We start from the raw sequence: 144,179 nt of genomic DNA on the forward strand, positions 1-144,179 counted from the left end.
ACTGCTTCTCAGTCTGGACCTTGGCTTCCACGGGACAGACTAAAACCCTGACCAACAACCTTGCCTAGGTATGTGACTGTAGCTTTGGCAAACTCACATTTTGCCAAATGAATAGTCAACCTGGCCCACACCAGTCTTTCGAACAGGGCTTGCACTCTCCAAACATGCTCCTCCCAGGAGTCTGAGTAGACGACCACGTCGTCCAAATACAGGGCCTTCCAGACCTGAGACCACCCGATTCATTAGCCTCTGGAAGGTGGCTGGAGCACAAGCCGAAAGGCATCACTGTATAATGAGTATCAGTGGTCTCTACTCGCTTTAGTAGCATTGTTAACTTCTCTATCAGTGCAGGGTCTGAAAGTGGAATCAGACTTTTTGACCAAAAGACAGGGTGAAGCCCAATTTGAACAACATGGCTCCGCAATACCATTGTCCAACATATACTGCACCTCTGTTTCCAGATTCAATCTCTTCTCCTCAGATACACTATAAAATCTCTGTTTGATAGGCTTAGCATCTCCGATGTCTATATCATGCTCAATTAAGTGGGTTTGCGATGGAGTGTCAGAAAACAAAACAGGGTAGTTTCTAATTAGAGCTACCAATTCATCACTTTCTCAGAGTCTAAATGATCTACCAAAACCAAGGTTTTGCAAAGTCTTGGAGTTCAACCGACCTTGTAAGACCTCATCTGAAACCCTAACATCCTCCTCTTCTCCCCCTCCACCAAATGAAAGCCACAAGATACAGTGACTGGAGTAGCAGTCAACGCTGACCTCACCGCTGGAGTGCCTTCTACTTTGCTTAGATCACGGGAGAGATAACATTTTAACAGGTTCACATGGCATAATTTAGAGGACTTCCTATGACCAGGGGTTTCAAGAAGATAGTTCAAATCTGACACTTTACGCAACACATTGAAAGGACCACAGTATTTTGCCTGAAAAGGTGAACTGACGAGAGGCAGAAGAGCAAGTACACGATCACCGGGACTAAACTCATGCAGCTCAGCCTGTCCGTCATATTTCAGTTTCATTTTCCATTGAGAACATTTTAGTTGTTTTATTTCGCCAGTTCACCAGCCCTATACAACTTCAACCTAAAACCATTTACATAGTCAATAAGGTTCTGAGGTGGTTCCTCAGCCCAGCCCTATACAACTTCAACCTAAAACCATTTACATAGTCAATAAGGTTCTGAGGTGGTTCCTCAGCCCAGCCCTATACAACTTCAACCTAAAACCATTTACATAGTCAATAAGGTTCAGAGGTGGTTCCTCAGCCCAGCCCTATACAACTTCAACCTAAAACCATTTACATAGTCAATAAGGTTCTGAGGTGGTTCCTCAGCCCAGCCCTATACAACTTCAACCTAAAACCATTTACATAGTCAATAAGGTTCTGAGGTGGTTCCTAAACCCTGTGCTTTCCTGGACCACTTCACGAGCAGCTAGTAACAGCCAAGGTAACCCCTCCTCCCAATCTGCAGACAGTTCTGTACAGTATGCACAAGCAGCTAGTAACAGCCACGGTAACCCCTCCTCCCAATCTGCAGACAGTTCTGTACAGTATGCACAAAGCAAGGATTTTAAAGTTTGATGAAAACGTTCCAAAGCTCCCTGTCTCTGGGCATGGACTTGTTGTGTTTAACTTTAAGCTGTTTGAGAACCTGAGCAAATAAATGGGAGGTAAAGTTAGACCCCAGATCTGACTGGATGATTTTTGGAATCCCAAATGTTGAAATAAATTGAGTTAACGCTGATTTTGAAGTTATGGTACGCAAGGAAAAAGCTGCCGGATATCTGGTTGCTTGACACATAACAGTTAATAAGTACCTGACTTGGACCTTGGTAAAGGTCCAACACAATCGATAATAAGATGCTCAAAAGGTTGCCCTATGGCTGGTATTGGATACAAAGGTGCTGGCTATACAACCTGGTTTGGCTTGCTTGTGCACTGACACGTATCACAAGTTGTAATAAACTGAGATACATCCCGCTTTAAACGTGGCCAGACAAAATGACGAAGTATACGATCATAAGTTTTACAAACACCCATATGACCTGCCACATCACCGTGTGGAGTTTGCAACACTTCATTTGGCAAAGTAGTAGGTACAACTATTTGAAAGACTGGTTCTCCTATACCCTGATCATAGTGTGGAACCCATTTCATGACCAACAGACCATCCAGAAGAAAATAACACTGAGCACTATTCCTCACCACTGAATCAGGAACAACTTTATCAAACAGATCAGTCAAGGTAGTATCAGGCTTTTTGCTCAGCCATCAATGAATCTCTAGAACTAGTCAACTGTTCTGTCTGGAGTTTGACTGGCAACTCAAGACTTCCTGCCTTACTCTCAATCTCCTTACGAGAGGCCGCGCGGGTAACCGCACAAACTGGAAATACCTCAGGAGACAAACAGTTTTGATCCGGAGATTTACTTGCAGGGGACACTGAAGGTTGCTTCTTACAGATGTTTAGTTTGCCATCTGCCCACACCTTACTACCTGCCAAGTCATTCCCCAGAATCATGTGGACTCCCTCTACTGCCATCTGCCCACACCTTACCACCTGCCAAGTCATTCCCCAGAATCATGTGGACTCCCTCTACTGCCATCTGCCCACACCTTACCACCTGCCAAGTCATTCCCCAAAATCATGTGGACTCCCTCTACTGCCATCTGCCCACACCTTACCACCTGCCAAGTCATTCCCCAAAATCATGTGGACTCCCTCTACTGGCATCTGCCCACACCTTACTACCTGCCAAGTCATTCCCCAAAATCATGTGGACTCCCTCTACTGGCATCTGCCCACACCTTAGTACCTGCCAAGTCATTCCCAAAATCATGTGGACTCCCTCTACTGCCATCTGCCCACACCTTACCACCTGCCAAGTCATTCCCCAAAATCATGTGGACTCCCTCTACTGGCATCTGCCCACACCTTACTACCTGCCAAGTCATTCCCCAAAATCATGTGGACTCCCTCTACTGGCATCTGCCCACACCTTACTACCTGCCAAGTAATTCCCCCAAAATCATGTGGACTGGCAAATGGGGTCGAACCCCAACATCTACATCACCCTCTACCAGAACACATTTTAGGGTAACTTCATGTAAAGGACAAGAGAATGGAATTAAACCCATACCACATACCATTACACAACTGACAGTATCAGACTCTTTAGAGAATGGCAAAACAGATTCCAGAATAAAATAATCTAAAGCTCCAGTTTCTCTTAAGATCTTGATTGAAACATGTTGGTTGCCATCTACCAGGGACACGACACCATCTGAAATAAAGGCTTGAAAAATCACAGAGGGACGACTGAGAATCAACGAGTGGCTGAAAAAGCCTGGTGGTCAGAGGCTGTAACAGGACTTGCCATCCCAGCAGGTTTAACTTGACCTGACTTTTTTATTTATTTAAGCAGAGGACAATCTTTCTTCCAATGTCCTTCAACTAAACAGCAGTGACAGGTATTAGCATTAACCGGTGCTTTACGTCCTCCAGACCCAAACGTCTGCTGAGGTCTTTAGAAAGAAGCTCCAAAAAAAGGCGACCTACTATTCCTAGGAGTAAAGTTATTTTTATGGTACATGTCACTGACTCAAAATGGCTTTTACTGTATGTGTGTGTGTGCCTCATCTGCAAGGACTGCTGCATCACTTGGAGACTTATTAACTTCACGTTCATTCATGTATGTAGCAACCTGGTCAGACACAGAATATTTGAACTGTTCTAACACAATCAAATTAGACAGACCCTCAAAAGTACTAACATCAGAAGCTGTACACCAACGATTAAATGCAGAAGTCAAATCACAAACAAACTCAGAATAGGTTTGTGAATCTAACTTTTTCCTGTAATGAAAACGTTGACGATATGCCACTGGCTCGTAGACCTTCAGAACTGCTGATTTAACCTTTAACCTTTACTGTCAGCTACACTCAGTGCTGCAAAAGCCTCACGAGCTTTACCTGTAAGTACATATTGCAACAACATAGTCCAAATGTGACCAAGCTCTAGCTTCCGCAATACGCTCAAATAAAGCAAAATATGTGTCTGGATCTGACTCATCAAATTTAGGCAACAAACGAAGATTCTGTGAACCATCAAACTGTGGTAGTCCTTCTGGTCCATTAGCATTTCTCAATCGCTCTATCAATTCAATTCAAGGGCTTTATTGGCATGGGAAACATGTGTGTTCACATTGCCAAAGCAAGTGAGGTAGATAACATTCTATCTCTAACTGCATTTGCAACAGCTCCCTTTGCTGCTCAAAAGTTAATGAAGGGCTAGACTGAAAACCTGCACCCTCACTACTAGCAGACTGACCCCAAAAAACACCAATTTCTCTAAGACCCTGCTTTAATCAACTTAACAGTCTCTTTAATTGTTTTATCAACAATCTCAATCTGATAATGTTCAGCAATTTCAATTAACTGCTCCTTAGTACACAACTCTAAGGCTAGCTCTGAAGGAGCTTGAACAAAACTACTCAAAATGGAAGACATTTTCCTCAACCAATACAAATATTACAAATGCTCAACAACAAAAAACAACTCACCTGCTGTCAGTCTGGGTTCAAGGACAGGAGCCACACCCCACTATCCTCCAAAAACAACTAACTGGCCATGGTCTACGTGCAGTCACATGTGGTGGGGTTTTATGCATACAAAACCAGTGGAGTGGAAAAGACAACCAGAAACTGGCAGCCCCCCCATAACCACGGAGGTGCTCCCGAGCCGATGTAAGGGAAAAGGGAAAAAGGGATGCTAACTACCTAGCTAGCTACCTAACTACCTACACAGCTACCCACGTTTACTGCCACCTAAAACAAAAACACCTATTGACACTCGCTGATAAGCCTGAACAGGAGAGGACTCCCAGCTGAACAAAACCCAGAAAAACCCAGAGTCAATTGCTAACCAAATGTAGCTACCAAGCTAACCAAAGCAAAAGAACACATGGCTCTCAATGCTCTCTCCAATATCGGCCCAACCAAAACATCCCCTCAAACAAAAAAAGTTGACAATCTGAACTAAACTAACCCAAGTTAACTACAGAACAATAAGCAAATAAGCCAAATTACAAATAAACAAACGTATCAATAACAAAGACAATCTAGACAAAACCTTAACCAACTATGACAAAATGTTAAAGTAAACTAAAATACTAAAGTACAATTAACTTACGGACGAGCCCCCACTTGTCCCAGGCCGGCTCATAGCCGCCCGCCAACCCCTCTTTCTACTCTACTGCTACTCTCTGTTCATCATATATGCATAGTCACTTTAACCATACCTACATGTACATACTACATTAATCAGCCTGACTAACAGGTGTCTGTATAGAGCCTTGCTACTAACAGGTGTCTGTATAGAGCCTTGCTACTCTTTTTTCAAATGTCTTTTTACTGTTGTTTTACTTCTTTACTTAACTACACACACACACACACACACACACAACCTTTTTTCGCACCTGATCCCAGGTGACTCCAATCACTAACGACCCTCTACCTGCAGGAGGATACCGCCCCTGCAATGCAGAGGAGGAGCCGTGACACCCCCCTCCTTAAAATGAGGGTCCCACCCTCAACCCAACATATTCAAATTTCCCCCCCCCCCCAAAAAAAGGATACCAGTCCCGGCTCCTAGTAGTGGCCCCGTGTCCCCCAACTGAATGTCCACCCCTCTACACCTGTTGTATTCGGCGCACGTGACAAAAACTTTGATTTGATTTGACGGACAGATTAAACCTAGTTTTGGACTATAAAGCAATAGAGATCCTCTTATGAGCATGGTATTTAGTCCAGGTTTAGTCCAGGTTTAATATGTGTCAGGGAAACAGACCCTTACAGTAAGTCTTGGAGATGCAATTTTGCAAGAAGTAAGCTTGACCTTGCAACTGTCAGGGTGATCAAACGATGACAACATTCCTCTGATCAACAATTTAGGCTGAAATGACTACACACTCTGTCCTCTCCTCCTCTGCGGACATTCTATCTCTTCTGGTGATGTTGGACATCTGGCTAACAGGCACGCCAGCAGGGCGCACTGACAGGGTGGGGGGCTTGGAGTGTGTGGAGAGAGACAACAGATGACTGTAAACTTCCAAACAACGTAAGGCAGATTGATGTGCATCTTTTGGCAATGGAGTCATCAATGTTAGCATGAACAACCTGAACCAGCCAGACAGGGCCTAAAGGTCACATAACTACTTGTACACTCTGTGTGGGTACCAAATGGCAACCTATTCCCTATATAGTGCACTACTTTAGACCAGAGCCCTATAGAACCCTATTCCCTATAAAGTACACTACTTTAGATCAGGGCCCTATAGAACCATATTCCCTATATATAGTACACTACTTTAGACCAGAACCCTATAGAACCCTATATAGTGCACTACTTTAGAATAGAACACTATTCCCATATAGTACACTACTTTAGACCAGAGCCCTATAGAACCCTATTCCCTATATAGTACACTACTTTAGACCAGAGCCCTATAGAACCCTATTCCCTATATAGTACACTACTTTAGATCAGGGCCCTATAAAACCCTATTCCCTACATGGTGCACTACTTTAGACCAGAGCCCTGTAAAGTTAATCACTATAGGGAATAGGTTGCCAATTTGGACACAGAGATGCTGGCCCATGTTGACTCCAATGCTTCCCACAGTGGTGTCAAGTTGGCTGGATGTCCTTTGGGTGGTGGACCATTCTTGATACACACAGGAAACCGTTGAGCGTGAAAAACCCAGCAGTGTTGCAGTTCTTGACACACTCTAAAAGGTGCTACTACCATAGCCTGTTCAAGGCTACTACCATAGCCTGTTCAAAGGTACCTACTACCGTACCCTGTTCAAAGGTACCTACTACCATACCCTGTTCAAAGGCACCTACTACCATACCCTGTTCAAAGGCACCTACTACAAAAGTACCTACCTATCAACCCCTAGATGCAGTCAACCCCTGGATACAGATACACAGTCAACCCCTGGATACAGACACACAGTCAACCCCTGGAGACAGACACACAGTCAACCCCTGGAGACAGACACACAGTCAACCCCTGGATACAGTCAACCCCTAGATACAGACACAGAGTCAACCCCTAGATACAGACACACAGTCAACCCCTAGATACAGACACACAGTCAACCCCTAGATACAGACACACAGTCAACCCCTAGATACAGACACACAGTCAACCCCTGGATACAGTCACACAGTCAACCCCTAGATACAGACACACAGTCAACCCCTAGATACAGTCAACCCCTGAATACAGACACACAGTCAACCCCTAGATACAGACACACAGTCAACCCCTAGATACAGACACACAGTCAACCCCTAGATACAGACACACAGTCAACCCCTAGATACAGACACACAGTCAACCCCTAGATACAGTCACACAGTCAACCCCTAGATACAGTCACATAGTCAACCCCTAGATACAGTCACACAGTCAACCCCTAGATACAGTCAACCCCTGGATACAGTCAAACCCTGGATACAGACACACAGTCAACCCCTAGATACAGACACACAGTCAACCCCTAGATACAGACACACAGTCAACCCCTGGATACAGTCACACAGTCAACCCCTAGATACAGTCACACAGTCAACCCCTAGATACAGTCAACCCCTGGATACAGACACACAGTCAACCCCTAGATACAGACACACAGTCAACCCCTAGATACAGACACACAGTCAACCCCTAGATACAGACACACAGTCAACCCCTAGATACAGACACACAGTCAACCCCTAGAGACAGACACACAGTCAACCCCTAGATACAGACACACAGTCAACCCCTAGATACAGTCAACCCCTGAATACAGACACACAGTCAACCCCTAGATACAGACACACAGTCAACCCCTAGATACAGACACACAGTCAACCCCTAGATACAGATTAACAGTCAACCCCTGGAGACAGACACACAGTCAACCCCTGGAGACAGACACACAGTCAACCCCTGGAGACAGACACACAGTCAACCCCTAGATACAGTCACACAGTCAACCCCTAGATACAGTCAACCCCTGGATACAGTCAAACCCTGGATACAGACACACAGTCAACCCCTAGATACAGACACACAGTCAACCCCTAGATACAGACCTACAGTCAACCCCTGGAGACAGACACACAGTCAACCCCCGGAGACAGACACACAGTCAACCCCTAGATACAGATTAACAGTCAACCCCTGGAGACAGACACACAGTCAACCCCTGGAGACAGACACACAGTCAACCCCTAGAGACAGACACACAGTCAACCCCTAGAGACAGACACACAGTAAACCCCTGGAGACAGATACACAGTCAACCCCTGGATACAGTCACACAGTCAACCCCTAGATACAGTCAACCCCTGAATACAGACACACTATCAACCCCTAGATACAGTCAACCCCTGGATACAGTCAAACCCTGGATACAGACACACAGTCAACCCCTAGATACAGATACACAGTCAACCCCTAGATACAGACACACAGTCAACCCCTAGATACAGACATACAGTCAACCCCTGGAGACAGACACACAGTCAACCCCTGGAGACAGACACACAGTCAACCCCTGGAGACAGACACACAGTCAACCCCTGGATACAGTCACACAGTCAACCCCTGGATACAGTCACACAGTCAACCCCTGGATACAGATTAACAGTCAACCCCTGGAGACAGTCACACAGTCAACCCCTGGAGACAGTCACACAGTCAACCCCTGGATACAGTCACACAGTCAACCCCTAGATACAGACACACAGTCAACCCCTAGATACAGTCAACCCCTGAATACAGACACACAGTCAACCCCTAGATACAGACACACAGTCAACCCCTAGATACAGACACACAGTCAACCCCTAGATACAGACACACAGTCAACCCCTAGATACAGACCTACAGTCAACCCCTGGAGACAGACACACAGTCAACCCCCGGAGACAGACACACAGTCAACCCCTAGATACAGATTAACAGTCAACCCCTGGAGACAGACACACAGTCAACCCCTGGAGACAGACACACAGTCAACCCCTAGAGACAGACACACAGTCAACCCCTAGAGACAGACACACAGTCAACCCCTGAATACAGACACACAGTAAACCCCTGGAGACAGATACACAGTCAACCCCTGGATACAGTCACACAGTCAACCCCTAGATACAGTCAACCCCTGGATACAGTCAAACCCTGGATACAGACACACAGTCAACCCCTAGATACAGATACACAGTCAACCCCTAGATACAGACACACAGTCAACCCCTAGATACAGACATACAGTCAACCCCTGGAGACAGACACACAGTCAACCCCTGGAGACAGACACACAGTCAACCCCTGGATACAGTCACACAGTCAACCCCTGGATACAGTCACACAGTCAACCCCTGGATACAGATTAACAGTCAACCCCTGGAGACAGTCACACAGTCAACCCCTGGAGACAGTCACACAGTCAACCCCTGGATACAGTCAAACCCTGGATACAGACACACAGTCAACCCCTAGATACAGATACACAGTCAACCCCTAGATACAGACACACAGTCAACCCCTAGATACAGACATACAGTCAACCCCTGGAGACAGACACACAGTCAACCCCTGGAGACAGACACACAGTCAACCCCTGGAGACAGACACACAGTCAACCCCTGGATACAGTCACACAGTCAACCCCTGGATACAGTCACACAGTCAACCCCTGGATACAGTCAACCCCTGGATACAGATTAACAGTCAACCCCTGGAGACAGTCACACAGTCAACCCCTGGAGACAGATTAACAGTCAAACCCTGGAGACAGTCAACTCCTGGATACAGATTAACAGTCAACCCCTGGAGTCAGTCAACCCCTGGAGACAGACAACCCCTGGAGACAGATTAACAGTCAACCCCTGGAGACAAATTAACAGTCAACCCCTGGAGACAGATTAACAGTCAACCCCTGGAGACAGACAACCGCTGGAGACAGATTAACAGTCATCCCCTGGAGACAGACACACAGTCAACCCCTGGAGTCAGTCAACCCCTGGAGACAGTCAACCCCTGGAGACAGATTAACAGTCAACCCCTGGAGACAAATTAACAGATAACCCCTGGAGACAGATTAACAGTCAACCCCTGGAGACAGATTAACAGTCAACCCCTGGAGACAGATTAACAGTCAACCCCTGGAGACAGACAACCGCTGGAGACAGATTAACAGTCAACCCCTGGAGACAGATTAACAGTCAACCTCTGGAGACAGTCAACCCCTGGAGACAGTCAAACCCAGTCAACCCCTGGAGACAGATTAACAGTCAACCCCTGGAGTCAGTCAACCCCTGGAGACAGTCAAACCCAGTCAACCCCTGGAGACAGATTAACAGTCAACCCCTGGAGTTAGTCAACCCCTGGAGACAGTCAAACCCAGTCAACCCCTGGAGTCAGTCAACCCCTGGAGACAGATTAACAGTCAACCCCTGGAGACAGTCAACCCCTGGAGTCAGTCAACCCCTGGAGACAGACAACCCCTGGAGACAGACAACCCCTGGAGACAGAAACACAGTCAACCCCTGGAGTCAGTCAACCCCTGGAGACAGTCAACCCCTGGAGACAGTCAACCCCTGGAGACAGACAACCCCTGGAGACAGACACACAGTCAACCCCTGGAGTCAGTCAACCCCTGGAGACAGTCAACCCCTGGAGACAGACACACAGTCAACCCCTGGAGTCAGTCAACCCCTGGAGACAGTCAACCCCTGGAGACAGTCAACCCCTGGAGACAGTCAACCCCTGGAGACAGACAGAATGAAATCAAACACTGGATGCAGACACACACACACACCTTGTTTATTAGGTTCCGTCATCATTTAATATATTAGACCAACATGGGGGGGGACACATGAATTAACTTCTGAAGGTTGTTATTATTCATTCATGACTAATATTATTTATTTATACATGTGTAATATCATATAGATAACCAACAATTTGCCTCCCTTTCAAAGCGGGAGAGATTGACATCAGATAAATGTAAAAAATATGAAAATAATATTTTATCATGATAATAATAATGATGAAAAACAATGCATAACATATAGGCTTATCCAGAACAGCAAGTCTCTATCATCAGGTCTGAGGTGGTAAACTAGCCCCCCCCCCCCCCCTCCTTCCTAGCCAATAGAAACCTGAGGAGGGTGTCCTAGGCATCCCGGTACAAAGAACATGGTGAAACCCCCTTGAAGCCTGCACCTATCCAATACTTTTACATTTGTGACGGAGTGCACACGTCAGGAGATAGGAGAGATTATTGGGATGCAGATTCGTGTAGGAGACGAGCTGTTTTGTATAGTATGACTCAGGATGGCGGCGAAGCCTCACTTATCTGTGATCGCTTAGCTTTGCCTGGTTCTGCACTGATCTGTGATCGCTTAGCTTTGCCTGGTGCTGCACTGATCTGTGATCGCTTAGCTTTGCCTGCCTGATTGTAAGTAAAGTGCAGTGGTCAACAGACTGCTCTGTCTGTGGTCATTTAAAGGAGCATGGAGTGTGTCTGTGGTCTGGAAACGTCCTCAAAAGGCACCCTATTCCCTATTTAGTGCACTACTTTTGACTAGAGCCCTAAAGTAATCCACTACATATTGGATAGGGTGCTATTTGGGATGTGGACTTTAGTAGTGTGTGAGGAGGAGGAAGGGTGCGTTCAAAACACATTGATGAAAGACAGATTAAGAGGTATGGATCCAGGGTGTAGATCCAGGGTATGGTCTATGGAATGGATCCAGGGTATGGTCTATGGAATGGATCCAGGGTATGGTCTATGGAATGGATCCAGGGTATGGTCTATGGAATGGATCCAGGGTATGGTCTATGGTATAGATCCAGGGTATGGTCTATGGTATAGATCCAGGGTATGGTCTATGGTATAGATCCAGGGTGTAGATCCAGGGTATGGTCTATGGTATGGATCCAGGGTATGGTCTATGGTATGGATCCAGGGTATGGTCTATGGTATTGATCCAGGGTATAGTCTATGGAATGGATCCAGGGTATGGATCCAGGGTATGGTCTATGGTATTGATCCAGGGTATAGTCTATGGAATGGATCCAGGGTATGGTCTAGGGTATAGATCCAGGGTATGGTCTATGGTATGGATCCAGGGTGTGGTCTATGGTATGGATCCAGGGTATGGTCTATGGTATTGATCCAGGGCATAGTCTATGGAATAGATCCAGGGTATGGTCTATGGTATAGATCCAGGGTATGGTCTATGGTATAGATCCAGGGTGTAGATCCAGGGTATGGTCTATGGTATAGATCCAGGGTGTAGATCCAGGGTATGGTCTATGGTATGGATCCAGGGTATGGTCTATGGTATGGATCCAGGGTATGGTCTATGGTATAGATCCAGGGTATGGATCCAGGGTATGGTCTATGGTATAGATCCAGGGTATGGTCTATGGTATAGATCCAGGGTATGGTCTATGGAATGGATCCAGGGTATGGTCTATGGTATGGATCCATGGTATGGTCTATGGTATGGATCCAGGGTATGGTCTATGGTATGGTCTATGGTATGGATCCAGGGTATGGTCTATGGTATAGATCCATGTTATGGATGGAGTCGATGTAAAGGGAACAAGATGCCTTGGACCGGTCCAATGTGCATGGAGGGGTGTGTCGTGTGTGTGAAGTATACATGTCTGTGTGCATATTGGTGTTTTTCCCCCTGGTGCACATTGTCATGGGCATTTGGCTGTTGTCACGTCTCGTTGCTACTATGCGAGTTGTTGTCATGACCACAGTTGTCATGGCTGTCCTCAAAGTGGGCATAAGGCACACACACACACACGACAAACCACGGCGACCGGTCAGGAGGACTAAGGAATAAGAGACGTCATAATCAATCACATCAAGCTGTTTAGATTACCACATTCTCCTGCTGCTCTTCATCTGTTTCCCCCCCCCCGCCACCTCTCTCTCCCTCTTGTTCTTTGGCACTGGGAGGAGTGGATGGACAGGAGGGAGAGATGATGGGGAGGAAGCAAGGGGGCATCCCTGTTGTATCTCGTTCTCTCCGTCTATTTGGAGAGTTTACTGATGACTCTGATCAGCGCTCCGTTCTCGTCTTTCAGCCTCTGGTTGTCAGCTCTCAGGTCACCGAGCACCTAGAGAAACAGAGTTGTTATTGGCTGAGAAACTGACGATAGATGCAGCCAATGCACCCTACACACTGAGTATACAAAACATTAAGAACACCTGCTCTTTCCATGACAGACTGACCAGGTGAAAGCTATGATCCCTTATTGATGTCACCTGTTAAATCCACTTCATTCAGTGTAGATGAAGGGGAAGAGACAGGTTAAAGAAGGATTTTTAAGCCTTGAGAAAATTGAGACATGGATTGTGTATTTGTGCCATTCAGAGGGTGAATGGGAAAGACTAGATATTTCAGTGCCTTTGAACAGGGTATGGTAGTAGGTGCCAGTTGAACAGGGTATGGTAGTAGGGGCCTTTGAACAGGGTATGGTAGTAGGTGCCTTTGAACAGGGTATGGTAGTAGGTGTCTTTGAACAGGGTATGGTAGTAGGTGCCTTTGAACAGGGTATGGTAGTAGGGGCCTTTGAACAGGGTATGGTAGTAGGTGCCTTTGAACAGGGTATGGTAGTAGGTGTCTTTGAACAGGGTATGGTAGTAGGTGCCTTTGAACAGGGTATGGTAGTAGGTGCCTTTGAACAGGGTATGGTAGTAGGGGCCTTTGAACAGGGTATGGTAGTAGTTACCTTTGAACAGGGTATGGTAGTAGGTGCCTTTGAACAGGGTATGGTAGTAGGTGCCTTTGAACAGGGTATGGTAGTAGGTGCCTTTGAACAGGGTATGGTAGTAGGTGCCTTTGAACAGGGTATGGTAGTAGGTGCCTTTGAACAGGGTATGGTAGTAGGTGCCTTTGAACAGGGTTATGGTAGTAGGTGCCTTTGAACAGGGTATGGTAGTAGGTGCCTTTGAACAGGGTATGGTGGTAGGTACCTTTGAACAGGGTATAGTAGTAGGGGCCTTTGAACAGGGTACGGTAGTTGGTGTCAGGTGCACCTTTTTGAGTTTGTCAAGAACTGCAACGCTGCTGGGTTTTTCACGCTCAACGGTTTCCTGTGTGTATCAAGGATGGTCCACCACCCAAAGGACATCTAGCCAACTTGACACCACTGTGGGAAGCATTGGAGTCAACATGGGCCAGCATCCCTGTGGAACGCTTTCGACACCTTGTAGAGTCCGTGACCCAACGAATTGAGGCCGTTCTGAGGGCAATATTAGGAAGGTGTGTTCCTTATGTTTGGTATACCAAGTACACTACTTTTTACCAAATGAGTACCATTTGGGACGCAAACACTGACTTCAGCAGTTTGTTGGGCTGAAATACATGTGAGAGAAAGGAGGACCATTGGATAGCAGTACCTTTGATCTACCACCCTGAGCCTGGGTTCCCAAAGCGTCTAAGTATCAGGAGTGCTGATCTAGGATCAGTTTGGGTCTTAAATATTAGCCACATTGTCCGAGAGAGATTTGCACGGTTATCAGTGTTTCTAAAATCCCCTATGGGAAAATGAATGGAATTGAATTGAATGGAATTGAATGGAAATGAACAATTGGAACCATTTCCCTATTTGACTGCTAGGTTTTATGGGTATTATGAGTCATACTGTGGTACTCTATAGGGCCCTGGACAAATGTAGTGCACTATATAGGGAATATGGTTCTATAGGGCCCTGGTCTAAAGTAGTGCACTATATAGGGAATAGGGTTCTATAGGGCCCTGGTCTAAAGTAGTGCACTATAATAGGGAATAGGGTTCTATAGGGCTCTGGTCTAAAGTAGTGCACTATATAGGGAATAGGGTGAAATTTCGGACTCAGGCTCAACGTACTCCTACAACACTGGTGGTTTGCAGCACAAGCTGTGAAAGAAGCAGTGAGCAGTAATCAGGCGTGTGCATAAATGCTGGGTTCAAATACTGCTCATCTTACTGCTCATAAGAGATATTATAATGACTCACTACTATGACAGTCAGGAAGCAGGTCAGAGACATTATAATGACTCACTACTATGACAGTCAGGAAGCAGGTCAGAGACATTATAATGACTCACTACTATGACAGTCAGGAAGCAGGTCAGAGACATTATAATGACTCACTACTATGACAGTCAGGAAGCAGGTCAGAGACATTATAATGACTCACTACTATGACAGTCAGGAAGCAGGTCAGAGACATTATAATGACTCACTACTATGACAGTCAGGAAGCAGGTCAGAGACATTATAATGACTCACTACTATGACAGTCAGGAAGCAGGTCAGAGACATTATAATGACTCACTACTATGACAGTCAGGAAGCAGGTCAGAGACATTATAATGACTCACTACTATGACAGTCAGGAAGCAGGTCAGAGATATTATAATGACTCACTACTATGACAGTCAGGAAGCAGGTCAGAGACATTATAATGACTCACTACTATGACAGTCAGGAAGCAGGTCAGAGACATTATAATGACTCACTACTATGACAGTCAGGAAGCAGGTCAGAGACATTATAATGACTCACTACTATGACAGTCAGGAAGCAGGTCAGAGATATTATAATGACTCACTACTATGACAGTCAGGAAGCAGGTCAGAGACATTATAATGACTCACTACTATGACAGTCAGGAAGCAGGTCAGAGACATTATAATGACTCACTACTATGACAGTCAGGAAGCAGGTCAGAGACATTATAATGACTCACTACTATGACAGTCAGGAAGCAGGTCAGAGACATTATAATGACTCACTACTATGACAGTCAGGAAGCAGGTCAGAGATATTATAATGACTCACTACTATGACAGTCATCTTTCTGCTCATCTTACTGCTCATCTTTAAAATACTGCTCATCTTACTGCTCATCTTTCAAATACTGCTCATCTTTCTGCTCATCTTACTGCTCACCTTACTGGCATCTCACTGCTCACCTTACTGGCATCTCGCTGCTCATCTTACTGCTCATCTTTCAAATACTGCTCATCTTTCTGCTCATCTTACTGCTCACCTTACTGGCATCTCACTGCTCACCTTACTGGCATCTCGCTGCTCATCTTACTGCTCATCTCACTGCTCATCTTACTGGCATCTCACTGCTCACCTTACTGGCATCTCGCTGCTCATCTTACTGGCATCTTACTGGCATCTTACTGCTCATCTTTCAAATACTGCTCATCTTACTGCTCATCGTACTGCTCATCTTACTGCTCATCTTTCTGCTCATCTTACTGCTCATCTCACTGCTCATCTTACTGTTCATCGTACTGCTCATCTTACTGTTCATCGTACTGCTCATCTTACTGCTCATCTTTCTGCTCATCTTTCTGCTCATCTCACTGCTCATCTTTCTGCTCATCTTACTGTTCATCTTACTGCTCATCGTACTGCTCATCTTTAAAATACTGCTCATCTTACTGCTCATCGTACTGCTCATCTTACTGCTCATCTTTCTGCTCATCTTTCAAATACTGCTCATCTTACTGCTCATCTTTCTGCTCATCTTTCAAATACTGCTCATCTTTCTGCTCATCTTACTGTTCATCTTACTGCTCATCTTACTGTTCATCTTACTGTTCATCTTTCTGCTCATCTCACTGTTCATCTTTCTGCTCATCTCACTGTTCATCTTTCTGCTCATCTTACTGTTCATCTTACTGCTCATCTTTCAAATACTTTGAGCGTTTAGCAAACGGCTTCTCTATTGGTTCCATTGCAACAGGCAATCTCAATCAAGCCCAGATAATGGATTTGAAAGATTTCGGATACTATTTGAACCCAGGTGAGATGATGTATTTTCACCTTCAACTCTGCCTCCAGCTCAGCCACACGCCGCTCCAACATCCGACGCTCCTGATGAGAGACAGAGAGAGCGTGAGAGATACAGAGAGAGACATTGACAGAGACAGAGACAAGAGACAGAGAAAGAGACAGAGAGAGACAGAAAGACTGAGAAACAGAGACATTGACAAAGAGAGACAGAGAAACAGAGACATTGACAGAGAGAGAAAGAGAGACAGAGACAGACAGAGAGAAAGAGAGGCAGAGAAACAGAGAAAGAGAGGCAGAGAAACAGAGACAGAGAGAGAGAAAGAGAGGCAGAGAAACAGAGACAGAGAGAGAGAGAGAGAGACAGAGAGACAGAGAGAGAGAGACCGAGAGAGAGACAGAGAGAGAGAGAGAGAGAGAGAGAGAGAGAGAAAGAAACGAAGAAAGCGTTTCAGGCAGCAGTAGCCAGTCGTGAGGCCAGGCTCAGCATCAGGTGTTTGACACTAGTTACTGTACATATAACACAACACAAGCCACACACGGCAGGAAGGAGAGACTTACCTTCTTCTCCATCTCTAGCATTGCTGAACAATCACTAAAGCGCTCCTGTCTCTGTAGGATACAACACACAGACCAGCAGAAACATTGTTCATGGCAATATGTGTTATACAGTATGCAGTTCCATTGAAATGCTGTAGGAGACTGTTTATCATGGTCATTATGAAACGTATAATGGTGTTAGTGTATGTTACGTCTCCACATTGTCATTCCGGGATGTTCTGTAATACCGCCACTGAACACAAGGGGCACTATTTTCTAACCTCACAGCCTCAGTCCACCAAAAAAGTTAGCAATGCCAACAAGTACATGTAAAATCCCATAGAGAATGTTAACCAAATGCTAACGAGCATATTGTGAAGATTTTATACAGTCTCTTGACCTAAACTACTTATCCGTACACCTTTCCTGTACCCAGGTCGACTCGAAGGCGACCAAACTACCTGTCAGTTATTTTCAATAGAAGACACACAGCAATGTAACCTTAACGTATGACCTGGTTAGGCTTATCTACACTGTCTGTCTGTGTCTCTGTGTCTCTGTCTGTCTGTGTCTCTGTGTGTGAGCCCTGGTTAGGCTTGTCCACTCTGTCTGTCTGTGTCTCTGTGTCTCTGTGTGTGAGACCTGGGTAGCCTTGTCCACTCTGTCGGTCTGTGTCTCTGTGTGTGAGACCTGAGCAGGCTTGTCCACTCTGTCTGTGTCTCTGTGTCTCTGTGTGTGAGACCTGGTTAGGCTTGTCGACTCTGTCGGTCTGTGTCTCTGTGTGTGAGACCTGAGCAGGCTTGTCCACTCTGTCGGTCTGTGTCTCTGTGTGTGAGACCTGAGCAGGCTTGTCCACTCTGTCGGTCTGTGTCTCTGTGTGTGAGACCTGAGCAGGCTTGTCGACTCTGTCGGTCTGTGTCTCTGTGTGTGAGACCTGAGCAGGCTTGTCCACTCTGTCTGTGTCTCTGTGTCTCTGTGTGTGAGACATGAGTAGGCTTGTCCACTCTGTCTGTGTCTCTGTGTCTCTGTGTGTGAGTCCTGAGCAGGCTTGTCCACACTGTCTGTCTGTGTCTCTGTGTGTGAGACCTGAGCAGGCTTGTCGACTCTGTCGTTCTGTGTCTCTGTGTGTGAGACCTGAGCAGGCTTGTCGACTCTGTCGTTCTGTGTCTCTGTGTGTGAGACCTGAGCAGGCTTGTCCACTCTGTCTGTCTGTGTCTCTGTGTGTGAGACCTGAGCAGGCTTGTCGGTCTGTGTCTCTGCGTGTGAGACCTGAGCAGGCTTGTCTACACTGTCTGTGTCTCTGCGTGAGAGACCTGGTTAGGCTTGTCCACACTGTCTGTGTCTCTGTGTGAGAGACCTGGTTAGGCTTGTCCACACTGTCTGTGTCTCTGTGTGAGAGACCTGGTTAGGCTTGTCCACACTGTCTGTGTCTCTGTGTGAGAGACCTGGGTAACCTTGTCCACTCCGGGGGGGGTGAGTGAGTCAATGAGTGAGAGGGACAGACCTGGGTAGCCTTGTCCAGGTCCAGTCTAGTCTGAGAGACGGTCCTCTGGGTGTCCTGCAGCTGAGACTGGAGTTGCCCATTCTCCCTGGACACCACCTCAAACAGCTGGGCCAGAAATACATTACTTTTTCATTCATACAAATGTTTTTTTTAATGTTTTATCCACTCTACTAATACAAGCAATGTTTGTAATAGAATTTCATCCACTATATATATATATAGCAAAAACAATGCCAATCCATGTGAGAGAGAGCATGAAACGGAAACAGAGAGAGAGGGAGAGAGTTATATATAGAGAGCGGAAGAGAGAGAGAGAGGGAAACGGAAACAGAGGGGGAGAGAGTTATATATAGAGAGCGGAAGAGAGAGAGAGAGGGAAACGGAAACAGAGGGGGAGAGAGTTATATATAGAGAGCGGAAGAGAGAGAGAGAGGGAAACGGAAACAGAGAGGGAGTTATAGAGAGCGGGAAACGGAAACAGAGAGAGAGTTATAGAGAGCGGGAAACGGAAACAGAAAGGGAGGGAGTTATAGAGAGCGGGAAACGGAAACAGAGAGAGAGTTATAGAGAGCGGGAAACGGAAACAGAGAGGGAGTTATAGAGAGCGAGAAACGGAAACAGAAACAAAGAGAGAGTTATTGAGAGCGGGAAATGGAAACAGAGAGGGAGTTATAGAGAGCGAGAAACGGAAACAGAGAGGGAGTTATAGAGAGCGAGAAACGGAAACAGAGAGAGAGTTATAGAGAGCGAGAAATAGAAACAGAGAGGGAGTTATAGAGAGCGAGAAACGGAAACAGAAACAAAGAGAGAGTTATTGAGAGCGGGAAATGGAAACAGAGAGTGAGTTATAGAGAGCGAGAAACGGAAACAGAGAGGGAGTTATAGAGAGCGAGAAACGGAAACAGAGAGGGAGTTATAGAGAGCGAGAAACAGAAACAGAGAGGGAGTTATAGAGAGCGAGAAACGGAAACAGAGAGGGAGTTATAGAGAGCGAGAAACGGAAACAGAAACAAAGAGAGAGTTATTGAGAGCGGGAAATGGAAACAGAGAGGGAGTTATAGAGAGCGAGAAACGGAAACAGAAACAAAGAGAGAGTTATTGAGAGCGGGAAATGGAAACAGAGAGGGAGTTATAGAGAGCGAAAAACGGAAACAGAGAGAGAGTTATAGAGAGCGAGAAATGGAAACAGAGAGAGAGTTATAGAGAGCGAGAAATGGAAACAGAGAGAGAGTTATAGAGAGCGAGAAATGGAAACAGAGAGGGAGTTATAGAGAGCGAGAAACGGAAACAGAGAGGGAGTTATAGAGAGCGAGAAACGGAAACAGAGAGGGAGTTATAGAGAGCGAGAAATGGAAACAGAGAGGGAGTTATAGAGAGCGAGAAACGGAAACAGAGAGAGAGTTATAGAGAGCGAGAAATGGAAACAGAGAGGAGTTATAGAGAGCGAGAAATGGAAACAGAGAGGGAGTTATAGAGAGCGAGAAACGGAAACAGAGAGAGAGTTATAGAGAGCGAGAAATGGAAACAGAGAGGGAGTTATAGAGAGCGAGAAATGGAAACAGAGAGGGAGTTATAGAGAGCGAGAAACGGAAACAGAGAGGGAGAGAGAGCGGGAGACATGGAGAGAGAAAGAGTCTGAAAACAATCAGGATGAGACTCCCTTCCAACCATTCAAACTTTATTCCATGTCCCTACCTTCTTGTAATCGTTGGTCTCAGAGCCTCCTCCTCTGTCGATACAGTCGTTACATGACACGTCAGACCTGGGTAAATCACAGGTCAGAGATATTATAACGACAGTCAGGAAACAGGACAGAGACATTATAATGACTCACTACTATGACAGTCAGGAAACAGGACAGAGATATTATAATAACAGTCAGGAAACAGGACAGAGATATTATAATGACTCACTACTATGACAGTCAGGAAACAGGACAGAGATATTATAATGACTCACTACTATGACAGTCAGGAAACAGGACAGAGATATTATAATGACTCACTACTATGACAGTCAGGAAACAGGACAGAGATATTATAATGACTCACTACTATGACAGTCAGGAAACAGGTCAGAGATATTATAATGACTCACTACTATGGCAGTCAGGAAACAGGACAGAGATATTATAATGACTCACTACTATGGCAGTCAGGAAACAGGACAGAGATATTATAATGACTCACTACTATGACAGTCAGGGAAAAGGTCAGAGATATTATAATAACAGTCAGGAAACAGGACAGAGACATTATAATGACTCACTACTATGGCAGTCAGGAAACAGGACAGAGATATTATAATGACTCACTACTATGACAGTCAGGAAACAGGACAGAGATATTATAATGACTCACTACTATGACAGTCAGGAAACAGGACAGAGATATTATAATGACAGTCAGGAAGCAGGACAGAGACATTATAATGACTCACTACTATGACAGTCAGGAAACAGGTCAGAGATATTATAATGACTATGACAGTCAGGAAACAGGTCAGAGATATTATAATGACTCACTACTATGACAGTCAGGAAACAGGTCAGAGATATTATAACGACAGTCAGGAAACAGGTCAGAGATATTGTATTGACAGTCAGGAAACAGGTGAGAGATATTGTATTGACAGTCAGGGAAAAGGTCAGAGATATTATAATGACAATCAGGGAAAAGGTCAGAGATATTATAATGACAGTCAGGGAAAAGGTCAGAGACATTATAATGACTCACTACTATGACAGTCAGGAAACAGGACAGAAATATTATAATGACTCACTACTATGACAGTCAGGAAACAGGACAGAGATATTATAATGACTCACTACTATGACAGTCAGGAAACAAGACAGTGTAAAGGTCAGATCCATACCTGGTGCTGGCGCGCCCACTGCCTCCAAACCCCTCCTCTCCACTGGGCTCATTGTCATCAGTCTACAGGACCACAGATATCAGCAGGTCAATACATTATGGATGTCAATGTCCTCATTACGACAGGTTAATACCAGGATATAAACCTAGTAACCTTATAACCACTCATTATGGATGTCAATGTCCTCATTATGACACGTTATTACCAGGATATAACCTAGTAACCAGTTACAAACAGGACTACGACAGGTTATAATGCCCTGTTGAAAGGTTATAACCAGGACTAGCTCATGCACTCACCTTGCAGGAGAAATGAGGGTTATGAGCCTTGCTCAAGGGAACAGAGAGATATTTTACCTAGTCGTCTTTTGGTTACTAGCCCAAAGCTCTGAACTGCTCTGCTTCCTGCTGCCCATATATGGAGGCGATGTCATCCTTATGAGCAAGGTTTTAATAGGGTTACAGGGGTTGGAACCGACATTATTTACCAATCGTTTCGTTCAGAACAGAACCACTCTCTTCACTGTTCTGACCAGCAATATAAAGTTCTGAACCGGTTTGAACCCCCAAAAAGTACCGGTTTATATCGTTCCTTTCGGTTCCTTTTTTAACCTGTGAAATTAACAGTTTTATTTTTACACATTTAGCTCATTAAATGACTTCACCAATCAGTGCAGATGGAGGATGTCAGCTAGTTGTTTAGACCAATCAGTGCAGATGGAGGGAAGGTCGGCTAGTTGTTTAGACCAATCAGTGCAGATGGAGGAGGTCGGCTAGTTGTTTAGACCAATCAGTGCAGATGGAGAGGTCGGCTAGTTGTTTAGACCAATCAGTGCAGATGGAGGAGGCCGGCTAATTGTTTAGACCAATTAGTGCAGATGGAGGCGGTCCGCTAGTTGTTTAGACCAATCAGTGCAGATGGAGGAGGTCAGCTAGTTGTTTAGACCAATCAGTGCAGATGGAGGATGGTCAGCTAGTTGTTTAGACCAATCAGTGCAGATGGAGGCGGTCCGCTAGTTGTTTAGACCAATCAGTGCAGATGGAGAAGGTCAGCTAGTTGTTTAGACCAATAAGTGCAGATGGATGTAATCTAGTTGTTTATACCAATCAGTGCAGATGGAGGCTGTCAGCTAGTTGTTTAGACCAATCAGTGCAGATGGATGTCAGCTAGTTGTTTAGACCAATCGGTGCAGATGGAGGGGGTCAGCTAGTTGTTTAGACCAATCGGTGCAGATGGAGAGGTTGGCTAGTTGTTTAGACCAATCAGTGCAGATGGAGCTGTCAGCTAGTTGTTTAGACCAATCAGTGCAGATGGAGGCTGTCAGCTAGTTGTTTAGACCAATCAGTGCAGATGGATGTCAGCTAGTTGTTTAGACCAATCAGTGCAGATGGAGAACAGCTAGTTGTTTAGACCAATCGGTGCAGATGGAGGAGGTCAGCTAGTTGTTTAGACCAATCCGTGCAGATGGAGGTCAGCTAGTTGTTTAGACCAATCCGTGCAGATGGAGCTGTCAGCTAGTTGTTTAGACCAATCGGTGCAGATGGAGGATGGTCAGCTAGTTGTTTAGACCAATCCGTGCAGATTGAGGTCAGCTAGTTGTTTAGACCAATCCGTGCAGATGGAGCTGTCAGCTAGTTGTTTAGACCAATCCGTGCAGATGGAGCTGTCAGCTAGTTGTTTAGACCAATCAGTGCAGATGGATGTCAGCTAGTTGTTTAGACCAATCGGTGCAGATGGAGGTCAGCTAGTTGTTTAGACCAATCGGTGCAGATGGAGGTCAGCTAGTTGTTTAGACCAATCAGTGCAGATGGAGGAGGTTGGCTAGTTGTTTAGACCAATCAGTGCAGATGGATGTCAGCTAGTTGTTTAGACCAATCAGTGCAGATGGATAACAGCTAGTTGTTTAGACCAATCAGTGCAGATGGAGGCGGTCAGCTAGTTGTTTAGACCAATCAGTGCAGATGGAGGAGGTCAGCTAGTTGTTTAGACCAATCAGTGCAGATGGAGGAGGTCAGCTAGTTGTTTAGACCAATTAGTGCAGATGGAAGCGGTCAGCTAGTTGTTTAGACGAATCAGTGCAGATGGAGACGGTCAGCTAGTTGTTTAGACCAATCAGTGCAGATGGAGAAGGTCAGCTAGTTGTTTAGACCAATCAGTGCAGATGGAGGTCAGCTAGTTGTTTAGACCAATCAGTGCAGATGGAGGTCAGCTAGTTGTTTAGACCAATCAGTGCAGATGGATGTCAGCTAGTTGTTTAGACCAATCAGTGCAGATGGAGGCTGTCAGCTAGTTGTTTAGACCAATCAGTGCAGATGGAGAAGGTCAGCTAGTTGTTTAGACCAATCAGTGCAGATGGAGAAGGTCAGCTAGTTGTTTAGACCAATCAGTGCAGATGGAGGCTGTCAGCTAGTTGTTTAGACCAATCAGTGCAGATGGAGGCAGTCAGCTAGTTGTTTAGACCAATCAGTGCAGATGGAGGGCAGCTAGTTGTTTAGACCAATCAGTGCAGATGGAGGCGGTCAGCTAGTTGTTTAGACCAATCAGTGCAGATGGAGGCGGTCAGCTAGTTGTTTAGACCAATCAGTGCAGATGGAGGTCAGCTAGTTGTTTAGACCAATCAGTGCAGATGGAGGCAGTCAGCTAGTTGCTCAGGTGCATGATGGTCAAACAAGTGTTGTTTGTGGAGCAATTTTGCAGGTGAGGAGAGAGCAAGAAAGGGTTGAGGAAGAGGCTTGAAGCACTGGGCATCTTGTTATGACATCATTATCTGAATTAGGTCTACAGAATTATACCTAAGAGGCTTCTATGGAGGAACCTTGAATGTCTTTTTAGCTAACTAGCTAACAATATTGTGTGTGCAGAGTGACACCAGAATGAAAAACACTTCTTACCTTTTGTAGTTAAGAAATCCAAAGTGAAACGTGATCACTAAGCCTATAGTATTTGTACTAGTTAATCCAAAAATCTCTCTCCCTATCTTCTGAATAATGCTTGTAATGTCAGTACAGTAGCCTGTTTCAGAGGGGGGAGGGGCTACAGTAGCCTGGGATTCAGAGGGGGGAGGGGCTACAGTAGCCCGGGATTCAGAGGGGGAGGGGCTACAGTAGCCTGTTTCAGAGGGGGAGGGGCTACAGTAGCCTGTTTCAGAGGGGGGAGGGGCTACAGTAGCCTGGGATTCAGAGGGGGGGAGGGGCTACAGTAGCCTGGGATTCAGAGGGGGGGGAGGGGCTACAGTAGCCTGGGATTCAGAGGGGGGAGGGGCTACAGTAGCCTGGGATTCAGAGGGGGAGGGGCTACAGTAGCCTGGGATTCAGAGGGGGCAGGTAGCCTAAACAAGCACAGACACTGGAACAAGTTTCTGAGTGACAGAGGGGGTGTTTTGCATAGACACTTTGTTGCGTTTTTTGTGGGACCCAAAAAATGCCCAGAACTTAAAATAACGTAATTAACCGGTTCCCATGCTTTTAAAATAACAGTTCTGTAACAGTATAGATCACTTTCGTTCCTGGTTCCGTTTCTGTTCCTTGAACATTTGAGTTTTTTCCCCTCCTGTTTTTGGTTCTGTTCCCTGAACCAGTTCTAACCCCTGGTTATAAAGCATCGCTATGACAGATTACAATGCACTCACCTCTCCAGCCCTCTGAGCTCTCCTCCTGGTCCTCCGTCTCTCCCTGGCGATACGGTCGCTCTCACGTTCCCCTCCACTAGTCTCCTGGCTAGAGGTCGGGGGGCGAGAGGTACCATCCGGTTGAGTCAGCCCCAGCAGGTCAGACTTCTGCAGGTTGGCGATACGGGACCTCTCACGTTCCCCTCCACTAGTCTCCTGGCTAGAGGTCGGGGGGCGAGAGGTACCATCCGGTTGAGTCAGCCCCAGCAGGTCAGACTTCTGCAGGTTGGCGATACGGGACCTCCAGCTTACCTCCTGAAGACAATAATACTACAATCATAACAGAATACATAAACACAGATCACATCCAACATACAGGTGTAACAGTCACAACCAACACAACTCAGCAGCGTCAATACCACTGACCAAGAAAATCCCAGGGTAGTCAACTACATTCAGCCGTGGGACGATATTTATCTGAGTGGATGACCACAACTAAGCCCCAAAATAGAGATTGTATTTCATACCTGGATTACATTGAGACACGATCACATCTCTTTTATTCCTGGGAAAACTTAGGAACAGATTTTCCTAAATTAAATTCAAGTTATTTTTGTATATATTTTTTCAACAACCTTGGGGAGGCCAAGAAAAAACATCAGAGGGCCGGTTTAGGCCCCGAGGGCCGCCTGTTGTCAAACCCTAGCCAACAGTAGGTCCCGTGGTGGGTGACGTCACTTGCATGATGTTGTACACCCCCTCATATATAAACACTGCTCTCACCCCCTCTTCTGCTCTCTTCTTATTGGCCGCCTCCTCCTCCTCCTCTTTCCTTGTCTTCTCCCTCCCTTCGTCCGTCTGGGCTGTCTTCATTGTCTTGTCAGCTTCCTGCAGGTCTGTGAGCGTCACGCCCTGATTGGACAACAGATAGAGGGTGCTGTTCATGTTAAATCAGTAACTTTTTGATCATTTAAAATGTTTTATTGAACAAGTCAGTTAAAAACTAATTCTTATTTCAACGACGGTCTAGGAACAGTGGGTTAACTGGTCTAGGAACAGTGGGTTAACTGGTCTAGGAACAGTGGTTTAACTGGTCTAGGAACAGTGGTTTAACTGGTCTAGGAACAGTGGGTTAACTGGTCTAGGAACAGTGGTTTAACTGGTCTAGGAACAGTGGTTTAACTGGTCTAGGAACAGTGGGTTAACTGGTCTAGGAACAGTGGGTTAACTGGTCTAGGAACAGTGGGGTTAACTGGTCTAGGAACAGTGGGTTAACTGGTCTAGGAACAGTGGGTTAACTGGTCTAGGAACAGTGGGTTAACTGGTCTAGGAACAGTGGGGTTAACTGGTCTAGGAACAGTGGGGTTAACTGGTCTAGGAACAGTGGGTTAACTGGTCTAGGAACAGTGGGTTAACTGGTCTAGGAACAGTGGGTTAACTGGTCTAGGAACAGTGGGTTAACTGGTCTAGGAACAGTGGGTTAACTGGTCTAGGAACAGTGGGTTAACTGGTCTAGGAACAGTGGGTTAACTGGTCTAGGAACAGTGGGTTAACTGGCCTAGGAACAGTGGGGTTAACTGGTCTAGGAACAGTGGTTTAACTGGTCTAGGAACAGTGGGTTTAACTGGTCTAGGAACAGTGGGTTTAACTGGTCTAGGAACAGTGGGTTAACTGGTCTAGGAACAGTGGGTTAACTGGTCTAGGAACAGTGGGTTAACTGGTCTAGGAACAGTGGGTTTAACTGGTCTAGGAACAGTGGGTTAACTGGTCTAGGAACAGTGGGTTAACTGGTCTAGGAACAGTGGTTTAACTGGTCTAGGAACAGTGGGTTAACTGGTCTAGGAACAGTGGGTTAACTGGTCTAGGAACAGTGGGTTTAACTGGTCTAGGAACAGTGGGTTAACTGGTCTAGGAACAGTGGTTAACTGGTCTAGGACAGTGGTTAACTGGTCTAGGAACAGTGGGTTAACTGGTCTAGGAACAGTGGGTTAACTGGTCTAGGAACAGTGGGTTAACTGGTCTAGGAACAGTGGGTTAACTGGTCTAGGAACAGTGGGTTAACTGGTCTAGGAACAGTGGGTTAACTGGTCTAGGAACAGAGGGTTAACTGGTCTAGGAACAGTGGGTTAACTGGTCTAGGAACAGTGGGTTAACTGGTCTAGGAACAGTTGGTTAACTGGTCTAGGAACAGTGGGTTAACTGGTCTAGGAACAGTGGGTTAACTGGTCTAGGAACAGTGGGTTAACTGGTCCTAGGAACAGTGGGTTAACTGGTCTAGGAACAGTGGGTTAACTGGTCTAGGAACAGTGGGTTAACTGGTCTAGGAACAGTGGGTTAACTGGTCTAGGAACAGTGGGTTAACTGGTCTAGGAACAGTGGGTTAACTGGTCTAGGAACAGTGGTTTAAACTGGTCTAGGAACAGTGGGTTAACTGGTCTAGGAACAGTGGTTTAACTGGTCTAGGAACAGTGGGGTTAACTGGTCTAGGAACAGTGGGTTAACTGGTCTAGGAACAGTGGGTTAACTGGTCTAGGAACAGTGGGTTAACTGGTCTAGGAACAGTGGTTTAACTGGTCTAGGAACAGTGGGGTTAACTGGTCTAGGAACAGTGGGTTAACTGGTCTAGGAACAGTGGGGTTAACTGGTCTAGGAACAGTGGGTTAACTGGTCTAGGAACAGTGGGGTTAACTGTCTAGGAACAGTGGGTTAACTGGTCTAGGAACAGTGGTTTAACTGGTCTAGGAACAGTGGGGTTAACTGGTCTAGGAACAGTGGGTTAACTGGTCTAGGAACAGTGGGGTTAACTGGTCTAGGAACAGTGGGTTAACTGGTCTAGGAACAGTGGGTTAACTGGTCTAGGAACAGTGGTTTAACTGGTCTAGGAACAGTGGTTTAACTGGGTCTAGGAACAGTGGGTTAACTGGTATAGGAACAGTGGTTTAACTGGTCTAGGAACAGTGGGTTAACTGGTCTAGGAACAGTGGGTTAACTGGTCTAGGAACAGTGGGTTAACTGGTCTAGGAACAGTGGTTTAACTGGTCTAGGAACAGTGGGTTAACTGGTCTAGGATCAGTGGGTTAACTGGTCTAGGAACAGTGGGGTTAACTGGTCTAGGAACAGTGGGTTAACTGGTCTAGGAACAGTGGTTTAACTGGTCTAGGAACAGTGGTTTAACTGGTCTAGGAACAGTGGGTTAACTGGTCTAGGAACAGTGGGGTTAACTGGTCTAGGAACAGTGGTTTAACTGGTCTAGGAACAGTGGGTTAACTGGTCTAGGAACAGTGGGGTTAACTGGTCTAGGAACAGTGGTTTAACTGGTCTAGGAACAGTGGGTTAACTGGTCTAGGAACAGTGGTTTAACTGGTCTAGGAACAGTGGTTTAACTGGTCTAGGAACAGTGGGTTAACTGGTCTAGGAACAGTGGGTTAACTGGTCTAGGAACAGTGGGTTAACTGGTCTAGGAACAGTGGGTTAACTGGTCTAGGAACAGTGGTTTAACTGGTCTAGGAACAGTGGGTTAACTGGTCTAGGAACAGTGGTTAGCTGGTCTAGGAACAGTGGTTAACTGGTCTAGGAACAGTGGTTTAACTGGTCTAGGAACAGTGGGTTAACTGGTCTAGGAACAGTGGGTTAACTGGTCTAGGAACAGTGGGTTAACTGGTCTAGGAACAGTGGGTTAACTGGTCTAGGAACAGTGGGTTAACTGGTCTAGGAACAGTGGGTTAACTGGTCTAGGAACAGTGGTTTAACTGGTCTAGGAACAGTGGGTTAACTGGTCTAGGAACAGTGGGTTAACTGGTCTAGGAACAGTGGGTTAACTGGTCTAGGAACAGTGGGTTAACTGGTCTAGGAACAGTGGGTTAACTGGTCTAGGAACAGTGGTTTAACTGGTCTAGGAACAGTGGGTTAACTGGTCTAGGAACAGTGGGTTAACTGGTCTAGGAACAGTGGTTTAAACTGGTCTAGGAACAGTGGGTTAACTGGTCTAGGAACAGTGGGTTAACTGGTCTAGGAACAGTGGGTTAAACTGGTCTAGGAACAGTGGGTTAACTGGTCTAGGAACAGTGGGTTAACTGCCTGTTCAGGGGGAGAACGACAGATTTTTGTACCTTGTCAGCTCGGGGATTTGAATTTGCAACCTTTCGGTTACTAGTCCAACGCTCTAACCACTAGGCTACCCTGCCGCCCCTCCACTCTAACCACTAGGCTACCCTGCCGCCCCTCCACTCTAACCACTAGGCTACCTGCCGCCCCTCCACTCTAACCACTAGGCCACCCTGCCGCCCCTCCACTCTAACCACTAGGCCACCCTGCCGCCCCTCCACTCTAACCACTAGGCCACCCTGCCGCCCCTCCACTCTAACCACTAGGCCACCCTGCCGCCCCTCCACTCTAACCACTAGGCCACCCTGCCGCCCCTCCACTCTAACCACTAGGCCACCCTGCCAACCCTCCACTCTAACCACTAGGCTACCCTGCCGCCCCTCCACTCTAACCACCAGGCTACCCTGCCGCCCCTCCACTCTAACCACCAGGCTACCCTGCCGCCCCTTCACTCTAACCACTAGGCTACCCTGCCAACCCTCCACTCTAACCACTAGGCTACCCTGCCAACCCTCCACTCTAACCACTAGGCTACCCTGCCAACCCTCCACTCTAACCACTAGGCTACCCTGCCAACCCTCCACTCTAACCACTAGGCTACCCTGCCGCCCCTCCACTCTAACCACCAGGCTACCCTGCCGCCCCTCCACTCTAACCACTAGGCTACCCTGCCGCCCCTTCACTCTAACCACTAGGCTACCTGCCAACCCTCCACTCTAACCACTAGGCTACCCTGCCAACCCTCCACTCTAACCACTAGGCTACCCTGCCAACCCTCCACCCTAACCACTAGGCCACCCTGCCGCCCCTCCACTCTAACCACTAGGCTATCCTGCCAACCCTCCACTCTAACCACTAGGCTACCCTGCCAACCCTCCACTCTAACCACTAGGCTACCCTGCCGCCCCTCCACTCTAACCACTAGGCTACCCTGCCGCCACCCTTTAAGCTGTTTAAAGGGAATCCACAGTTGAAACAATAAAGCGGAGGGAGAAATGGAACCAGATAAACTGACATAACTACGGATGCACTGCCAGCCATTTTAACCATGTTATGAGGCTATACAATGTCTGTTTACATATACAATGTTTACAAACATTGGTTGAAAAACTGTTTTCTATTTTGGATTCTCATAACAGTTGAACTAAGCTCATTAGGCATCTTAAAGTGAAATACTTCCAGAATCAATGGGTACATATATATCATTCATTTATATGTCCAAAAATGGATGTAGAAACTACAGATTGCCCCTTTAAGTCTATAAAAAGTGTGTGAGTTTGATCATTTGTCCATTAGGCCTATGGATCTTTTATTTAGTCAGCATGAATTTGATTGAGCCATAAAAGCCCCACTTCCTGGTCTTCGTTGTTGACAGTATGGAGCACAATGATTGACAGGCAGCCTACACTTCTTCAATTCAATCTATATTGGGTTAAAATACACAGCAACCTCCATTCAATCTATATTGGGTTCAAATACACAGCAACCTCCATTCGTAAGACATGAAACAGCTAAAGGCTTTTTCAGTTCTGCTCACAAATTGTCTACAGGATTGAGGTCAGGACTTTGATGGCCACACCAATACCTTGACTTTGTTGTCCTTAAGCCATTTTGCCACAACTTTGGAAGTATGCTTGGGGTCATTGTCCATTTGGAAGACCCATTTGCGACCAAGCTTTAACTTCCTGACAGGTCTTGAGATGTTGCTTCTGTAAATCTACATAATTTTCCTGTCTCATGATGCCATCTATTTTGTGAAGTGCACCAGTCCCTCCTGCAGCAAAGCACCCCCACAACATGAGGCTGCCACCCCCGTGCTTCACGGTTGGGATGGTGTTCTTCGGCTTGCAAGCCTCCCCCTTTTTCCTCCAAACATAACGATGGTCATTATTGCCAAACAGTTCTATTTTGTTTCATCAGACCAGAGGACATTTCTCCAAAAAGTATGATTTTTGTCCCCATGTGCAGTTGCAAACCGTAGTCTGGCATTTTTATGGTGGTTTTGGAGCAGTGGCTTCTTCCTTGCTGAGCGGCCTTTCAGGTTATGTAGATATAGGACTCGTTTTACTGTGGATATAGATACTTCTGTACCTGTTTCCTCCAGCATCTTCACAAGGTCCTTTGTTGTTGTTCTGGGGTTGATTTGCACTTTTCACACCAAAGTACGTTCATCTCTAGGAGACAGAGCGCGTCTCCCTCCTGAGCAGTATGACGGCTGCGTGGTCCCATGGTGTTTATACTTGCGCACTATTGTTTGTACAGATGAACGTGGTACCTTCAGGCGTTTGGAAATTGCTCCCAGGGATTAACCAGACTTATGGAGGTCTACTATTTTTTTTCTGAGGTCTTGGCTGATTTCTTTTGATTTTCCCAAAGATGTACTGAGTTTGAAGGTAGGCCTTGAAATACATCCACAGGTACACCTCCAATTGACTCAAATGATGTCAATTAGCCTATCAGAAGCTTCTAAAGCCATGACATAATTTTCTGGAATTTTCCAAGCTGTTTAAAGGCACAGTCAACTTAGTGTATGTAAACTTCTGACCCACTGGAATTGTGATACAGTGAATTATAAGTGAAATAATCTGTCTTGTAAACAATTGTTGGAAAAATGACTCGTCTCATGCACAAAGTAGATGGCCTAACCGACTTGCCAAAACTACAGTTTGTGAACAAGAAATTTGTGGAGTAGGCATGACTCCAACCTAAGTGTATGTAAACTTCCGACTTCAACTGTATATCTCCCTCTCTAACTTTAAGCAGCTTACCGATCACTGTACCTGTACACAGCCCATCTGTAAATAGCCCACCCAACTCCCTCATCCCCATATTATTACTTATCCTCTTGCTCTTTTGCATCCCAGTATCTCTACTTAGACATCATCATCTGCACATCTATCACTCCAGTATTAATGCTAAATTGTAATTATTTCCTCTCTAAGGCCTGTTTATTGCCTTACCTCCTTACTCTTCTGCATTTGCACACACTGTATACAGATCTTTCTATTGTGTTATTGACTGTACGTTTGTTTATGTGTAACTCTGTGTTGTCTTTGTCACACTGCTTTGCTTTATCTTGACCAGGTCGCAGTTGTAAATGAGAACTTGTTCTCAACTGGCCTACCTGGTTATATAAAGGTGAAATAAAAATAAATAAATCTGTCTGGCGAGCCTTAAATGTAAATGTCTCGGCAGGTGGGCCTACTTGAGTGGATCGTCGTGACTGTCTGGCGTGTCTGGATCGAGCCTTCCTCTGAGCCTCCGCCTCCTCATCACGAACCGGGGTCAAGTAGGATCTGGACCGGGGAACACAGAACATTACCCATAACACACCACACCATTTAGACATCACACATCGGGATCAGATGGGAGAACATAACTACATACATCTACATTTATAATATATATGACTACATTCATCTACATTCATAAATCTATATGACTACATGCATCTACATTTATAAATCTATGACTACATTCATCTACATTTATACATCTATATGACTACATTCATCTACATTTATACATCTATATGACTACATTCATCTACATTTATACATCTATATGACTACATTCATCTACATTTATACATCTATATGACTACATTCATCTACATTTATACATCTATATGACTACATTCATCTACATTTATACATCTATATGACTACATTCATCTACATTTATAATATATATGACTACATTCATCTACATTTATAAATCTATGACTACATTTATAATAAGGACTACATTAATCTACATTGAACTAAATTCATAAATATATGACAATATTTATAAATATATATCTACATTAATCTACATTTATAAATCTACATTTATTCAGACAGAAAGGTAAGTGGATTTTATTTATTCAGACAGAAAGGTAAGAGGGTTTTATTGATTCAGACAGAAAGGTAAGTGGATTTTATTGATTCAGACAGAAAGGTAAGAGGGTTTAATTTATTCAGACAGAAAGGTAAGAGGGTGTCACGTTCTGACCTTTATTTCCTTTGTTTTGTATTTATTTAGTATGGTCAGGGCGTGAGTTGGGGTGGGCAGTCTATGTTTGTTTTTCTATGATTTGGGTATTTCTATGTTTCGGCCTAGTATGGTTCTCAATCAGAGGCAGGTGTCATTAGTTGTCTCTGATTGAGAATCATACTTAGGTAGCCTGGGTTGCACTGTTTGTTTGTGGGTGATTGTCTATGTTGTAGCTTCACGGTCGTCATTTGTTTATTGTTTTGTATACAGTGTCAGTACTTTCTTTATTAAAGATTTACCATGGACACTTACGACGCCGCATTTTGGTCCGATCCTTCTCGCCTCTCCTCTTCAGATGAAGAGGAGGACGACCGTGACAGAGGGTTTAATTTATTCAGACAAAACGGTAAGAGGGTTTTATTTATTCAGACAGAAAGGTAAGTGGGTTTAATTTATTCAGACAGAAAGGTAAGTGGGTTTTATTTAGACAGAAAGGTAAGTGGGTTTTAGAAAGAGAAATGGACAAAATTGAAAACTTGCAGATCAGTGATTTGAACCCCCTAACCCCAGTCACCAAGCATGGTCCAGAGTTGGCAGTCTCCACTGTTACACCAGACATTGGCACTGCAGATGACCTCAACTATAAACCATTCACCAACACTCAACTAAAACTGCAGGCAAACACTCCCAGCACGCCAGTGGTTAAGAGGTCAAACATCCATTAAACAGACTCTGTATCGCTGTCGTCATGGCAAACACTCACTTGCGCCTCTGCTTTGTCTCCAAGTCACCGCCGGTCGTCGTGGTGACAGAGTTGGAGGTGACAGAACACTGCTCCTTCTTCTTCTCTGCCTGCTCCTGAGCCAGTCTGAGGGAGATAAAGGGCTTAGGGTTGCATGGCAGATAAATGGTTTTGATATGTTTTTAAACAGACACTACAAAAGTCTGTCCTCTCCCCGTCTCCACCCCTCTGCGTCTCCTTTCCTGTCCTCCACTCCTCCTCCCCTGTGCCCTCCCCCTCCTCCTCCTCCCCTGTGCCCTCCCCCTCCTCCTCCTCCTCCCCTGTGCCCTCCCACTCCTCCCCTGTCCTCGCCTCCTCTTCCCCTCCTCCTCCTCCTCCCCTGTCCTCGACTCTGCCCCATCTCCTCCCCTGTCCTTGTAATGGCATTGAAGCTCTTCTGGAGGTTAGTTAACACAGAGGACAGGGGAGGCGAGGACAGCCTCCAACTGCTCTTAAACACTAGTAAAACTAAATGCATGCTCTTCAACCGATCGCTGCCAGCACCTCCCCGCCAGCATCACTACTCTGGACTGTTCTGACTTAGAATATGTGGACAACTACAAATACCTACAGTTGAAGTCAGAAACATACATACACTTAGTTTGGAGTCATTAAAACTCTTTTCAACCACTCCACAAATTTATTGTTAACAAACTATAGTTTTGGCAGGTCGGTTAGGACATCTACTTTGCATGACAAGTAATTTTTCCAATAATTGTTTACACACAGATTATTTCACTGTAACACAATCCCAGTGGGTCAGAAGTTCACATACACTAAGTTGACTGTGCCTTTAAAAAGCTTGGAAAATTCCAGAAAATGATGTCATGGCTTTAGAAGCTTCTGATAGGCTAATTGCCATCATTTGAGTCAGTATAAACACCATGGGACCACACAGCCGTCATACCACTCAGGAAGGAGGGCGTGTTCTGTCTCCTAGAGATGAACGTACTTTGGTGCGAAAAGTGCAAATAAATCCCAGAACAACAGCAAAGGACCTTGTGAAGATGCTGGAGGAAACAGGTACAAAAGTATCTGTGCTTTGGGTGTGCTTTGCTGCAGAAGGGACTGGTGCATTTCACAAAATAGATGGCATCATGAGAAAGGAAAATTGTGGATGTATTAAAGCAACATCCCAAGACATCAGTCAGGAAGTTAAAGCTTGGTCGCAAATGGGTCTTCCAAATGGACAATGACCCCAAGCATACTTCCAAAGTTGTGGCAAAATGGCTTAAGGACAACAAAGTCAAGGTATTGGTGTGGCCATCACAAAGCCCTGATCTAAATCCTATAGAAAATGTGTGAGCAGAACTGAAAAAGCATGTGTGAGAAAAGAGGCCTACAAACCTGACTCAGTTACACCAGCTCTGTCAGGAGGAATGGGCCAAAATTCACCCAACTTATTGTGGAAGGCTACCCGAAACATGTGACTCAAGTTAAACAATTTAAAGGCAATGTTACCAAATACTAATTGAATGTATTTAAACTTCTGACCCACTGGGAATGTGATGAAAGAAATAAAAGCTGAAATAAATCACTCTACTATTATTCTGACATTTCACATTCTTAAAATAAAGTGGTGATCCTAACTGACCTAAGACAGGGAATTTTTACTTACATTTTTAATTAAATGTCAGGAACTGTGAAACTGAGTTTAAATGTGTTTGGCTAAGGTGTATGTAATCTTCAGACTTCGACTGTAGGTGTCTGGCTAGACTGTCAACTCTCCTTCCAGACTCACATCTCCAATCCTAAATTAAATCTAGAATCAGCTTCCTATTTCGCATCAAAGCCTCCTTCACTCACGCTGCCAAACATACCCTCGTAAAACTGACTCTATCCTACCAATCCTCGACTTCGGCGATTTCATTTACAAAATAGTCTCCAACACTCTACTCAACAAATTGGAAGCAGTCTATCACAGTGCCATCCGTTTTGTCACCAAAGCCCCATATACTACTCACCACTGCGACCTGTACGCTCTCATTGGCTGGCCCTCACTACACATCCATCGCCAAACCCACTGGCTCCAGGTCATCTATAAGTCTTTGCTAGGTAAAGCCCGCCTTATCTCAGCTCATTGGTCACCATAGCAACACCCACCCGTAGCATGTTCTCCAGCAGGTATAGCTCACTCGTCACCCCCAAAGCCAACACCTCTTTTGGCCGCCTTTCCTTCCAGTTCTCTGCTGCCAATGACTGGAACAAATTGCAAAAATCACTGAAGCCTTATATCTCCCTCACTAACTTTAAGCATCAGCTGTCAGAGCAGCTTACCGATCGCTGCAGCTGTACACAGCCAATCTGTAAATAGCCCATCCAACGACCTCATCCCCATGTTGTTTTTAATTTACTTTTTTGCACACCAGTATTTCTACATGCACATCCTCATCTGCTCATCTATCACTCCAGTGTTAATCTGCTAAATTGTAATTACTTCGCCACTGTGGCCTATTTATTGCCTTACCTCCTCACTCCATTTGCACACACATTTTCTATTGTATTATTGACTGTACGTTTGTTTATCCCATGTGTAACTCTGTTACACATTGTATGAACATTTGAACATCTTGGCCATGTTCTGTTATCTCCACCCGGCAACGCCAGAAGAGGACTGGCCACCCCACATATGCTCTCTCTAATTCTCTCTTTTTTTCCTCTCTCTCGGAGGACCTGAGCCCTAGGACCATGCCCCAGGACTACCTGACATGATGACTCCTTGCTGTCCCCAGTCCATCTGACCGTGCTGCTGCTCCAGTTTCAACTGTTCTGCCTTATTATTATACGACCATGCTGGTCATTTATGAACATTTGAACATCTTGGCCATGTTCTGTTATAATCTCCACCCGGCACAGCCAGAAGAGGACTGGCCACCCCACATAGCCTGGTTCCTCTCTAGGTTTCTTCCTAGGTTTTGGCCTTTCTAGGGAGTTTTTCCTAGCCACCGTGCTTCTACACCTGCATTGCTTGCTGTTTGGGGTTTTAGGCTGGGTTTCTGTACAGCACTTTGAGATATCAGCTGATGTAAGAAGGGCTATATAAATACATTTGATTTGATTTGTTGTTGTTTGTCGCACTGCTATGCTTTATCTTGGCTAAGTCGCAGTTGTAAATGAGAACGTGTTCTCAACCAGCTTACCTGGTTAAATAAAGGTAGAAAAAAAAGAAAAAAAAAGGTAAATTTGTAATAAATAAAATAAATCATTTTTTTTAATGAAAGGTGAATTTGTCTCCCAGTGTCTGTTGGAAAGCAGACTGAACCAAGTCTTCCTCTAGGATTTTTGCCTGTGCTTAGCACTATTCCGTTTATTTTTATCCTAAAAAACTCCTTATTCCTTGCTGTTGACAAGCATAGCCATAACATGATGCAGCTTGAAAATGTGAAGAGTTGTACTCAGTAATGTGTTGTGTTGGATTTTCCCCGAACATCAGCTTTGTATTGAGGACAAAAAAATGCATGTTGCCTTTTTGTTGTTGTTGTTGCAGAATGCCTTTAGTGCCTTGTTGCCAACAGGATGCATGTTGTTGTTGTTGCAGAATGCCTTTAGTGCCTTGTTGCCAACAGGATGCATGTTGCCTTGTTGTTGTTGTTGCAGAATGCCTTTAGTGCCTTGTTGCCAACAGGATGCATGTTGCCTTGTTGTTGTTGCAGAATTCCTTTAGTGCCTTGTTGCCAACAGGATGCATGTTGCCTTGTTGTTGTTGCAGAATGCCTTTAGTGCCTTGTTGCCAACAGGATGCATGTTGCCTTGTTGTTGTTGTTGCAGAATGCCTTTAGTGCCTTGTTGCCAACAGGATGCATGTTGCCTTGTTGTTGTTGTTGCAGAATGCCTTTAGTGCCTTGTTGCCAACAGGATGCATGTTGTTGTTGTTGCAGAATGCCTTTAGTGCCTTGTTGCCAACAGGATGCATGTTGTTGTTGTTGCAGAATGCCTTTAGTGCCTTGTTGTCTTCCTTCTTTTCACTCTGTCATTTATATTACTATGTTTATGTTCAGGCTGTAACAACAAAATGTGCCCTGTACATGATAGAAGTCATCAGGCTTAGCCCTGTACATGATAGAAGTCATCAGGCTTAGCCCTGTACATGATAGCTGTACATGATAGAAGTCATCAGGCTTAGCCCTGTACATGATAGAAGTCATCAGGCTTAGCCCTGTACATGATAGAAGTCATCAGGCTTAGCCCTGTACATGATAGAAGTCATCAGGCTTAGCCCTGTACATGATAGAAGTCATCAGGCTTAGCCCTGTACATGATAGAAGTCATCAGGCTTAGCCCTGTACATGATAGAAGTCATCAGGCTTAGCCCTGTACATGATAGAAGTCATCAGGCTTAGCCCTGTACATGATAGAAGTCATCAGGCTTAGCCCTGTACATGATAGAAGTCATCAGGCTTAGCCCTGTACATGATAGAAGTCATCAGGCTTAGCCCTGTACATGATAGAAGTCATCAGGCTTAGCCCTGTACATGATAGAAGTCATCAGGCTTAGCCCTGTACATGATAGAAGTCATCAGGCTTAGCCCTGTACATGATAGAAGTCATCAGGCTTAGCCCTGTACATGATAGAAGTCATCAGGCTTAGCCCTGTACATGATAGAAGTCATCAGGCTTAGCCCTGTACATGGTGGAAGTTGGTCATCAGGCTTAGCCCTGTACATGGTGGAAGTTGGTCATCAGGCTTAGCCCTGTACATGGTGGAAGTTGGTCATCAGGCTTAGCCCTGTACATGGTGGAAGTTGGTCATCAGGCTTAGCCCTGTACATGGTGGAAGTTGGTCATCAGGCTTAGCCCTGTACATGGTGGAAGTTGGTCATCAGGCTTAGCCCTGTACATGGTGGAAGTTGGTCATCAGGCTTAGCCCTGTACATGGTGGAAGTTGGTCATCAGGCTTAGCCCTGTACATGATAGAAGTCATCAGGCTTAGCCCTGTACATGGTGGAAGTCATCAGGCTTAGCCCTGTACATGGTGGAAGTTGGTCATCAGGCTTAGCCCTGTACATGGTGGAAGTTGGTCATCAGGCTTAGCCCTGTACATGGTGGAAGTTGGTCATCAGGCTTAGCCCTGTACATGGTGGAAGTTGGTCATCAGGCTTAGCCCTGTACATGGTGGAAGTTGGTCATCAGGCTTAGCCCTGTACATGGTGGAAGTTGGTCATCAGGCTTAGCCCTGTACATGGTGGAAGTTGGTCATCAGGCTTAGCCCTGTACATGATAGAAGTCATCAGGCTTAGCCCTGTACATGGTGGAAGTTGGTCATCAGGCTTAGCCCTGTACATGGTGGAAGTTGGTCATCAGGCTTAGCCCTGTACATGATAGAAGTCATCAGGCTTAGCCCTGTACATGGTGGAAGTCATCAGGCTTAGCCCTGTACATGGTGGAAGTTGGTCATCAGGCTTAGCCCTGTACATGGTGGAAGTTGGTCATCAGGCTTAGCCCTGTACATGGTGGAAGTTGGTCATCAGGCTTAGCCCTGTACATGGTGGAAGTTGGTCATCAGGCTTAGCCCTGTACATGGTGGAAGTTGGTCATCAGGCTTAGCCCTGTACATGGTGGAAGTTGGTCATCAGGCTTAGCCCTGTACATGGTGGAAGTTGGTCATCAGGCTTAGCCCTGTACATGGTGGAAGTTGGTCATCAGGCTTAGCCCTGTACATGGTGGAAGTTGGTCATCAGGCTTAGCCCTGTACATGGTGGAAGTTGGTCATCAGGCTTAGCCCTGTACATGGTGGAAGTTGGTCATCAGGCTTAGCCCTGTACATGATAGAAGTCATCAGGCTTAGCCCTGTACATGGTGGAAGTTGGTCATCAGGCTTAGCCCTGTACATGGTGGAAGTTGGTCATCAGGCTTAGCCCTGTACATGATAGAAGTCATCAGGCTTAGCCCTGTACATGGTGGAAGTCATCAGGCTTAGCCCTGTACATGGTGGAAGTTGGTCATCAGGCTTAGCCCTGTACATGGTGGAAGTTGGTCATCAGGCTTAGCCCTGTACATGATAGAAGTCATCAGGCTTAGCCCTGTATATGGTGGATGTCATCAGGCTTAGCCCTGTACATGGTGGAAGTTGGTCATCAGGCTTAGCCCTGTACATGGTGGAAGTTGGTCATCAGGCTTAGCCCTGTACATGGTGGAAGTTGGTCATCAGGCTTAGCCCTGTACATGGTGGAAGTTGGTCATCAGGCTTAGCCCTGTACATGGTGGAAGTTGGTCATCAGGCTTAGCCCTGTACATGGTGGAAGTCGGTCATCAGGCTTAGCCCTGTACATGGTGGAAGTCGGTCATCAGGCTTAGCCCTGTACATGGTGGAAGTCGGTCATCAGGCTTAGCCCTGTACATGGTGGAAGTCGGTCATCAGGCTTAGCCCTGTACATGATGGAAGTCGGTCATCAGGCTTAGCCCTGTACATGATGGAAGCTGGTCATCAGGCTTAGCCCTGTACATGGTGGAAGCTGGTCATCAGGCTTAGCCCTGTACATGATGGAAGCTGGTCATCAGGCTTAGCCCTGTACATGGTGGAAGCTGGTCATCAGGCTTAGCCCTGTACATGGTGGAAGCTGGTCATCAGGCTTAGCCCTGTACATGATGGAAGCTGGTCATCAGGCTTAGCCCTGTACATGATGGAAGCTGGTCATCAGGCTTAGCGTTCACCTGGTCAGTTCTTTCAGATCAATGAAAGACGTGAGAAAGAGCCAATCACCCACCTCTGGGCCACTAGGATGTTGAGACGACTGAGTCCAGCAGAGAAGCTACTTCCAGTTCCTGTTGTTGAGGTCACTGTGGGGTCATCCAGTCTGCGTCCACAGGATGAGCTGGGAATACAACCAGATTTATTGACAATAATAAATACAGCATCTTCCCTACAGCAGTGGTTCCCAAACCAGGGGTCGCGACTGCTATGAAAATGGGGTCGTGGGAGAATTTGCAACCCCCCCCGCCCCCAAAAGATATACATATAAACACTAGAAAACACATTATAATATCTTCTTTGTATCTCAAAAGAATGTAAATGTGGTTTACTTAAAACATCTAAATGAAAATGATTCCAATTTAAAAGATTACATTTAACGGCCACACTGTTGCACTTGAAACATTCCCATGGTGAATGACTAGCTACACTATCAAGCTACACACTATTGAATCATTCCCATGGTGAATGACTAGCTACACTATGAAACTACACACTATTGAATCATTCCCATGGTGAATGACTAGCTACACTATGAAACTACACACTGGTGTATCCTGGCTATGTCCCTGGTGTATCCTGGCTATGTCCCTGGTGTATCCTGGCTATGTCCCTGGTGTATCCTGGTGTATCCTGGCTATGTCCCTGGTGTATCCTGGCTATGTCCCTGGTGTATCCTGGCTATGTCCCTGGTGTATCCTGGTGTATCCTGGCTATGTCCATGGTGTATCCTGGCTATGTCCCTGGTGTATCCTGGCTATGTCTCTGGTGTATCCTGGCTATGTCTCTGGTGTATCCTGGCTATGTCTCTGGTGTATCCTGGCTATGTCTCTGGTGTATCCTGGCTATGTCTCTGGTGTATCCTGGCTATGTCTCTGGTGGGTATCCTGGCTATGTCCATGGTGTATCCTGGCTATGTCCATGGTGTATCCTGGCTATGTCCTGGCTATGTCTCTGGTGTATCCTGGTGTATCCTGGCTATGTCTCTGGTGTGTATCCTGGCTATGTCTCTGGTGTGTATCCTGGCTATGTCTCTGGTGGGTATCCTGGCTATGTCTCTGGTGGGTATCCTGGCTATGTCTCTGGTGGGTATCCTGGCTATGTCTCTGGTGGGTATCCTGGCTATGTCTCTGGTGGGTATCCTGGCTATGTCTCTGGTGGGTATCCTGGCTATGTCTCTGGTGGGTATCCTGGCTATGTCTCTGGTGGGTATCCTGGCTATGTCTCTGGTGGGTATCCTGGCTATGTCTCTGGTGTATCCTGGCTATGTCTCTGGTGTATCCTGGCTATGTCCTGGCTATGCCCTGGTGTATCCTGGCTATGTCCTGGTGTATCCTGGCTATGCCCTGGTGTATCCTGGTGTATCCTGGCTATGTCTCTGGTGTGTATCCTGGCTATGTCTCTGGTGTATCCTGGCTATGTCCTGGTGTATCCTGGCTATGCCCTGGTGTATCCTGGCTATGTCTCTGGTGTGTATCCTGGCTATGTCTCTGGTGGGTATCCTGGCTATGTCTCTGGTGGGTATCCTGGCTATGTCCATGGTGTATCCTGGCTATGTCCATGGTGTATCCTGGCTATGTCCTGGCTATGTCTCTGGTGTATCCTGGTGTATCCTGGCTATGTCTCTGGTGTGTATCCTGGCTATGTCTCTGGTGTGTATCCTGGCTATGTCTCTGGTGTGTATCCTGGCTATGTCTCTGGTGTGTATCCTGGCTATGTCTCTGGTGGGTATCCTGGCTATGTCTCTGGTGGGTATCCTGGCTATGTCTCTGGTGGGTATCCTGGCTATGTCTCTGGTGGGTATCCTGGCTATGTCTCTGGTGGGTATCCTGGCTATGTCTCTGGTGGGTATCCTGGCTATGTCTCTGGTGGGTATCCTGGCTATGTCTCTGGTGTATCCTGGCTATGTCTCTGGTGTATCCTGGCTATGTCCTGGCTATGCCCTGGTGTATCCTGGCTATGTCCTGGTGTATCCTGGCTATGCCCTGGTGTATCCTGGTGTATCCTGGCTATGTCTCTGGTGTGTATCCTGGCTATGTCTCTGGTGTATCCTGGCTATGTCCTGGTGTATCCTGGCTATGCCCTGGTGTATCCTGGCTATGTCTCTGGTGGGTATCCTGGCTATGTCTCTGGTGGGTATCCTGGCTATGTCTCTGGTGGGTATCCTGGCTATGTCTCTGGTGGGTATCCTGGCTATGTCTCTGGTGGGTATCCTGGCTATGTCTCTGGTGGGTATCCTGGCTATGTCCTGGTGTATCCTGGCTATGTCTCTGGTGTATCCTGGCTATGTCCCTGGTGTATCCTGGCTATGTCCCTGGTGTATCCTGGCTATGTCCCTGGTGTATCCTGGTGTATCCTGGCTATGTCCATGGTGTATCCTGGCTATGTCCCTGGTGTATCCTGGCTATGTCCCTGGTGTATCCTGGCTATGTCTCTGGTGTATCCTGGCTATGTCTCTGGTGTATCCTGGCTATGTCTCTGGTGTATCCTGGCTATGTCTCTGGTGTATCCTGGCTATGTCTCTGGTGTATCCTGGCTATGTCTCTGGTGTATCCTGGCTATGTCTCTGTATCCTGGCTATGTCTCTGGTGTATCCTGGCTATGCCTGGTGTATCCTGGCTATGCCCTGGTGTATCCTGGTGTATCCTGGCTATGTCTCTGGTGTGTATCCTGGCTATGTCTCTGGTGTGTATCCTGGCTATGCCCTGGTGTATCCTGGCTAGGCCCTGGTGTATCTCTGGTGTATCCTGGCTATGTCCTCTGGTGTGTATCCTGGCTATGTCTCTGGTGTGTATCCTGGCTATGTCTCTGGTGTGTATCCTGGCTATGTCGCTGGTGTGTATCCTGGCTATGTCTCTGGTGTGTATCCTGGCTATGTCTCTGGTGTGTATCCTGGCTATGTCTCTGGTGTGTATCCTGGCTATGTCTCTGGTGTGTATCCTGGCTATGTCTCTGGTGTGTATCCTGGCTATGTCTCTGGTGTGGTATCCTGGCTATGTCGCTGGTGTGTATCCTGGCTATGTCTCTGGTGTGTATCCGGCTATGTCTCTGGTGTGTATCCTGGCTATGTCTCTGGTGTGTATCCTGGCTATGTCTCTGGTGTGTATCCTGGCTATGTCTCTGGTGTGTATCCTGGCTATGTCTCTGGTGTGTATCCTGGCTATGTCTCTGGTGTGTATCCTGGCTATGTCTCTGGTGTGTATCCTGGCTATGTCTCTGGTGTGTATCCTGGCTATGTCTCTGGTGTGTATCCTGGCTATGTCTCTGGTGTGTATCCTGGCTATGTCTCTGGCGTGTATCCTGGCTATGTCTCTGGCGTGTATCCTGGCTATGTCTCTGGCGTGTATCCTGGCTATGTCTCTGGCGTGTATCCTGGCTATGTCTCTGGCGTGTATCCTGGCTATGTCTCTGGCGTGTATCCTGGCTATGTCTCTGGCGTATCCTGGCGTATCCTGGCTATGTCTCTGGCGTATCCTGGCTATGTCTCTGGCGTATCCTGGCTATGCCCTGGTGTATCCTGGCTATGCCCTGGTGTATCCTGGCTATGTCCTGGTGTATCCTGGCTATGTCCTGGTGTATCCTGGCTATGCCCTGGTGTATCCTGGCTATGCCCTGGTGTATCCTGGCTAGGTCCTGGTGTATCCTGGCTATGCCCTGGTGTATCCTGGCTATGCCCTGGTGTATCCTGGCTATGCCCTGGTGTATCCTGGCTAGGTCCTGGTGTATCCTGGCTAGGTCCTGGTGTATCCTGGCTATGTCCTGGTGTTTAAAGAAAGGCTGAATGAACATAATATAACATTCAGGAGACATCCAGCGACAATACTGAACACACAAACACCACAGAACGGGAAATTCACACTTCAACCAAAAGCCCCAAGAGTGGGAAGACACACCGACGGATGGAGCCACGGCTGTAGGACATACCTGAGAGGCAAGGAGGGGGTGGAGCTACTGAGATCACATCCTGTGCTATTGAGGCGGCGGGTGTAAGAGGCGCTACGACTCAGCCAGCTGAGAGAGAGGGAGAGAGGAGGGGTGTAAGAGGTGCTACGACTCAACCAGATGAGAGAGAGGGAGAGAGAGAGAGAGAGAGGAGGAGGGGTGTAAGAGGCGCTACGACTCAACCAGCTGAGAGAGAGGGAGAGAGGAGGAGGGGTGTAAGAGGCACTACGACTCAGCCAGCTGAGAGAGAGGGAGAGAGGAGGGGTGTAAGAGAGAGGGGGGGAGAGAGGAGGGGTGTAAGAGGCGCTACGACTCAGCCAGCTGAGAGAGAGGGAGAGAGGAGGAGGGGTGTAAGAGGCACTACGACTCAACCAGCTGAGAGAGAGGGAGAGGAGGAGGGGTGTAAGAGGTGCTACGACTCAACCAGCTGAGAGAGAGAGGAGGGGTGTAAGAGGCACTACGACTCAACCAGCTGAGAGAGAGGGAGAGGGGGGGGGGGGGGGTGATGCAGTGAAGCTCAAAACCTGTTTAGCTATTCTCACAAACGCACTCAGCCACACACACACAGTGAAGCCGATGAGCAGCCTTTCACTTCCATTCCATACTGTGGTACGTGACAGCATCATGTGAGGCAAGCTGAGCCCACTTGCTAGTGCTGTCCGGGTTGCTGTCTGGTATACTGAAGAGACGTCTGGTTGGAATGGGGTTCACAAACCTGCTAGTGCTGTCTGGGTTGTTGTCTGGTATACTGAAGAGACGTCTGGTTGGACTGGGGTTCACAAACCTGCTAGTGCTGTCTGGGTTGGTGTCTGGTATACTGAAGAGACGTCTGGTTGGACTGGGGTTCACAAACCTGCTAGTGCTGTCTGGGTTGGTGTCTGGTATACTGAAGAGACGTCTGGTTGGACTGGGGTTCACAAACCTGCTAGTGCTGTCTGGGTTGGTGTCTGGTATACTGAAGAGACGTCTGGTTGGACTGGGGTTCACAAACCTGCTAGTGCTGTCTGGGTTGCTGTCTGGTATACTGAAGAGACGTCTGGTTGGACTGGGGTTCACAAACCTGCTAGTGCTGTCTGGTATACTGAAGAGACGTCTGGTTGGACTGGGGTTCACAAACCTGCTAGTGCTGTCTGGGTTGCTGTCTGGTATACTGAAGAGACGTCTGGTTGGACTGGGGTTCACAAACCTGCTAGTGCTGTCTGGGTTGCTGTCTGGTATACTGAAGAGACGTCTGGTTGGACTGGGGTTCACAAACCTGCTAGTGCTGTCTGGGTTGCTGTCTGGTATACTGAAGAGACGTCTGGTTGGACTGGGGTTCACTCTGGCAGTCCTGGGTTCCTGAAAGTACAAGGACGTTTGATGATCAATATCTAGCTATGAATAGTTTCAAACATATCACTACTAACTAGATGGTCCAGTCTAAGAGGACAGTAGTGATGTAGTTGGTCCAGTCTAAGAGGACAGTAGTGTATTAGAGGTGCTGATGTAGTTGGTCCAGTCTAAGAGGACAGTAGTGATGTAGATGGTCCAGTCTAAGAGGACAGTAGTGATGTAGTTGGTCCAGTCTAAGAGGACAGTAGTGATGTAGATGGTCCAGTCTAAGAGGACAGTAGTGATGTAGATGGTCCAGTCTAAGAGGACAGTAGTGATGTAGATGGTCCAGTCTAAGAGGACAGTAGTGATGTAGTTGGTCCAGTCTAAGAGGACAGTAGTAATGTAGATGGTCCAGTCTAAGAGGACAGTAGTGATGTAGATGGTCCAGTCTAAGAGGACAGTAGTGATGTAGATGGTCCAGTCTAAGAGGACAGTAGTGATGTAGGTTGTCCAGTCTAAGAGGACAGTAGTGATGTAGTTGGTCCAGTCTAAGAGGACAGTAGTGATGTAGTTGGTCCAGTCTAAGAGGTCAGTAGTGTATTCGAGGTGGTGATGTAGTTGGTCCAGTCTAAGAGGACAGTAGTGATGTAGTTGGTCCAGTCTAAGAGGACAGTAGTGATGTAGTTGGTCCAGTCTAAGAGGACAGTAGTGTATTCGAGGTGGTGATGTAGTTGGTCCAGTCTAAGAGGACAGTAGTGATGTAGTTGGTCCAGTCTAAAAGGACAGTAGTGATGTAGTTGGTCCAGTCTAAGAGGTCAGTAGTGTATTCGAGGTGGTGATGTAGTTGGTCCAGTCTAAGAGGACAGTAGTGATGTAGATGGTCCAGTCTAAGAGGACAGTAGTGATGTAGATTGTCCAGTCTAAAAGGACAGTAGTGATGTAGTTGGTCCAGTCTAAGAGGACAGTAGTGATGTAGTTGGTCCAGTCTAGGAGGACAGTAGTGATGTAGTTGGTCCAGTCTAAGAGGACAGTAGTGATGTAGATGGTCCAGTCTAAGAGGACAGTAGTGATGTAGATGGTCCAGTCTAAGAGGACAGTAGTGATGTAGATGGTCCAGTCTAAGAGGACAGTAGTGATGTAGATTGTCCAGTCTAAAAGGACAGTAGTGATGTAGTTGGTCCAGTCTAAGAGGACAGTAGTGATGTAGATGGTCCAGTCTAAGAGGACAGTAGTGATGTAGATGGTCCAGTCTAAGAGGACAGTAGTGATGTAGTTGGTCCAGTCTAAGAGGACAGTAGTGATGTAGATGGTCCAGTCTAAGAGGACAGTAGTGATGTAGATGGTCCAGTCTAAGAGGACAGTAGTGATGTAGTTGGTCCAGTCTAAGAGGACAGTAGTGATGTAGATGGTCCAGTCTAAGAGGACAGTAGTGATGTAGATGGTCCAGTCTAAGAGGACAGTAGTGATGTAGTTGGTCCAGTCTAAGAGGTCAGTAGTGTATTAGAGGTGGTGATGTAGTTGGTCCAGTCTAAGAGGACAGTAGTGATGTAGATGGTCCAGTCTAAGAGGACAGTAGTGATGTAGATGGTCCATTCTAAGAGGACAGTTGTGTATTAGAGGTGCTGATGTAGATGGTCCAGTCTAAGAGGACAGTAGTGATGTAGATGGTCCAGTCTAAGAGGACAGTAGTGATGTAGTTGCTCCAGTCTAAGAGGACAGTAGTGATGTAGTTGGTCCAGTCTAAGAGGTCAGTAGTGTATTAGAGGTGGTGATGTAGTTGGTCCAGTCTAAGAGGACAGTAGTGATGTAGATGGTCCAGTCTAAGAGGACAGTAGTGATGTAGTTGGTCCAGTCTAAGAGGACAGTAGTGATGTAGTTGGTCCAGTCTAAGAGGTCAGTAGTGTATTAGAGGTGCTGATGTAGATGGTCCAGTCTAAGAGGACAGTAGTGATGTAGTTGGTCCAGTCTAAGAGGACAGTAGTGATGTAGTTGGTCCAGTCTAAGAGGACAGTAGTGATGTAGATGGTCCAGTCTAAGAGGACAGTAGTGATGTACTTAGTCCAGTCTAAGAGGAGAGTAGTGATGTAGATGGTCCAGTCTAAGAGGACAGTAGTGATGTAGATGGTCCAGTCTAAGAGGACAGTAGTGATGTAGATGGTCCAGTCTAAGAGGACAGTAGTGATGTAGTTGCTCCAGTCTAAGAGGACAGTAGTGCATTAGAGGTAGTGATGTAGTTGGTCCAGTCTAAGATGTAGTTGTATTTCCTTGATTCCTTGTGTCCTCTCTCCTTGCCTACTTCTCTAAATAGATTGGAGGTTGTTTCGTGAAGGAAATGAGGAGAGGAATCAAAGAAATACAATGAGGAGAGGAATCAAGGGAATACAATGAGGAGAGGAATCAAGGGAATACAATGAGACGAATCAAGGGAATACAATGAGGAGACGAATCAAGGGAATACAATGAGGAGAGGAATCAAGGGAATACAACTCAAATTCACCCTGTGATGCTCCTGTACTGTATCTGTAAAGAATCAACAGTTGTCACAAATAATTCTCAGCCTGTGATGCTCCGGTACCTTTTAAAGGTGTGTTTTTACCATCAATGTGGTCTGGTTCCAGTACCTTGGTGTCTGTACTGGTGTCAGAGCTGAGGCGTGGGCTGGAGGCAGAGCGGATCATACCCAGGCTCAACTCAGGCGCCCCGCGGGTGGACTCCTGACTTGGGTCGGTGGTACCTGAAGGCCCCAGGGTCACGGAGCTGCCTGCTTTACGAAGAGAGGTCCTCCAGGAGCCAGGGGCCGCACCAGGGGCTGAGCTAGGTGCTGCCTCTGGGGCTGGGGGCTTCCCTGGGTCCTGCTGCAGAAGGAGAGAGAGATTTACGATTCACTGATCAAATCAACTTAGATTAATGACCTGCCAACAGAGGTAATAAAAGACAATTTACCAAATCACTTTAAATAGTCAATAGCAGAGTGCACAGGTTGTTCATCTGAGTCCCCCCCCAGGCCGTAGCTGACTCCGTCACCAGGAAGATACCAAGTCATAGCTGCCTCTGTCACCAGGGAGATACCAAGTCATAGCTGCCCTACCCAGCATTCTGGCGTTCAAACACCAACAGAAACATACCTTTTTAACCGTGTTTCCTGAAGTGCTGGTTGCCATGGAGGTAGCGTGGGGGGAGGAGCTGTTGCGTTTGTTGTTCAAGTTGTTGATGATCTCTCTGTTTTTGGCTTTCTCTGCAATAATCACCATAAGCCAGTTAATGACATGATTCTCTACAACAATCACCATCAGCCTGTTAATGACATGTTCTCTGCAACAATCACCATCAGCCAGTTAATGACATGATTCTCTGCAACAATCACCATCAGCCAGTTAATGACATGATTCTCTGCAACAATCACCATCAGCCTGTTAATGACATGTTCTCTGCAACAATCACCATCAGCCAGTTAATGACATGATTCTCTGCAACAATCACCATCAGCCAGTTAATGACATGATTCTCTGCAACAATCACCATCAGCCAGTTAATGACATGATTCTCTGCAACAATCACCATCAGCCAGTTAATGACATGATTCTCTGCAACAATCACCATCAGCCAGTTAATGACATGATTCTCTGCAACAATCACCATCAGCCAGTTAATGACATGATTCTCTGCAACAATCACCATCAGCCTGTTAATGACATGATTCTCTGCAACAATCACCATCAGCCAGTTAATGACATGATTCTCTACAATAGAACAAGTCCACATTGGGTTTCAGTCTTTAAGGCATCCGTCATGACAGGGTTTAGGTCCATTCCATTTCAACTCAGTAAACTCAAATGTTACTTCATGAATGGACTAGACTGAAATGGACTTGACACCAGGGAAACTTCTTTTTCTCTCAGTCTCTCACCTGATTCTGCATCGCTCTCAGACTCGTCCTCCTCTTCTTCTGAACTGGAGCTGCTGGAGGCTTGGGCCTGTCCCTGTGTCCCATGCTGAGTCTGTACCCCCTCCTCATCCTCATCCTCAGCAGGGCTGCTGGTCAGGGCAGGGGGAGGGTGCTTCTCTCTCTCGTGGAGGCAGATCTTCTCCCGGCTGCTCATACGAGAGATTGAGGTCCTGCAGGGGAGAGGATGACAGGGAAGGCATGGAGGAACCAATCAGTGACGGTGATCACTAAGGGCGAAGACAATCCGTGTGTGTGTGTAAACAAAAACAAACAAAACCAGGATTTGGACTGTAACTGGATCCTGTGTGGGAGACTGAGGGACAGCTTAAATATATGAATACCATTGGATGACCAGGCCATCACTGTAAATAACAACGGTGTCTGATTGGTACAGGTGTCAGGTGGGTAACAGACAGTGTGATTCTATTGGTAGAGAGGTGTCAGGTGGGTAACAGACAGTGTGATTCTATTGGTAGAGAGGTGTCAGGTGGGTAACAGACAGTGTGATTCTATTGGTAGAGAGGTGTCAGGTGGGTAAAAGACAGTGTCTGATTCTCTTGGCTCATATCAGTAACACACTAAGCTACGTCTGTGGTTCTGTATCAGTGATTCCTAGGTGGATAACAGACTGGCACAGACAACAGACATGCTGGGGCACTGACTTGCGTGGTCGAACCGATGCCATATTGATAGGAGGGCTGGTCTCGATGACAGGAGGCTGGGACAGCTTGGCTTTTTCTGTACGCAGCTAGAGAGATATACAGGAAGACATACAGAGTAAATATACAGAGTCAATATACAGGAAGACATATACAGAGTCAATATACAGGAAGACATTTACAGAGTCAATATACAGAGTCAATATACAGGAAGACATATACAGAGTCAATATACAGAGTCAATATACAGGAAGACATATACAGAGTCAATATACAGGAAGACATATACAGGAAGACATATACAGAGTAAATATACAGGAAGACATATACAGAGTCAATATACAGGAAGACATTTACAGAGTCAATATACAGAGTCAATATACAGGAAGACATATACAGAGTCAATATACAGGAAGACATATACAGAGTCAATATACAGGAAGACATTTACAGAGTCAATATACAGAGTCAATATACAGGAAGACATATACAGAGTCAATATACAGGAAGACATATACAGAGTCAATATACAGGAAGACATATACAGGAAGACATATACAGAGTAAATATACAGGAAGACATATACAGAGTCAATATACAGGAAGACATTTACAGAGTCAATATACAGAGTCAATATACAGGAAGACATATACAGAGTAAATATACAGGAAGACATATACAGGAAGACATATACAGAGTAAATATACAGGAAGACATATACAGAGTCAATATACAGGAAGACATATAGTACCAGTGAAAGTTTGGACACACCTACTCATTCAAGTGTTTCCCTTTAGTTTTACTATTTTATAAAATGTAGAATAGTGGAGACATCAACACTATGAAATAACACACATGGAATCATGTAGTAACAAAAATAGTTAAATAAATCAAGAATATATTGTATATTAATAGTAGTGCACTTTATAGGGCATAGGATGCCATTAGGACGGCGACAGAGACTTACAGAATTTTGTTTCTTTGTCAGCTCCTCCAGAGTGTCCACTAGGGTGTCATCTGCTACCTCTAGAGGGGTCTGTCCCTGGAACAAGGACACACATGGTTTAATGTAGAGCATCAGAGTCTACTAGGGTGTCATCTGCTACGTGTAGAGGGGTTTGTCCCTGGAACAAGGACACATATCATTTAGTGCATTGACATTATGAGTGTCCAAAATGGCACCCTATTCCCTGGATATCACTACTTTAGTAGTGCGCTATAAGTAGTGCGCTATATAGGGAATAGGGTTCTATAGGGCTCTGGTCTAAAGTAGTGCACTATATAGGGAATAGGGTTCTATAGGGCTCTGGTCTAAAGTAGTGCACTATATAGGGAATAGGGTTCTATAGGGCTCTGGTCTAAAGTAGTGCACTATATAGGGAATAGGGTTCCATTTGTGTAACAATACTGCTGAGTCAGCATGTAGTATAGATGTGATTACATTGCATGAGCCGTTACATACTCAGAGTGATTGAGATGCTCCGTGTCTGGGCACATAGGGAGACTAATACAGCCCCAGACTGGAGGTGTCATAATACCCATAAAACCTAGCGGTCAAACAGGGAAACGCTTCCAATCGTTTTTCCACCATTCATTTTCCTTATAGGGGAAAACCTGTAGGTGTGACTTTTCGATAACAGTGTAAATCTCTCTGGACAAGGTGACTTTTCGATAACCGTGTAAACCTCTCTGGACAAGGTGACTTTTGTCAATAAAATACAGCTGTATTTACTCTCAGATTGGAACATGCTAATTAGCATGCGGGGGGGGGGGGGGTGTACTTAATATTTTGTACATGTCAGAGTTTAACTGTCAGAGCAGCTCACAGATTACTGCACCTGTACATAGACCACCTATAATTTAGCCCAAACAACTACCTCTTTCCCAACTGTATTTAATTTTTATTTATTTATTTATTTTGCTCCTTTGCACCCCATTATTTTTATTTCTACTTTGCACATTCTTCCATTGCAAAACTACCATTCCAGTGTTTTACTTGCTATATTGTATTTACTTTGCCATCATGGCCTTTTTTGCCTTTACCTCCCTTCTCACCTCATTTGCTCACATTGTATATAGACTTGTTTATACTGCATTATTGACTGTATGTTTGTTTTTACTCCATGTGTAACTCTGTGTCGTTGTATCTGTCGAACTGCTTTGCTTTATCTTGGCCAGGTCGCAATTGTAAATGAGAACTTGTTCTCAACTTGCCTACCTGGTTAAATAAAGGTGTTCTCAACTAGCCTACCTGGTTAAATAAAGGTGTTCTCAACTTGCCTACCTGGTTAAATAAAGGTGTTCTCAACTTGCCTACCTGGTTAAATAAAGGTGTTCTCAACTAGCCTACCTGGTTAAATAAAGGTGTTCTCAACTAGCCTACCTGGTTAAATAAAGGTGTTCTCAACTAGCCTACCTGGTTAAATAAAGGTGAAATAAATAAAAAACATTCAGAGAATGCGTGTATCTTCTCCCACTCACCACGTTGTTGAGAGCAGCCATCTCACACATGTTGTCAGCCAGCAGAGAACACACCTCCTGCTGTCCCCAGTGAGCAGCAGCGTGCAGGGCTGTCCAGCCATCCACATCACCACTGTCCAAATCCAGACCACACTGGAGCAGGACCCTGTGGGGGCGGGGGGGGGAGATGAACAGGGTGAGGGAGAGAGAGAGAGATAGAGAGAGGAAGGGGAGAGAGAGAGATGAACAGGGTGAGGGAGAGAGAGAGAGGAAGGGGAGAGAGACAGGAGGGGGAGAGATATGAAGAGGGAGAGAGAGAAGAAGAGGAAGGGGAGAAAGATAAGCAGACAACTAGAAAGAGGAGAAGGTTGAGGTAAGGCAAAATGTGAGGTGGTGGTGAGGATGACTAACAATCGGGGCAACGTTGAGCATTTTTAGCATGTATAGTATGTGTAGCATGTTTAGCATGTATAGTATGTGTAGCATGTAAAGGATGTATAGTGTGTAGCATTTTTAACATGTGTAGCATGTTTAGCATGTATAGTATGTGTAGCATGTTTAGTATGTGTAGCATGTTTAGCATGTATAGTATGTGTAGCATGTTTAGCATGTATAGTATGTGTAGCATGTTTAGCATGTATAGTATGTGTAGCATGTTTAGTATGTGTAGCATGTTTAGCATGTATAGTATGTGTAGCATGTTTAGCATGTATAGCATTTTTAGCATGTTTAGCATGTATAGTATGTGTAGCATGTTTAGTATGTGTAGCATGTTTAGCATATATAGTATGTGTAGCATGTTTAGTATGTGTAGCATGTTTAGTATGCGTAGCATGTTTAGCATGTTTAGTATGCGTAGCATGTTTAGTATGTTCAGTATGCATAGCAGGTTTAGTATATGTAGTATGTTTAGCATGTGTAGCATGTGTAGCATGTTTAGTATGTGTAGCATGTTTAGCATGTATAGTATATGTAGCATGTTTAGCATGTATAGTATGTGTAGCATTTTTAGCATGTGTAGCATGTTTAGCATGTATAGTATGTGTAGCATGTTTAGTATGCGTAGCATGTTTAGCATGTTCAGTATGCATAGCAGGTTTAGTATATGTAGTATGTTTAGTATGTTTAGCATGTTTAATATGCGTAGCATGTTTAGTATGCATAGCATGTTTAGTATACGTAGTATGTTTAGTACGCGTAGCATGTTTAGTATACGTAGTATGTTTACTATGCGTAGCATGTTCAGTATACGTAGTATGTTCAGTATGCGTAGCATGTTTAGCATATGTAGTATGTTTATAATGTTTAGTACATTTAGTACACCTAGCATGTTTAGAATGCGTAGCATGTTTAGTATGCGTAGTATGTTTAGTATGCGTAGCATGTTTAGTATGCGTAGCATGTCTAGTATGTTTAGTATGCGTAGCATGTTTACTAGGCGTAGCATGTTTAGTATGCGTAGTATGTTTAGTATGCGTAGCATGTTTAGTATGCGTAGCATGTTTAGTATACGTAGCATGTTTAGTATGCGTAGCATGTTTAGTATGCGTAGCATGTCTAGTATGTTTATTATGCGTAGCATGTTTAGTATGCGTAGCATGTTTAGTATGCGTAGCATGTTTAGTGTGCATAGCATGTTTAGTGTGCGTAGCATGTTTAGTATGTGTAGCATGTTTAGTATACGTAGTATGTTTAGTACGCGTAGCATGTTTAGTACGCGTAGCATGTTTAGTATACGTAGTATGTTTACTATGCGTAGCATGTTCAGTATACGTAGTATGTTCAGTATGCGTAGCATGTTTAGCATATGTAGTATGTTTATAATGTTTAGTACATTTAGTACACCTAGCATGTTTAGAATGCGTAGCATGTTTAGTATGCGTAGTATGTTTAGTATGCGTAGCATGTTTAGTATGCGTAGCATGTCTAGTATGTTTAGTATGCGTAGCATGTTTACTAGGCGTAGCATGTTTAGTATGCGTAGTATGTTTAGTATGCGTAGCATGTTTAGTATGTGTAGCATGTTTAGTATGTGTAGCATGTTTAGTATGTGTAGCATGTTTAGTGTGCGTAGCATGTTTAGTATGTGTAGCATGTTTAGTGTGCGTAGCATGTTTAGTATGTGTAGCATGTTTAGTATGTGTAGCATGTTTAGTATGTGTAGCATGTTCAGTATGCGTAGCATGTTGAGTATGCATAGCATGTTTAGTATGTTAAGCATGTTTAGTATGCGTAGCATGTTTAGTATGTTTAGTATGTGTAGCATGACTAGTATTGGTAGCACGTTTAGTATGCGTAGCATGTTTAGCATGTTTACTGTTTACAGTGGGTCGGGTGACTAGCACCCGACCCACTGACTAGCACCCGACCCACTGACTAGCACCCGACCCACTGACTAGCACCCGACCCACTGACTAGGACCCGACCCACTCACTAGCACCCGACCCACTGACTAGCACCCGGCCCACTGACGAACACCTGACGAGCACCCGGCCCACTGACTAGCACCCGACCCACTGACTAGCACCCGACCCACTGACTAGCACCCGACCCACTGACTAGCACCCGACCCACTGACTAGCACCCGACCCACTGACAAGCACCCGACCCACTGACAAGCACCCGACCCACTGACTAGCACCTGACGAGCACCCGACCCACTGACACTAGCACCTGACGAGCACCCGACCCACTGACGAGCACCCGACCCACTGACTAGCACCTGGCCCACTGACTAGCACCCGGCCCACTGACTAGCACCTGACGAGCACCTAACCCACTGACTAGCACCCGACCCACTGACTAGCACCTGACGAGCACCTGACCCACTGACTAGCACCTGACGAGCACCTGACCCACTGACTAGCACCTGACCCACTGACGAGCACCTGACGAGCACCTGACCCACTGACGAGCACCTGACCCACTCACTTCATGACCTCTATGTAGCCCTTGGCAGCGGCCACGTGCAGCGCTGTGGCCTTGGTGTTAGGATGAGGTGTCAGCACGCCACTTCCTGCCAGCACCGCGTTGGCATCCGCCAGCATCACCCGCTCCTCTTCCCGACGTGCCATGTCCACGTCCACCCCTACGAGAGAGGAAGAGGGACACATGCAACAGATAGGGACCCAGACTACATAATAATCCCTAGTTGACCTACATCTAGAACACCCAGACTACATAATAATCCCTAGTTACCCTGTTTATAGTATTATAGAACACCCAGACTACATAATAATCCCTAGTTACCCTGTTTATAGTATTATAGAACACCCAGACTACATAATAATCCCTAGTTAACCTAATTCTAGTATTATAGAACACCCAGACTACATAATAATCCCTAGTTACCCTAATTCTAGTATTATAGAACACCCAGACTACATAATAATCCCTAGTTACCCTGCTTCTAGAACACCCAGACTACATAATAATCCCTAGTTACCCTGCTTCTAGAACACCAAGACTACATAATAATCCCTAGTTACCCTGCTTCTAGAACACCCAGACTACATAATAATCCCTAGTTACCCTGCTTCTAGAACACCCAGACTACATAATAATCCTTAGTTAACCTAATTCTAGTATTATAGAACACCCAGACTACATAATAATCCCTAGTTAACCTAATTCTAGAACACCCAGACTACATAATAATCCCTAGTTACCCTGCTTCTAGTATTATAGAACACCCAGACTACATAATAATCCCTAGTTACCCTGCATCTAGAACACCCAGACTACATAATAATCCCTAGTTAACCTAATTCTAGTATTATAGAACACCCAGACTACATAATAATCACTAGTTACCCTGCTTCTAGTATTATAGAACACCCAGACTACATAATAATCACTAGTTACCCTGCTTCTAGTATTATAGAACACCCAGACTACATAATAATCACTAGTTACCCTGCTTCTAGTATTATAGAACACCCAGACTACATAATAATCCCTAGTTACCCTGCTTCTAGTATTATAGAACACCCAGACTACATAATAATCCCTAGTTACCCTGTTTATAGTATTATAGAACACCCAGACTACAAAATAATCCCTAGTTACCCTGCATCTAGTATTATAACACACCCAGACTACATAATAATCCCTAGTTGACCTGCTTCTGGTATTATAGAACACCCATACTACATAATAATCCCTAGTTACCCTGCATCTAGAACACCCAGACTACATAATAATCCCTAGTTACCCTGTTTCTAGTATTATGTAACACCCAGACTACACAATAATCCCTAGTTACCCTGCATCTAGTATTATAGAACACCCAGACTACATAATAATCCCTAGTTACCCTGCATCTAGAACACCCAGACTACATAATAATCCCTAGTTACCCTGCATCTAGAACACCCAGACTACATAATAATCCCTAGTTACCCTGCATCTAGAACACCCAGACTACATAATAATCCCTAGTTGACCTGCTTCTAGTATTATAGAACACCCAGACTACATAATAATCCCTAGTTACCCTGTTTCTAGAACACCCAGACTACATAATAATCCCTAGTTACCCTGCTTCTAGTATTATAGAACACCCAGACTACATAATAATCCCTAGTTACCCTGCTTCTAGTATTATGTAACACCCAGACTACATAATAATCCCTAGTTACCCTGCTTCTAGGTCTCTCCCTATAGCATCGTCAGGGGGGTAATGACTATGTTAATATGGGTCATTGTGTTAACACCCTACCTTGTTTCTTGATCTCCCCCTTCAGCAGTCTCTCCATAGCATCCTCAGTGACCACATCCAGAGGAAGCTCTCCTTCACTGTTCACCGCCCCCACATGTGCACCGTGCTCTATCAGGTACCTGCAACATAGACACACAACATAATGGTTCCTATACACAACATAATGGTTCCTATACACAACATAATGGTTCCTACACACAACATAATGGTTCCTACACACAACATAATGGTTCCTACACACACCATAATGGTTCCTACACACATCATAACGGTTCCTACACACATCATAATGGTTCCTACACACATCATAACTGTTCCTACACACACCATAATGGTTCCTACAAACAACATAATGGTTCCTACAAACAACACCACATCAATATCAATGTATTGCACAGTGCAGTGGTTCTTCATCCTGGTCCCAAGGGGTGCATATTTAACACTACACACCTGATTCCACTGATCAAAGGTTTGATGATGATTAGTTGAGTCAGGTGTGCAACCCCCTTTGGGGTCCTCTGGACCAGGATGTAGAACCAGTAGTATAGTGGAACGGTGTAATATTAAATAGACACCCACTTGGTGATCTGTATGAACCCACAGGAGGCAGCAGCGTGGAGGGGAGTCCACCCCTCGTTGTCCCCCCGGTTCACATCACTCCCACTCTCCACCAGGAACTGGACCATCTCTGCATTCTCATCTATACACGCCTGGAGAGGACAGGAAACACATTGGAAGGTGAGAGATGAGAGGACAGGAAACACATTGGAAGGTGAGATATGAGAGGACAGGAAACACATTGGAAGGTGAGAGATGAGAGGACAGGAAACACATTGGAAGGTGAGAGATGAGAGGACAGGAAACACATTGGAAGGTGAGAGATGAGAGGACAGGAAACACATTGGAAGGTGAGAGATGAGAGGACAGGAAACACATTGGAAGGTGAGAGATGAGAGGACAGGAAACACATTGGAAGGTGAGAGATGAGAGGACAGGAAACACATTGGAAGGTGAGAGATGAGAGGACAGGAAACACATTGGAAGGTGAGAGATGAGAGGACAGGAAACACATTGGAAGGTGAGAGATGAGAGGACAGGAAACACATTGGAAGGTGAGAGATGAGAGGACAGGAAACACATTGGAAGGTGAGAGATGAGAGGACAGGAAACACATTGGAAGGTGAGAGATGAGAGGACAGGAAACACATTGGAAGGTGAGAGATGAGAGGACAGGAAACACATTGGAAGGTGAGAGATGAGAGGACAGGAAACACATTGGAAGGTGAGAGATGAGAGAGAGAGAGAGAGAGGAAACACATTGGAAGGTGAGAGATGAGAGAGAGAGAGGAGAAACACATTGGAAGGTGAGAGATGAGAGGACAGGAAACACATTGGAAGGTGAGAGATTAGAGGACAGGAAACATATTGGAAGGTGAGAGATGAGAGGACAGGAAACACATTGGAAGGTGAGAGATGAGAGGACAGGAAACACATTGGAAGGTGAGATATGAGAGGACAGGAAACACATTGGAAGGTGAGATATGAGAGGACAGGAAACACATTGGAAGGTGAGAGATGAGAGGACAGGAAACACATTGGAAGGTGAGAGATGAGAGGACAGGAAACACATTGGAAGGTGAGAGATGAGAGGACAGGAAACACATTGGAAGGTGAGATATGAGAGGACAGGAAACACATTGGAAGGTGAGAGATGAGAGGACAGGAAACACATTGGAAGGTGAGAGATGAGAGGACAGGAAACACATTGGAAGGTGAGAGATGAGAGGACAGGAAACACATTGGAAGGTGAGAGATGAGAGGATAGGAACCACATTGGAAGGGGAGATATGTAAGTGACCTTGATTAGAAATCAAGTTTTAAAAGCATACTGTGAGTTTTGGGTCTAATGAGGCCTTCATCAGACAATACATGATCAAACGCTAAATCTTTACACATTGATTAAAACATTTTTCCTCGACCTAGAGAGGGTGAACAGAGACTTGTTAGAGATGAGATTGTGGTTTCAATGGCTAAATGGATTAGTGCACGGTGCTAGCAACACCAGGGTTTTGGGTTTAATTCCCAGATGGGCCATTGAATAAATACTGTCTCTGTCAATGTTGACATTTCTGTCCCATCGCATAAAAGCATCTGCTAAAATAACCATATTTCTTATTCTGGACAACTTTGTCTATGTAAGGCAATAAGAGGTGTTTATGTTTAATTTCCAACTCAATTCTGCCCACTTGATTAGTGGCACACTCCTGGATAACTAACTTTGGGCTAGCAGCTAATACAAAATCTAGAGACAGTTCTAAAACCTGGAGTGTCTGTCTCTAAAGGGCCTGGAGTGTCTGTCTGTCTGTCTGTCTCTAAAGGGCCTGGAGTGTCTGTCTGTCTCTAAAGGGCCTGGAGTGTCTGTCTGTCTCTAAAGGGCCTGGTGTGTCTGTCTGTCTGTCTCTAAAGGGCCTGGAGTGTCTGTCTGTCTCTAAAGGGCCTGGTGTGTCTGTCTGTCTGTCTCTAAAGGGCCTGGAGTATCTGTCTGTCTCTAAAGGGCCTGGAGTGTCTGTCTGTCTCTAAAGGGTCTGCGATGGGAAGGGAGACAAAATAGAAGAAGAAGGTACCAGGTTAGGATTTGGGGTTGCAGGGTACTAGGTTAGGATTTGACTCCAGACCTCAGGCTGAACTAATAAACGACTCCAGACCTAAGGCTGAACTAATAAACGACTCCCGACCTCAGGCTGAACTAATAAACGACTCCAGACCTCAGGCTGAACTAATAAACGACTCCAGACCTCAGGCCGAACTAATAAACGACTCCAGACCTCACGCTGAACTAATAAACGACTCCAGACCTCAGGCTGAACTAATAAACGACTCCAGACCTCAGGCTGAACTAATAAACGACTCCAGACCTCAGGCTGAACTAATAAACGACTCCAGACCTCAGGCTGAACTAATAAACGACTCCAGACCTCAGGCTGAACTAATAAATGACTCCAGACCAGACCTCAGGCTGAACTAATAAACGACTCCAGACCTCAGGCTGAACTAATAAACGACTCCAGACCTCAGGCTGAACTAATAAACGACTCCAGACCTCAGGCTGAACTAATAAACGACTCCAGACCTCAGGCTGAACTAATAAACGACTCCAGACCTCAGGCTGAACTAATAAACGACTCCAGACCTCAGGCTGAACTAATAAACGACTCCAGACCTCAGGCTGAACTAATAAACGACTCCAGACCTCAGGCTGAACTAATAAACGACTCCAGACCTCAGGCTGAACTAATAAACGACTCCAGACCTCAGGCTGAACTAATAAACGACTCCGACCTCAGGCTGAACTAATAAACGACTCCGACCTCAGGCTGAACTAATAAACGACTCCAGACCTCAGGCTGAACTAATAAACGACTCCAGACCTCAGGCTGAACTAATAAACGACTCCAGACCTCACGCTGAACTAATAAACGACTCCAGACCTCAGGCTGAACTAATAAAGGACTCCAGACCTCAGGCTGAACTAATAAACGACTCCAGACCTCAGGCTGAACTAATAAACGACTCCAGACCTCAGGCTGAACTAATAAACGACTCCAGACCTCAGGCTGAACTAATAAACTACTCCAGACCTCAAGCTGAACTAATAAACGACTCCAGACCTCAGGCTGAACTAATAAACTACTCCAGACCTCACGCTGAACTAATAAACGACTCCAGACCTCAGGCTGAAATAATAAACGACTCCAGACCTCAGGCTGAACTAATAAACGACTCCAGACCTCAGGCTGAACTAATAAACGACTCCAGACCTCAGGCTGAACTAATAAATGACTCCAGACCTCAGGCTGAACTAATAAACGACTCCAGACCTCAGGCTGAACTAATAAACGACTCCAGACCTCAGGCTGAACTAATAAACGACTCCAGACCTCAGGCTGAACTAATAAACGACTCCAGACCTCAGGCTGAACTAATAAACGACTCCAGACCTCAGGCTGAACTAATAAACGACTCCAGACCTCAGGCTGAACTAATAAACGACTCCAGACCTCAGGCTGAACTAATAAACGACTCCAGACCTCAGGCTGAACTAATAAACGACTCCAGACCTCAGGCTGAACTAATAAACGACTCCAGACCTCAGGCTGAACTAATAAACGACTCCAGACCTCAGGCTGAACTAATAAACGACTCCGACCTCAGGCTGAACTAATAAACGACTCCGACCTCAGGCTGAACTAATAAACGACTCCAGACCTCAGGCTGAACTAATAAACGACTCCAGACCTCAGGCTGAACTAATAAACGACTCCAGACCTCACGCTGAACTAATAAACGACTCCAGACCTCAGGCTGAACTAATAAAGGACTCCAGACCTCAGGCTGAACTAATAAACGACTCCAGACCTCAGGCTGAACTAATAAACGACTCCAGACCTCAGGCTGAACTAATAAACGACTCCAGACCTCAGGCTGAACTAATAAACTACTCCAGACCTCAAGCTGAACTAATAAACGACTCCAGACCTCAGGCTGGACTAATAAACTACTCCAGACCTCACGCTGAACTAATAAACGACTCCAGACCTCAGGCTGAAATAATAAACGACTCCAGACCTCAGGCTGAACTAATAAACGACTCCAGACCTCAGGCTGAACTAATAAACGACTCCAGACCTCAGGCTGAACTAATAAATGACTCCAGACCTCAGGCTGAACTAATAAACGACTCCAGACCTCAGGCTGAACTAATAAACGACTCCAGACCTCAGGCTGAACTAATAAACGACTCCAGACCTCAGGCTGAACTAATAAACGACTCCAGACCTCAGGCTGAACTAATAAACGACTCCAGACCTCAGGCTGAACTAATAAACTACTCCAGACCTCAAGCTGAACTAATAAACGATTCCAGACCTCAGGCTGAACTAATAAACTACTCCAGACCTCACGCTGAACTAATAAACAACTCCAGACCTCAAGCTGAACTAATAAACTACTCCAGACCTCAGGCTGAACTAATAAACTACTCCAGACCTTACGCTGAACCACTAAACGACTCCAGGCCTCACGCTGAACTAATAAATGACTCCAGACCTCACGCTGAACTAATAAACGACTCCAGTCCTCACGCTGAACTAATAAATGACTCCAGACCTCAGGCTGAACTAATAAACGACTCCAGACCTCACGCTGAACTAATAAATGGCTCCAGACCTCACGCTAAACCAATAAATGACTCCAGACCTCACGCTGAACTAATAAACGACTCCAGACCTCACGCTGAACTAATAAATGGCTCCAGACCTCACGCTAAACCAATAAATGACTCCAGACCTCACGCTGAACTAATAAACTACTCCAGACCTCAGGCTGAACTAATAAACTACTCCAGACCTCACGCTGAACGAATAAATGACTCCAGACCTCAGGCTGAACTAATAAACTACTCCAGACCTCACGCTGAACTAATAAATGACTCCAGACCTCACGCTGAACCACTTACTCCAGTTTCCAGTCTGAGATTCCCGCTCTGCCATTTACTCGGACTGGGAAGGCCAACCGTCAATAAGCCATTCTCTAAGAGGCTTTCCTTTAAAAATCAACCAATTACAAAGCTATTTTAGGTCCACTTCCTCGTTCATAAAGTGAGATCGTTGGTTGACTGGAACAATAAAAATCAACTTACCACAGTACATAGACTCAGAGCTTTGTCAAACCTAATTTACTGTAGCGAGAGAGAGAGGAACAGGGAGAGCCCCTCCAGGCTAATACTATACTCCTCTCACCGCAACATAGTCCAAGTACCTATTCCCCATAGGGGCCTGGTCTAAAGTAGTGCACTATATAGGGAATAGGGTTCTATAGGGCTCTGGTCTAAAGTAGTGTACTATATAGGGAATAGGGTTCTATAGGGCCCTGGTCTAAAGTAGTGCACTATATAGGGAATAGGGTTCTATAGGGCTCTGGTCTAAAGTAGTGTACTATATAGGGAATGGGGTTCTATAGGGCTCTGGTCTAAAGTAGTGCACTATATAGGGAATAGGGTTCTATAGGGCTCTGGTCTAAAGTAGTGTACTATATAGGGAATGGGGTTCTATAGGGCTCTGGTCTAAAGTAGTGCACTATATAGGGAATAGGGTTCTATAGGGCTCTGGTCTAAAGTAGTGTACTATATAGGGAATGGGGTTCTATAGGGCTCTGGTCTAAAGTAGTGCACTATATAGGGAATAGGGTTCTATAGGGCTCTGGTCTAAAGTAGTGCACTATATAGGGAATAGGGTTCTATAGGGCCCTGGTCTAAAGTAGTGCACTATATAGGGAATAGGGTTCTATAGGGCCCTGGTCTAAAGTAGTGCACTATATAGGGAATAGGGTTCTATAGGGCCCTGGTCTAAAGTAGTGCACTATATAGGGAATAAGGTTCTATAGGGCTCTGGTCTAAAGTAGTGCACTATATAGGGAATAGGGTTCTATAGGACTCTGGTCTAAAGTAGTGCACTATATAGGGAATAGGGTTCTATAGGACTCTGGTCTAAAGTAGTGCACTATATAGGGAATAGGGTTCTATAGAGCTCTGGTCTAAAGTAGTGCACTATATAGGGAATAGGGTTCTATAGATCTCTGGTCTAAAGTAGTGCACTATATAGGGAATAGGGTTCTATAGGGCTCTGGTCTAAAGTAGTGCACTATATAGGGAATAGGGTTCTATAGGGCCCTGGTCTAAAGTAGTGCACTATATAGGGAATAGGGTTCTATAGGGCCCTGGTCTAAAGTAGTGCACTATATAGGGAATAGGGTTCTATAGGGCCCTGGTCTAAAGTAGTGCACTATATAGGGAATAGGGTTCTATAGGGCCCTGGTCTAAAGTAGTGCACTATATAGGGAATAGGGTTCTATAGGGCTCTGGTCTAAAGTAGTGCACTATATAGGGAATAGGGTTCTATAGGACTCTGGTCTAAAGTAGTGCACTATATAGGGAATAGGGTTCTATAGAGCTCTGGTCTAAAGTAGTGCACTATATAGGGAATAGGGTTCTATAGATCTCTGGTCTAAAGTAGTGCACTATATAGGGAATAGGGTTCTATAGGGCTCTGGTCTAAAGTAGTGCACTATATAGGGAATAGGGTTCTATAGGGCCCTGGTCTAAAGTAGTGCACTATATAGGGAATAGGGTTCTATAGGGCCCTGGTCTAAAGTAGTGCACTATATAGGGAATAGGGTTCTATAGGGCCCTGGTCTAAAGTAGTGCACTATATAGGGAATAGGGTTCTATAGGGCCCTGGTCTAAAGTAGTGCACTATATAGGGAATAGGGTTCTATAGGGCTCTGGTCTAAAGTAGTGCACTATATAGGGAATAGGGTTCTATAGGACTCTGGTCTAAAGTAGTGCACTATATAGGGAATAGGGTTCTATAGAGCTCTGGTCTAAAGTAGTGCACTATATAGGAAATAGGGTTCTATAGATCTCTGGTCTAAAGTAGTGCACTATATAGGGAATAGGGTTCTATAGGGCTCTGGTCTAAAGTAGTGCACTATATACTCCCTACTACTCCCCTCCACGAGCCAACTAGCTCCAACTAGCTGAATGAACAAGAGGACATTTCTCGTCTCTTTCTCCTTGTTGTGAATGTGGCTGTGCATAGTTTTCTACCAGTGGTTCAACGGTTCCTTCACTGGGTCATCAAGTAACTCGGTCATTGTGGAAATGGAGCAGCAGCAGCAGCTGTTAGAAGGAGAATGTTTTCCATTTCTTCATCTGAAATTCCCAAAGTCCATCGGGATTGGAAAGGGGGAGACTGAGGGAGACTCAGGGAGAGAGAGAGAAGAGGGGAGGAAGGGGGAGAGAGAGAAGAGGGGAGGAAGGGGGAGAGAGAGAAGAGGGGAGGAAGGGAGAGAGAGAGAAGAGGGGAGGAAGGGGGAGAGAGAGAAGAGGGGAGGAAGGGGGAGAGAGAGAAGAGGGGAGGAAGGGGGAGAGAGAGAAGAGGGGAGGAAGGGGGAGAGAGAGAAGAGGGGAGGAAGGGAGAGAGAGAGAAGAGGGGAGGAAGGGGCAGAGAGAGAAGAGGGGAGGAAGGGAGAGAGAGAGAAGAGGGGAGGAAGGGGGAGAGAGAGAAGAGGGGAGGAAGGGGGAGAGAGAGAAGAGGGAAACGAGGGGGCAGAGGAGAGAGAAGACAGAGGCTTTAGATGGAAAGTGGGTGGAAAGTTTGGAGTGAGGGCCTATATTTAATTATCGTTGCCATGCAACTAGTGAGCAACAAAGGAGAAAGGGATGGATGGCACTGGGTGACAGCAGGACCGGACCGAAGTATAGTCTGCTTCCCAACGGACACCCTGTTCCCTTCAAAAGAAGTGTACTACGTAGGGAACATGGCGCCATTTGGTACGTACATCTAGAGAAGAGAGCAGTTGCAAGGACACGTGCAAAAGACCGCAACCTCACATCTCACACAGACACGTTCTCATCACTAGAACAACAGGCCACAGGAAAGTGGAGATGAAATAGTCTGGTTTCGGATGGTAAACCCACATTGCTGTGAAAGGACAAGAGAATTCTACTATAATTGATCATGATGATAGTGATTGTGTCATGGATGGGGGGGGGGGGGGGGGTCAAGTAGCATAGCCGATACAGAAACAATGTCAGAAGACGTTTGAAATAAAATGGTGCGATTGCTCCAGACTGATAGTTTTCAGTAGATGGTTTAAGGAGCGTGAATGTCCAGACCTTAGTCTTCCTCTATATTCATTAGACCAGCATAGATGAGATGTGTGACTACCAACCATTTTTTCTAGACACAGGCCCATCCTCTCACTGGACTGGGGGGGGGGGGGTCGTCACAGGCCCATCCTCTCACTGGACTGAGGGGGGGGGGGGGGGGGGGGGGGTCGTCACAGGCCCATCCTCTCACTGGACTGAGGGGGGGGGGGGGGTCGTCATAGGCCCATCCTCTCACTGGACTGAGGGGGGGGGGGGGGGGGGGGTCGTCATAGGCCCATCCTCTCACTGGACTGAGGGGGGGGGGGTCGTCACAGGCCCATCCTCTCACTGGACTGAGGGGGGGGGGGGGTCGTCATAGGCCCATCCTCTCACTGGACTGAGGGGGGGGGGGGGGGCGTCGTCATAGGCCCATCCTCTCACTGGACTGAGGGGGGGGGGGGGTCGTCACAGGCCCATCCTCTCACTGGACTGAGGGGGGGGGGTCGTCATAGGCCCATCCTCTCACTGGACTGAGGGGGGGGGGGGCGTCGTCATAGGCCCATCCTCTCACTGGACTGAGGGGGGGGGGGGGGGGGGTCAACATAGGCCCATCCTCTCACTGGACTGAGGGGGGTGGGGTCGTCATAGGCCCATCCTCTCACTGGAATGAGGGGGGGGGGGTCGTCATAGGCCCATCCTCTCACTGGACTGAGGGGGGGGGGGTCGTCATAGGCCCATCCTCTCACTGGACTGAGGGGGGGGGGGTCGTCATAGGCCCATCCTCTCACTGGACTGAGGGGGGGGGGGGTCGTCATAGGCCCATCCTCTCACTGGACTGAGGGGGGGGGGTCGTCATAGGCCCATCCTCTCACTGGACTGAGGGGGAGGGGGTCGTCATAGGCCCATCCTCTCACTGGACTGAGGGGGGGGGGTCGTCATAGGCCCATCCTCTCACTGGACTGAGGGGGGGGGGGTCGTCATAGGCCCATCCTCTCACTGGACTGAGGGGGGGGGGTCGTCATAGGCCCATCCTCTCACTGGACTGAGGGGGAGGGGTGTCGTCATAGGCCCATCCTCTCACTGGACTGAGGGGGGGGGGTCGTCATAGGCCCATCCTCTCACTGGACTGAGGGGGGGGGGGTCGTCATAGGCCCAACGCGTTCATAAAAAAACATTCCTCCAATATTAAAGTGCATTGGAGATCATTCCACACGTAAGGTGCAAAAAAACAAAAAGCAGATCCACCCAACTCTGTAGAGATGTTAGGGATCTCCAGAGTTAGCCATCTCTCTGGCCCGTACATCTATAGGTTAACAACTCTGTAGAGATGTTAGGGATCTCCAGAGTTAGCCATCTCTCTGGCCCGTACATCTATAGGTTAACAACTCTGTAGAGATGTTAGGGATCTCCAGAGTTAGCCATCTCTCTGGCCCGTACATCTATAGGTTAACAACTCTGTAGAGATGTTAGGGATCTCCAGAGTTAGCCATCTCTCTGGCCCGTACATCTATAGGTTAACAACTCTGTAGAGATGTTAGGGATCTCCAGAGTTAGCCATCTCTCTGGCCCGTACATCTATAGGTTAACAACTCTGTAGAGATGTTAGGGATCTCCAGAGTTAGCCATCTCTCTGGCCCGTACATCTATAGGTTAACAACTCTGTAGAGATGTTAGGGATCTCCAGAGTTAGCCATCTCTCTGGCCCGTACATCTATAGGTTAACAACTCTGTAGAGATGTTAGGGATCTCCAGAGTTAGCCATCTCTCTGGCCCGTACATCTATAGGTTAACAACTCTGTAGAGATGTTAGGGATCTCCAGAGTTAGCCATCTCTCTGGCCCGTACATCTATAGGTTAACAACTCTGTAGAGATGTTAGGGATCTCCAGAGTTAGCCATCTCCCTGGCCCGTACATCTATAGGTTAACAACGAGGTAAGGTGTGGAGGAAGTTTATGCAAGAGGCCTGTATTGACAAGGAGGGTGCAATGCATTGATCTACGAGACTTTAAGAAGGGCCAGCCCACATTCTGATACAGAATGCAGTGATGTGTACTGAACCTATCGACCATAATAAAAACGATATCCCCATAGTCGCACAGACGATATCCCCATAGTCGCACAGACGATATCCCCATAGTCGCACAGACGATATCCCCATAGTCGCACAGACGATATCCCCATAGTCGCACAGACGATATCCCCATAGTCGCACAGACGATATCCCCATAGTCGCACAGACGATATCCCCATAGTCGCACAGACGATATCCCCATAGTCGCACAGACGATATCCCCATAGTCGCACAGACGATATCCCCATAGTCGCACAGACGATATCCCCGTAGTCACACAGACGATATCCCCGTAGTCACACAGACGATATCCCCATAGTCACACAGCCGATATCCCCATAGTCACACAGCCGATATCCCCATAGTCACACAGCCGATATCCCCATAGTCACACAGCCGATATCCCCATAGTCACACAGCCGATATCCCCATAGTCACACAGCCGATATCCCCATAGTCACACAGCCGATATCCCCATAGTCACACAGCCGATATCCCCATAGTCACACAGACGATATCCCCATAGTCACACAGACGATATCCCCATAGTCACACAGACGATATCCCCATAGTCACACAGACGATATCCCCATAGTCACACAGACGATATGCATGTTGAATTAGTTGTTTTCAGCTTTTTAATGAAAGACAGAACCTTTTCCTATAGAAGACTATTTAAAAAATAATAATAATAATTTGTAAACTAACTCATCAACACGCTTTTTGAAAGATAGATTTTCGTCAATCCAGATGCCCAGATGTTTTTAAACAAGGACACAAATCAATGAGGGCACCATCCAAAGTACACAGGAAAATCTATTCCCAACTATTTTGCAAATCTATATGGCACAGCTGTAAATGTTTTAGTCCTTAAATGAAACTGGTATACTTTTTTTTATTTATCAACATTTTCTTTAATGGTCTTTAATGCAGAGCTGACAGAAAAGTTCCTTACTTTTTCCACTTCCACTTTTGCAGAAATGCCGCAATAAGTTGGTTGTAATTGACATATGTTTTAGTTACCTGTATGACATAACTCCACCAGTCAAATTTATGATATAATTCATAAAGATTATACCACAATATTTGTTGTATTATTTGCTCAGTTTTTGTCTTGTGGATTAAGTTGAATAGTATAAAACTAGTTTTTCAACCACTCCACAAATTTCTTGTTAACAAACTATAGTTTTGGAAAGTTGGTTAGGACATCTACTTTATGCAGGACACAAGTCATTTTTCCAACAATTGTTTACAGAGGGATTATTTCACTTATAATTCACTGTATCACAATTCCAGTAGGTCAGAAGTTTACATACAATAAGTTGACTATGCCTTTAAAACTGCTTGTGACTCCCCATCCCGGGTCCGAGAGCGTAATCATCGACTGACACTAATTAGCATAACACAACGGACATAAATCTTCCTATTCATGAAAATCACAAGTGAAATATATTGAGACACAGCTTATCCTTGTGTTAATCACCCTGTCATCTCAGATTTTCTAAATATGCTTTTACAGCCAAAGCAAGACAAGCATTTGTGTAAGTTTATCGATAGCCTAGCATAGCATTATGTCCAGCTAGCAGCAGGCAACCTGGTCACAAATCAGAAAAGCAATCAAATTAAATCGTTTACCTTTGATGAACTTCGGATGTTTTCACTCACGAGACTCCCAGGTAGATAGCCAAAGTTCATATTTTCCCAAAATATTATTTTTGTAGGCGAAATAGCTCCGTTTGTTCTTCACTTTTGGCTGAGAAATCGCCCGGAAATTGCAGTCACGAAAACGGCGAAAAATATTCAAAATTAGCTCCATAATATCAACAGAAACATGGCAAACGTTGTTTATAATCAACCCTCAAGGTGTTTTTCGAAAATCTATCTATTCGATAATATATCCGTCGGGACAATTCGTTTTTCAGTCGGACCGATTGGAGTAATGGCTACCTCTGTATTTTACGCGAGAGTCACCCTGGGAGCCATCAGGTGACCACTAACGCAATGTAGCCGCCTACGACTATTCTTCAACATAAATGCGTAAAACTAAGTCACAATGCTGTAGACACCTTGGGGAATACGTAGAATGCGTAAGCTGGTTGATAGCACATTCACAGCTCAATAGGGACTCAATGCAACGCAGAGCATTCAAAATATGGGGCACTTCCGGATTGGATTTTTCTCAGGCTTTCGCCAGCAACATCAGTTCTGTTATACTCACAGACAATATCTTTACAGTTTTGGAAATGTTAGAGTGTTTTCTATCCTAAGCTGTCAATTATATGCATATTCTAGCATCTTGTCCTGACAAAATATCCTGTTTAAAACGGGAAGGTTTTTTCCAAAAATGAAAATACCGCCCCTAGAGTCGCAACAGGTTTTAACCTAAACAGCTTGGAAAATTCCAGAAAATTATGGCTTTAGAAGCGTCTGATGGGCTAATTTACACCATTTGAGTCAATTGGAGGTGTACCTGTTGATGTATTTCAAGGCCTACCTTCAAACTTCACCATGGGACCACGCAGCCGTCATACCGCTCAGGAAGGAGGCGCGTTCTGTCTCCTAGAGATGAACGTACTTTGGTGCGAAAAGTGCAAATCAATCACAGAAAAACAGCAAAGGACCTTGTGAAGATGCTGGAGGAAACAGGTACAAAAGTATCTATATCCACAGTAAAACAAGTCCTATATCGACATAACCTGAAAGGCTGCTCAGCAAGGAAGAAGCCACTGCTCCAAAACCGTCATAAAAAAGCCAGACTATGGTTAGCAACTGCACATGGGGACAAAGATCGTAGTTTTTGGAGAAATGTCCTCTGGTCTGATGAAACAAAAATAAAACTGTTTGGCCGTAATGACCATCATTATGTTTGGAGGAAAAAGGGGGAGGCTGCAAGCTGAAGAAAACCATCTCAACTGTGTAGCACAGGGGTGGCAGCATCATGTTGTGGGGGTGCTTTGCTACAGGAGGGACTGGTGCACTTCACAAAATAGATGGCATCATGACGATGGAAAATTATGTGGATCTATTGAAGCAAGAAGACATCCAGTCAGGAAGTTAAAGCATGGTCGCAAATGGGTCTTCCAAATGGACAATGACCCCAAGCATACTTCCAAAGTTGTGGCAAAATGGCTTACAGACAACAAAGTCAAGGTATTGGAGTGGCCATCACAAAGCCCTGACCTCAATCCTATAGAAAATTTGTAGGCAGAACTGAAAAAGTGTGTGCGAACAAGGAGGCCTACAAACCTGACCAGCTCTGTCAGGAGGAATGGGCCAAAATTCACCCAACTTATTGTGGAAGGCTACCCGAAACATTTGACTCAAGTTAAACAATTTAAAGGCAATGCTACCAAATACTGACATTCTTAAAATAAAGTGGTGATCCTAACTGACCTAAGGCAGGGAATTTTTACTAGGATTAAATGTCAGGAATTGTGAAAAACTGAGTCTAAATGTATTTGGCTACGGTGTATATAAACTTCCGACTTCAACTGTATCATCATTTGCTTGTATCCAGAGAGGTTAGAAAAAGTATATAGATCCTCTGAGGCTGTGGAGGGATTCTAATTGTGGATTTAAAAGAAAACATGAATCATCAGCGTACAATGGCACCTTTGTTTTTAAGCCTTGGATTTCTAGGCCCTTGATATTATTGTTGGATATGAATTTAATAGCTAACATTTCGATGGCCATAATAAATAGATATGGCGATAATGGACAACCTTGTTTTACTCCTCTTGATGAACGTTGTTTCCTCGGGGACATTGATGCAGCTGGCTTCCGGGTTAAGTGAGTGGGTGGTAAGAAACTCGGCTTGGGGGTCATGTTTCTGAGGATGCATGACTCGACCTTCGCCTCTCCTGAGCCCGATGGGGAGTTGCAGCGATGAGACAAGATCGTTATCACCACATTTATTTTTAAATATCATAAAATAAAATGTATAAAAATAAACATTGTCCTGTGTCTTGAAATTCTGTTACAAAACCCACATATTTTCATGAGGGAGGAAAAAGAAACTCCACAGAAGTAACAAGTATTAATTAGTAAGGTAGTAAGGTATTCATTAGTAAGGTAGTAAGGTATTAGTAAGGTAGTAAGGTATTAGTAAGGTATTAGTAAGGTAGTAAGGTATTAGTAAGGTAGTACGGTAGTAAGGTATTATGGTATTAGTAAGGTCTTAGCAAGGTATTAGTAAGGTATTAGTAAGGTAGTAAGGTATTAGTAAGGTAGTAGTAAGGTAGTACGGTATTAAGGTATTAGTAAGGTAGTAAGGTATTAGTAACGTAGTAAGGTATTAGTAAGGTATTAAGGTATGAGTAAGGTATTAGTAAGGTATTAGTAAGGTAGTAAGGTATTAGTAAGGTAGTAAGGTATTAAGGTATGAGTAAGGTATTAGTAAGGTAGTAAGGTATTAGTAAGGTAGTAAGGTATTAGTAAGGTAGTAAGGTATTAGTAAGGTAGTAAGGTATTAGTAAGGTAGTAAGGTATTAGTAAGGTATTAGTAAGGTAGTAAGGTATTAAGGTATGAGTAAGGTATTAGTAAGGTAGTAAGGTATTAGTACGGTAGTAAGGTATTAGTAAGGTAGTAAGGTATTAGTAAGGTATTAAGGTATTAGTAAGGTATTAGTAAGGTAGTAAGGTATTAGTAAGGTATTAGTAAGGTAGTAAGGTATTAGTAAGGTAGTAAGGTATTAGTAAGGTAGGAAGGTAGTAAGGTATTAATTAGTAAGTCTTGGTAACAGAAAATTGTTAACGGAATTGGTGACGCAATAAAAAAAATCATAGTAGTCACAAACCACAGTTGGGTTCAGCACAGCAGAAAAGAAAAGTAGACTATTGTTCAGTAAAGTACACAGACACACACTAGAGTCGAGTATACTATAACGGGGCGGCAGGGTAGCCTAGTGGTTAGAGCGTTGGACTAGTAACCGGAAGGTTGCAAGTTCAAATCCCCGAGCTGACTAGATACAAATCTGTCGTTCTGCCCCTGAACAGGCAGTTAACCCACTGTTCCTAGGCCGTCAGTGAAAATAAGAATTTGTTCTTAACTGACTTGCCTAGTTAAATAAATACAAAAATTACTTTTTTTAAACGTACTGCACTTTGATGTCTTAACCTGTGAAACATAGACATCTATGATTGGTTCAAATTTGGTCTCGCTTGGGGGCAGATCTCATTCAAATAATATCCAATGTATAGAATCATGGCCTTGAAAGATGCTGCAGAGGACCAGGATGAAGTAAGTCAGCTCTAGTAGATTGATGTAAAAATAAACTATCAGAGGACCAGGATGAAGTAAGTCAGCTCTAGTAGATTGATGTAAAAAAAAAAAAAATATTGCGCATCACAAGAAGAAAGTTGTTGAAATGAAAAGAAATGATTCACTAGAAGTTGAGGGATCTTCCATCATGTCAACTAGAGATCGAAGAAAGGGCAGGCAGTCAACTGGCTGACCAGAGTCAATTAAAGCACCTTTCATTTCAAATAAAACTCCTGCCGAGATAACATGCTGATTAAAAGCGTCACTTGTTTATTTTTTCTCAGTAATGATGTCAGTCTGACAACTTGGACGGAGAGGAATTTCCACAATTCAATGCATTAACCGCATATGCCACTGTCCCTACAAGTAAAACAAATTGCTATTAAGAAATAATATATAAATATTAGATTGAGCTATGTCGGAGTGGCATTGACTAAAATACAATAGTATTTTTTAAATGTTTATTTCACCTTTATTTAGTATGCTAGGCTAGTTGAGAACAAGTTCTCGTTTACAATTGCGACCTGGCCAAGATAAAGTAAAGCAGTGCGACAGAAACAACAACAACAGAGTTACACATGGAATAAACAAGCGTACAGTCAATAACACAATAGGAAAAAAAGAACGTCTATATACAGAGTGTGCAAACGGCATGAGGAGGTAAGACAATAAATAGGCCATAGTAGCGAAGTAATTACAATTTAGCAATTTACACTGGCGAGATAGATATGCAGATGCGGATGTTCAAGTAGAAATACTGGTGTGCAAAAGAGAAGAAAAACCAAAACAAATATGGGATGAGGTAGGTAGTTGGATGGATGGGCTATTTACAGATGGGCTGTGTACAGCTGCAGCAATCGGTTAGCTGCTCTGACAGCTGACGCTTAAAGTTAGCGAGGGAGATATAAGTCTCCAACTTCAGTGATTTTTGCAATTTGTTCCAGTCATTGGCAGCAGAGAACTGAAAGGAAAGGCGGCCAAATGAGGTGTTGGCTTTGGGGGTGACCAGTGAGATATACCTGCTGGAGCGCGTGCTACGGGTGGGTGTTGTTATCGTGACCAGTGAGCTGAGATAAGGCGGAGCTTTACCTAGCAAAGACTTATAGATGACCTGGAGCCAGTGGGTTTGGCGACGAATATGTAGCGAGGACCAGCCAACGAGAGCATACAGGTCGCAGTGGTGGGTAGTATATGGGGCTTTGGTGAAAACGGATGGCACTGTGATAGACTACATCCAGTTTGCTGAGTAGGGTATTGGAGGCTATTTTGTAAATGACATCGCCAAAGTCAAGGATCGGTAGGATAGTCCGTTTTACGAGGGTAAGTTTGGCAGCGTGAGTGAAGGAGGGTTTTGTTGCCTCACACGTAAATCCTTAAAGAGATGGATGGAGCTAAAGCTTAAAGAGGGTGTGAACAATGCTGAATGGGTGTCGACAAAGAAGAGCTCTCATCATTACGACTGACTGAACAGTCACTGATGCTACGTGTCAATCATTTCCCCCCCTTTACAATTGTATAGCTAATAGACTATATGTTTATATGTGGACTGAGGTGAAGGAACCTTCAACGGTGATACTGGCTGGGGATATGTTTTGCTACTCTCCAAATAGCATTTTTGTTGTTGTTGTTGTATAGAAATGCAGTAAATGAACTTAAAAAAAAACATTTCCAAAATAAAAATGTCGCAATGACATAATATATGCGCCTACTATTCTGAACTGTTTTTGGATAGGAAGCATGCAGAAAAGCGTTCATGGCCCTGATTCTATCCCTGCAATGAGGTAAGTGTTCCTACTCGTATCCCTGTTCTGTGGCGTCTTAATATAACCATGATTGCGTTCCGACCCCAGTGCAGCTCAGTGTAAACAAGCCTAATGGCAGGGTAGGAGTCATCTGACTAGCAGCCGCCTTTTCCAGTCTTGTGTCAGTTCATCCGAGAGAGAGAGAACACACACACTTGGAAGGCAACAGTTCCAATGAACCAATCTACTTTAGCGCGCGCACGCGCGCGCACACACACACACACCGGAATTATCATGACAATGTTCCAACATCACGATAAACAAGTTGTGTAGGTTTATAAACATTCAAACCACTGATTTGAGCATGATTAAAAGTTGAGTTAATGTTACTTGTCGATGTTTAATTTGACCAAAGGGTTACTTTGTTACAGTAGCTATGTGGACATGTTTGTTTGGCGGTAGGATACAACACAGATCGTTACTTAGTTTCAACCCGCCATTACCACTAGGTTCCCCAAACACCAGCCTGCAACAATGGAACTACTTTCTAACGAGTTAAATACCTGGTGAAGCGCTGTCAGTCCGTCTATATTGGCGTGGTTGATGTCAGCGCCCTGTCGTAGGAGCGCCGCTACCTCCTCTCTGTCCCCGGCCGAACAGGCTGCCATAAACACGGCTCCCTGAGCGAACCGAACCCGGGCCCGCCGCGTCCCGGTTCCCGTCGACCCGTCCCGCGTCCCCGGGCCCGTCTGATCGGTTTCCGAGCCCAGCCATCGCTGTAACTGATCCTGCCGTCGCTGCTTTGCAGCTTCAGACCGGGAACGGTCCGTGGCCGCCATCTTCTTCGGTCTGTCCCGGGTAGAGTCAGTTGATGTCGCGGGGAGAGCCAAAGTGGAGCAGCAGCAGCTCCTCTCGGAGAGACTACGCCCCCTGGCCGTAGCAACACGACCGTAGGAAACCAACCCAACTTCAGAAAGGACTGGACATTCTCCAGAGGTGTATTCATTACGGAAACCGTTTACCGTTTAACAACCAAACGGAAGCTAACAAAGCTAAACGTGTTACTATTGAACATATTCATTTAGCTCACTCCCGTTTCGTTGAGTTTGCTTCCGTTTAAGAAACGTTTTTGCAATAGAATCTGCGTAATGAATAGACCCCAGGTATGACTATTGCGTTGCAGAACTCCCACGCAGGCTTTTACCCCAACATGGATAAGCTGTCCTGTGTGTAATGCAAATATTATAAAGCTTCAACATTAGCCTAGGCAAAACAGAAACAGACTGTAGCCTGCACAGAACATGAACTGGGACGTCAACAGTTGGCCCTTGAGAACCTATAATTGGAAAATATTATTTGAGAGGTCATGGAAAGTTAAACTTTTTATATAATTTCCTATGACAAACACATGATTCATATTTTCTTAAAATACAAAATCAAAAGTCCAACCTGAATTAACATTTTATTGAAAGTAATTAAAGACAACAACAAAAAATCCAAAATTAAGTAAACATTGTAAGCGTTTATATTTATTTTAAATCCAGAACACATAATTTATTTAATTTCATCTACAGTTAAAGGATATACTGTATGCAGTGAACCATCCATATCATTCACTGGCATTTCCATTCAGTATTGACCAATGTGTGTAATAAAAAAATGAAAAACAACATTCATACTAAACTAACAACAAAACACATGTCAATTTTCAATATTTATTTAATATTTAAGTCTTTTATTTTGTATTATCATTAACATGTATTCCCGGTGGATCTCATTGAATATTTCAGAGTCATGCTGATTGTTTGTTGGTAAGACAGAATCAAGTGTCCGTGGTACATTTTTAAATACTGTAATAGCAAGGTATTGTCAGGTTATTAATAAATATTAGCAAAACAAGTTGACCTATAGAAAGTGGCACAAAGAAACAGTACAATTGGTTCAAAATGAATACTGCATTGGTTGGCACATGCATTGCATAGAGTCCCAAATAGTCATTGGTCATACAGAGAGCCAGGTACTGCATAGAGTCCCTTATGGTCATTAGTCATACAGATCTCTAATAGAGAGTCCCTTATAGTCATTAGTCATACAGATCTCTAATAGAGAGTCCCTTATAGTCATTAGTCATACAGAGCTCTAATAGAGAGTCCCTTATAGTCATTAGTCATACAGAGAGCCAGGTACTGCATAGAGTCCCTTATAGTCATTAGTCATACAGATCTCTAATAGAGAGTCCCTTATAGTCATTAGTCATACAGAGCTCTAATAGAGAGTCTCTTATAGTCATTAGTCATACAGAGCTCTAATAGAGAGTCCCTTATAGTCATTAGTCATACCGAGCTCTTTCCCCTTACTATGTTCTTGGTCTTTTCTCAGGTCTGTTGGTGCTGCTGGTTCAGTTCACCGAACATTAGATAACACTCTGAAACAGAGTGAAATGTCCAATAAGACATGCTTGTTTGTTTTCGTTTGGAAACAGTTTTGCATCGGTGTGCCCTGCTGAACACAGTTCTGTGTTTGAGTAGAGCCTGTGTTCAGCCTGTGTTCAGCCTGTGTTCAGCCTGTGTTCCTGTGTTCAGCCTGTGTGTTCAGCCTGTGTTCAGCCTGTGTTCAGCCTGTGTGTTCAGCCTGTGTTCAGCCTGTGTTCAGCCTGTGTGTTCAGCCTGTGTGTTCAGCCTGTGTGTTCAGCCTGTGTGTTCCTGTGTTCAGCCTGTGTTCAGCCTGTGTGTTCAGCCTGTGTGTTCCTGTGTTCAGCCTGTGTGTTCAGCCTGTGTTCCTGTGTTCAGCCTGTGTGTGTGTTCCTGTGTTCAGCCTGTGTTCAGCCTGTGTTCCTGTGTTCAGCCTGTGTTCCTGTGTTCAGCCTGTGTTCAGCCTGTGTGTGTGTTCCTGTGTTCAGCCTGTGTTCAGCCTGTGTTCAGCCTGTGTTCCTGTGTTCAGCCTGTGTTCCTGTGTTCAGCCTGTGTGTGTGTTCCTGTGTTCAGCCTGTGTGTGTGTTCCTGTGTTCAGCCTGTGTGTGTGTTCCTGTGTTCAGCCTGTGTGTGTGTGTGTGTTCATGGTTGATTGTTTAGGCTTACATAATCAGAAAAGACACCTCTAATAAATGAATCATGAATTATTAGCCTGCTTCACTTAACATGCTTCTGAAAGTGGTATTGACACATCTGTTTTTCATTACATTATTTATATTCAGCATTTTTCTCAAACATGATATGGTTTGCTGTAAATATTGAATAAACGAACAGGAAGATTCCCTCTGATGAGCACAACCCTTCTGTGTCTGTGGCCCTGTCACACTGTACGATTCTAGCTTAAAATACGGTTTGTTTCTCTTAAATGGTTTAGACGGGAAAGAAGGACGTGCTACCTGTCCCAGACCGGCTGTTTTCAACTCTCTAGAGACAGCAGGAGTGGTAGAGAAACTCTTAATGATCGGCTATGAAAAGCCAACTGACATTTATACCTGAGGTGCTGACTTGCTGCACCCTTGACAACTACTGTGATTATTATTATTTGACCATGCTGGTCATTTATGAAAATTTAAACATCTTGGCCATGTTCTGTTATAATCTCCACCCGGCACAGCCAGAAGAGGACTGGCCACCCCACAGCCTGGTTCCTCTCTAGGTTTCTTCCAAGGTTCTGGCCTTTCTAGGGAGTTTTTCCTAGCCACCGTGCTAGGATTGCTTGCTGTTTGGGGTTTTAGGCTGGGTTTCTGTACAGCACTTTGAGATATCAGCTGATGTACGAAGGGCTATATAAATTAAATTTGATTTGAAGAATATATATATATATATTTAATTTATTTTAATTTAGCAATAGTAGGAACAGTCGGGTTGGTTCCTCAGTTAGATTTAGTAATGTAACGTGAGTTCTGGACTAACTAATCTCAATTGAAATACTTAAAAATATATATATATATTAAGTTCCGGGAAAAATGAATCTGTGTCTGGGAAACTGGCCATAGAAGTAATGCAATATAATCACAAAACATAACTCCTGTTCTAATCTAGAACGTTCAGTTTGAGTCACATCAAAACATTACTCCTGTTCTAATCTAGAACGTTCAGTTTGAGTCACATCAAAACATAACTCCTGTTCTAATCTAGAACGTTCAGTTTGAGTCACATCAAAACATAACTCCTGTTCTAATCTAGAACGTTCAGTTTGAGTCACATCAAAACATAACTCCTGTTCTAATCTAGAACGTTCAGTTTGAGTCACATCAAAGCATAACTCCTGTTCTAATCTAGAACGTTCCGTTTGAGTCACATCAAAGTAGGGTCATCTTCGTGACTGGCCCATTTATTTTCAGCTCCAAGTAAAGGCAGAGGGCTTAAACAGGTGATGTGGTCATCATCATGACTCAATAGAAATAAGTAAGACAGATATCCCTCCTTTGTCATCTTATTGACTTTAGATCATATAAACTAGGCAAGTCAGTTAAGAATAAATTCCTTTTTACAATGATGGCTGAGGAACAGGGGCAGAACAACAGATTTGTACCTTGTCAGCTTGGAGATTTGATCTTGCAACCTTTTGGTTACAAATCCAACACTCTAACCACTAGGCTACCTGCCTCCTCTAACCACTAGGCTACGTGCCTCCTCTAACCACTAGGCTACCTGCCTCCTCTAACCACTAGGCTACCTGCCTCCTCTAACCACTAGGCTACCTGCCTCCTCTAACCACTAGGCTACCTGCCTCCTCTAACCACTAGGCTACCTGCTCTAACCACTAGGCTACCTGCTCTAACCACTAGGCTACCTGCCTGCTCTAACCACTAGGCTACCTGCCTCCTCTAACCACTAGGCTACCTGCTCTAACCACTAGGCTACCTGCTCTAACCACTAGGCTACCTGCCTCTCTAACCACTAGTCTACCTGCCTCTCTAACCACTAGGCTACCTGCTCTAACCACTAGTCTACCTGCCTCCTCTAACCACTAGGCTACCTGCCTCCTCTAACCACTAGGCTACCTGCCTCCTCTAACCACTAGTCTACCTGCCTCTCTAACCACTACACTACCTGCTCTAAACACTAGGCTACCTGCTCTAACCACTAGGCTACCTGCTCTAACCACTAGGCTACCTGCTCTAACCACTAGGCTACCTCCTCTAACCACTAGGCTACCTGCCTCCTTTAACCACTAGGCTAACTGCCTCCTCTAACCACTAGGCTACCTGCCTCCTCTAACCACTAGGTTACCTGCCTCCTCTAACCACTAGGCTACCTGCCTCCTCTAACCACTAGGCTACCTGCCTCCTCAAACCACTAGGCTACCTGCCTCCTCTAACCACTAGTCTACCTGCCTCTCTAACCACTACACTACCTGCTCTAAACACTAGGCTACCTGCTCTAACCACTAGGCTACCTGCTCTAACCACTAGGCTACCTGCTCTAACCACTAGGCTACCTCCTCTAACCACTAGGCTACCTGCCTCCTTTAACCACTAGGCTAACTGCCTCCTCTAACCACTAGGCTACCTGCCTCCTCTAACCACTAGGTTACCTGCCTCCTCTAACCACTAGGCTACCTGCCTCCTCTAACCACTAGGCTACCTGCCTCCTCTAACCACTAGGCTACCTGCTCTAACCACTAGGCTACCTCCTCTAACCACTAGGCTACCTCCTCTAACCACTAGGCTACCTGCCTCCTTTAACCACTAGGCTAACTGCCTCCTCTAACCACTAGGCTACCTGCCTCCTCTAACCACTAGGCTACCTGCCTCCTCTAACCACTAGGCTACCTGCCTCCTCTAACCACTAGGCTACCTGCTCTAACCACTAGGCTACCTCCTCTAACCACTAGGCTACCTCCTCTAACCACTAGTCTACCTGCTCTAACCACTAGGCTACCTGCTCTAACCACTAGGCTACCTCCTCTAACCACTAGGCTACCTCCTCTAACCACTAGGCTACCTCCTCTAACCACTAGGCTACCTCCTCTAACCACTAGGCTACCTCCTCTAACCACTAGGCTACCTGCTGCTCTAATAATAATAATAAGTAGTACATGTCAATATAAGACACGGTGGAAAATAGATCAGATCAGAAGAGATCAGATCAGATGAGATCAGATTTTGCTGCCGACTCACTGACCCTCATTTAAGGACTGACACACTTTCCAAACATTAAAATGACGTGATCAACAGCAAATACTATCAGATATCTGTATATACATGACCAGATGCTTATCGTCTTACAGTCAAAAGGCTATATTGAATGGACAACTCCTGGAATGAAACAGATCATAAAACCTTAATTTACCAGAATGCAATTCACTGGGGAACCACAATTAATAGAACCAATAGAACCTGACGCGAGAGATTCCAGATGTGACAGACATGAACATCTTCATTAGTAACTTAGAAAGAGGAGGAATCTAATTGCAACAACCAGGATGGGTTGATAATATGACCAGGATGGGTTGATAATATGGGGTGATAACATGACCAGGATGGGTTGTTAATATGACCAGGATGGGTTGATACTATGACCAGGATGGGTTGATAAAATGACCAGAATGGGTTGATAATAGGACCAGGATGGGTTGATAATAGGACCAGGATGGGTTGATAAAATGACCAGGATGGGTTGATAATATGACCAGGATGGGTTGATAAAATGGGTTGATAATAGGACCAGGATGGGTTGATAATATGACCAGTATGGGTTGATAATATGACCAGGATGGGTTGTTAATATGACCAGGATGAGTTGATAATATGACCAGGATGGGTTGATAACATGACCAGGATGGGTTGTTATTATGACCAGGATGGGTTGATAATATGACCAGGATGGGTTGATAATATAAACAAGATGGGTTGTTAATATGACCAGGATGGGTTGATAATATGACCAGGATGGGTTGATAACATGACCAGGATGGGTTGTTATTATGACCAGGATAGGTTGTTATTTTGACCAGGATGGGTTGTTAATATGACCAGGATGGGTTGATAATATGACCAGGATGGGTTGATAACATGACCAGGATGTGTTGATAATATGGGTTGATAATATAACCAGGATGGGTTGATAATATGACCAGGATGGGTTGATAACATGACCAGGATGGGTTGTTATTATGACCAGGATAGGTTGTTATTATGACCAGGATGGGTTGTTAATATGACCAGGATGGGTTGATAATATGACCAGGATGGGTTGATAATATGACCAGGATGGGTTGATAACATGACCAGGATGGGTTGTTATTATGACCAGGATAGGTTGTTATTATGACCAGGATGGGTTGTTAATATGACCAGGATGGGTTGATAATATGGGTTGATAATATAACCAGGATGGGTTGATAACATGACCGGGATGGGTTGATAACATGACCAGAATGGGTTGTTTATATGACCAGGATAGGTTGTTATTATGACCAGGATGGGTTGATAATATGGGTTGATACTATGACCAGGATGGGTTGTTAATATGACCAGGATGGGTTGTTAATATGACCAGGATGGGTTGATAACATGACCAGGATGGGTTGTTAATATGACCAGGATAGGTTGTTATTATGACCAGGATGGGTTGATAACATGACCAGAATGGGTTGTTTATATGACCAGGATAGGTTGTTATTATGACCAGGATGGGTTGATAATATGGGTTGATACTATGACCAGGATGGGTTGTTAATATGACCAGGATGGGTTGATAACATGACCAGGATGGGTTGTTAATATGACCAGGATGGGTTGTTAATATGACCAGGATGGGTTGATAATATGGGTTGATAATATGACCAGGATGGGTTGATAACATGACCAGGATGGGTTGATAACATGACCAGGATGGGTTGTTATTATGACCAGGATAGGTTGTTATTATGACCAGGATGGGTTGTTAATATGACCAGGATGGGTTGATAATATGACCAGGATGGGTTGATAACATGACCAGGATGTGTTGATAATATGGGTTGATAATATAACCAGGATGGGTTGATAATATGACCAAGATGGGTTGATAACATGACCAGGATGGGTTGTTATTATGACCAGGATAGGTTGTTATTATGACCAGGATGGGTTGTTAATATGACCAGGATGGGTTGACAATATGACCAGGATGGGTTGATATGACCAGGATGGGTTGATAACATGACCAGGATGGGTTGATAACATGACCAGGATGGGTTGTTATTATGACCAGGATAGGTTGTTATTATGACCAGGATGGGTTGTTAATATGACCAGGATGGGTTGATAATATGGGTTGATAATATAACCAGGATGGGTTGATAACATGACCGGGATGGGTTGATAACATGACCAGAATGGGTTGTTTATATGACCAGGATAGGTTGTTATTATGACCAGGATGGGTTGATAATATGGGTTGATACTATGACCAGGATGGGTTGTTAATATGACCAGGATGGGTTGATAATATGGGTTGATACTATGACCAGGATGGGTTGTTAATATGACCAGGATGGGTTGATAATATGGGTTGTTATTATGACCAGGATGGGTTGTTATTATGACCAGGATGGGTTGATAATATGTCCAGGATGGGTTGATTATATGACCAGGATGGGTTGATAATATGACCAGGATGGGTTGATAATATGGGTTGTTAATATGACCAGGATGGGTTGTTATTATGACCAGGATGGGTTGATAATATGACCAGGATGGGTTGTTATTATGACCAGGATGGGTTGATTATATGACCAGGATGGGTTGATAACATGACCAGGATGGGTTGATAATATGACCAGGATGGGTTGTTATTATGACCAGGATGGGTTGTTATTATGACCAGGATGGGTTGATAATATGACCAGGATGGGTTGATAACATGACCAGGATGGGTTGTTATTATGACCAGGATAGGGTGATATTATGACCAGGATGGGTTGATAATATGGGTTGATATTATGACCAGGATGGGTTGTTAATATGACCAGGATGGGTTGATAATATGGGTTGATACTATGACCAGGATGGGTTGTTAATATGACCAGGATGGGTTGATAATATGGGTTGTTATTATGACCAGGATGGGTTGTTATTATGTCCAGGATGGGTTGATTATATGACCAGGATGGGTTGATAATATGACCAGGATGGGTTGATAATATGGGTTGTTAATATGACCAGGATGGGTTGTTATTATGACCAGGATGGGTTGATAATATGACCAGGATGGGTTGTTATTATGACCAGGATGGGTTGATTATATGACCAGGATGGGTTGATAATATGACCAGGATGGGTTGATAATATAACCAGGATGGGTTGATTATATAACCAGGATGGGTTGATACCATGACCAGGATGGGTTGATAATATGACCAGGATGGGTTGATAATATGGGTTGATAATATAACCAGGATGGGTTGATAATATGACCAAGATGGGTTGATAACATGACCAGGATGGGTTGTTATTATGACCAGGATAGGTTGTTATTATGACCAGGATGGGTTGTTAATATGACCAGGATGGGTTGACAATATGACCAGGATGGGTTGATATGACCAGGATGGGTTGATAACATGACCAGGATGGGTTGATAACATGACCAGGATGGGTTGTTATTATGACCAGGATAGGTTGTTATTATGACCAGGATGGGTTGTTAATATGACCAGGATGGGTTGATAATATGGGTTGATAATATAACCAGGATGGGTTGATAACATGACCGGGATGGGTTGATAACATGACCAGAATGGGTTGTTTATATGACCAGGATAGGTTGTTATTATGACCAGGATGGGTTGATAATATGGGTTGATACTATGACCAGGATGGGTTGTTAATATGACCAGGATGGGTTGATAATATGGGTTGATACTATGACCAGGATGGGTTGTTAATATGACCAGGATGGGTTGATAATATGGGTTGTTATTATGACCAGGATGGGTTGTTATTATGACCAGGATGGGTTGATAATATGTCCAGGATGGGTTGATTATATGACCAGGATGGGTTGATAATATGACCAGGATGGGTTGATAATATGGGTTGTTAATATGACCAGGATGGGTTGTTATTATGACCAGGATGGGTTGATAATATGACCAGGATGGGTTGTTATTATGACCAGGATGGGTTGATTATATGACCAGGATGGGTTGATAACATGACCAGGATGGGTTGATAATATGACCAGGATGGGTTGATAATATAACCAGGATGGGTTGTTATTATGACCAGGATGGGTTGTTATTATGACCAGGATGGGTTGATAATATGACCAGGATGGGTTGATAACATGACCAGGATGGGTTGTTATTATGACCAGGATAGGGTGATATTATGACCAGGATGGGTTGATAATATGGGTTGATATTATGACCAGGATGGGTTGTTAATATGACCAGGATGGGTTGATAATATGGGTTGATACTATGACCAGGATGGGTTGTTAATATGACCAGGATGGGTTGATAATATGGGTTGTTATTATGACCAGGATGGGTTGTTATTATGTCCAGGATGGGTTGATTATATGACCAGGATGGGTTGATAATATGACCAGGATGGGTTGATAATATGGGTTGTTAATATGACCAGGATGGGTTGTTATTATGACCAGGATGGGTTGATAATATGACCAGGATGGGTTGTTATTATGACCAGGATGGGTTGATTATATGACCAGGATGGGTTGATAATATGACCAGGATGGGTTGATAATATAACCAGGATGGGTTGATTATATAACCAGGATGGGTTGATACCATGACCAGGATGGGTTGATAATATGACCAGGATGGGTTGATAATATAACCAGGATGGGTTGTTATTATGACCAGGATGGGTTGTTATTATGACCAGGATGGGTTGATAATATGACCAGGATGGGTTGATAACATGACCAAGATGGGTTGTTATTATGACCAGGATAGGGTGTTATTATGACCAGGATAGGTTGATAATATGGGTTGATATTATGACCAGGATGGGTTGTTAATATGACCAGGATGGGTTGATAATATGGGTTGATACTATGACCAGGATGGGTTGTTAATATGACCAGGATGGGTTGATAATATGGGTTGTTATTATGACCAGGATGGGTTGTTATTATGACCAGGATGGGTTGATAATATGACCAGGATGGGTTGATAATATGACCAGGATGGGTTGATTATATGACCAGGATGGGTTGTTATTATGACCAGGATGGGTTGATTATATGACCAGGATGGGTTGTTAATAGGACCAGGATGGGTTGATAATATGACCAGGATGGGTTGATAATATGACCAGGATGGGTTGATAACATGACCAGGATGGGTTGTTATTATGACCAGGATAGGGTGTTATTATGACCAGGATGGGTTGATAATATGGGTTGATAACATGACCAGGATGGGTTGTTAATATGACCAGGATGGGTTGATAATATGACCAGGATGGGTTGATTATATGACCAGGATGGGTTGTTATTATGACCAGGATGGGTTGATTATATGACCAGGATGGGTTGTTATTATGACCAGGATGGGTTGATAATATGACCAGGATGGGTTGATAATATGACCAGGATGGGTTGATAACATGACCAGGATGGGTTGTTATTATGACCAGGATAGGGTGTTATTATGACCAGGATGGGTTGATAATATGGGTTGATAACATGACCAGGATGGGTTGTTAATATGACCAGGATGGGTTGATAATATGGGTTGATACTATGACCAGGATGGGTTGTTAATATGACCAGGATGGGTTGATAATATGGGTTGTTATTATGACCAGGATGGGTTGTTATTATGACCAGGATGGGTTGATAATATGTCCAGGATGGGTTGATTATATGACCAGGATGGGTTGATAATATGACCAGGATGGGTTGATAATATGGGTTGTTAATATGACCAGGATGGGTTGTTATTATGACCAGGATGGGTTGATAATATGACCAGGATGGGTTGTTATTATGACCAGGATGGGTTGATTATATGACCAGGATGGGTTGATAACATGACCAGGATGGGTTGATAATATGACCAGGATGGGTTGATAATATAACCAGGATGGGTTGTTATTATGACCAGGATGGGTTGTTATTATGACCAGGATGGGTTGATAATATGACCAGGATGGGTTGATAACATGACCAGGATGGGTTGTTATTATGACCAGGATAGGGTGATATTATGACCAGGATGGGTTGATAATATGGGTTGATATTATGACCAGGATGGGTTGTTAATATGACCAGGATGGGTTGATAATATGGGTTGATACTATGACCAGGATGGGTTGTTAATATGACCAGGATGGGTTGATAATATGGGTTGTTATTATGACCAGGATGGGTTGTTATTATGTCCAGGATGGGTTGATTATATGACCAGGATGGGTTGATAATATGACCAGGATGGGTTGATAATATGGGTTGTTAATATGACCAGGATGGGTTGTTATTATGACCAGGATGGGTTGATAATATGACCAGGATGGGTTGTTATTATGACCAGGATGGGTTGATTATATGACCAGGATGGGTTGATAATATGACCAGGATGGGTTGATAATATAACCAGGATGGGTTGATTATATAACCAGGATGGGTTGATAACATGACCAGGATGGGTTGATAATATGACCAGGATGGGTTGATAATATAACCAGGATGGGTTGTTATTATGACCAGGATGGGTTGTTATTATGACCAGGATGGGTTGATAATATGACCAGGATGGGTTGATAACATGACCAGGATGGGTTGTTATTATGACCAGGATATGGTGTTATTATGACCAGGATGGGTTGATAATATGGGTTGATATTATGACCAGGATGGGTTGTTAATATGACCAGGATGGGTTGATAATATGGGTTGATACTATGACCAGGATGGGTTGTTAATATGACCAGGATGGGTTGATAATATGGGTTGTTATTATGACCAGGATGGGTTGTTAATATGACCAGGATGGGTTGATAATATGACCAGGATGGGTTGATAATATGACCAGGATGGGTTGATTATATGACCAGGATGGGTTGTTATTATGACCAGGATGGGTTGATTATATGACCAGGATGGGTTGTTATTATGACCAGGATGGGTTGTTATTATGACCAGGATGGGTTGATAATATGACCAGGATGGGTTGATAATATGACCAGGATGGGTTGATAACATGACCAGGATGGGTTGTTATTATGACCAGGATAGGGTGTTATTATGACCAGGATGGGTTGATAATATGGGTTGATAACATGACCAGGATGGGTTGTTAATATGACCAGGATGGGTTGATAATATGGGTTGATACTATGACCAGGATGGGTTGTTAATATGACCAGGATGGGTTGATAATATGGGTTGTTATTATGACCAGAATGGGTTGTTATTATGACCAGGATGGGTTGATAATATGACCAGGATGGGTTGATAATATGACCAGGATGGGTTGATTATATGACCAGGATGGGTTGTTATTATGACCAGGATGGGTTGATTATATGACCAGGATGGGTTGTTATTATGACCAGGATGGGTTGATAATATGACCAGGATGGGTTGATAATATAACCAGGATGGGTTGATAATATAACCAGGATGGGTTGATAACATGACCAGGATGGGTTGATAATATGACCAGGATGGGTTGTTATTATGACCAGGATGGGTTGTTATTATGACCAGGATGGGTTGTTATTATGACCAGGATTGTGCCTTTGGCTTCTGGACAACGAAAGAAAGTTGATATGAAAACCAATAGATCAGGAGAGAAATGCTGGTTAACGGCATGAGGAAGTCTTTATATAATAATTGATTCCATGTTGCTACGGATGGATTTTTGGCAAGGCTACGTAGACGCAAGGTAATACACACCTCATTATTTGAAGTAAAGTAACACGTTCAGGTTTCAAACAATTATACTGTCTCCACATTACATTATACTGTCTCCACATTACATTATACTGTCTCCACATTACATTATACTGTCTCCACATTACATTATACTGTCTCCACATTACATTATACTGTCTCCACATTACATTATACTGTTTCCACATTACATTATACTGTCTCCACATTACATTATACTGTCTCCACATTACATTATACTGTCTCCACATTACATTATACTGTCTCCACGTTACATCATACTGTCTCCACGTTACATTATACTGTCTCCACATTACATTATACTGTCTCCACGTTACATTATACTGTCTCCACATTACATTATACTGTTTCCACATTACATTATACTGTCTCCACATTACATTATACTGTCTCCACATTACATTATACTGTCTCCACATTACATTATACTGTCTCCACATTACATTATACTGTTTCCACATTACATTATACTGTCTCCACATTACATTATACTGTTTCCACATTACATTATACTGTCTCCACATTACATTATACTGTCTCCACATTACATCATACTGTCTCCACGTTACATTATACTGTCTCCACATTACATTATACTGTCTCCACGTTACATTATACTGTCTCCACATTACATTATACTGTTTCCACATTACATTATACTGTCTCCACATTACATTATACTGTCTCCACATTACATTATACTGTCTCCACATTACATTATACTGTCTCCACATTACATTATACTGTTTCCACATTACATTATACTGTCTCCACATTACATTATACTGTCTCCACATTACATTATACTGTCTCCACATTACATTATACTGTCTCCACGTTACATTATACTGTCTCCACGTTACATTATACTGTCTCCACATTACATTATACTGTCTCCACGTTACATTATACTGTCTCCACATTACATTATACTGTCTCCACATTACATTATACTGTCTCCACATTACATTATACTGTCTCCACATTACATTATACTGTCTCCACATTACATTATACTGTTTCCACATTACATTATGAGTTGAGATTGAGAAATAAAAATAACTCCTTTTTAATCATAGCCACAAGTTTTTAACAAGCGGTTGCATTTAGAATTGTTATTTGTTGTGCAATGACTGGGCTGACCAATGACTGGGCTGACCAATGACTGGGCTGACCAATGACTGGGCTGACCAATGACTGGGCTGACCAATGACTGGGCTGAACGATGACTGGGCTGAACGATGACTGGGCTGACCAATGACTGGGCTGAACGATGACTGGGCTGACCAATGACTGGGCTGACCAATGACTGGGCTGACCAATGACTGGGATGACCAATGACTGAGATGACCAATGACTGGGATGACCAATGACTGGGATGACCAATGACTGGGCTTCCAACAGCAGGCTTCACTACAGTAGCCTACAGGAGCTACTCTGTCGCTGTCTGACAGGTAGTATTCATCTCCTCTAACTAGTCTCTGTGTGCTGTGCGCATGTGACAAATAAAATGCATGATTACTAATGGAAATACACACGTGGCAATTTTAATTCCACAAAATTGTTCAAATGAACCTATAGACCGATAAGCATGACCCGGGTGAAATGTATTTTCGGTCGGGCTAACCGGCTAAACGGTTCATCGGTAACATCCCTAGTCCTTCAACATGTTTGGTATCAACAGTCAACAGTAAAGACTTTTTACTGTTTATTATCTTAATGACTTTAATATATTTTGTCATGTTTTGTAAAAGTCACATTGACACGATGCAGATCAGCGGTTCCTTGTAGGTTCCTGGGTATCCTCGGCATCCCAATGGGCAGGTGAGTGAATCAAATGTTAGCGAACAAGGCACTGTGTCATCGATGATGAGATAACACACGTTGGTGTACTGTCCCTTTAATTTGAAGGTGTCTACCTGGCTGTTATACCTGTTCTACCTGTCTACCTGGCTTGTTATTAGAATCTGTCTGTAATACTAAATGGTCACCCCCCCCACCCCAGGGGGCCCTCAGTGTCTCCTGAATGTCATACATTATATTACTATAGTGAGGCTGGAAGAGCCGCAGTAGAGTTGTGGTTTTCACTGAGCCTCCTCATCATCAGCCCCATCCCCTCTACCTCCTCTGGGTTTATGATGGGGGATGTAAGAGACAAGGCTGGTCCTGGTCCTCCTTCCCCAGCTCTGGTGGACCCTCCTGGGACTGGGCTCCCTCCTGTGGGACCCCTGGTGTAGAAGGAACCCTGGAGGTCCAGGTTAACACAGAAGAAGCCCGGCAGCAGCTGCCTCTGGTACTGGTCCAAACGACTGATAACATCCAGGATAGAGGAGCTGCCTCCACTCACCCATCTTGGGAGCAGGCTGGCAGGGATGAGCTGGGCAGGCAGGGACTGGCAGTGACGCAGCTCCAACTGGTAGGAAAACCTAGAGAGAGAGAGACTCAATACATTATGAGGGCATACGGGCTTAAAGTGAGAGTGTAGAAAAGTGTCTATAGGAAAACCTAGAGGGATACAAGGGACATAACATTTACGATACCAAATTTAAATTTACAAAAACAAAAAAGACTGCGTTTTTGTCTTTTGAGCTTCTAGTCATGAAATCTATGCAGCCTACTCAATCACTGTTTATAGCTACTGTTACCAGGCCTCCTGGGCCATATACAATGTTCCTCATTGAGTTCCCTGAATTCCTATCGGACTTTGTAGTCATAGCAGATAATATTCACATTTTTGGTGACTAATATTCACGTGGAAAAGTCCACAGACCCACTCCAAAAGGCGTTCGCAGCCATCATCGACTCAGTGGGTTTTGTCCAACATGTCTCCGGACCTACTCACTGTCACAGTCATACTCTGGACCGAGACTTCTCCGGTGGAATAAATGTTGGGGATCTTAATGTTTTTTCTCATAATCCTGGACTATCGGACCACCATTTTATTACGTGTGCAATCGCAACAAATAATCTGCTTAGACCCCAACCAAGGATCATCAAAAGTTGTCCTATAAATTCTCAGACAACCCAAAGATTCCTTGATGCCCTTCCAGACTCCCTCCACCTACCCAAGGACATCAGAGGACAGAAAAATGTATCCATGCTTTTGTCACTTCTAGGTTAGACTACTGCAATGCTCTACTTTCCGGCTACCTGGATAAAGCACTAAATAAACTTCAGTTGGTGCTAAATACAGCTGCTAGAATCCTGACTAGAACCCAACAATGTGATCATATTACTCCAGTGCCTCCCTACACTGGCTTCCTGTCAAGGGCTGATTTCAAGGTTTTACTGCTAACCTACAAAGCATTACATGGGCTTGCTCCTACCTATCTCTCTGATTTGGTCCTGCCGTACATACCTACACGTACGCTACGGTCACAAGATGCAGGCCTCCTAATTGTCCCTAGAATTTCTAAGCAAACAGCTGGAGGCAGGGCTTTCTTCTATAGAGCTCCATTTTAATAGAATGGTCTGCCTTGCCATGTGAGAGACGTAGACTCGGTCTCAACCTTTAAGTCTTTATTGAAGACTCATCTCTTCAGTAGGTCATATGATTGAGTGTAGTCTGGCCCAGGAGTGTGAAGGTGAACGGAAAGTCACTGGAGCGACGAACCGCCCTTGCTGTCTCTGCCTGGCCGGTTCCCCTCTTTCCACTGGGATTCTCTGCTTCTAACCCTATTACAGGGGCTGAGTCATTGGCTTACTGGGGCTCTTTCATACCGTCCCTATGAGGGGTGCATCACTTGAGTGGGTTGAGTCACTAACTTGATCTTCCTGTCCGGTTTGGCACCCCCCCCGGGTTTGTGCCGTGGGGGAGCTCTTCGTGGGATATACTCGGCCCCGCTCTCAAGATGGTAAGTTGGTGGTTGAAGATATCCCTCTAGTGGTGTGGGGGCTGTGCTTTGGTAAAGTGGGTGGGGCTATATCCTGCCTGTTTGGCCCTGTCCGGGGGTATCGTCGGACGGGGCCACAGTGTCTCCCGACCCCTCCTGTATTTATGCTGCAGTAGTTTATGTGTCGGGGGGCTGGGTTTTAGGCTGGGTTTCTGTACAGCACTTTGTGACATCAGCTGATGTAAGTAGGGCTTTATAAATACATTAGATTGATGGAGGATTATAAAGTGTCTGTAGGAAAACCTAGAGGGATACGAGGGACACGGAAGAGTATTTTGAGGACATATAGAAAGTTAGTTTTTTCCACCCCACTCCACCCCACCCCACTCCACCCCACTCCACTCTACTCCACTCCACTCCACTCCACTCCACTCCACCCCACCTCACCCCACTCCACTCCACCCCACCCCACTCCATCCCACCCCACCCCACCCCACTCCACTCCATCCCACCCCACCCCACTCCACTCCACTCCACCTCACCCCACCCCACCTCACCTCACCTCACCTCACCCCACCCCACCCCACTCCACCCCAGTCCACTCCACCTCACTCCACCCCACCCCACCTCACCCCACTCCACCTCCCTCCACCCCACCCCACCCCACTCCACCTCCCTCCACTCCACCCCACCTCACCCCACCTCACCCCACCCCACTCCACCTCCCTCCACCCCACCCCACTCTACCACAGTCCACCCCACCTCACCCCACCCCACCCCACTCCACCCCACCCCACCCCAGTCCACCCCACCTCACCCCACCCCACTCCACTCCACTCCACCCCACCCCACTCCACCCCACCTCACCTCACCCCACCCCACCTCACCACACCCCACTCCACCTCCCTCCACCCCACCTCACCCCACCCCACTCCACCTCACCCCACCCCACTCCACCTCCCTCCACCCCACCCCACTCCACCCCACCTCACCCCACCCCACTCCACCCCACCTCACCCCACTCCACCTCACCCCACCCCACTCCACCTCCCTCCACCCCACCCCACCCCACTCCACCACCCTCCACCCCACCCCACTCCACCCCACCCCACCCCACTCCACCCCACTCCTCTTCGCTTGTTTTGGTGTATTTTAGTTTTAACTGTTAATTTGTTTGCTCAAAATATCACATTTTATTAATTGAGCTTTTATTTTCTTTGTACCATTTCATCCACTTAATGACTTTCCTATTGTTGCTGCATTCACTTAGCTACTGACTTGGTCTATTGTTGCTACATTCACTTAGCTACTGACTTGTTCTATTGTTGCTACATTCACTTAGCTACTGACTTGTTCTATTGTTGCTACATTCACTTAGCTACTGACTTGTTCTATTGTTGCTACGTTCACTTAGCTACTGACTTGTTCTATTGTTGCTACGTTCACTTAGCTACTGACTTGTTCTATTGTTGCTACATTCACTTAGCTACTGACTTGTTCTATTGTTGCTACATTCACTTAGCTACTGACTTGTTCTATTGTTGCTACATTCACTTAGCTACTGACTTGTTCTATTGTTGCTACATTCACTTAGCTACTGACTTGTTCTATTGTTGCTACATTCACTTAGCTACTGACTTGTTCTATTGTTGCTACGTTCACTTAGCTACTGACTTGTTCTATTGTTGCTACATTCACTTAGCTACTGACTTGTTCTATTGTTGCTACATTCACTTAGCTACTGACTTGTTCTATTGTTGCTACATTCACTTAGCTACTGACTTGTTCTATTGTTGCTACATTCACTTAGCTACTGACTTGTTCTATTGTTGCTACGTTGTCGTGAGGTTAACCTACAAGGAAGCATTTCACTGCACTGTGTACGCCACCTACATTAGGTGTATATGACTAATAAACTAACTTGAACAAACATGTGTACAAACTGTGAGTCGGTCTGTCGGTCTGTCAGAGTGTGTGTGTGTGTGTGTGTGTGGTGTGTGTGCGTGCGTGCGGTTGGCATCTCACTTTGCAGAGACCCTGTTGGACACAGTCTTGGTGGCCCGTGTCACAGCACACTGTAGCATCTTAATCGTTTGTTCTCCGATCCATCCCACGTCCTCCTGCACATCAGGCAGCCATTCTAACAGTCTGGGAGGAGAGACAGGACATTAGTAATATATAATATATTATTGTTACTCTAACAGTTTAGGAGAGGAAGACAGAACAACATGTCAATAGTCATGATAGTCAATAACACTGCATGGTTAGGGTGGTATTCATTGCTGCACACTGTAGAAAAACATATAGCAACACTTTTTGCAATGGTTTGATATTGGCTGTCCTAACACTGGTCACATGATGAACCTGACCCATTCACTGGTCACATGATGAACCTGATCCATTCACTGGTCACATGATGAACCTGATCCAGTCACAGGTCACATGATGAACCTGACCCAGTCACTGGTCACATGATGAACCTGACCCAGTCACTGGTCACATGATGAACCTGACCCATTCACTGGTCACATGATGAACCTGATCCAGTCACAGGTCACATGATGAACCTGACCCATTCACTGGTCACATGATGAACCTGATCCAGTCACAGGTCACATGATGAACCTGACCCAGTCACTGGTCACATGATGAACCTGACCCAGTCACTGGTCACATGATGAACCTGACCCAGTCACTGGTCACATGATGAACCTAACCCAGTCACTGGTCACATGATGAACCTGACCCAGTCACTGGTCACATGATAAACCTGACCCAGTCAATGGAATATTTATCTTTGAGGGGAAAGGGGGAAGTCCAGAAGATTTGAAACAGAGTTATCTTGCTACACAGACCTAGATAGAGAAAGTGCACAGCTACATGTACAGAACAATAACAGATCCGACCCAACACAGGAGTAAGCGGTTCACTGCGGCTACAGAACCATCGGGCCTTGACTATATCCCTGTTTGTAGTCCAGTGTGTTTGTAGTCCAGTGTGTTTGTAACGAGATGAGCAGAGAGCTTTGTCTTACCTAACAGTCACGGACAGAGCAGACTCCAAGGGGAGGGTATAGGGTCTAGTCCTACCTAACAGTCATGGACAGAGCAGACTCCAAGGGGAGGGTATAGGGTCTAGTCCTACCTAACAGTCATGGACAGAGCAGACTCCAGGGTCTAGGGTCTAGTCCTACCTAACAGTCATGGACAGAGCAGACTCCAAGGGGAGGGTATAGGGTCTAGTCCTACCTAACAGTCATGGACAGAGCAGACTCCAGGGTATAGGGTCTAGTCCTACCTAACAGTCATGGACAGAGCAGACTCCAGGGGAGGGTATAGGGTCTAGTCCTACCTAACAGTCATGGACAGAGCAGACTCCAGGGGAGGGTATAGGGTCTAGTCCTACCTAACAGTCATAGACAGAGCAGACTCCATGGGGAGGGTATAGGGTCTAGTCCTACCTAACAGTCATAGACAGAGCAGACTCCATGGGGAGGGTATAGGGTCTAGTCCTACCTAACAGTCATGGACAGAGCAGACTCCAGGGGAGGGTATAGGTTCTAGTCCTACCTAACAGTCATAGACAGAGCAGACTCCAGGGGAAGGGTATAGGGAAGCATCATAGCAGTCACCATCCTGACTGGCAGCAGGTTGCTTAGCGACTGGACCAGACTGTATCTCTCCTTGCAGGCTTCAACCAGAGCTACAGAGAGAGACAGAGAGAGAGTGACAGAGAGAGTGACAGAGAGAACACATCACTAACTATATACATTACCTAAATATATGAGTTACAGCGAGAGGATAGAGAACAATTCACTCACTGAAAACATTACCTTAATACATGAGAGTTACAGAGAGAAGATTAGAGAACTACAGAGACAAGAAGAGAGAGCTACAGAGAGAAGAGAGAGGTACAGAGACAAGAAGAGAGAGCTACAGAGGGAGATACAGAGAGAAGAAGAGAGAGTGACAGAGGGAGATACTGAGAGAAGAGAGAGTGACAGAGAGATACTGAGAGAAGAAGAGAGAGTGACAGAGGGAGATACTGAGAGAATAAGAGAGAGTGACAGAGAGAGATACTGAGAGAAGAAGAGAGTGACAGAGGGAGATACTGAGAGAAGAGAGAGTGACAGAGAGATACTGAGAGAAGAAGAGAGAGTGACAGAGGGAGATACTGAGAGAATAAGAGAGAGTGACAGAGAGAGATACTGAGAGAAGAAGAGAGTGACAGAGAGAGATACTGAGAGAAGAAGAGAGAGTGACAGAGAGAGATACTGAGAGAAGAAGAGAGAGTGACAGAGGGAGATACTGAGAGAATAAGAAAGAGTGACAGAGAAAGATACTGAGAGAAGAAGAGAGAGTGACAGAGAGAGATACTGAGAGAAGAAGAGAGAGTGACAGAGAGAGATACTGAGAGAAGAAGAGAGAGTGACAGAGGGAGATACTGAGAGAATAAGAGAGAGTGACAGAGAGAGATACTGAGAGAAGAAGAGAGAGTGACAGAGAGAGATACTGAGAGAAGAAGAGAGAGTGACAGAGAGAGATACTGAGAGAAGAAGAGAGTGACAGAGAGAGATACTGAGAGAAGAAGAGAGTGACAGAGAGATACTGAGAGAAGAAGAGAGAGTGACAGAGGGAGATACAGAGAGAGCTACAAGAGAAGAAGAGAGAGTGACAGAGGGAGATACTGAGAGAAGAAGAGAGAGTGACAGAGAGAGATACAGAGAGAAGAAGAGAGTGACAGAGGGAGATACTGAGAGAAGAAGAGAGAGTGACAGAGGGAAATACTGAGAGAATAAGTGAGAGTGACAGAGAGAGATACTGAGAGAAGAAGAGAGAGTGACAGAGAGAGCTACAAGAGAAGAAGAGAGAGTGACAGAGAGAGATACTGAGAGAAGAAGACAGAGTGACAGAGAGAGATACAGAGAGAGCTACAAGAGAAGAAGAGAGAGTGACAGAGAGAGATACAGAGACAAGAAGAGAGTGACAGAGAGAGATACTGAGAGAAGAAGAGAGAGCTACAAGAGAAGGAGAGTGACAGAGATAGATACTGAGAGAAGAATAGAGAGTGACAGAGAGAGCTACAAGAGAAGAAGAGAGAGTGACAGAGGGAGATACAGTGGGAGGCATGGGGAACAAACATAGCTTTTATTTAGCAGATGCTGTTCTTTACTCTGCCTACAGAGAGCAGCAGAGAGAAGAGAGACACTCCCTCACTCAAACATTTCCTGAATACAGGGCAGAACACACTGTAGCAAAGGTCAGCAGCACTACACACTGGATCCGTTGGAGCTACATGGGGATATAGTTGTTCAGCACAAGGCCTTTCTACTTATACATCTGCTGTCTCACTACAGAAACAGGAGATAGACTAGTGTCCTGTCCAGGGGGTGTCCTGCACATCAAGCTGTCTAGACTAGTGTCCTGTACATCAAGCTGTCTCACTACAGTAACAGGAGATAGACTAGTGTCCTGTCCAGGGGGTGTCCTGGTACATCAAGCTGTCCCACTACAGAACCAGGAGATAGACTAGTGTCCTATGGGCCGTTCTGGCTCAGACGAGGCTTACTTACAAGGCCTTTCTCAAGTCCAGTCTCGTTGATTTGATATATGTCAGTTGTCTCGTGCCTTTCTGAGACTATGTTCTGGAGATGGGTCTTGAGGTAGGCCTCTAAAATGCTTCTAAATGTGTGGGCAACGATTCATACCCCTTATTTAGCAAGTAAAAGATGTTTAAAATACATTGAATAGATGTTGAAAATATGTATTTTTATTTGAAGAGACATCTTTTCAACCAATTCTGCTCACTGGGATGAACTTGCTGTTCTTTAGTCTTACCTTTGTGTAGTCTGGGTGGCAGATGTTCAAAGATGTGATCCTCAATGGTGGATTTGGATTGGGAGGGGTTTACCACCACCCCATCCTCGCTGGGTCTGATCTCGTTCTCTACATGATGCTCCTCATGCTCTTCCTCATCATCATCCTCATTCATGATGTCATCTTCGTCATCCTCACCGTCAGCTATCAGAGGTCTGTGGGGTCCTGGTTGATTCAGTAGTCCTGAAACATCAACAAACAACACAGTTAAGAACCTGCAGTCTCTCTGGTTGGTCATCAGTCTGTCTGGTCGGTCGTCGGTCTGTCTGGTTGGTCATCAGTCTGTCTGGTCGGTCGTCGGTCTGTCTGGTTGGTCGTCAGTCTGTCTGGTTGGTCGTCGGTCTGTCTGGTTGGTCATCAGTCTGTCTGGTTTGGGTATCAGTCTGTCTGGTTGGTCATCGGTCTGTCTGGTTGGTCATCAGTCTTTCTGGTTTGGGTATCAGTCTGTCTGGTTGGTCATCGGTCTGTCTGGTTGGTCATCAGTCTGTCTGGTCGGTCGTCGGTCTGTCTGGTTGGTCATCAGTCTGTCTGGTTGGTCATCAGTCTGTCTGGTCGGTCGTCGGTCTGTCTGGTTGGTCATCAGTCTGTCTGGTTGGTCATCAGTCTGTCTGGTCGGTCTGTCTGGTTGGTCGTCGGTCTGTCTGGTTGGTCATCAGTCTGTCTGGTCGGTCGTCGGTCTGTCTGGTTGGTCATCAGTCTGTCTGGTTGGTCATCAGTCTGTCTGGTCGGTCGTCGGTCTGTCTGGTTGGTCGTCGGTCTGTCTGGTCGGTCGTCGGTCTGTCTGGTTGGTCATCAGTCTGTCTGGTTGGTCATCAGTCTGTCTGGTTTGGGTATCGGTCTGTCTGGTTGGTCGTCGGTCTGTCTGGTTGGTCATCAGTCTGTCTGGTTTGGGTATCGGTCTGTCTGGTTGGTCATCGGTCTGTCTGGTTGGTCATCAGTCTGTCTGGTCGGTCGTCGGTCTGTCTGGTTGGTCATCAGTCTGTCTGGTTGGTCATCAGTCTGTCTGGTCGGTCGTCGGTCTGTCTGGTTGGTCATCAGTCTGTCTGGTTGGTCATCAGTCTGTCTGGTCGGTCTGTCTGGTTGGTCGTCGGTCTGTCTGGTTGGTCATCAGTCTGTCTGGTTGGTCATCGTTCTGTCTGGTTGGTCATCAGTCTGTCTGGTTTGGGTATCAGTCTGTCTGGTTGGTCATCGGTCTGTCTGGTTGGTCATCGGTCTGTCTGGTTGGTCATCAGTCTGTCTGGTTGGTCGTCAGTCTGTCTGGTTGGTCGTCGGTCTGTCTGGTTGGTCATCAGTCTGTCTGGTTGGTCATCGGTCTGTCTGGTTGGTCATCAATCGGTCTGGTTGGTCATCGGTCTGTCTGGTTTGGGTATCAGTCTGTCTGGTTGGTCATCGGTCTGTCTGGTTGGTCATCAGTCTGTCTGGTTTGGGTATCAGTCTGTCTGGTTGGTCATCGGTCTGTCTGGTTGGTCATCAGTCTGTCTGGTTTGGGTATCAGTCTGTCTGGTTGGTCATCAGTCTGTCTGGTTTGGGTATCAGTCTGTCTGGTTTGGGTATCAGTCTGTCTGGTTGGTCGTCGGTCTGTCAGGTTGGTCATCAGTCTGTCTGGTTTGGGTATCAGTCTGTCTGGTTGGTCATCGGTCTGTCTGGTTTGGGTATCAGTCTGCCTGGTTGGTCATCGGTCTGTCTGGTTTGGGTATCAGTCTGCCTGGTTGGTCATCGGTCTGTCTGGTTTGGGTATCAGTCTGTCTGGTTGGTCAACGGTCTGTCTGGTTGGTCATCAATCGGTCTGGTTGGTCATCGGTCTGTCTGGTTTGGGTATCAGTCTGTCTGGTTGGTCATCGGTCTGTCTGGTTGGTCATCAATCGGTCTGGTTGGTCATCGGTCTGTCTGGTTTGGGTATCAGTCTGTCTGGTTGGTCATCAGTCTGTCTGGTTTGGGTATCAGTCTGTCTGGTTGGTCATCAGTCTGTCTGGTTTGGGTATCAGTCTGTCTGGTTGGTCATCGGTCTGTCTGGTTGGTCATCAATCGGTCTGGTTGGTCATCGGTCTGTCTGGTTTGGGTATCAGTCTGCCTGGTTGGTCATCGGTCTGTCTGGTTTGGGTATCAGTCTGTCTGGTTGGTCATCGGTCTGTCTGGTTGGTCATCAATCGGTCTGGTTGGTCATCGGTCTGTCTGGTTTGGGTATCAGTCTGCCTGGTTGGTCATCGGTCTGTCTGGTTTGGGTATCAGTCTGCCTGGTTGGTCATCGGTCTGTCTGGTTTGGGTATCAGTCTGTCTGGTTGGTCAACGGTCTGTCTGGTTGGTCATCAATCGGTCTGGTTGGTCATCGGTCTGTCTGGTTTGGGTATCAGTCTGTCTGGTTGGTCATCGGTCTGTCTGGTTGGTCATCAATCGGTCTGGTTGGTCATCGGTCTGTCTGGTTTGGGTATCAGTCTGTCTGGTTGGTCATCAGTCTGTCTGGTTTGGGTATCAGTCTGTCTGGTTGGTCATCAGTCTGTCTGGTTTGGGTATCAGTCTGTCTGGTTGGTCATCGGTCTGTCTGGTTGGTCATCAATCGGTCTGGTTGGTCATCGGTCTGTCTGGTTTGGGTATCAGTCTGCCTGGTTGGTCATCGGTCTGTCTGGTTTGGGTATCAGTCTGTCTGGTTGGTCATCGGTCTGTCTGGTTGGTCATCAATCGGTCTGGTTGGTCATCGGTCTGTCTGGTTTGGGTATCAGTCTGTCTGGTTGGTCATCGGTCTGTCTGGTTGGTCATCAATCGGTCTGGTTGGTCATCGGTCTGTCTGGTTTGGGTATCAGTCTGTCTGGTTGGTCATCGGTCTGTCTGGTTGGTCATCAATCGGTCTGGTTGGTCATCGGTCTGTCTGGTTTGGGTATCAGTCTGTCTGGTTGGTCATCAGTCTGTCTGGTTTGGGTATCAGTCTGTCTGGTTTGGGTATCAGTCTGTCTGGTTTGGGTATCAGTCTGTCTGGTTGGTCATCAGTCTGTCTGGTTGGTCATCAGTCTGTCTGGTTGGTCATCAGTCTATACTAAAGCATTAAATACAAAGCCTAAGAAAGGTCTCTTACCGTTCTTCTTCAGGAAGTGAAGGGCATCTTTATATCCCTGTTTACACATGGTCTTCATAACCTGAAACAAAGAAACGCAGACACAGTAAATATCCTCATTCAGAGAGTCTCCGTAGGACACCGTGTAAATAACAGTACGTAATGTCCTGTGTGGCTCGGGTTGGTAAGAATGTGTGGTGGTAGCAATGCCAAGCTCGTGGTTTCAATTCGCTCGGATCACACCACACATACTAAAACACACAATGTACTGTCGCTTCGGATAAAAATGGCTGATGAATGGCATATATTATCATATTTACATTATGTAAATTAGCATATAATATTATTACTATTACATTATGTAAATACATATATTATCATACCATTAGCACATTATGTAAATTAATGTATTATCATACCATTAGCACATTATGTAAATTAATGTATTATCATAGTATTAGTACATTATGTAAATGCATGTATATATGAATAAATGTAAGTTACAACAGTACCTGTGGCTCAGGGGGAAACAGAGCTCTGGACACTCTGTAGAGGTGTGTGTGTGTGTGTGTGTGTGTGTGTGTGTGTGTGTGTGTGTGTGTGTGTGTGTGTGTGTGTGTGTCTATGTGTGTGTGTGTGTGTGTGTGTGTGTGTGTGTGTGTGTGTGTGTGTGTGTGTGTGTGTGTGTGTGCGTGCGCGTGTGTGTACCTGTGGCTCAGGGGGAAACAGAGCTCTGGACACTCTGTAGAGGTGTGTGTGTGTGTGTGTGTGTGTGTGTGTGTGTCTATGTGTGTGTGTGTGTGTGTGTGTGTGTGTGTGTGTGTGTGTGTGCGTGCGCGTGTGTGTACCTGTGGCTCAGGGGGAAACAGAGCTCTGGACACTCTGTAGAGGTATGTGTGTGTGTGTGTGTGTGTGTGTGTGTGTGTGTGTGTGTGTGTGTGTGTACCTGTGGCTCAGGGGGAAACAGAGCTCTGGACACTCTGTAGAGGTGTGTGTGTGTGTGTGTGTGTGTGTGTGTGTGTGTGTGTGTGTGTGTGTGTGTGTGTGTGTGTGTGTGTGTGTGTGTGTGTGTGTGTGTGTGTGTGTGTGTGTGTGTGTGTGCGTGTGTGTGTGTGTACCTGTGGCTCAGGGGGAAACAGAGCTCTGGACACTCTGTAGAGGTTGGTGAGTGTAAACTGGATGGAGGTGTTGGTGAATCGTAGTTCATGCATGTTGGTGGATCGGTCTCTAGGGCAGATGTCACTCTCTCCAGAGAACGGAGACACAGTGATGGTATTCTTCAGCTCATACTGAGGCAGATTATCACTGATACCACCGTCCACGTAACGCTGGAGGGAGGGAGGGAGGGAGAGTCAGGCAAAGAGATACTAAACTAAAGTAGAAACCATTTTGAGTCAGTTAAAACATTGCTACATGGAGGGACACTCTGTAATTCCAGTGGCTCAGAGGTCTTCATACACTAAGTTGACTGTGCCTTTAAACAGCTCAGAAAATTCCAGAAAATGATGTCATGGCTTTAGAAGCTTCTTATAGGCTAATCGACATCATTTGAGTCAATTGGAGGTGTACCTGTGGATGTATTTCAAGGCCTACCTTCAAACTCAGTGCCTCTTTGCTTGACATCATGGGAAAATCAAAAGAAATCAGCCAAGAACTCAGGAAAAAAATTGTAGACCTCCACAAGTCTGGTTCATCTTTGGGAGCAATTTCCAAACGCCTGAAGGTACCACGTTCATCTGTACAAACAATAGTACGCAAGTATAAACACCATGGGACCAAGCAGCCGTCATACCGCTCAGGAAGGAGACGAGTTCTGTCTCCTAGATATGAACGTACTTTGGTGAGAAAAGTGCAAATCAATCCCAGAACAACAGCAAAGGACCTTGTGAAGATGCTGGAGGAAACAGGTACAAAAGTATCGATATCCACAGTAAAACAAGTCCTATATCGACATAACCTGAAAGGCCGCTCAGCAAGGAAGAAGCCACTGCTCCAAAAACTGCCATAAAAAAGCCAGACTACGGTTTGCAACTGCACATGGGGACAAAGATCGTACTTATTGGAGAAATGTCCTCTGGTCTGATGAAACAAAAATAGAACTGTTTGGCCATAATGACCATCGTTATGTTTGGAGGAAAAAGGGGGAGGCTTGCAAGCCGAAGAACACCATCCCAACCATGAAGCACGGGGGTGGCAGCATCATGTTGTGGGGGTGCTTTGCTGCAGGAGGGACTGGTGCACTTCACAAAATAGATGGCATCATGAGGGAGGGAAATGATCTGGACATATTGAAGCAACATCTCAAGACATCAGTCAGGAAGTAAAAGCTTGGTCGCAATTGGGTCTTCCAAATGGACAATGACCCCAAGCATACTTCCAAAGTTGTGGCAAAATGGCTTAAGGACAACAAAGTCAAGGTATTGGAGTGGCCATCACAAAGCCCTGACCTTAATCCTAATGAAAATGTGTGAGCAGAACTGAAAAAGTGTGTGCGAGCAAGGAGGCCTACAAACCTGACTCAGTTACACCAGCTCTGTCAGGAGGAATGGGCCAGAATTCACCCAACTTATTGTGGGAAGCTTGTGGAAGGCTACCCGAAATATTTGACCCAAGTTAAACAATTTAAAGGCAATGCTACCAAATACTAATTGAGTGTATGTAGACTTCTGACCCACTGGGAATGTGATGAAATAAATAAAAGCTGAAATAAATCCTTCTCTCTACTATTATTCTGACATTTCACATTCTTGGGTGTATATGGTAAAAGTAACAACATACTAGAGTGTATATGGTAAAAGTAACAACATACTAGAGTGTATATGGTAACAACATACTAGAGTGTATATGGTAACAACATACTAGAGTGTATATGGTAACAACATACTATAGTGTATATGGTAACAGTAACAACATACTAGAGTGTATATGGTAACAACATACTAGAGTGTATATGGTAACAACATACTAGAGTGTATATGGTAACAACATACTAGAGTGTATATGGTAACAGTAACAACATACTAGAGTGTATATGGTAACAGTAACAACATACTAGAGTGTATATGGTAACAGTAACAACATACTAGAGTGTATATGGTAACAACATACTAGAGTGTATATGGTAACAACATACTAGAGTGTATATGGTAACAACATACTAGAGTGTCTATGGTAACAACATACTAGAGTGTATATGGTAACAACATCCTAGAGTGTATATGGTAACAACATACTAGAGTGTATATGGTAACAACATACTAGAGTGTCTATGGTAACAACATACTAGAGTGTATATGGTAACAACATACTAGAGTGTCTATGGTAACAACATACTAGAGTGTCTATGGTAACAACATACTAGAGTGTATATGGTAACAACATACTAGAGTGTATATGGTAACAACATACTAGAGTGTATATGGTAACAACATACTAGAGTGTATATGGTAACAACATACTAGAGTGTATATGGTAACAACATACTAGAGTGTATATGGTAACAACATACTAGAGTGTATATGGTAACAACATACTAGAGTGTATATGGTAACAACATACTAGAGTGTATATGGTAACGACATACTAGAGTGTATATGGTAACAACATACTAGAGTGTATATGGTAACAACATACTAGAGTGTATATGGTAACAACATACTAGAGTGTATATGGTAACAACATACTAGAGTGTCTATGGTAACAACATACTAGAGTGTCTATGGTAACAACATACTAGAGTGTATATGGTAAAAGTGCTTGTGGGAGGCATGTGATGTGATGTCAATTGATAGTGTCTATAGTGACGTCGGGCCCAGTGTCCCGCCAGCACGAGGCCAGCAGAGGACAACCTTGAGACCTCTGCCAACACACTCATAAATCTGGCACTGTCACATTGGTGCTCAGGCCCGGAGTTCACACACACGCACACACACACACACACACACACACACACACACACACACACACACACACACACACACACACACACACACACACACACACTAACACTTCCCAAAGGCCAAAGAGAAACACTGATGTCAAATGTAATCTAATCCTTGTTAGAAAGTTAGCTAGGGTTCTGGCCAAAACTTTACTGTGTGGAACTGTGCCTTTATGACTTTAGTCTAAATTGACAATGATTGAGCTGTATAGTCAAAGCCAAATCACATGTCACGTCATCCAAGAGTCAGAACACATGGAAAGAAAGCTAACATTACAGAAATAGAGAAAGAGGCACCAAGAGAGAAAGAGGGAGGGTAGAGGAGGAGAAGAGACAGGAGAGGGTAGAGGAGGAGAAGAGACAGACAGGAGAGGGTAGAGGAGGAGAAGAGACAGACAGGAGAGGGTAGAGGAGGAGAAGAGACAGACAGGAGAGGGTAGAGGAGGAGAAGAGACAGACAGGAGAGGATAGAGGAGGAGAAGAGATAGACAGGAGAGGGTAGAGGAGGAGAAGAGACAGACAGGAGAGGATAGAGGAGGAGAAGAGACAGACAGGAGAGGGTAGAGGAGAAGAGACAGACAGGAGAGGGTAGAGGAGGAGAAGAGACAGACAGGAGAGGGTAGAGGAGGAGAAGAGACAGACAGGAGAGGGTAGAGGAGGAGAAGAGACAGACAGGAGAGGGTAGAGGAGGAGAAGAGACAGACAGGAGAGGATAGAGGAGGAGAAGAGACAGACAGGAGAGGGTAGAGGAGGAGAAGAGACAGACAGGAGAGGGTAGAGGAGGAGAAGAGACAGACAGGAGAGGATAGAGGAGGAGAAGAGACAGACAGGAGAGGATAGAAGAGGAGAAGAGACAGACAGGAGAGGATAGAGGAGGAGAAGAGAGACAGGAGAGGGTAGAGGAGGAGAAGAGACAGACAGGAGAGGATAGAGGAGGAGAAGAGACAGACAGGAGAGGATAGAGGAGGAGAAGAGACAGACAGGAGAGGGTAGAGGAGGAGAAGAGACAGACAGGAGAGGGAGGGTAGAGGAGGAGAAGAAACAGACAGGAGAGGGTAGAGGAGGAGAAGAGCCAGACAGGAGAGGGAGGGTAGAGGAGGAGAAGAGACAGACAGGGAGGGTTCAGCGAGAGCAGGAGGGTAGAGAACTGGCTCTCCCTGAGCCAAGGAAGAAGGACAACAACAATACAAGGAAACCATAGTCAGGGAACGGGATTAAAGGTCAATAGGCTGGACGAACTTTGAGCTTGACCAATCACAGTGAGGAAAAGGGAGAGCTTGACCAATAAGAGTCAAGGAGAGGGGAGAGCCAACAAATTAATTTTTAAAACGATCACATCTGTTCTAAAACGGTCACTACTGACAACAGCTGGTCTTTCTCAAAACTCATGTTTTGCACCATACGTTTGTTTGGAAACAGAAAAGTATCTCTTTTGAAATGGTGCTCCGTATGTTTGTGTTGTGTAGAATCCACATGATAAATTATAAGAAGAGTTCCCACTATATGGCCAAGATGGAAAACCAGAATGGGCTATATTGTAAACATCAAAAAATAAAATACACTTTTCTGGTCTTAATTTAAAGGTTAAAATGTAGGCATAAGGTTCGCAGTGTGGTTAGGGTTTAAACATCAGATTCTAAGAAGAGAAATTGTAAAACTTCGGGCTTGCACATTGGCCAGATAGTGACAACCAATAAGAAGGGAGTTGTACTCACCACACCCTGCAGTGTCGGGGGGATCAGTCCACAGTACACAGGGATGTAGGCACTGCAGACACAGGCCTGGATCAGAACACAACATGTTATTATGAGTCTAGGACACAGACACGGGCCTAGATCAGAACAGACACAGGCCTAGAGCAGAACACAACATGTTATTATGAGTCTAGGACACAGACACGGGCCTAGATCAGAACAGACACAGGCCTAGAGCAGAACACAACATGTTATTATGAGTCTAGGACACAGACACGGGCCTAGATCAGAACAGACACAGGCCTAGAGCAGAACAGACACAGGCCTAGATCAGAACAGACACAGGCCTAGAGCAGAACAGACACGGGCCTAGATCAGAACAGACACAGGCCTAGAGCAGAACACAACACGTTATTATGAGTCTAGGACACACACACGCAGGCACGCAGGCATGCACACACACACACACACACACACACACACACACACACACACACACACACACACACACACACACACACACACACACACACACACACACACACACACATTACTATTGTTAGACAACATCACAACACAAATGAGAACGTGTGTGTGTGTTTGTGTGTACTTGTGGCACAATTTCATGGTCTTGTGTGTCAATGTCTCGATCGGTGACATCGTAATGGAACGTCTCAGTATTTAATGCCTACTGGTTTCAGTTCAGAAGAAACTTTGGCTCTAGGTGAGTACTTGAGACACTCACGTGCATTAGGTCAATGAGTCAGTGGGAGTGTTGGTATCGATATCTGGGTTATATGGCTATGAGATGTTTAATGATCTGTGTCTGTCTCAATAACAGTTAGCCTATACCTACATTTATCAGTATTTAATGCAAATCAGCTTCAAATCACAAGATAATTTTATACAGCAAGTCAATGTTTTAAAACTCTCACCTGCACTTAGCATTATGAATAAGAGATGTTTCTTGTCAGTCTCAAAACGAGCTCTATATTGGCCGCTTTCCCAAACAGAAGTTAAAGCTAGTCTGGACTAAAAAAATCCCTTCCAATAGTAATCTCTCAGACAGACTGACAAAGAAGTTACCATAGAACTGTCTTGACTAGTGGCAGTCACGAAATTTCATCAGCCGGTGATTGTGAAGCAAATAACTGGTCGGTGTCACGGTAGTTGACCGTTAATTAACATAAACACATTTAGCATCTCCTGGACTCCACAGACAGACATAGACTAAAAGACACTTTAAAAGTCTAATAAACCCATGTAATATGGCCTACACCTTCACAATAAACCCATTATTTATTTTAGACCGGACTAAAGAAACATGATAATAGAAAATGTCGTCTAACAGAACATAATAGCATACTCTGAGTTGTCTGTTTGTTAGGTCCTGATCTGGCTATGCCACATGGCTGTGGGCACCAGTTCATTTAGCAGACAAGATTTGCTTAGAATTCCATGGCATTATTTTTAATATTATTTTATATTATGAAGAATACAATTGAACAAAGCTGAATAAAATCTTAATATTTTCTCCAAACGATTTGAGGGATTTGTGCAGCTGCGGCTATTATGTGTTGAAGCGGTTACGAGAGAAATAGGTACTGCTATATGCTTCATTTAGAGTTATTTATGTAACTTTAGTTGTTCTACAAACACGGGCCTGTATGTTTTGGTGTTTAATACACTGTAAGGCTGCACGATGGGACTCTAATGATAATTAGAAAAAAAGTGTCTTGAAAGGCGCGAGCTCTGCTTAGTTTTGTTTGGCGCAGGCTGTACACACTTCAATAGTCACTCATTCACAATTTGACAAACCCTTGATAATGCGTCGAATATCACGGTGGCATCCCCTTTGTGGCCGCAATGCCCCCTAAAAAACCATGCCTTTTGTGGCCTGGAGAGCTGTGCTGTGGCCTTCTCCATTTGAGTGTTTTGCAATCCGAAGCGTCAGTAACGCGGCTCTCCATCATGTGATTGGGTCTTTCTGACAGGCTACAACTGCGCGCGTCCTTATCCGATGCCGTAGCACATATCGAAGATGTATTTTTCGTCAGCCAACAAGATGAGTAAGTCCTAACGAACAGCAAAAGCACTGGTCTATGTCAATCTACTATCACCCATGGGACAAAAGTCGACCTATTCTATTCTGTGCAAGAAATAAATATTCCAAACATATTCTGGGACAGTGGTGGGATGCGATTGACCCCACATTATCTTCCCCTAAACGTGAAACAATATTTAAAAAACTTTAAATTAAAAATTAAAATAAACAAAATGTTTGCCAAATTAGGCTCTACACTCCGTTGTAAAGCAGATTATTGTTCTTAAATGTAATAAGTTATTTGGCTACTTTAGTTGTGATACTAACCTTATTAAAACGTATAGGTCTGTGGGTTAGGCTTCATGAGGTGTGATACTAACCTTATTAAAACATATAGGTCTGTGGGTTAGGCTTCATGAGGTGTGATACTAACCTTATTAAAACGTATAGGCCTATGGGTTAGGCTTCATGAGGTGTGATACTAACCTTATTAAAACGTATAGGCCTATGGGCTAGGCTACATGAGGTGTGATACTAACCTTATTAAAACGTATAGGCCTATGGGTTAGGCTTCATGAGGTGTGATACTAACCTTATTAAAACGTATAGGCCTATGGGTTAGGCTACATGAGGTGTGCGACTATGATTTGAACAAGTAGCAACAAAAAAGCCATTGTTTCTTTTGCTGGGCATCCTTCACAAGTGATAATATATAATTCACAAGTGATAAGCTAATATTATCTCCCATCAGACTATTCTTGATTTAATCTTGTCTTTACATAGACTAAATAATATGCAGTTTAGCAAAATATATTTAAACTCATTTTTTTTCATAATTCCTGACATGTAATCCTAGTAAAGATTCCCTGTCTTCGGTCAGTTAGGATTCCTTCATTTATTTTAAGAATGTGAAATGTCAGAATAATAGTAGAGAGAATGATTTATTTCAGCGTTTATTTCTTTCATCTCATGCCCAGTGGGTCAGAAGTTTACATACACTCAAATAGTATTTGGTAGCATTCCTGACTGATGTCTTGAGATGTTGCTTCAATATATCCACATCATTTTCCTACCTCATGATGCCATCTATTTTGTGAAGTGCACCAGTCCCTCCTGCAGCAAAGCACCCCCACAACATGAGGCTGCTACCCCCATGCTTCACGGTTGAGATGGTGTTCTTCGCCTTGGAAGCCTCCCCCTTTTTCCTCCAAACATAACGATGGTCAATATGGCCAAACAGTTCTATTTCTGTTTCATCAGACCAGAGGACATTTCTCCAAAAAGTACGATCTTTGTCCCCATGTGCAGTTGCAAACTGTAGTCTGGCTTTTTTATGGTGGTTTTGGAGCAGTGGCTTCTTCCTTGCTGAGTGGCCTTTCAGGTTATGTAGATATAGGACTCGTTTTACTGTGGATATCGATACTTTTGTACCTGTGGCCTCCAGCATCTTCACAAGGTCCTTTGCTGTTGTTCTGAGATTGTTATTGACCAAATACTTATTTTCCACCATAATTTGCAAATAAATTCATTAAAAATCCTACAATGTGATTTTCTGGATTTTTTTTCTAATTTTGTCTGTCATAGTTGAAGTGTACCTATGATGAAAATTACAAACTTGCACAATTGGTGGCTGACTAAATACTTTTTTGCCCCACTGTACATAGAGAATGGAGGACGCTTTCCCATTGTTCATTTTTATGCCAGCCAGGTAGGCTATATTCCTGTTGTAAAGAGAAGCAATGTGCTTCATATTAGTAATGTTGAGAAATAAATATAGAACATGTATCTGTTGGGATCCTCCTCTTTTTATTAGAGGCCATCACTCTGTTTTCTCATGCAATTGCATAGCCTATAGAAATGTTGTGCAACATGAGCTCATGGGTTCTCATGAAATGTTCGATTAGATTTACGATCACATTTGCAGTGATGTCAGAGTGATTAGAGGAACAAGAGAGTGCTGAGTACCAGGCAGTTAGCCAGTTGGGCAGGATACTAATGACCAGCAGCAGCATCAGAGCTTGAAGAAGCCTAATTAAAGTGACTAAACAGGTGAACGTGGAACTTGACTGCCTTCATGATTCGTGACCGCCGGTGTGGCGGTAATACGGTCACCACAACAGCCCTAGTCATGATACAACGGGATGTGTCAGATAACAAGCAGCATTAGTTCAGGTGCTTTGGAAAAATCACGATTTTGCAACTGTTAGCTTCTTTAGATTTTTGGAAGGGGAGGGGACATTTAGACTTGCAAAGAGAGAGGGTGGAGCTCCCTTGTTCCGGTTCCAATCTCTTCTGGACCCAGAACTTAATCAACCACCTGACAAATTACGCAAAATGTTTGTTCTGGGTTAACCTGAGATTATTTCAATAGAATAGAATCTCCATGGAGAATGTTTTTTTTGTTTTTGTCCAGGATCAGGCTTAATCTGTGTCTGGGAAACCAGTCCTATGTGTCTCAATGGTAATTTATTCCGATCAGAACATGTTTTTTAGACCCTCACCTGCACCAGCTCCTCCTTGCTGTTGAAGTGGGACACCAAGACATTCTCTCCGTCGGTCACCCTGGTCAGTGATATGCCCAGCCTCCCTGTGGCTCTGTGGTGGGAATCGGGTGGCAGGGTTTTATACAGCATGTTACGCATGATCTTGACCAGGTTGAAAGACGGATGCATAGGACCCAGGAAACGCTTCCGGGCATCCTTAGCCACATCAATGATGTTGGCGCCTGCCTCACCTGATGAGGAATTCAGGAAGATGACAGAATATTGTTATTATACAGTGTGTCACAGATCATTAGACCTGCGTGTGTATGGTAACGTTATGTCGTGACGTCATAATGGGCGTTTCTATTGTTGGCAACGGGAAAAACATGAATGTGTTTCATTTTCACAAGGTTGCCATCAAGCAGAACAGGGTGGGTAACAGTAGACAATCAACATGCAAAGACAGGGCGGACAGCAAAGAATAGCACGAAACTGACACACAGTCAAATTATGATGTAATAATTAGAGTAAAGTTCAGCACTGCCTACCTAAACACGCTCCGGTGACCAGCGCAGATGCGGTGAGCGCCCCTGCCGATGCCCCGTATATGTGGCGGGCGTTGTGGACTAGAAAAGGACACTGTTCCAGTAGACAACTCGCTACACCAATATGATAGATCCCCAAGAAACCACAACCTGCAAAGGAAATGTTCCACGTAGAATCTAGAGGAAACATAGCTAGCCACTATCTGAGAGACAGTCGACTGAAAAGACAGAAAGCTCTGCAAAAGTTCACAAGTAGTTATCTAAAGTGCTGGTAATACCACAGTCTTTGAATGTTCACAATGTGTGTAAAATTTCAGCTATTGGTAGTTGTTGTCCCCTTGTCGTTCCCTGAGCGATCTGTCTGTTTTCATATAGTTCAACACTTGACTGACTGTCAACAAGTGGATTGTCTTTCTGTTCTTGAAGACATCTTCACCATTCCCTTCCTCACACGTTTATTCTTTTTGTCAGACAATTGCCTGTTGTTCGATAGTAACGTATTTGTCCAAAAAACAATCACTTTATCCAGGTGAAAACTGTTCAACATCTGTCATTGAAAGCTGTGTCCCCTCTCTGGCACTTTCGTTCTTCTCTGTCGCATTTGTGTACACAGCGAGGAGGAAGGGCGTGATGTTTTATCGCAATGTCCAATCAGAATCCGTATCCCTGAAACACCCGTCCTATCAGTGGCTGAGTTCCATGTGACGGTCTCCTCACCCCTTATCTGCCGTCACTCAGAATATCTTGGATTTTCTGAGAGGGGCTTTTCGGTGTCCCCGTTTGTCACCTGTCCCTGTCGCATTTTGACTATATCTTCTCTTACTCTTGAATGAAATTGGTCAACAGATTACTTTACATAATTTTATTTTAACTTGAGACAATAATAAGTTCATAGTGTCGTCATACTCAGGAATCTAATTGCTGTGTAGCTAATAAACTGTCTGTAATAGACCGTCATCGTAAATAACAATGTGTTCTCTAACTGACTGGCCTAGATAAATAAAGGTTACATTTATTTTAATTTTTTTTGTCAACAAAGACCTCTGGGGAGCAAAAAAAATATATATTCCACCTCAGTAGGAATGTGTTTGCATAGTTTAAAGACGCAATTGACAATAATATTGTTGTTTATAGCCATTGGCCCACATAAAAACGAGTGTTCTTTTGATAGGACTGTGTGTTCAAGCAAATAAGACACTTATTTTGTGCTTCCTTTGGTTTACATTTCGTTTTTTTTCTATTACTTCCAAACAACAATGAACAATACAGTGTAGAGTGTCTGCTACCACATGGCACTAGAAAAAACATGAAATAAACAACAGACCAGAAAGACGGATTGACTTCAACGTTCCTCTACGACACCTGTGCCAGAATCCAAAATGGCATTGTGCTTCACTTATAGTGCGATAACATCTGTTATATATGGGTCTAGGTAACTCGATTTGCATGATTTATTTATCAGGATACATCTTTTTTTTTCATATTTTGAGTGTTGTTCACGGCATGGAAAGAACAGAGTGTAGGGAAGATATTTGTATCTTGTGAAACCATTGTGAACAACTGTCAAAAACCCTGGAAAAACATTACCACATCATGAAGTAACGTGGCTGCAATTCTCCAATGGATAATTTTAGGACATTCACGGAATACATTGCTGCCAAGAATAACAACATATTATATCATGACATCTGTTTGTTTCTCCTTATTAACCATCTCCCAGACTGGCATATGTATTTGTTCAAGTTTGTGTGTGTGTGTGTGTGTGTGTGTGTGTGTGTGTGTGTGTGTGTGTGTGAGTGCGTGCGTGCGTGTGTGTGTGTGTGTGTGTGTGTGTGTGTGTGTGTGTGTGTGTGTGTGTGAGTGCGTGTGTGTGTGTGTGTGTGTGTGTGTGAGTGCGTGTGTGTGTGTGTGTGTGTGTGAGTGCGTGTGTGTGTGTGTGTGTGTGTGTGAGTGCGTGTGTGTGTGTGTGTGTGTGTGAGTGTGTGCGTGTGTGTGTGTGTGTGTGTGTGTGTGTGTGTGTGTGTGTGAGTGCGTGCGTGTGTGTGTGTGTGAGTGCGTGCGTGTGTGTGTGTGTGTGTGTGTGTGTGTGTGTGTGTGTGTGTGTGTGTAGTAGTAGAATATCAATATGTTCTATAATGATATCATATGTATACACTATGAATATATCATATTATGAAACCAAACTTCTGTGACACACACACACACACACACACACACACACACACACACACACACACACACACACACACACACACACTGTAACGGCTCTCATTTGTTGAATGAATAGTGGACCAAGGCGCAGCGTGGAAAGTGTTCTTGATTAGGAAAACAGACAAAGTCATTTGAGTTGCTTTAAAATGTTTCTTATTTGATGTCCCTGTACATGTAAATGCACAGAACCAAAATATAAAACGCAACATGTAAAGTTTTGGTCCCATGTTTCATGAGCTGAAATTAAAGACCCCAGAAATGTTCCAAATGCACAAAAAAAGCTGATTCCTCTGAAATCTGTTTACATCCCTAGTTAACAGTGTGGCATATCAAGAAGCTGATTAAACAGCGTGATCATTACACAGGTGCACCTTGTACTGGGGTCAATAAAAGGCCACTTTAAAATGTGCAGTTTTGTCACACAACACAATGCCACAGATGTCTCATGTTTTGAGGGAGTGTGCAATTGATATGCTGACTGTAGGAATATCCTCCAGAGCTGTTGCCAGAGAATTTAAGGTTTATTTCTCTACCATAAGCCACTTCCAACATTGTTATAGAGAATTTGGCAGTACGTCCAACCAGCCTCACAACTGCAGACCACGTGTAACCAGGCCAGCCCAAGACCTCCACATCCGGCTTCTTCACCTGAGGGATCGTCTCAGACCAGCCACCCAGACAGCTGATGAAACTGTGGGTTTGCTTAATCCTTGAGGCCCATTGTCGTGCCATTCATCCTCTGCCATCACCTCATGTTTCAGCATGATAATGCACGGCCCCATGTCGCAAGGATCTGTACACAATTCCTGGAAGCTGAAAAGGTCCCAGTTCTTCCATGGCCTGCATACTCACCAGACATGTCACCCATTGAGCATGTTTGGGATGCTCTGGATCAATGTATACGACAGGGTGTTCCAGTTCCCACCAATATCCAGCAACTTCACACAGCCGTTGAAGAGGAGTGGGACGACATTCCACAGGCCACAGTCAACAGCCTGATCAACTCTATGTGAAGGAGATGTGTCATGCTGCATGAGGTAAATGGTGGTCACACCAGATACTGACTGGTTTTCTGATCCACATCTCTACCCTTTTTGTTAAGATCTGTTTGACCAACAGATGCATATCTGTATTCCCAGTCATGTGAAATCTATAGATTAGGGTCAAATTCATTTATTTCAATTGACTGATTTCCTTATATAAACTGTAACTCAGTAAAATCTCTGAAATTGCATGTTGCATTTATATTTTTGTTCAGTATAGAAATAGACATTTGAGTGTCCATAATCCTAATCTTGAAAAACTAGAACTAAATCTTACGTTTGGCACACACATATAAATGTTTTCGTCTTTGACGAGAGACGCATAATAAATATCTCTCTGTTGTTGGTTTTTAACTCTGTCAAAGGTTCATCCGAGACAGTGATTACGCAAAGGAGAGAGATACTTTTTTTTCTATGGTCCTCAAATTCAACTCTGGACCTGGAAGTCAGTTCTACTCCTTATTTTCATTGTTCCCCTCTAATCAGGGACTGATTTAGACCTGGGACACCAGGTGGGTGATTCCCCTCTAATCAGGGACTGATTTAGACCTGGGACACCAAGTGTGTGATTCCACTCTGATCAGGGACTGATTTAGACCTGGGACACCAGGTGGGTGATTCCCCTCTAATCAGGGCCTGATTTAGACCTGGGACACCAGGTGGGTGATTCCCCTCTAATCATGGACTGATTTAGACCTGGGACACCAGGTGGGTGATTCCCCTCTAATCATGGACTGATTTAGACCTGGGACACCAGGTGGGTGATTCCCCTCTAATCAGGGACTGGTTTAGACCTGGGACACCAGGTGGGTGATTCCCCTCTATTCAGGGACTGGTTTAGACCTGGGACACCAGGTGGGTGATTCCCCTCTAATCATGGACTGATTTAGACCTGGGACACCAGGTGGGTGATTCCCCTCTAATCAGGGACTGGTTTAGACCTGGGACACCAGGGGCCCTTCCCGGGGGCAGATGAGAGACTAGAGGGTCGGGACAACTGACAGAGAGCGCAGAAGATATTATAATGTTTGGAATAAGCTTTCATAAATGGTTCTAAGTGCTTTATATATTATCATAAATGGTTCTAAGTGCTTTATATATTATCATAAATGGTTCTAAGTACTTTATATATTATCATAAATGGTTCTAAGTGCTTTATATATTATCATAAATGGTTCTAAGTGCTTTATATATTATCATAAATGGTTCTAAGTGCTTTATATAAGATCATAAATGGTTATAAGTGCTTTATATATGATCATAAATGTTTCTAATGCTGATAGTTTTGAATGCTTATAATACTTAGAAATGTTTAGAAATGCTGGAAATGTGACGATATAAGAAGTAGGGATTTAAAATACACAACGTTAGAAAAAATTACTATTCAGAAAGAGTCTTCGGGTCAGAGGAGAGGTTCCCATTGACCTACCAGAGGGGAGGTTCCCATTGACCTACCAGAGGGGAGGTTCCCATTGACCTACCAGAGGAGAGGTTCCCATTGACCTACCAGAGGGGAGGTTCCCATTGACCTACCAGAGGGGAGGTTCCCATTGACCTACCAGAGGGGAGGTTCCCATTGACCTACCAGAGGGGAGGTTCCCATTGACCTACCAGAGGGGAGGTTCCCATTGACCTACCAGAGGAGAGGTTCCCATTGACCTACCAGAGGAGAGGTTCCCATTGACCTACCAGAGGGGAGGTTCCCATTGACCTACCAGAGGGGAGGTTCCCATTGACCTACCAGAGGGGAGGTTCCCATTGACCTACCAGAGGGGAGGTTCCCATTGACCTACCAGAGGGGAGGTTCCCATTGACCTACCAGAGGGGAGGTTCCCATTGACCTACCAGAGGAGAGGTTCCCATTGACCTACCAGAGGGGAGGTTCCCATTGACCTACCAGAGGGGAGTTCCCATTGACCTACCAGAGGGGAGGTTCCCATTGACCTACCAGAGGAGAGGTTCCCATTGACCTACCAGAGGGGAGGTTCCCATTGACCTACCAGAGGGGAGGTTCCCATTGACCTACCAGAGGGGAGGTTCCCATTGACCTACCAGAGGGGAGGTTCCCATTGACCTACCAGAGGGGAGGTTCCCATTGACCTACCAGAGGAGAGGTTCCCATTGACCTACCAGAGGGGAGGTTCCCATTGACCTACCAGAGGAGAGGTTCCCATTGACCTACCAGAGGGGAGGTTCCCATTGACTTACCAGAGGGGAGGTTCCCATTGACTTACCAGAGGGGAGGTTCCCATTGACTTACCAGAGGGGAGGTTCCCATTGACCTACCAGAGGGGAGGTTCCCATTGACCTACCAGAGGAGAGGTTCCCATTGACCTACCAGAGGGGAGGTTCCCATTGACCTACCAGAGGGGAGGTTCCCATTGACCTACCAGAGGGGAGGTTCCCATTGACCTACCAGAGGGGAGTTCCCATTGACCTACCAGAGGGGAGGTTCCCATTGACCTACCAGAGGAGAGGTTCCCATTGACCTACCAGAGGGGAGGTTCCCATTGACCTACCAGAGGGGAGGTTCCCATTGACTTACCAGAGGAGAGGTTCCCATTGACCTACCAGAGGGGAGGTTCCCATTGACCTACCAGAGGGGAGGTTCCCATTGACTTACCAGAGGAGAGGTTCCCATTGACCTACCATAGGGGAGGTTCCCATTGACCTACCAGAGGAGAGGTTCCCATTGACCTACCAGAGGGGAGGTTCCCATTGACCTACCAGAGGGGAGGTTCCCATTGACTTACCAGAGGAGAGGTTCCCATTGACCTACCAGAGGGGAGATTCCCATTGACCTACCAGAGGGGAGGTTCCCATTGACTTACCAGAGGAGAGGTTCCCATTGACCTACCAGAGGGGAGGTTCCCATTGACCTACCAGAGGGGAGGTTCCCATTGACCTACCAGAGGGGAGGTTCCCATTGACCTACCAGAGGGGAGGTTCCCATTGACCTACCAGAGGGGAGGTTCCCATTGACTTACCAGAGGAGAGGTTCCCATTGACCTACCAGAGGGGAGGTTCCCATTGACTTACCAGAGGAGAGGTTCCCATTGACCTACCAGAGGGGAGGTTCCCATTGACCTACCAGAGGGGAGGTTCCCATTGACCTACCAGAGGGGAGGTTCCCATTGACCTACCAGAGGGGAGGTTCCCATTGACCTACCAGAGGGGAGGTTCCCATTGACTTACCAGAGGAGAGGTTCCCATTGACCTACCAGAGGGGAGGTTCCCATTGACCTACCAGAGGGGAGGTTCCCATTGACTTACCAGAGGAGAGGTTCCCATTGACCTACCAGAGGGGAGGTTCCCATTGACCTACCAGAGGGGAGGTTCCCATTGACCTACCAGAGGGGAGGTTCCCATTGACCTACCAGAGGAGAGGTTCCCATTGACCTACCAGAGGGGAGGTTCCCATTGACCTACCAGAGGGGAGGTTCCCATTGACCTACCAGAGGGGAGGTTCTCATTGACCTACCAGAGGGGAGGTTCCCATTGACCTACCAGAGGGGAGGTTCCCATTGACCTACCAGAGGGGAGGTTCCCATTGACCTACCAGAGGGGAGGTTCTCATTGACCTACCAGAGGGGAGGTTCCCATTGACCTACCAGAGGCGAGGTTCCCATTGACCTACCAGAGGGGAGGTTCCCATTGACCTACCAGAGGAAGTGGCCAGGAAGAAGAAAGGACACAACTATACTCAACTATACCTGTGGGCTATGCTCGGCCTTGTCTCAGGATGGTAAGTTGGTAGTTGAAGATATGCCTCTAGTGGTGTGGCAGCTGTGCTTTGGCAAAGTGGGTGGGGTTATATCCTTCCTGTTTGGCCCTGTCCGGGGGTATCGTCGGACGGGGCCACAGTGTCTCCTGACCCTTCCTGTCTCAGCCTCCAGTACCTATGCTGCAGTAGTTTATGTGTCGGTGGGCTGGGGCCAGTCTGTTATATCTGGAGTATTTCTCATGTCTTATCCGGTGTCCTGTGGGAATTTAAGTGTGCTCTCTCTAATTCTCTCTTTCTCTCTTTCTTTCTCTCTCTCGGAGGACCTGAGCCCTAGGACCATGCCTCAGGACTACCTGGCATGATGACTCCTTGCTGTCCCCAGTCCACCTGGCCGTGCTGCTGCTCCAGTTTCAACTGTTCTGCCTGTGGCTATGGAACCCTGACCTGTTCACCGGACGTGCTACCTGTCCCAGACCTGCTGTTTCCAACTCTCTAGAGACAGCAGGAGAGGTAGAGATACTCTGAATGATCGGCTATGAAAAGCCAACTGACGTTTACTCCTGAGGTGCTGACTTGCTGCACCCTCGACAACTACTGTGATTATTATTATTTGACCATGCTGGGGTCTTAGGCTGGGTTTCTGTACAGCACTTTGAGACATTAGCTGATGTACGAAGGGCTTTATAAATACATTTGATTGAATTTGATTGACAACAGCTAATGGCTGAACACCTCAAACTTTCCTGTCAATTATTTTAGTTGCCTCTGATATCTGATCATCTGCACAAAAAAAACTTCAAACCTTAAGTTCTAATAACGATGAAGTCCTATGAAATATAGATCTTACCATGAGCTTATTTCAGAAATCACAGGGATTATTAATTCGTATCAACATATTGTTCACACAATACTGTCGCCCGAAATCTGATTCTCCCATAGTAATATTAAAGTGATTTAGGGAGGATAGGCAACAGGAATGGTGTGCCCAGTACTGTCTGAGGCAATCAACGTCTGTAGCACCATCTAGTGGTCAGAACTGGTAATATCCCCTCCTCCTCTCCTAAAACTCTCCTCCACTCCACCTCCTCCTCCTCCTCCTTCTCCTCTCCTTCTCCTCTCCTAAAACTCTCCTTGTCCTCTCCTCTTCCTCCTCTCCTCCTCTCCCCCCCCCCCTCCTCCTCATCCTCCTCCTCTCCTCCTCCTCCTCTACTCTCCTCCCCTCCTCTCCTCCCCTCCTCTCCTCCTCCTCCTCCTCTCCTTCTCCTCTGCCCTCCTTCTCCTCTCCTCTCCTCCCCCTCCTCCTCTCCTCATCCTCCTCCTCCTCCTCTCCTCTCCTCTCCTCTCCTCATCACTCTTTTCTTTCAGGTCAGTAGTGGTAGTACAGGTCAGTAGTGGTAGTACAGGTCAGTAGTACAGGTCAGAAGTGGTAGTACAGGTCAGTAGTACAGGTCAGTAGTACCTGTCAGTAGTACAGGTCAGTAGTACCTGTCAGTAGTACAGGTCAGTAGTACAGGTCAGTAGTGGTAGTACAGGTCAGTAGTGCAGGTCAGTAGTGGTAGTACAGGTCAGTAGTACAGGTCAGTAGTACAGGTCAGTAGTACCTGTCAGTAGTACAGGTCAGTTGTACAGGTCAGTAGCACAGGTCAGTAGTACAGGTCAGTAGTGGTAGTGCAGGTCAGTAGTACAGGTCAGTAGTGATAGTACAGGTCAGTAGTGGTAGTACAGGTCAGTAGGACAGGTCAGTAGTACAGGTCAGTAGGACAGGTCAGTAGTACAGGTCAGTAGTGCAGGTCAGTAGTACAGGTCAGTAGTACAGGTCAGTAGGACAGGTCAGTAGTACAGGTCAGTAGTGCAGGTCAGTAGTACAGGTCAGTAGTACAGGTCAGTAGTGCAGGTCAGTAGGACAGGTCAGTAGTACAGGTCAGTAGTACAGGTCAGTAGGACAGGTCAGTAGGACAGGTCAGTAGTACAGGTCAGTAGTGGTAGTACAGGTCAGTAGTACAGGTCAGTAGTACAGGTCAGTAGTAGTAGTACAGGTCAGTAGTACAGGTCAGCAGTACAGGTCAGTAGTACAGGTCAGTAGTACAGGTCAGTAGTACAGGGAAGCAGTACAGGTCAGTAGTACAGGTCAGTAGTGGTAGTGCAGGTCAGTAGTACAGGTCAGTAGGACAGGTCAGTAGTACAGGTCAGTAGGACAGGTCAGTAGTACAGGTCAGTAGTACAGGTCAGTAGTGGTAGTACAGGTCAGTAGTACAGGTCAGTAGTACAGGTCAGTAGTGGTAGTGCAGGTCAGTAGTACAGGTCAGTAGTGGTAGTACAGGTCAGTAGTACAGGTCAGTAGTACAGGTCAGTAGTACAGGTCAGTAGTGCAGGTCAGTAGTACAGGTCAGTAGTACAGGTCAGTAGTACAGGTCAGTAGTGGTAGTACAGGTCAGTAGTACAGGTCAGTAGACAGGTCAGTCGTGGTAGTACAGGTCAGTAGGACAGGTCAGTAGGACAGGTCAGTAGTACAGGTCAGTATTACAGGTCAGTAGTGGTAGGACAGGTCAGTAGTACAGGTCAGTAGTGCAGGTCAGTAGTACAGGTCAGTAGTACAGGTCAGTAGGACAGGTCAGTAGTACAGGTCAGTAGTGCAGGTCAGTAGTACAGGTCAGTAGTACAGGTCAGTAGTACAGGTCAGTAGTGCAGGTCAGTAGGACAGGTCAGTAGTACAGGTCAGTAGTACAGGTCAGTAGGACAGGTCAGTAGGACAGGTCAGTAGTACAGGTCAGTAGTGGTAGTACAGGTCAGTAGTACAGGTCAGTAGTACAGGTCAGTAGTAGTAGTACAGGTCAGTAGTACAGGTCAGCAGTACAGGTCAGTAGTACAGGTCAGTAGTACAGGTCAGTAGTACAGGGAAGCAGTACAGGTCAGTAGTACAGGTCAGTAGTGGTAGTGCAGGTCAGTAGTACAGGTCAGTAGGACAGGTCAGTAGTACAGGTCAGTAGGACAGGTCAGTAGTACAGGTCAGTAGTACAGGTCAGTAGTGGTAGTACAGGTCAGTAGTACAGGTCAGTAGTACAGGTCAGTAGTGGTAGTGCAGGTCAGTAGTACAGGTCAGTAGTGGTAGTACAGGTCAGTAGTACAGGTCAGTAGTACAGGTCAGTAGTGCAGGTCAGTAGTACAGGTCAGTAGTACAGGTCAGTAGTACAGGTCAGTAGTGGTAGTACAGGTCAGTAGTACAGGTCAGTAGACAGGTCAGTCGTGGTAGTACAGGTCAGTAGGACAGGTCAGTAGGACAGGTCAGTAGTACAGGTCAGTAGTACAGGTCAGTAGTGGTAGTACAGGTCAGTAGTACAGGTCAGTAGTACAGGTCAGTAGTAGTAGTACAGGTCAGTAGTACAGGTCAGCAGTACAGGTCAGTAGTACAGGTCAGTAGTACAGGTCAGTAGTGGTAGTACAGGTCACTACTGACCGGACAGGTCAGTAGTACAGGTCAGTAGTACAGGTCAGTAGTGGTAGTACATGTCAGTAGTACAGGTTAGTAGTACAGGTCAGTAGTGGTAGTGCAGGTCAGTAGTACAGGTCAGTAGTGGTAGTACAGGTCAGTAGTGGTAGTACAGGTCAGTAGTACCTGTCAGTAGTACAGGTCAGTAGTACCTGTCAGTAGTACAGGTCAGTAGTACAGGTCAGTAGTACCTGTCAGTAGTACAGGTCAGTAGTACAGGTCAGTAGTGGTAGTACAGGTCAGTAGTGCAGGTCAGTGGTACAGGTCAGTAGTGGTAGTACAGGTCAGTAGTACAGGTCAGTAGTGGTAGTACAGGTCAGTAGTACAGGTCAGTAGTACAGGTCAGTAGTACCTGTCAGTAGTACAGGTCAGTTGTACAGGTCAGTAGTACAGGTCAGTAGTACAGGTCAGTAGTGGTAGTGCAGGTCAGTAGTACAGGTCAGTAGTGGTAGTACAGGTCAGTAGTGGTAGTACAGGGCAGTAGTGCAGGTCAGTAGGACAGGTCAGTAGGACAGGTCAGTAGTACAGGTCAGTAGGACAGGTCAGTAGTACAGGTCAGTAGTGCAGGTCAGTAGTACAGGTCAGTAGTACAGGTCAGTAGGACAGGTCAGTAGTACAGGTCAGTAGGACAGGTCAGTAGTACAGGTCAGTAGTGCAGGTCAGTAGTACAGGTCAGTAGTACAGGTCAGTCGTGGTAGTACAGGTCAGCAGGACAGGTCAGTAGGACAGGTCAGTAGTACAGGTCAGTAGTACAGGTCAGTAGTGGTAGTACAGGTCAGTAGTACAGGTCAGTAGTACAGGTCAGTAGTAGTAGTACAGGTCAGTAGTACAGGTCAGTAGTGGTAGTACAGGTCAGTAGTGCAGGTCAGTGGTACAGGTCAGTAGTGGTAGTACAGGTCAGTAGTACAGGTCAGTAGTGGTAGTACAGGTCAGTAGTACAGGTCAGTAGTACAGGTCAGTAGTACCTGTCAGTAGTACAGGTCAGTAGGACAGGTCAGTAGGACAGGTCAGTAGTACAGGTCAGTAGTGGTAGTACAGGTCAGTAGTACAGGTCAGTAGTACAGGTCAGTAGTAGTAGTACAGGTCAGTAGTACAGGTCAGCAGTACAGGTCAGTAGTACAGGTCAGTAGTACAGGTCAGTAGTGGTAGTACAGGTCACTACTGACCGGACAGGTCAGTAGTACAGGTCAGTAGTACAGGTCAGTAGTGGTAGTACAGGTCAGTAGTGGTAGTACAGGTCAGTAGTACCTGTCATTGGTACAGGTCAGTAGTACCTGTCAGTAGTACAGGTCAGTAGTACAGGTCAGTAGTACCTGTCAGTAGTACAGGTCAGTAGTACAGGTCAGTAGTGGTAGTACAGGTCAGTAGTGCAGGTCAGTGGTACAGGTCAGTAGTGGTAGTACAGGTCAGTAGTACAGGTCAGTAGTGGTAGTACAGGTCAGTAGTACAGGTCAGTAGTACAGGTCAGTAGTACCTGTCAGTAGTACAGGTCAGTTGTACAGGTCAGTAGTACAGGTCAGTAGTACAGGTCAGTAGTGGTAGTGCAGGTCAGTTGTACAGGTCAGTAGTGGTAGTACAGGTCAGTAGTGGTAGTACAGGGCAGTAGTGCAGGTCAGTAGGACAGGTCAGTAGGACAGGTCAGTAGTACAGGTCAGTAGTACAGGTCAGTAGTGGTAGTACAGGTCAGTAGTACAGGTCAGTAGGACAGGTCAGTAGTACAGGTCAGTAGGACAGGTCAGTAGTACAGGTCAGTAGTACAGGTCAGTAGTGGTAGTACAGGTCAGTAGTACAGGTCAGTAGTACAGGTCAGTAGTGGTAGTGCAGGTCAGTAGTACAGGTCAGTAGTGGTAGTACAGGTCAGTAGTACAGGTCAGTAGTACAGGTCAGTAGTGCAGGTCAGTAGTACAGGTCAGTAGTACAGGTCAGTAGTACAGGTCAGTAGTGGTAGTACAGGTCAGTAGTACAGGTCAGTAGACAGGTCAGTCGTGGTAGTACAGGTCAGTAGGACAGGTCAGTAGGACAGGTCAGTAGTACAGGTCAGTAGTACAGGTCAGTAGTGGTAGTACAGGTCAGTAGTACAGGTCAGTAGTACAGGTCAGTAGTAGTAGTACAGGTCAGTAGTACAGGTCAGCAGTACAGGTCAGTAGTACAGGTCAGTAGTACAGGTCAGTAGTGGTAGTACAGGTCACTACTGACCGGACAGGTCAGTAGTACAGGTCAGTAGTACAGGTCAGTAGTGGTAGTACATGTCAGTAGTACAGGTTAGTAGTACAGGTCAGTAGTGGTAGTGCAGGTCAGTAGTACAGGTCAGTAGTGGTAGTACAGGTCAGTAGTGGTAGTACAGGTCAGTAGTACCTGTCAGTAGTACAGGTCAGTAGTACCTGTCAGTAGTACAGGTCAGTAGTACAGGTCAGTAGTACCTGTCAGTAGTACAGGTCAGTAGTACAGGTCAGTAGTGGTAGTACAGGTCAGTAGTGCAGGTCAGTGGTACAGGTCAGTAGTGGTAGTACAGGTCAGTAGTACAGGTCAGTAGTGGTAGTACAGGTCAGTAGTACAGGTCAGTAGTACAGGTCAGTAGTACCTGTCAGTAGTACAGGTCAGTTGTACAGGTCAGTAGTACAGGTCAGTAGTACAGGTCAGTAGTGGTAGTGCAGGTCAGTAGTACAGGTCAGTAGTGGTAGTACAGGTCAGTAGTGGTAGTACAGGGCAGTAGTGCAGGTCAGTAGGACAGGTCAGTAGGACAGGTCAGTAGTACAGGTCAGTAGGACAGGTCAGTAGTACAGGTCAGTAGTGCAGGTCAGTAGTACAGGTCAGTAGTACAGGTCAGTAGGACAGGTCAGTAGTACAGGTCAGTAGGACAGGTCAGTAGTACAGGTCAGTAGTGCAGGTCAGTAGTACAGGTCAGTAGTACAGGTCAGTCGTGGTAGTACAGGTCAGCAGGACAGGTCAGTAGGACAGGTCAGTAGTACAGGTCAGTAGTACAGGTCAGTAGTGGTAGTACAGGTCAGTAGTACAGGTCAGTAGTACAGGTCAGTAGTAGTAGTACAGGTCAGTAGTACAGGTCAGTAGTGGTAGTACAGGTCAGTAGTGCAGGTCAGTGGTACAGGTCAGTAGTGGTAGTACAGGTCAGTAGTACAGGTCAGTAGTGGTAGTACAGGTCAGTAGTACAGGTCAGTAGTACAGGTCAGTAGTACCTGTCAGTAGTACAGGTCAGTAGGACAGGTCAGTAGGACAGGTCAGTAGTACAGGTCAGTAGTGGTAGTACAGGTCAGTAGTACAGGTCAGTAGTACAGGTCAGTAGTAGTAGTACAGGTCAGTAGTACAGGTCAGCAGTACAGGTCAGTAGTACAGGTCAGTAGTACAGGTCAGTAGTGGTAGTACAGGTCACTACTGACCGGACAGGTCAGTAGTACAGGTCAGTAGTACAGGTCAGTAGTGGTAGTACAGGTCAGTAGTGGTAGTACAGGTCAGTAGTACCTGTCATTGGTACAGGTCAGTAGTACCTGTCAGTAGTACAGGTCAGTAGTACAGGTCAGTAGTACCTGTCAGTAGTACAGGTCAGTAGTACAGGTCAGTAGTGGTAGTACAGGTCAGTAGTGCAGGTCAGTGGTACAGGTCAGTAGTGGTAGTACAGGTCAGTAGTACAGGTCAGTAGTGGTAGTACAGGTCAGTAGTACAGGTCAGTAGTACAGGTCAGTAGTACCTGTCAGTAGTACAGGTCAGTTGTACAGGTCAGTAGTACAGGTCAGTAGTACAGGTCAGTAGTGGTAGTGCAGGTCAGTTGTACAGGTCAGTAGTGGTAGTACAGGTCAGTAGTGGTAGTACAGGGCAGTAGTGCAGGTCAGTAGGACAGGTCAGTAGGACAGGTCAGTAGTACAGGTCAGTAGTACAGGTCAGTAGTGGTAGTACAGGTCAGTAGTACAGGTCAGTAGTACAGGTCAGTAGTAGTAGTACAGGTCAGTAGTACAGGTCAGTAGTGGTAGTACAGGTCAGTAGTGCAGGTCAGTGGTACAGGTCAGTAGTGGTAGTACAGGTCAGTAGTACAGGTCAGTAGTGGTAGTACAGGTCAGTAGTACAGGTCTGTAGTACAGGTCAGTAGTACCTGTCAGTAGTACAGGTCAGTAGTACAGGTCAGTAGTACAGGTCAGTAGTGGTAGTACAGGTCAGTAGTACAGGTCAGTAGTACAGGTCAGTAGTGGTAGTGCAGGTCAGTAGTACAGGTCAGTAGTGGTAGTACAGGTCAGTAGTACAGGTCAGTAGTACAGGTCAGTAGTGCAGGTCAGTAGTACAGGTCAGTAGTACAGGTCAGTAGTACAGGTCAGTAGTGGTAGTACAGGTCAGTAGTACAGGTCAGTAGACAGGTCAGTCGTGGTAGTACAGGTCAGTAGGACAGGTCAGTAGGACAGGTCAGTAGTACAGGTCAGTAGTACAGGTCAGTAGTGGTAGTACAGGTCAGTAGTACAGGTCAGTAGTACAGGTCAGTAGTAGTAGTACAGGTCAGTAGTACAGGTCAGCAGTACAGGTCAGTAGTACAGGTCAGTAGTACAGGTCAGTAGTGGTAGTACAGGTCACTACTGACCGGACAGGTCAGTAGTACAGGTCAGTAGTACAGGTCAGTAGTGGTAGTACATGTCAGTAGTACAGGTTAGTAGTACAGGTCAGTAGTGGTAGTGCAGGTCAGTAGTACAGGTCAGTAGTGGTAGTACAGGTCAGTAGTGGTAGTACAGGTCAGTAGTACCTGTCAGTAGTACAGGTCAGTAGTACCTGTCAGTAGTACAGGTCAGTAGTACAGGTCAGTAGTACCTGTCAGTAGTACAGGTCAGTAGTACAGGTCAGTAGTGGTAGTACAGGTCAGTAGTGCAGGTCAGTGGTACAGGTCAGTAGTGGTAGTACAGGTCAGTAGTACAGGTCAGTAGTGGTAGTACAGGTCAGTAGTACAGGTCAGTAGTACAGGTCAGTAGTACCTGTCAGTAGTACAGGTCAGTTGTACAGGTCAGTAGTACAGGTCAGTAGTACAGGTCAGTAGTGGTAGTGCAGGTCAGTAGTACAGGTCAGTAGTGGTAGTACAGGTCAGTAGTGGTAGTACAGGGCAGTAGTGCAGGTCAGTAGGACAGGTCAGTAGGACAGGTCAGTAGTACAGGTCAGTAGGACAGGTCAGTAGTACAGGTCAGTAGTGCAGGTCAGTAGTACAGGTCAGTAGTACAGGTCAGTAGGACAGGTCAGTAGTACAGGTCAGTAGGACAGGTCAGTAGTACAGGTCAGTAGTGCAGGTCAGTAGTACAGGTCAGTAGTACAGGTCAGTCGTGGTAGTACAGGTCAGCAGGACAGGTCAGTAGGACAGGTCAGTAGTACAGGTCAGTAGTACAGGTCAGTAGTGGTAGTACAGGTCAGTAGTACAGGTCAGTAGTACAGGTCAGTAGTAGTAGTACAGGTCAGTAGTACAGGTCAGTAGTGGTAGTACAGGTCAGTAGTGCAGGTCAGTGGTACAGGTCAGTAGTGGTAGTACAGGTCAGTAGTACAGGTCAGTAGTGGTAGTACAGGTCAGTAGTACAGGTCAGTAGTACAGGTCAGTAGTACCTGTCAGTAGTACAGGTCAGTAGGACAGGTCAGTAGGACAGGTCAGTAGTACAGGTCAGTAGTGGTAGTACAGGTCAGTAGTACAGGTCAGTAGTACAGGTCAGTAGTAGTAGTACAGGTCAGTAGTACAGGTCAGCAGTACAGGTCAGTAGTACAGGTCAGTAGTACAGGTCAGTAGTGGTAGTACAGGTCACTACTGACCGGACAGGTCAGTAGTACAGGTCAGTAGTACAGGTCAGTAGTGGTAGTACAGGTCAGTAGTGGTAGTACAGGTCAGTAGTACCTGTCATTGGTACAGGTCAGTAGTACCTGTCAGTAGTACAGGTCAGTAGTACAGGTCAGTAGTACCTGTCAGTAGTACAGGTCAGTAGTACAGGTCAGTAGTGGTAGTACAGGTCAGTAGTGCAGGTCAGTGGTACAGGTCAGTAGTGGTAGTACAGGTCAGTAGTACAGGTCAGTAGTGGTAGTACAGGTCAGTAGTACAGGTCAGTAGTACAGGTCAGTAGTACCTGTCAGTAGTACAGGTCAGTTGTACAGGTCAGTAGTACAGGTCAGTAGTACAGGTCAGTAGTGGTAGTGCAGGTCAGTTGTACAGGTCAGTAGTGGTAGTACAGGTCAGTAGTGGTAGTACAGGGCAGTAGTGCAGGTCAGTAGGACAGGTCAGTAGGACAGGTCAGTAGTACAGGTCAGTAGGACAGGTCAGTAGTACAGGTCAGTAGTGCAGGTCAGTAGTACAGGTCAGTAGTACAGGTCAGTAGGACAGGTCAGTAGTACAGGTCAGTAGGACAGGTCAGTAGTACAGGTCAGTAGTGCAGGTCAGTAGTACAGGTCAGTAGTACAGGTCAGTAGTGGTAGTACAGGTCAGTAGTGCAGGTCAGTAGGACAGGTCAGTAGTACAGGTCAGTAGTACAGGTCAGTAGGACAGGTCAGTAGGACAGGTCAGTAGTACAGGTCAGTAGTGGTAGTACAGGTCAGTAGTACAGGTCAGTAGTACAGGTCAGTAGTGGTAGTGCAGGTCAGTAGTACAGGTCAGTAGGACAGGTCAGTAGTACAGGTCAGTAGGACAGGTCAGTAGTACAGGTCAGTAGTACAGGTCAGTAGTGGTAGTACAGGTCAGTAGTACAGGTCAGTAGTGGTAGTACAGGTCAGTAGTACAGGTCAGTAGTACAGGTCAGTAGTACAGGTCAGTAGTGCAGGTCAGTAGTACAGGTCAGTAGTACAGGTCAGTAGTACAGGTCAGTAGTGGTAGTACAGGTCAGTAGTACAGGTCAGTAGTACAGGTCAGTAGTACAGGTCAGTCGTGGTAGTACAGGTCAGCAGGACAGGTCAGTAGGACAGGTCAGTAGTACAGGTCAGTAGTACAGGTCAGTAGTGGTAGTACAGGTCAGTAGTACAGGTCAGTAGTACAGGTCAGTAGTAGTAGTACAGGTCAGTAGTACAGGTCAGTAGTGGTAGTACAGGTCAGTAGTACAGGTCAGTAGTACAGGTCAGTAGTACAGGTCAGTCGTGGTAGTACAGGTCAGCAGGACAGGTCAGTAGGACAGGTCAGTAGTACAGGTCAGTAGTACAGGTCAGTAGTGGTAGTACAGGTCAGTAGGACAGGTCAGTAGTACAGGTCAGTAGGACAGGTCAGTAGTACAGGTCAGTAGTACAGGTCAGTAGTGGTAGTACAGGTCAGTAGTACAAGTCAGTAGTACAGGTCAGTAGTGGTGGTGCAGGTCAGTAGTACAGGTCAGTAGTACAGGTCAGTAGTGCAGGTCAGTAGTACAGGTCAGTAGTACAGGTCAGTAGTACAGGTCAGTAGTGGTAGTAGTACAGGTCAGTAGTACAGGTCAGTAGTACAGGTCAGTAGTACAGGTCAGTAGTACAGGTCAGTCGTGGTAGTACAGGTCAGCAGGACAGGTCAGTAGGACAGGTCAGTAGTACAGGTCAGTAGTACAGGTCAGTAGTGGTAGTACAGGTCAGTAGTACAGGTCAGTAGTAGAGGTCAGTAGTAGTAGTACAGGTCAGTAGTACAGGTCAGCAGTACAGGTCAGTAGTACAGGTCAGTAGTACAGGTCAGTAGTGGTAGTACAGGTCACTACTGACCGGACAGGTCAGTAGTACAGGTCAGTAGTACAGGTCAGTAGTGGTAGTACAGGTCAGTAGTGGTAGTACAGGTCAGTAGTACCTGTCAGTAGTACAGGTCAGTAGTACCTGTCAGTAGTACAGGTCAGTAGTACAGGTCAGTAGTACCTGTCAGTAGTACAGGTCAGTAGTACAGGTCAGTAGTGGTAGTACAGGTCAGTAGTGCAGGTCAGTGGTACAGGTCAGTAGTGGTAGTACAGGTCAGTAGTACAGGTCAGTAGTGGTAGTACAGGTCAGTAGTACAGGTCAGTAGTACAGGTCAGTAATACCTGTCAGTAGTACAGGTCAGTTGTACAGGTCAGTAGTACAGGTCAGTAGTACAGGTCAGTAGTGGTAGTGCAGGTCAGTAGTACAGGTCAGTAGTGGTAGTACAGGTCAGTAGTGGTAGTACAGGGCAGTAGTGCAGGTCAGTAGGACAGGTCAGTAGGACAGGTCAGTAGTACAGGTCAGTAGGACAGGTCAGTAGTACAGGTCAGTAGTGCAGGTCAGTAGTACAGGTCAGTAGTACAGGTCAGTAGGACAGGTCAGTAGTACAGGTCAGTAGGACAGGTCAGTAGTACAGGTCAGTAGTACAGGTCAGTAGTGGTAGTACAGGTCAGTAGTGCAGGTCAGTAGGACAGGTCAGTAGTACAGGTCAGTAGTACAGGTCAGTAGGACAGGTCAGTAGGACAGGTCAGTAGTACAGGTCAGTAGTGGTAGTACAGGTCAGTAGTACAGGTCAGTAGTACAGGTCAGTAGTGGTAGTGCAGGTCAGTAGTACAGGTCAGTAGGACAGGTCAGTAGTACAGGTCAGTAGGACAGGTCAGTAGTACAGGTCAGTAGTACAGGTCAGTAGTGGTAGTACAGGTCAGTAGTACAGGTCAGTAGTGGTAGTACAGGTCAGTAGTACAGGTCAGTAGTACAGGTCAGTAGTGCAGGTCAGTAGTACAGGTCAGTAGTACAGGTCAGTAGTACAGGTCAGTAGTGGTAGTACAGGTCAGTAGTACAGGTCAGTAGTACAGGTCAGTAGTACAGGTCAGTCGTGGTAGTACAGGTCAGCATGACAGGTCAGTAGGACAGGTCAGTAGTACAGGTCAGTAGTACAGGTCAGTAGTGGTAGTACAGGTCAGTAGGACAGGTCAGTAGTACAGGTCAGTAGGACAGGTCAGTAGTACAGGTCAGTAGTACAGGTCAGTAGTGGTAGTACAGGTCAGTAGTACAAGTCAGTAGTACAGGTCAGTAGTGGTAGTGCAGGTCAGTAGTACAGGTCAGTAGTGGTAGTACAGGTCAGTAGTACAGGTCAGTAGTACAGGTCAGTAGTGCAGGTCAGTAGTACAGGTCAGTAGTACAGGTCAGTAGTACAGGTCAGTAGTGGTAGTACAGGTCAGTAGTACAGGTCAGTAGTACAGGTCAGTAGTACAGGTCAGTCGTGGTAGTACAGGTCAGCAGGACAGGTCAGTAGGACAGGTCAGTAGTACAGGTCAGTAGTACAGGTCAGTAGTGGTAGTACAGGTCAGCAGGACAGGTCAGTAGGACAGGTCAGTAGTACAGGTCAGTAGTGGTAGTACAGGTCAGTAGTACAGGTCAGTAGTACAGGTCAGTAGTGCAGGTCAGTAGTACAGGTCAGTAGTACAGGTCAGTAGTGGTAGTACAGGTCAGTAGTACAGGTCAGTAGTACAGGTCAGTAGTACAGGTCAGTTGTGGTAGTACAGGTCAGCAGGACAGGTCAGTAGGACAGGTCAGTAGTACAGGTCAGTAGTGGTAGTGCAGGTCAGTAGTACCTGTCAGTAGTACAGGTCAGTAGTACAGGTCAGTAGTGGTAGTACAGGTCAGTAGTACAGGTCAGTAGTACAGGTCAGTAGTACAGGTCAGTAGTGGTAGTACAGGTCAGTAGTGCAGGTCATTGGTACAGGTCAGTAGTGGTAGTGCAGGTCAGTAGTACAGGTCAGTAGTGGTAGTACAGGTCAGTAGTACAGGTCAGTAGTACAGGTCAGTAGTGCAGGTCAGTAGTACAGGTCAGTAGTACAGGTCAGTAGTACAGGTCAGTAGTGGTAGTACAGGTCAGTAGTACAGGTCAGTAGTACAGGTCAGTAGTACAGGTCAGTCGTGGTAGTACAGGTCAGTGGTACAGGTCAGTAGTGGTAGTACAGGTCAGTAGTACAGGTCAGTAGTGGTAGTACAGGTCAGTAGTACAGGTCAGTAGAACAGGTCAGTAGTGGTAGTACAGGTCAGTAGTACAGGTCAGTAGTACAGGTCAGTAGTGGTAGTACAGGTCAGTAGTACAGGTCAGTAGTACAGGTCAGTAGTGGTAGTACAGGTCAGTAGTACAGGTCAGTAGTACAGGTCAGTAGTGGTAGTACAGGTCAGTAGTACAGGTCAGTAGAACAGGTCAGTAGTGCAGGTCAGTAGTGCAGGTCAGTAGTACAGGTCAGTAGAACAGGTCAGTAGTGCAGGTCAGTAGTGCAGGTCAGTAGTACAGGTCAGTAGAACAGGTCAGTAGTGCAGGTCAGTAGAACAGGTCAGTAGTGCAGGTCAGTAGTGCAGGTCAGTAGTGCAGGTCAGTAGAACAGGTCAGTAGAACAGGTCAGTAGTGCAGGTCAGTTGAATTTTTAAATTTTTAATTTCACCTTTATTTAACCAGTGAGGCCAGTTGAGAACAAGTTCTCATTTACAACTCTGACCTGGCCAAGATAAAGCAAAGCAGTTCGACACATACAACAACACAGAGTTACACATGGAGTAAACAAACATACAGTCAATAATACAGTAGAACAAAGAAAACAAAAAGTCTATATACAGTGAGTGCAAATGAGGTAAGATAAGGAAATAAATAGGCCATGGTGGCGAAGTAATTACAATATAGCAATTAAACACTGGAATGGTAGATGTGCAGAAGATGAATGTGCAGGTAGAGATACTGAGGTGCAAAGGAGCAAGGTAAATAAATAAATACCAGTATGGGGATGAGGTAGGTACGACGCTGGGCCAAACCCTCCCCTAACCCGGAAGACGTTGGGCCAATTGTGCACCACCTCATGGGTCTTCTGGTCGCTGCCGGCTGCAACACAGCCCAGGGATCAAACCCGGGTCTGTAGTGACGCCTCTAGCACTGTGATGCAGTGTTTTAGGCCTCTGTGCCACTCAGGATGCCCCCAGTTATTTCAGTTGTAGTTCCAGCCCTGCTCAGCTGCAGAGATGGTGGCCCCACACTAGGCACAGATGGATGCCTTACACTTGACTAACTTGGACACCCGCCAAGTGTAGTACGGTCTGGATACCACTATAACCCACCAGCCACTATCATCTCCTTCCGCTGTTCAAATGGTGGCTGTAGCACAGAGAAGAAGGAAAACTAAATGTGTTCCTGGACTGGTGTTTCATGGTTACTGTCAGCTCCTGTCTCCTGGGAACCTCTAGTGCACAATCTGTGCTTAACTTGCTGATGAACAGACAGATTCCATTAACGGCCTGGTCACCCTTGTGTTCCAGTCTTGTTCTGTTATCATTCCATTAACGGACGGATCACCCTTGTGTTCCAGTCTTATCATTCCATTAACGGCCTGATCACCCTTGTGTTCCAGTCAGGTCCTGTTATCATTCCATTAACGGCCTGGTCACCCTTGTGTTCCAGTCTTATCCTTCCATTAACGGCCTGATCACCCTTGTGTTCCAGTCTTGTTCTGTTATCATTCCACTAACGGACTGGTCACCCTTGTGTTCCAGCCAGGTCCTGTTATCATTCCATTAACGGATTGGTAGCCCTTGTGTTCCAGTCAGGTCCTGTTATCATTCCATTACCGGACTGAACACCCTTGTGTTCCAGTCAGGTCCTGTTATCATTCCATTAACGGACTGACCACCCTTGTGTTCCAGTCAGGTCCTGTTATCATTCCATTACCGGACTGAACACCCTTGTGTTCCAGTCTTGTTCTGTTATCATTCCACTAACGGACTGATCACCCTTGTGTTCCATTCAGGTCCTGTTATCATTCCATTACCGGACTGAACACCCTTGTGTTCCAGTCTTGTTCTGTTATCATTCCACTAACGGACTGATCACCCTTGTGTTCCATTCAGGTCCTGTTATCATTCCTGTCTGATATACAATATGCACATGTTGAAATCACCAGGCCTTTTCTGTTGTCTCTATGATGAAGGGTGAAATGCTTCATTTGTGACGGTAAGCTACAATGATGTGGGGCTCCCGAGTGGCGCAGCGGTCTAAGGCACTGCACCTCTAGGTGTCACTACAGACACCCTGGTTCGAATCTGGGCTGTATCACAACCCGCCGTGATTCGGGGTCCCACAGGGCGCCGCACAGCATCATCCGGGTTTGGCCGGTGTAGGCTGTCATTGTAAATAAGAATTTGTTCTTAACTGACTTGCCTCGTTAAATGATAATATAATGTGCCTAAAAGATATTTATTTAATTTCACCTTTATTTAACCAGGTAGGCTAGTTGAGAACAAGTTCTCATTTACAATTGCGACCTGGCCAAGATAAAGCAAAGCAGTTCGACACATACAACAACACAGAGTTACATATGGAATAAACAACAACAACAGAGTTACACATGGAATAAACAAACATACAGTCAATAATACAGTAGAACAAAAGAAAACAAAAAGTCTATATACAGTGAGTGCAAATGAGGTAAGATGAGGGAGTTAAGACAATAAATAGGCCATGGTGGCGAAGTAATTACAATATAGCAATTAAACATTTCCAGTGACCGCAACAGTGTGCGTGTAGCCGAGGAGAAGAATTGGGAAAAGGGAGGACATGAAGACACACCGCATCATCGTGACGATTATTTTAAACCCAATGACCTTGAGAATAAATGATCAATCGAGAGACTCTTGATAGGGACGCCATGGATTACCGTCGACTGGATAGAATAGAATAGAATTGGATAGAATGGGATATAATAGAATAGAATGGGATAGAATGGGATAGAATAGAATAGAATTGGATAGAATGGGATATAATAGAATAGAATGGAATAGAATAGAATAGGATAGAATAGAATGGGATAGAATAGAATAGAATAGAATAGGATAGAATAGAATGGGATATAATAGAATAGAATAGGATAGAATAGGATAGAATGGGATAGAATAGAATAGAATGTGATAGAATGGGATAGAATAGAATAGAATAGAATAGAATGGGATAGAATAGAATAGAATGGGATAGAATAGAATGGGATAGAATAGAATAGAATAGGATAGAATGGGATATTAAATGGTAGATGTGCAGAAGATGAATGTGCGGGCTATCTCTGGCTCTGTGACATGTACCCTAATGTTGTGTATGTAAACCATGATGCCGATTCCCTGTAGATATACAGTGGCAAGAAACAGTATGTGAACCCTTTATAATTACCTGAATTTCTGCATTAATTGGTCATAAGATTTGATCCGATCTTCATCTAAGTCACAACAATAGACAAACACGGTGTGCTTGAACTAATAACACACAAATTATTTTATTTTTCTTGTCTATATTGAATATATCATTTAAATATTCACAGTGTAGGTTGGAAAAAGTACTCTATCCTATTCTATTCAACCCTATCCCATTATATTCTATTCTATTCTATCCCATTCTATTCAACCCTATCCCATTCTATTCTATTCTATCCCATTCTATTCTATTCTATCCCATTCTATTCTATTCTATCCCATTCTATTCAACCCTATCCCATTCTATTCTATTCTATCCCATTCTATTCCAACCCTATCCTATTCTATTCTGTTCTATTCAATCCTATCCCATTCTATTCTATCCCATTCTATTCTATTCTATCCCATTCTATTCCAACCCTATCCCATTCTATTCTATTATATTCAATCCTATCCCATTCTATTCAACCCTATCCCATTCTATTCTATTCTATTCAACCCTATCCCATTCTATTCTATTCTATCCCATTCTATTCCAACCCTATCCCATTCTATTCCAACCCTATCCCATTCTATTCTATTCTATCCCATTCTATTCAATCCTATCCCATTCTATTCTATCCCATTCTATTCAACCCTATTCCATTCTATTCTATTCTATTCAACCCTATCCCATTCTATTCTATTCTATCCCATTCTATTCTATTCTATCCCATTCTATTCCAACCCTATCCCATTCTATCCCATTCTATTCTATTATATCCCATTCTATTCTATCCCATTCTATTCAACCCTATCCCATTCTATTCTATTCTATCCCATTCTATTATATTCTATCCCATTCTATTCCAACCCTATCCCATTCTATTCTATTCTATCCCATTCTATTCTATTCTATCCCATTCTATTCTATTCTATCCCATTCTATTCAACCCTATCCCATTCTATTCTATTCTATCCCATTCTATTCTATTCTATCCCATTCTATTCCAACCCTATCCCATTCTATTCTATTCTATTCAATCCTATCCCATTCTATTCAACCCTATCCCATTCTATTCTATTCTATTCAACCCTATCCCATTCTATTCTATTCTATCCCATTCTATTCTATTCTATCCCATTCTATTCCAACCCTATCCCATTCTATTCTATTATATTCAATCCTATCCCATTCTATTCAACCCTATCCCATTCTATTCTATTCTATTCAACCCTATCCCATTCTATTCTATTCTATCCCATTCTATTCTATTCTATCCCATTCTATTCCAACCCTATCCCATTCTATTCTATTCTATTCTATTCTATCCCATTCTATTCTATTCTATTCTGTTCTATCCAGTCGACTGTAATCCATGGCGTTCCTATCAAGAGTCTCTCGATTGATCATTTATTCTCAAGGTCACTGGGTTTAAAAGAATCGTCACGATGATGCGGTGTGCCTTCACTTCCTCCCTTTTCCCTACTCTTCTCCTCGGCTACACGCACACTGTTGCGGTCACTGGAAATGTACCGTTAGGTTGTACATGTAAATCCCTGGACCTACCACTAGAGGACATAGATCCTTGTTATTCCCTTTTTTTTACGAGTCGTTTCCATAATCACCAACCAGCCCTTCTCTTCTCCCTCCGTTGCTCGTTTGCTCCCCCTCTCTCTCCTTACTCTTCACCTCAAAGGGACACCAACGCTAGTAACACACCAGCAGGTTGGCGAAGCAGACTGTCAAGCGACAAGGACACGAGAGGGAAAAGCTATTTTTAACCCCAGATATTATCCATCTGAAATAACGGAAACTGCACAACACGGTACGTGAATAGTGGGTTAACTATTAGAATGGAAGTATTTCTGACACAGCATTGTCTTTATATGGATAACCGAGAAATGACAGTAGCCTGCTCTAATTTACCCTACCTGAGAAATATGGATGCGTGTTGACTTTTGAAGAATCACAACAACAAAAAATAGTTGCATTACAAAATGTAGTGAGTAACATTTATGTTATTTTGTGGCAATCTCTTCCTCTCAGTAAACAGCACATCATTTCCCGTTATGTGCCAAGATATGATTGTGATGTGACGTGAATAGCCTTTGATTTGACGTATGGAAGATGGTTGAAGTAACAGTATACCGGTAGCCTATCAATTAAATAGCGGTGTGGTTATTGCGACTCTTTGCCGCCTCTCCACATGCTATAGCTGGGGGTTGTAAATAACGTAGGCTACAATGGGCCGACCGATCTGACATCCAACGCCTCTGCTGGTAGCCGTGAGGACACGGATTTGCTCGGGAAACGCTGATTTGGTAGCTCTGACCGGGTCCAGATGTGTTTTATCCCCGGTTCATGTTTCCCTCCCAGACCATGTAGACCTGTAGCAGGCAGGCTGTGTCTGGTTAGAGGGCGGGCGTGATGATTGTCGTGACCGCCTGAAGTCAACGTCAGATACCGGTGTGTGCGCGACAGCGAATGAGAGTGAGAGTGCGTGATTAGAGGATATTGCAACTCAAATTGCGGCAGTTATGATCATCCGTAATTGCGCGCGCGCGCGCGTGTGTGTGTGTGTGTGTGTGTGTGTGTAGTGTGACCTTTGGCTTATTATCCATTATGCTACATTCAAGACTTGTAGCACGATTTGAATTCTAGCATGTCAGACACTGCAGGACTGTAGGGATGGTGCGAGACAGTACCAGTCAAGTGGCCGACCATTCTATTGCAGCTGTGAAATGATCTGAGTCCTGTCCTCGGACTGATAACCTATGATATCCATGCCTTTGAACACAGGAGGTAGCTGAGGGGAGAACGGCTCATTATAATTGGCTGGAACCGAGTGAATGGAATGGTGTCAAACACATGTGATCCATATGTTAGAAGTGCTGGATGCCGTTCCAGCCACCACTATGAGCCTGTCCTCCCCAATTACCGGCCGCCTTTGATGAATGGAAAGAAGGATGCCTATCTGTTAGGGTTGGTAATGTCAAATCAAATTGTATTAGTCACATGTGCCGAATACATCAGGTGTAGTAGACCTTACAGTGGAATGCTGAATACAACAGTGAAATGCTTACTTACGAGCCCCTAACCAACAATCCAGTACAAATAAGAATAAGAAATGAAAGTAACAAGTAATTAAAGAGCAGCAGTAAAATAACAATAGTGAGACTATTTGCAGGAGGGTACCGGTACAGAGTCAATGGCGCTCCAGTACTGCTTGACATGTGGTAGTAGAGAGAACAGTCTATGACTAAGGTGGCTGGAGTCTTTGGCAATTTGTAGGGCCTTCCTCTGACACCGCCTGGTATAGAGGTCGTGGATGGCAGGAAGCTTTGCCCCAGTGATGTACTGGGCCGTTCGCACTACCCTCTGTCGTGCCTTGCTGGCCGTTGCCGTACCAGGCAGTGATGCAACCCGTCAGGATGCTCTCGATGGTGCAGCTGTAGAACTTTTTGAGGATCTGAGGACCCGTACCAAATCTTTTCAGTCTCCTAAAGGGGAATAGGTTTCGTCGTGGACCATGTTTGTTTGTTGGTGATGTGGACACCAAGGAACTTGAAGCTCTCAACCTGGTCCACTATAACCACGTTGATGAGAATGGGGGCGTGCTCGGTCCTCTTTTTCCTGTAGTCCACAATCATCTTCTTTGTCTTGATCACGTTGAGGGAGAGGTTGTTGTCCTGGCACCACACGGTCAGGTCTCTGACCTCCTCCCTAAAGGCTGTCTCATCATTGTTGGGAAACAGGCCTACCACTGTTGTGTTGTCGGCAAACTTAATGATGGCGTTGGAGTCATGCCTGGCCATGCAGTCATGAGTGAACAGGGAGTACAGGAGACTGAGCACGCACCCCTGAAGGGCCCCTGTGTTGAGGATCAGTGTGGCAGATGTGTTGTTACATACCCTTACCACCTGGGAGCGGCCCATCAGGAAGTCCAGGATCCACTTGCAGAGGGAGGTGTTTAGTCCCAGGGTAGGAGTAAGCATTTTCCTGTTTGCTTATGGCGGTGTTCTTAGTGCCAGGCTCACTGTGGTGGTATGTAGACATCTATCAAAAATATAGATGAAAACTCTCTTGATAAATAGTTTGGTCTTCAGCTTATCATGAGATACTCTACCTCAGGTGAGCAAAACCTGCATCCCTGTTTTGATGCACCTGTACTGACCTCGCTTTCTGGATGATAGCGGGGTGAACAAGGCAGTGGCTCGGGTGGTTGTTGTCCTTGATGATCTTTATGGCCTTCCTGTGACATCGGGTGGTGTAGGTGTCCTGGAGGGCATGTAGTGTGCCCCCGGTGATGCGTTGTGCAGACCTCACTACCCTCTGGAGAGCCTTACGGTTGTGGGCGGAGCAGTTGCCGTACCAGGCGATGATACAGCCCGACAGGATGCTCTCGATTGTGCATCTGTAGACGTTTGTGAGTGCTTTTGGTGACAAGCCAAATTTCTTCAGCCTCCTGAGGTTGAAGAGGCGCTGCTGCGCCTTCTTCACAACGCTGTCTGTGTGGGTGGACCATTTCAGTTTGTCCGTTATGTGTACGCCGAGGAACATAAAACTTACTACCATCTCCACTACTGTTCCATCGATGTGGATAGGGGGGTGCTCCCTCTGCTGTTTCCTGAAGTCCACAATCATCTCCTTTGTTTTGTTGACGTTGAGTGTGAGGTTATTTTCCTGACACCACACTCCGAGGGCCCTCACCTCCTCCCTGTAGGCCGTCTCGTCGTTATTGGTAATCAAGCCTACCACTGTAGTGTCGTCTGCAAACTTGATGATTGAGTTGGAGGCGTGCATGGCCACGCAGTTGTGGGTGAACAGGAAGTACAGGAGAGGGCTCAGAACGCACCCTTCTGGGCCCCAGTGTTGAGGATCAGCGGGGTGGAGATATTGTTACCTACTCTCACCACCTGGGGGCGGCCCGTCGGGAAGTCCAGTACTCAGTGGCACAGGGCAGGGTCGAGACCCAGGGTCTCGAGCTTGATGATGAGTTTGGAGGGTACTATGGTGTTAAATGCTGAGCTGTAGTCGATGAACAGCATTCTCACATAGGTATTCCTCATGTCCAGATGGGTTAGGGCAGTGTGCAGTGTGGTTGCGATTGCGTCGTCTGTGGACCTATTTGGGCGGTAAGCAAATTGGAGTGGGTTGGGTCTAGGGTGTCAGGTAGAGTGGAGGTGATATAGTCATTGACTAGTCTCTCAAAGCACTTCATGAAGGTAGTCATGACAGGGCGGTAGTCGTTTAGCTCAGTTACCTTAGCTTTCTTGGGAGCAGGAACAGGGTGTGGGGACAGAAGACTGGGATAAGGGTTGATTGAATATGTCTGTAAACACACCAGCCAGCTGGTCTGCGCATGCTCTGAGGGCGCGGCTGGGGATGCCGCCTGGGCCTGAAGCCTTGCGAGGGTTAACACGTTTAAATGTTTTACTCACCTCAGCTGAAGTGAAGGAGAGGCCGCACTATAGACAACCACATTATAGACAACCACATTATAGACAACCACATTATAGACAACCCCACTATAGACAACCCCACTATAGACAACCCCACTATAGACAACCCCACTATAGAAAACCCCACTATAGAAAACCCCACTATAGACAACCACATTATAGACAACCACATTATAGACAACCACATTATAGACAACCCCACTATAGACAACCCCACTATAGACAACCCCACTATAGACAACCCCACTATAGAAAACCCCACTATAGAAAACCCCACTATAGACAACCACATTATAGACAACCACATTATGGACAACCACATTATAGACAACCCCACTATAGACAACCCCAATTTAGACACTATAGACAACCCCACTATAGACAACCCCACTATAGACAACCCCACTATAGACACTATAGATAACCCCACTATAGACAACCCCAATATAGACAACCCCACTATAGACACTATAGACAACCCCACTATAGACAACCCCACTATAGACAACCCCACTATAGACAACCCCACTATAGACAACCCCACTATAGACACTATAGACAACCCCACTATAGACACTATAGACAACCCCCCTATAGACAACCCTACTATAGACACTATAGACAACCCCACTATAGACAACCCCACTATAGACACTATAGACAACCCCACTATAGACAACCACACTATAGACACTATAGACAACCACATTATAGACAACCCCACTATAGACACTATAGACAACCCCACTATAGACAAACCCACTATAGACAACCCCACTATAGACAACCCCACTATAGGCACTATAGACAACCACACTATAGACAACCCCACTATAGACAACCCCACTATAGACACTATAGACAACCCCACAATAGACAACCCCACTATAGACAACCCCACTATAGACAACCCCACTATAGACAACCCCAATATAGACAACCCCACTATAGACAACCCCACTATAGACAACCCCACTATAGACAACTCCACTATAGACAACCCCACTATAGACAACCCCACTATAGACAACCCCACTATAGACAGGATAGACAACCCCACTTTAGACACTATAGACAATCACATTATAGACAACCCCACTATAGACAACCACATTATAGACACTATAGACAACCCCACTATAGACAACCCCACTATAGACACTATAGACAAACCCCACTATAGACAACCCCACTATAGACACTATAGACAACCTCACTATAGACAACCCCACTATAGACACTATAGACAACCCCACTATAGACAACCCCCGCTATAGACAACCACACTATAGACACTATAGACAACCCCACTATAGACAGCCCCACTATAGACAACCCCACTATAGACACTATAGACAACCCCACTATAGACAACCCCACTATAGACACTATAGACAACCCCCACTATAGACAACCCCACTATAGACAACCCCACTATAGACAACCCCACTATAGACAACCACACTATAGACACTATAGACAACCCCACTATAGACAACCCCACTATAGACACTATAGACAACCACACTATAGACACTATAGACAACCACACTATAGACACTATAGACAACCCCACTATAGACAACCCCACTATAGACAACCCCACTATAGACAACCCCACTATAGACACTATAGACAACTGCACTATAGACTCTATAGACAACCCCCACTATAGACAACCCCACTATAGACAACCCCCACTATAGACAACCCCACTCTAGACAACCACACTATAGACTCTATAGACAACCCCACTATAGACAACCCCACTATAGACAACCCCACTATAGACACTATAGACAACCCCCACTATAGACAACCCCACTATAGACACTATAGACAACCCCACTATAGACAACCGCACTATAGACAACCCCACTATAGACAACCACACTATAGACAACCACACTATAGACAACCCCACTATAGACAACCCCACTAAAGACAACCCCACTATAGACACTATAGACAACCCCACTATAGACAACCCCAATATAGACAACCCCACTATAGACACTATAGACAACCCCACTATAGACAACCCCACTATAGACAACCCCACTATAGA

The 144,179-nt window shown here is 45.3% G+C and overlaps 3 protein-coding genes across 8 annotated transcripts in view; 1 reads left to right on the forward strand and 2 right to left on the reverse strand.

The window, feature by feature from the left end:
* Positions 1-10,877: 10,877 nt before the first annotated feature.
* Positions 10,878-76,757, reverse strand: zmp:0000001167 (protein phosphatase 1 regulatory subunit 12A). Of its 5 annotated transcripts, none has more exons than XM_031801211.1 (24): positions 76,362-76,757; positions 58,597-58,727; positions 58,018-58,136; positions 56,229-56,385; positions 53,319-53,463; positions 51,805-51,879; positions 50,841-50,926; positions 50,140-50,348; positions 49,358-49,467; positions 48,854-49,087; positions 46,174-46,256; positions 44,901-44,987; positions 40,993-41,100; positions 34,271-34,375; positions 32,735-32,825; positions 26,209-26,337; positions 25,727-25,740; positions 25,447-25,615; positions 21,819-21,880; positions 20,640-20,706; positions 18,945-19,049; positions 17,462-17,512; positions 16,934-16,984; positions 10,886-13,220 (listed from the first exon to the last, which is right to left on the reverse strand). In XM_031801211.1, the coding sequence occupies exons 1-24, from the start codon at positions 76,635-76,637 to the stop codon at positions 13,134-13,136; spliced, it is 2,751 nt and encodes a 916-aa protein (XP_031657071.1). In that variant the 5' UTR covers positions 76,638-76,757; the 3' UTR covers positions 10,886-13,133. The 5 variants fall into 5 exon arrangements, with proteins under 5 accessions (XP_031657069.1, XP_031657071.1, XP_031657072.1 ...); XM_031801212.1 differs by having other exon boundaries at positions 25,447-25,504; positions 25,616-25,740; XM_031801209.1 differs by having other exon boundaries at positions 10,878-13,220; positions 25,447-25,740.
* A 12,782-nt stretch (positions 76,758-89,539) lies between these two features.
* Positions 89,540-113,721, reverse strand: LOC109882084 (patatin-like phospholipase domain-containing protein 2). Of its 2 annotated transcripts, XM_031801826.1 has the most exons (9): positions 113,116-113,721; positions 112,586-112,818; positions 108,062-108,127; positions 103,525-103,734; positions 102,428-102,488; positions 99,322-99,543; positions 97,054-97,186; positions 95,510-95,632; positions 89,540-92,077 (listed from the first exon to the last, which is right to left on the reverse strand). In XM_031801826.1, the coding sequence occupies exons 1-9, from the start codon at positions 113,300-113,302 to the stop codon at positions 91,696-91,698; spliced, it is 1,617 nt and encodes a 538-aa protein (XP_031657686.1). In that variant the 5' UTR covers positions 113,303-113,721; the 3' UTR covers positions 89,540-91,695. The 2 variants fall into 2 exon arrangements, with proteins under 2 accessions (XP_031657686.1, XP_031657687.1); XM_031801827.1 differs by lacking the exons at positions 112,586-112,818; positions 113,116-113,721 and adding an exon at positions 109,859-110,113.
* A 24,545-nt stretch (positions 113,722-138,266) lies between these two features.
* slc25a22a (solute carrier family 25 member 22a) overlaps positions 138,267-144,179 on the forward strand; it is a 141,123-nt gene continuing 135,210 nt past the window's right edge. The window contains exon 1 of the mRNA XM_031802130.1: positions 138,267-138,474. The gene's annotated coding sequence lies outside the window, so the exon portion shown is untranslated. The remainder of the gene's footprint in view (positions 138,475-144,179) is intronic.

The sequence above is a fragment of the Oncorhynchus kisutch genome, linkage group LG22, assembly GCF_002021735.2.
Source record: "Oncorhynchus kisutch isolate 150728-3 linkage group LG22, Okis_V2, whole genome shotgun sequence".
Lineage (NCBI taxonomy): Eukaryota > Metazoa > Chordata > Actinopteri > Salmoniformes > Salmonidae > Oncorhynchus > Oncorhynchus kisutch.

Bases quoted from the DNA above. Each gene is read 5' to 3' on its own strand.
- LOC109882084 (XM_031801826.1), bottom strand. From the start codon at position 113,302: ATGTTTCCTCTAGATTCTACGTGGAACATTTCCTTTGCAGGTTGTGGT. The intron at 99,544-102,427 runs GTAAGAGACCTT...TTGATGTTTCAG, and splicing joins TCACTTCCTGAAGAAGAACG to GACTACTGAATCAACCAGGA. The intron at 92,078-95,509 runs GTGAGATGCCAA...CTCTCTCTCTAG, and splicing joins TCCAACAGGGTCTCTGCAAA to GTTTTCCTACCAGTTGGAGC.
- zmp:0000001167 (XM_031801209.1), bottom strand. From the start codon at position 76,637: ATGGCGGCCACGGACCGTTCCCGGTCTGAAGCTGCAAAGCAGCGACGG. The intron at 46,257-48,853 runs GTACTGGAACCA...TTGTACTTTCAG, and splicing joins ACACCAGTACAGACACCAAG to GAACCCAGGACTGCCAGAGT. The intron at 20,707-21,818 runs GTATGGATCTGA...TGATTTACCCAG, and splicing joins AGTGGGCGCGCCAGCACCAG to GTCTGACGTGTCATGTAACG.